This window comes from Papio anubis, chromosome 14 (assembly GCF_008728515.1).
Source record: "Papio anubis isolate 15944 chromosome 14, Panubis1.0, whole genome shotgun sequence".
NCBI lineage: Eukaryota > Metazoa > Chordata > Mammalia > Primates > Cercopithecidae > Papio > Papio anubis.
The window spans coordinates 49,497,736-49,641,914 of NC_044989.1; the positions used below are offsets into that span (position 1 = coordinate 49,497,736).

At 37.8% G+C, this 144,179-nt stretch overlaps 2 long non-coding RNA genes and 1 other non-coding gene across 5 annotated transcripts; all 3 read right to left on the bottom strand.

Moving 5' to 3' along the window:
• Positions 1–251: 251 nt before the first annotated feature.
• Positions 252–92,494, bottom strand: LOC108581633. 3 transcript variants are annotated; one of them, XR_004178247.1, is made up of 5 exons: positions 90,663–92,494; positions 89,960–90,045; positions 13,439–13,477; positions 11,631–11,863; positions 252–1,882 (listed from the first exon to the last, which is right to left on the bottom strand). It is a non-coding gene; the product is annotated as an uncharacterized LOC108581633 (long non-coding RNA). The 3 variants fall into 3 exon arrangements; XR_004178246.1 differs by lacking the exon at positions 90,663–92,494 and adding an exon at positions 90,525–90,655; XR_002516636.2 differs by lacking the exons at positions 89,960–90,045; positions 90,663–92,494 and adding an exon at positions 31,681–37,749.
• On the bottom strand, positions 29,087–29,193 carry LOC116270480. The gene has a single exon (XR_004178507.1). It is a non-coding gene; the product is annotated as a U6 spliceosomal RNA (small nuclear RNA).
• Positions 79,595–89,390, bottom strand: LOC108581634. The gene is made up of 2 exons (XR_001894108.2): positions 89,081–89,390; positions 79,595–81,194 (listed from the first exon to the last, which is right to left on the bottom strand). It is a non-coding gene; the product is annotated as an uncharacterized LOC108581634 (long non-coding RNA).
• Positions 92,495–144,179: the final 51,685 nt, after the last annotated feature.

Genomic DNA, 144,179 nt, shown 5'->3' on the forward strand with positions numbered 1-144,179 from the left:
TCTTCGTAGGTTCTGGATATTAGCCCTTTGTCAGATGAGTAGGTTGCCTGTTCACTCTGATGGTAGTTTCTTTTGCTGTACAGAAGCTCTTTAGTTTAATTAGATCCCATTTGTCAGTTTTGGCTTTTGTTGCCATTGCTTTTGGTGTTTTAGACATGAAGTCCTTGCCCATGCCTATGTCCTGAATGGTATTGCCTAGGTTTTCTACTAGGGTTTTTATGGTTTTAGGTCTAACATTTAAGTCTTTAATCCATCTTGAATTAATTTTTGTATAAAGTGTAAGGAAGGGGTCCAGTTTCAGCTTTCTACATATGGCTAGCCAGTTTTCCCAGACATTCCTACTCTTAACAATGCTAACTCTCTATTAGCAGATCAGAGACTCTGTTTTCCTCACTGGAGGATAAATCTCTAGTCTTCTGATAAGGTGGGACATTCACTAAGTCGGAGAGATGATCTTGGGATCTAATGGACTTTGAACTCATCCATTTGCAGTCCCACTTTACCCCCACTTCTAGGGAATAGAAAGTAATTGATAATAGATGATGCCCCTTTCTGAGCCTTTTGTGGTATTCTGTAGTATGCATCTGGTTGCTTTTAACATTCTCATCTTCATTTAAAATTTAACTTTTTGGTTTTCTTCCATGCTTTCCAACTTTCACATTGTTTTGCCATTGCCTCCTCTCCTTGTCTTTATGAGTTTATGTCTTTTGAAAATTCCATTTCTATCACTTCAGTAAGTGATAGACTAGGAGCAGAGGTGAACACTTTGCTCACTCTGCCATCCGCCTTCTTCCAATGACATCTGAGCCAATTGCATTATTGACCCTGGCCTGTTACTCTTTCAGGCCCTCCTCTGTCAACATTGGTAGTTTAAATTGTTCATTCCGATTAACAAACAAGGATAAGGGTAAGGGTAAGAAGAAAGGCTCTTACTTACTCCAGGGCCTTGTAGAATACACTAGTGTTGAGCACAGATTTTCAGATGCAAATATCGACACTCACACTTTCCTCCCCAACAGCGGCCTTTAGAAGCAGCTGTCATGCTACCACTCCTCTAAGTTTAGAAAAGGCTCATACAAGGAGTATGAAGATTGTGGTTGAGTGTTCTCTATGCTCTTTAAGGAAGAGGACCAGAGTCACGACTAATTGTGTCTCCTCAAGAAGAAAGAAAGTTAATTACTTGTATAAATCTAAGCATTAAAGCAAGATATCCAGGTTTTTCTCTCCTCAGCAGAACATGCCATTGAAAAGTTACCAGGGATTCTAATCAGTGGAAAAAGTATAATGGAAAAGCTTTAGTTCCTTTGAATCTGTACTTTTTCTTGAGCTAATCAATCAGTCGTTTGATAACTGCTCACTAAGCACAAGCTCCAGGCCAGGCAGAATGTGAGGCTTATGGTGTTAGAACTAAAAAGAGATGTACGGTAGCACCTACCAAAGTGCTTGGAACATCTTGGTCTTTCTTTGCTAATCATTTATTAAATTCAGAATGTGGGTACTGTTCTCAAATAGCATACTCTCTAACAGTGAAGCAAAGGCCTTTTGTGAGAGTGCATAGATGAAACAAAGATTTAGATAGTTCTAAAAATTAGAGTAATAATCAGATAAAAGTTACTTGCTAACCTGACTTCCTTCCTGTGCATGCCTAAAACACTTGACCAAGTTGAGAGAAGAATAAATAATTGCCTGTGGGAATGTTGTGTAAAATATTCAAGGCACTGAATATTGTCTGATGTGGCTAGAGATGGCAGGACTGCATACAACTGACCCTTGAACAACATAACAACATGGATTTGAACTGCATAATCCACTTACATGCAGATTGTTTTTCAATAAATATATTGGAAGATTTTTTTGAGATTTAGCTGATGAACTTCATAGTCTAGATATCAAAAAAAATTAGGAAAAATTAAGTATGTCACAATTATATAAAATACACATAGATACTAGTCATTTTATTATTACCATAATACATATACAGGTCTATTATCAAAAGGTAGGCACACACAGACTGTACATGCTGCCATTCACAGTCAAGAGAAATGTGAACAAATGTAAATATGCATTATTAAATCATAACCACATAAAATTCACTGTAGTATATATTGTACTATTATAATTTTGTAGCCACCTTCTCTTTCAGTGTCTGCTTAAAATGCTGTGTGAGGCTAATCATCTCCTTGTGAGCAACATCTCCAGTCAATTTTGCATCCAAGTAAAAAATGATCACTCTCAGTTCTTGCATATTTTTCATCTTTGTGTTAGTGCAATACCATCAACCTTGAATAACACCACGGGACCCATACAAAGTGTCACTAGTGATGTTGGAAGTGCTCCCAAGAAGCAGAGAAAAGTGCTTTACAAGAAAACATTGAATTGTTTGATACGTACCATAGATTGAGGTCTGCAGCTGTGTTTGCTCATCATTTCAACATAAATGAATTCAATGTAAGGACCATTACAAACAAAACAAAGACAGGAAAGTAATAAAGCAATTGCTGTAGCTACGGCAGCAGACACAAAAGCCTTGCAGTTTTTGCAAAATACCTTTTTATCTCATATTGAAAATATAGCTTTCATGTGGGTGCTGGATTGCTATAAGAAAGGTGTATCTATAAACTCTACTATGATTTGAGAAAATGTGAGTTCATTATATGACAACTAAAATCAAAAGGAAAGTGAAGGATCTAAAGCTGGAAGGTTTAATGACAGCCAAGGATGGTTTAATATTTTTAGAAAGAGATTTGGCTTAGAAAACATGTCAAGGATTCTGCTGACCAAGAGACAGCAAAGTTCCTAGATGCCATTCAAGAAAATCATTGAGGAAAAAGAATATCTGCCTGAACAAGTTTTTATTGCAGATAAAAAGTGACCTATTTTGGAAAAAAGCAACACAAAAGACATTTATTAGAAAAGAAGAGGCATGAGCACCAGGATTTAAGGCAGGAAGGGATTAGCTAACTCCACTGTTTGGTGCAAATGGAGTAGGATTTATGATGAGGACTGCTCTTATCTATAAAGCTGCTAACAACTCAGCCTTAAGGGAAAGAGATAAACACCAGTTCTAGTAGTTTAGTTGTACAATAAGAAGGCCTGGACAACAAGAACGCTTTTTCTGGATTCGTTTCACTGATGCTCTGTTCTTGAAGTCAGGAAGCACCTTGCCATAAGAAACTGCCTTTTAAAGTTCATTTGATAATAGACAATGCTCCTGGCCACTCAGAACTCCATGAGTTTAACACCAACAGTGTCAAAAGGATTTACTTGTCCCCAAACTCAATGTCATTAGCTCAACCGCCAAATAAGGAGGTCATAAGGACCTAGAAGTTTCATTACATGTGGTATTCTATGGAAAGGATTGTCAACTCCATGGAAGAAAAGTCTGATAGAGACAGTATCGTAAAAGTCTGGAAGGATTACACCATTGAAGATGCCATTGTTGCTATAGAAGGAGCCATGAAAGCCATCAAGGCTGAAATAATAAATTTTTGCTGCAGAAAACTGTGTCCAGATGTTATACATGACTTCACAGGATTTACAACAGAGCCAGTTAAGGAAATCACGAAAAATGTGGATATCACAAAAACGGTGGGGGAAGGGGTGGATCAAGATATGGATCTTGGTAAAATTAGAGAGACACCAAACCAGAGGAATTAACAGAAGATGACTTGATGAAGATAACTGCTTCTGAATCAGTGACAGAATGTGAGGAAGAAGATATACGAGAAGCAGTGCCTGCAAACAAGTAGACATTACACAATCTTGCAGAAGGGTTGTCATTAATGAAGACTGCTTTGAACTTCTTTTAGAACACGCATCCTTCTATGACATGGGCACTGAAACTAAAGCAAATAGTGGATGAAGCATTAGTACCTATACAAACATTTTTAGGGAATGAAAAGGCAAAAATTCAGGCAGAAATTATGATGCATTTCCATAAAGCTATAGGGAGTGTGCCTGCCTCTCTTGCCTCCCCTTTCCACCTCCTCTGCCACCCTTGAGACAACAAGACCGATTCCTCCTCTTTCTCAGCCTACTCAATGGAAATGACAAGGATGAAGACCTTTATCATGTTTCACTTTAACTTAATGTATAGTAAATATATTTTCTCTTCCTTATGACTTTCTTAATAATATTTTCTTTTCTCTAGCTTTATTGTAAGAATACAGCATATAATACATATAACATACAAAATATGTGTTAATAGGCTGTTTATGTAATTGGTAAAGCTTCCCATCAACAGTAGGCTACTAGTAATTAAGTTTTGGGAACCCCTAATCCCTGCATTGTTCAAGGTATATTTAGAATCTCAAAAAACTCCATGAATGAACAAGGGCAAAAAAAAAAAAAAAAAAATGTATCTTAAAGCATTCATGTCTAACTCATTATTTTTCTACTTTTTCTCAATGAAATGGGGATATAAACATGGGCATACCAGACTTATAAAAATTACATATAAGGCATTTCTGAATAAACTGTTTTGACTAGATTAGATTAACTGAATTGTTCACTCAAAAACCCACTAATATAACAGGGTTTTAGTGGTATTTTAAAATCCTTTAATTTCATATATGGTGAAATCGGTGTATTCATGTAGTTATCTTGTTTTCGTGTGAATATAGTATTAATTTAGGACTTAATTTATAAAACTAATGTAAGGTGCTTGAGGAATTTTATACCGTGAATCTTGTGATAATTTTAGTCTTGAAAAATATATGCCATTGATCAAAGGAAAATACTGAAACTGGTTTAATATGTGTGGCAGACATTGTTTATTGGCACTTAGCTCTACACCCACCATTCTACTGGAAACACATTTATCAGACCCTCTTTTTAGTCGGGCTTAAGGGAAAGTCTTCCCATGGAAGATCTCCATGGGGTGTTAGAAGACAGAATGGTGATAGAAGTCTGTCTGCTTCTGCTGCACTTTAGGTAGAAGAACCAACCGTGCTTGCAGTAGGGTTGTACTTCCTGTTTAGTCCTTTGGTGGCACCAGCAGCAAGTATAGTCCCTAGGGCTCTTGCAAGGACACTGGAAGCTGCTTGCTGTCTGGGCAATACCACCCTCCCTCTTAAGCTTCCCCAGAACTTCCAACCATTTTCTAATTTCTTGCATTAAATCACAAGATTCATGGTGAAGCTATGCAGACTGTTTTTTGTTTACATCCCTGAATACTAGCTGATAAAAAACAGAATACCTTGAAACTAAAATCAGGATTTTTCTATATCTTTTATATATCCATAGAAAAGTATTTTCCTATAATTTCTCGGTGTTGGCTTCATGCTCTAGTTTCTCTACCTCTTGGTCTTCTAAAGGAATTGATTTGGTCTTCATAGAAGGTCATATATATAACTACATAGACATTATTTTTATATAATCAAATAGTCTTCAACCTTATTCTAGTTTATATTGTATATAGATATACCACACTTTATCTACTCTTTTACTATGTAAGATATTACATTTTTAAGTGTTCTTGATTTAGTTATCTATTGTAGCATAATAAATTACCCTCAAACTTAGTGGATTAAAACAATATTCGTAGACTTCATTCCAAGATGGCCGAATAGGAACAGCTCCGGTCTGCAGCTCCCAGTGTGATCAATGCAGAAGACGGGTGATTTCTGCATTTCCAACTGAGGTACCTGGTTCATCTCACTGAGACTGGTTGGACAGTGGGTGCAGCCCACAGAAGGTGAGCCAAAGTAGGGTGGGGGGCATCGCCTCACCTGGGAAGTGAAAGGGGTCAGGGGATTTCCCTTTCCTAGCCAAGGGAAGCTGTGACAGACTACCTGGAAAAATGGGACACTCCCACCCAAACACTGCACTTTTCCAATGGTCTTAGCAAATGGCACACCAAGAGATTATATACCATGCCTGGCTTGGCAGGTCCCATGTCCATGGAGTCTTGCTCACTGCTAGCACAGCAGTCTGAGATCAAACTGTGAGGTGGCAGCCTGGCAGGGGAAGGGGTGTCCACCATTGCTGAGGCTTGAGTAGGTAAACAAAGCAGCCTGGGAAGCTTGAACTGGGCAGAGCCCACTGCAGCTCAACAAGGCCTACTGCCTCTAGACTCTACCTCTGGGGGCAGGGCATAGCTGAACAAAAGGCAGCAGCAACTTCTACAGACTTAAATGGCCCTGTCTGACAGCTCAGAAGAGAGCAGTCATTCTCCCAGAATGGTGTTTGAGCTCAGACAATGGACAAACTGCCTCCTCAAGTGGGTCACTGACCCCCATGTAGCCTAACTGGGAGACACCTCCCAGTGGGGGCTGACTGACACCTCATACAGGCAGGTGCCCATCTGAGATGAAGCTTCCAGAGGAGGGATCGGGCTGCAATATCTGCTGTTCTACAGCCTCTGCTGGTGATACCCAGGCAAACAGGGTCTGGAGTGGACCTCCAGCAAACTCCAACAGACCTGCAGCTGAGGGACCTGACTGTTAGAAGGAAAACTAATGAACAGAAAGGAATAGTATCAACATCAACAAAAAGGACATCCACACCAATATCCCATGTGTAGGTTACCAACATCAAAGACCAAAGGTAGATAAAACCACAAAGATGGGGAGAAACCAGAACAGAAAAGCTGAAAATTCTAAAATTCAGAGTGCCTCTTCTCCTACAAAGGATCGCAGCTCCTCACCAGCAGTGGAACAAAGCTAGACAGAGAATGACTTTGACAAGCTGACAGAAGTAGGCTTCAGAAGGTCGGTAATAACATATTTCTCTGAGCTAAAGGAGGATGTTCGAACTCATCATAAGGAAGCTAAAAACCTTAAGTATTAGACGAATGGTTAACTAGAATAAACAGTGTAGAGAAGACCTTAAATGCCCTGATGGAGCTGAAAACCATGGCACGAGAACTACATGAGGCATGCACAAGCTTCAATAGCTGATTTGATCAAGTGGAAGAAAGGGTATCAGTGATTGAAGGTCAAATTAATGAAATAAAGCAAGAAGAGAAGTTTAGAGAAAAAAGAATAGAAAGGAATGAACAAAGCCTCCAAGAAATATGGGACTATATGAAAAGACCAAATTTACATTTGACTGGTGTATCTGAAAGTGACGGGGAGGATGGAACCAAGTTGGAGAACACCACAAAGATACTCCTCGAGAAAAGCAACCCCAAGATACATAATTGTCAGATTCACCAAGGTTGAAATGAAGGAAAACATGTTAAGGGCAGTCAGAGAGAGAGGTCAGGTTACCCACAAAGGGAAGCCCATAAGACTAACAGCAGATCTCTTGGCAGAAACTCTACAAGACAGAAGAGAGTAGGGGCCAATATTCAACATTTTTAAACAAAAGAATTTTCAACTCAGAATTTCATATGCAGCCAAACTAAGCTTCATAAGTGAAGGAGAAATAAAATCCTTTACAGACAAGCAACTGCTGAGAGATTGTGTCACCACCAGGCCTGCCTTACAAGAGCTCCTGAAGGAAGCACTGAACATGGAAAGGAACAACCGGTATCTGCCACTGCAAAAACATGCCAAATTGTAAAGACCATTGATGCTAAGAAGGAACTGCATCAATTAACGGGAAAAATAACCAGCTAACATCATAATGACAGGATCAAATTCACACATAACGATATTTAAGTGTAAATGGGCTAAACGCCCCCAATTAAAGGACACAGACTGGCAAATTGGATAAAGAGTCAAGACTCATCAGTCTGCTATATTGAAGAGACCCATTTCCTGCCAAGATGCACAGAGGCTCAAAATAAAGGGATGGAGGAAGATCTACCAAGCAAATGGAGAACAAAAAAAAGTGGGGGTTGCAATCCTGATAAAACAGACTTTAAACCAGAAAGATCAAAAGAGACAAAGAATGGCATTACATAATGGTAAAGGGATCAATGCAACAAGAAGAGCTCACTATCCTAAATATATATGCACCCAATACAGGAACACCCAGATTCACAAAGCAAGTCCTTAGAGACTTAAAGTCTCCTATTATTATTTTGTGGGAGTCTAACACCCCACTGTCAATATTAGACAGTTCAATGAGACAGAAGGTTAACAAGGATATGCAGGACTTGAACTCAGCTCTGTACCAAGCAGACCTGATAGACATTTACAAAACTATTCACCCCAAATCAACAGAATGTACATTCTTCTTAGCACCACATCGCACTTATGCCAAAATGGACTGCACAGTTGGAAGTAAAACACGCCTCAGCAAATGTAAAAGAACAGAAATCACAACAAACTGTCTCTCAGACCACAGTGCAATCAAATTGGAACTCAAGATTAAGAAACTCACTCAAAACCACACAACTATATGGAAAATGAACAACTTACTCCTGAATGACTACTGGGTAAACAACAAGATGAAGGCAGAAATAAAGATGTTCTTTGAAACCAATGAGAACAAAGACACAATGTACCAGAATCTCAGGGACACAGTTAAAGCAGTGTGTTGAGGGAAATTTATAGCACTAAATGCCCACAAGAGAAAGCAGGAAAGATCTAAAATCGACACCTTAACATCACAATTAAATGAACTAGGGAAGTAACAGCAAACAAATTCAAAAGCTAGCAGAAGGCAAAAATAACTCAGAGCAGAGCAGGACTGAAGGAGAAAGAGACATGAAAAACCCTTCACAAAATCAATGAATCCAGGAGCTGTTTTTTTTTTTTTTAAATATCAGTAAAATTGATAGATCACTAGCAAGACTAAGAAAGAAAAGGGAGAATCAAATAGACGCAATAAAAAATGATATAGGGGTATCACCACCAATCCCACAGAAATACAAACTACCATCAGAGAATACTATAAACACCTCTGTGTAAATAAACTAGAAAATCTAGAAGAAATGGATAAGTTCCTAGACACATACACCCTCCCAAGACTACACCAGGAAGTTGAATCCCTGAATAGACCAATAAGAGGCTCTGAAACTGAGGCAATAATTAATAGCCTACCAACCAAAAAAAAAAAAAAAAATCCAGGACCAGACAGATTCACAGCCAAATTCTACCAGAAGTACAGAGAGGAGCTGATACCATTCCTTCTGAAACTATTCCAATCAATAGAAAAAGAGGGAATCCTCCCTAACTCATTTTATGAGACCAGCATGATCCTGATACCAAAGCTTGGCAGAGAAATAACAAAAAAGAATTTTAGATCAATATCTTTCATGAACATTGATGTGAAAATCCTCAATAAAATACTGGCAAACCAAATCCAGCCACACATCAAAAGGCTTATCCACCATACTCAAGTTGGCTTCATCCTTGGGATACAAGGCTGGTTCAACATATGCAAATCAATAAACGTAATCCATCACATAAACAGAACCAATGACAAAAACGACATGACTATCTCAATAGATACAGAAAAGGCCTTCGACAAAGTTCAACAGCCCTTCATGCTAAAAACTCTAGGTATTGATGGAACGTATCTCAAAATAATAACTATTTATGACAAACCCACAGCCAATGTCATACTGAATGGGCAAAAATGGGAAGCATTCCCTTTGAAAACTGTCACAAGGCAAGGATACCCTCTCTCACCCCTCCTGTTCAACATAATGTTGGAAGTTCTGGCCAGGGCAATCAGGCAAGAGAAAGAAATAAAGGGTATTCAATTAGGAAAAGAGGAAGTCAAATTGTCCCTGTTTGCAGATGACATGATTGCATATTTAGAAAATCCCATCGTCTCAGCCCAAAATCTCCTTAAGCTGATAAGCAACTTCAGCAAAGTCTCAGGATACAAAAGTCAATGTGCAAAACTCACAAGCATTCCTATACACCAATAACAGACAGAGAGCCAAATGATGAGTGAACTCCCATCCACAATTGCTACAAAGAGAATAAAATACCTAGAAATCCAACTTACAAGGGATGCGAAGGACCTCTTCAAGCCTAACTGCAAACCACTGCTCAAGGAAATAAAAGAGGACACAAACAAATGGAAGAACATTCCATGCTCATGGATAGGAAGAACCAATATTGTGAAAATGGCCATACTGCCTAAAGTAATTTATAGATTCAATGCCATCGCCATCAAGCTACCGATGACTTTCTTCACAGAATTGGAAAAAACTACTTTAAAGTTCATATGGAACTAAAAAAGAGCCCGCATTACCAAGACAATCTTAAGCAAAAAGAACAAAGCTGGAGGCATCATGCTACCTGACTTCAAGCTATACTATAAGGCTGCAGTAACCAAAACAGCAAGGTGCTGGTACCAAAACAGAGATATAGACCACTGGAACACAATAGTGGCCTCAGAAATAACACTACACATCTACAACCATCTACAACCACCTGATCTTTGACAAACCTGACAAAAACAAGAAATGGGGAAAGGATTCCCTATTTAATAAATGGTGCTGGGAAAACTGGCTAGCCATATGTAGAAAGCTGAAACTGGATCCCTTCCTTATGCCTTATACAAAAATTAATTCAAGATGGATTAAAGACTTAAATATTAGACCTAAAACCATAAAAACCTTAGAAGAAAACCTAGGTGATACCATTCAGGACATAGACATGGGCAACGACTTCATGATTAAAACACCAAAAGCAATGGCAACAAAAGCCAAAATAGACAAATGGGATCTTATTAAACTAAAGAGCTTCTGCATAGCAAAAGAAACCACCATCAGCGTGAACAGGTAACCTACAGAATGGGAGAAAATTTTTGCAATCTACCCATCTGACAAAGGGCTAATATCCAGAACCTACAAAGAACTTAAATTTACAAGAAAAAACCAACCCCTTCAAAAAGTGGGCAAAGGATATGAACAGACACCTCTCAAAAGATGACATTTATGCAGCCAACAGACACATGAAAAAATGCTGATCATCACTGGTCATCAGGGAAATGCAGATCAAAGCCACAATGAGGTACCATCTCACACCTGTTAGAAGGGCTATCATTGAAAAGTCAGGAAACAGCAGATGCTGGAGAGGATGTGGAGAAATAGGAATGCTTTTACACTGCTGGTGGGAGTGTAAACTAATTCAACCATTGTGGAAGACAGTATGGCGATTCCTCAAGGATCTAGAACTAGAAATACCATTTGACCCAGCCATCCTATTACTGGGTATATACCCAAAGGATTATAAATCATGCATCTATAAAGATACATGCAAACGTATGTTTATTGTGGCACTATTCCCAATAGCAAAGACTTGGAACCAAGCCAAATGTCCATCAATGATAGACTGGATTAAGAAAATGTGGCACATATACACCACAGAATACTGTGCAGCCATGAAAAAGGATGAGTTCATGTCCTTTGCAGGGACATGGATGCAGCTGGAAACCATTCTGGGCAAAGTATCACAAGGACAGAAAACCAGACACTGCATGTTCTCATTCATAGGTAGGAATTGAACAATGAGAACACTTGGACACAAGGCAGGAACATCACACACTGGGGCCTGTCATCAGGTAGGAGCCGGGGGAGGGATAGCATTAGAAGAAATACCTAATGTAAATGAGTTAATGGGTGCGGCAAACCAACATGGCACGTATGTACCTATGTAACAAACCGGCACGTTGTGCACATGCACCCTAGAACTTAATGTGTAATAAAAATAAGTAAATAAAATTAAAAAGTGAAAAACAAATAATAAATAAAATACATTTTAAAAAATTTGTTATCTCACAGTTTCTGTGGGTCAGAAATACAGCATGGTTTAGTTGGGTCCATTCTTTCTCTGGGTTTCTTTCAAGGCTGCAATCAAGGTATTGGCTGGGGCTGTAGTTGCTGGCAGGATTCAGTTCCCTATGAGCTATTGGAGTGAGTGCCTCATTTCCTCATAGCTTATTAACCAGAAGGTGCTCTCAGTTTCTTGCCACATGGGTTTCTTCAGAGGAGAGCTCACAAAATAGTGGCTGGCTTCATTACAGAAAGCAAGAGAGGAGAGAAAGAGGAAAAAAAGAAAGACAGGTGTCACACTCTTTTATAACCTAATCTTATAAGTGACATCTCATCACTTTTTTCATATTCTGTTTGGTAGAAGCCAGTCAATACCTGCAGCCCACACTCAACAGGAGAGGGATTACATAAGCATTTTAATGACAGAAGGCAGGGATCCTTTGGGCCATTTCAGAAGTTGCCAACCACATTACTTTGCTAAACAAATGGTCAATTTCTTGCTTTTTCCTTTAGCGTTTAAATATTGTTGAAAATTGGGCTTTTGTGTAGTATAGAGACAATCCAATTATTTAGTTTCAGTGACTGAACATCTAAACTTATAAGCAGTAATAACAGCCAAACAAATAAAGCCACCTCCCTTTTTTACCCAGGAATATAAATTTATTTCTTGTTTTTACTTGTATATTTTGTAAAATCACCACATCAATAAATCACCACATCAGTAAATCACCTTAGCTGTTACTAGTTTATCTGAGAGATTTTCTTTAGTCAGAAAGGAAACTTTAGGATCTTGAAGCCAAACTTCAGGCTCGGACTCATCCTCTAATGGCCACAGAAATAGAAAACGTGCCACCTGCAGACTTTTAGATAAACCCATCCCCATTTCCGCTGGGTGTGGATATGTCTGCTTTTAAAGGGATCTTTTAAAATTGCATCATGCTTGCACTTCAGTCTCTTCCCTAAATCCTGATAAATAGCAAAGTGCTCTCTTTGGATGGGGGCACGTTTCTACTGTTAAAGATGTTCACACAGAAACCCTATGCTATCTCTTATAAGTCCTGCCAATGCTTTCATCACTTCAAATCTAAAAAGGGCTTAAAGTGGCTTCGTTAAAACTCTCTCTATGAAAAGCTAAAATCCTTCAATAAGTCAGAATGAGATGTACAGCTATATAAAGACACCGCAGTTACGTGATTTTCCAGGTAGGAAGTGTGTTGGCTATGTTTTACAGTATTACATTTGAAGAAGAAAGTTTTAATATAAATTTGATATATCAGAGATATCAGCACACGTTTTAATTATACACATAAAAAATTGGTGCAAGTCTTTGCCCTGCGTGAATGCAGAGACAGCATTACCTAGGCAAACCAATACCCTAAAAAATTGTATAGTAGTTCCCTCTTATCTGCTGGGAATATGTTCCAAGACCCCCAGTGGATGCCTGAAACCATGGATAGTGCCAAAGTATATATATATATGTGTGTGTGTGTGTGTATATATACATATATATGTATATATCATATGTATATATTTTATGTTTTTCCATCTGTTAACCAACATGTCTACTAAGTGACTAATGGACAGGGAGGTTATACAGTGTGGATGTGGTGGACAAAGAGATAATTCATATGAGATGGGGTGGAGATGGAGTGGAATAGTGTGAGATTTTATCATGCTCCTCAGAATGGTGCACAAGTTAAAATTTATAAACCATTTATTTCTGGAATTTTCCATTTAATATCTCCAGACCATGGATGACCATAGGTAACAGAAACCGTGGAAAATGAAACTGTGGGTAAGGAGGGAATACTGTACCTTCAGCAGACATTGTCTCCTTTGTAAGTGCAAATGCCTCTGGAAAAAGAAAACAAGAAGTGATTTTCAGAATCTAGTATCTTTGAATAAAGTAATATATATGTATGTATAGTTTCCATAGGACGATTCCTGACAGATGGCAGAAGGTGAAGGGAAGGAAGTTGATTACCTTCCCCAGGCAATGAAGAGTGAGGCTCATGGGGCAGGTAGTTCATTAGAGGGCAGATGACACTCTAGAGGCAGATGAAAAAAAAAAACAAAAAAAAAAAAACAAAAAACCGTGAGTCAGGCATTTATTTCTGTGTTGGATACTGTGTAAAGTGTGATATACACATTGCATAATTCAATCCCACGTCTCTCTTACGTGGCTAGACAGGGCAGAGCTAGGGTTCAGGTTCAGCTCTGTCTGACTCTAAAGGCAGTGCTCTTTTTATCACACTTTCTCAGAATAGTTCTGAAAGCGAAGGTGGGAAGCCCCAAAGATAGAATTGGCAACTTATTTTGTTAAGTGTATGTAAGTTTAAGAGTGAGAGAGCCATCCCACGCTAGAAATAAAATGTCTGCATTACTGTCTTAGAGAGAAAAGAAAAGTCACTCGCATTTGGATACACTTCCATTTCCCAAGGAAAATGGCTTGTTTGGTTGTCTTAGATTTTCTGTCTTGCATGCTCTAGGCCATTGGGCATATACGGCTCAGGGAATGGTGAAGGGCCACATTTGCTTCTGTGCCTCTTCTCCTTCCTGCAAATGTCAGACCAAACTATATCTTCAGAGGCAGAAGCAAACAATAATTGATGCTCATATAATAATCCTAAGACATCAAGAAAATGTCAAATTGTGTTCATTGGCCTACATATAAGACAAAAATATGTATCCCATATTTCAGAAATAATTTTAATATGTTTACTTTTCTAAACATTGGTGCCTAAATTCATTAATGTTAACTCATGCTTTGACATACTGCTTAATTATAAAAAACATCTAAGAGGCATTTGGCATGATACTCATCCTCAAAGATTTCTACTTTTGCTTATTTAAAAAGTATTTATCAGGCACCTACTGGATTCTGAACAGAGGTGTGGAGGCTACAGATAAAGCAGTGAACAAAGTCGTCTGGGACAAGAAGGAAAACAAGACAAAGAGTTTAAAAAGGCTAGATGTGGTGCGTAGACTTCTAGCACTATAGGACTGCAGGAAGAAGGGAAGGCCAGAGGAGCAAGCAGGGAAGAAAACTGTGGGTGGGGGCAAATTGGGCTTGGAGAACTTTTCACTTGGCCGAATAGAGACAGATTTTAATTTCCTGAAAGGTCTAAAAGTAAACTTTGAAAAATGTAACTTATTCTTTCATAATGGCTGTCTGATTTACACATTCTTCTCTCCAGGTATACCAGCCTACCATCCATTCATCCATCCATCCATCCAACCATCCACCTATCCATTCACTCTTTCAATAAATACCTGAGTGCCTACTATACGCAAGGTGGTAGGTTGAGTTCTGTTAATATAATGGGGAACAAAAGGGCAAAACCTACCCCTCATTGAAAGACTTACATGTTGCCGAATGCTATAGAGGAAAAGAACAAAGGGTTATTTGACAGAGTACCTAATGGAAGGCTTATTTTAGGAGGTGGTATTCATGCTTGAAACCTGACACATGAGAAGGGGCAGCTAAGTGAAGACATAAGAGAAATGCGTTGCACACTCAGCATTCAGCCTTCATAGGGAACAAAGGTGAGGATGAGATTAGCATGTTTAAGAAGGGAAACAAGGCCAGTGGGGCAGGTACACTGGGAGTTAGGGTGGCAATCGTATGCGATTGGAGAGCTGGGCAGGAATTAGACTGCCAGAGTTTTGTAAGCCATGGTAAGGGGCTTGGATTTTATACCAAATGCAAAGGAAATCATTGAGTGGTTTTAAGCAGGTGGTGATCCAATTTATGTTTATAAATACCCCATTTATTTTTATAAATATCATTTTGGCTGCTGTATAGAGAATCGATTGAAAAGGGAAGAGAGTGATGAGACTACTTGGAGGCTTCAGCTACAGATTAGGTGAGGACATCACAAGCTTTTCACTTGGCAAAAGTAACATTATAGAAGTAGAGTCCATAGTACTAACTTGCTTCATTTATCTGAAGCACTGTTTAAATTCAGAGATAATCAACTGAACAGTGGGAAATGGCTTTTCTGGAGATCACTCTGACCCAATAAACATTCAAAATCAGTGTCAATTTAACCCACATTGGCGTCTTCATTCCTGGCTGTCCAGTACTTTTTCTCTTCTTTTGCCCTCCTCCTCCTCCTCCGTTGTTATTTTTCTTGTCCTCCTCGACTCCACCAAATAATATTTTTTATCTCATGTTACATCTACTCCCTCATAGTCCACCTTAAACATATTCTCAGTCATCCTAGTCAAGTCAAAGGATAGAGACTGACCACAGTATATACTACGCACAGAGCAGGAGAAGAATAATTCTTATATGATCAATGGCATTATATCACATTCACCATATAACAATATGCACAAGAAAATAGCTAAGTGATAAGAATTATGAATGTCAAAGGAAGGTGAGGTCAGTGGGTGAACTAGGGGGTGAGAGGAAGAAGTTGCTATAGATAGAAGGAGGCTTGGCCTTGAAACTGCCTTATACCAATCATGGACCAATTACAGGGCCTATGAGAGAAGAGAAGCAAATCCTGTTCTATCTTAAGGGCATCTACACCAAAGAGAGGCAGAGGAATGGATGTCAAGGACACAAATTCCCTAGACCATGTATTAGTCTCTTACCCCCATCATGAAGGCCTGATCTTTATGATCTCATCTAAACTTAATTACCTTCCATGGGCCCCATCTTCAAATACCACCATTATATTGGGGGTTACAGCTTCAACATAGAAATTTTGGGGGAACACCATTTAGTCCATAGCAGACTGTATAAGGCCCTCTGGGACATGTCACAGCCCATTATACACTCTTTTCATAAAAATGATGAAATATGCATATGTATTATCTGATTATATATTGTTGCATAAAGTATATTTAATTTGTATAACTAATTCATATCTGTCTCTTTCATGAAACTAAACTCTGTAAACAGAGTGACTGAGTTCTTTGCTCATTATTCTATCTCTGTTTAAATGATAGATACTCAACACGTATTTGCCTAATGAATATGTTTAAGTATGAAGCATAATATCAATTTATATTAAAAACATTTTGTGATACTTCATTAATATTTTACCCTTTACATGTATTCTAATACATGGTTAATTGCTAAGAAACTTTGAAAACAATGCCCTATAGAACTACCTAGGAATACCTCTCTCTATAAACTCTTCTATCATTTGTATTATGGGCAAACTGAATTTGTAGTGTTATATAAAACCCTCTATAGCTTATATTTGATAGCTCCTATTATAAAAGTCACTTTCAGTCCTTCAGGTTAGAAAACCCTAGCCAGGCATGCAGGACCCCCCTACAATCTTCTTTCAATCTATTCTCTAACTTTGTCAGTTGTTCTACTTTAGTCTGCTGGCTCCACCAAAGACTATCTGCTGGTTTATCTGTTTCAAAAACATGCCCTACAACTTTGTCCTTGCTGCCTTCCTAACCCCAGTGATTGAATTCTGTGCTGAGCTTTCCCCAAGCTTCACATACATAATTCTATTTAATCTTCTCAATGATCCTATAAGATGGATATTGATATACAAATTTCAGCTGAAGAAATTGCAGGTCAGAGAAATGAAATAATTCACCCAAGATGATGATGTGGCCAATAAGTGGCAAATCCAAATCTCTACCCTAAAACCTGTATTCCACAACATAATAGCTTCACTTTTGAAAGTCTCTACGCAAGCCTACCGAAATATTTGAGGACCAACGTGGATCACATTTCCTCTAAAAAGCTGTTGCTGTACTCTTTAGTTCAGTGAGTCATCCCTTTTTAAAAACAATAAAATCTACCCTATATACCCTATGTACTAAAACTTCTGTTAAATTCTTACATATAAATTATCTTATTTAATGCTCTCATTGACCTTATGAGTTAGGATAACATTTTAATAGACAAGAAGCTGGTTTCAAAGTGATAGAGTAGTTTCTTTGACATTCTCAGAGTTATAATAATAGTTCAGAGAAAGGGCTTCAACCCACATTTGTCTGGTCCAAGATCTAGAGCTTTTACCCTCTTGTATAACATCCCACTTTAGCAGCATCACCTGCCCCACCAGGCATGGCTGGTTATGGGCTAATAGTTAGCATTTAATTAATGTTTAGAAAAATGTAAATGACATTATCTGATTATGAATAATGAGAAAGAATGACCAACACAAACAACACAGATCCATGTTAAGGAGTCTAAATTAAGTGGTTATATTAATTTCCTATTGATACTATAACTACCACGAACGAAGGGATGTTAAATGACACACATTTGTTATCTTACAGTCCTGGAAGTGAGAAATCCTAAAATTAAGGTGTTGGCAGGGCACATTCTTTCTGGAGACTCTAGGAGATAATCTGTTTATTTGCCTTTTCTGGCTTCTAGAGGCTGCCCACATTCCTTGGCTTATGGTTTTATTATCTATCTTCAAAGTCAGCAGTGTATTATATTCTAATCACTTTCTCTGTCTCTGACCTTTATACCTTTTTCCTAAAAGGACTCTTATTACCACAGTAATAAGGCCCAAAGGCCTGTTTGAATAGTCCGGGATAATCTCCCTATCTCAAAATTCTCTGCTTAACCATATTTGCAAAGTCCCCTTTTCCAGGTAATGTAACATATTTATGTTTTGGGGATTAGGACATGAACATCTTTGGGGTTCCACTGTTTATCCTACCACAGCGGTGGTGGTGTATAGGACATTCTGCTGTCAACGGCTAAGGAGGAGTTACGGATTTTTTTTTTTTATCCATATTATGGCATTGCTATTTTAACTAAACAGATTAATATGAATAATAGGAATATTCCACAGGAAAAAAAAAGCTGTGAGGGTGGGATTATAGGCACTGCTACCTACAACATGTTCCAAAAAATTTCCCATTGTACTAACACAGAACACCAACCTAGGAAAAATACCCACAGAAATTTCTCAGTAATTCCTTACTAGGGATATAAGTACGGTGGTCACACATCCTCTCTGTGAACCTCTTCAATCATATTGGAGTGCTAGGAGTGTAGATGTGGCCAAGTAGCCGGGCTGGGTCTGCTTAGCACCTCTCTAGCTGAGATGGGCACACCCATTTTTTTAAGTCGTAGAGGATGGCATCCAAGTGACTGACCTACTTGCCCAAGTTTTTACTGAAAATAGGTTGAATGGTTGGAACTAAATCTGTGGTTGCTCAACTCTCAGTCCAGTGCTCTTTTCCATCTGACTCACTGAAATCAAGAAATGTTTTGAAATGCAATGGAGAGAAAAGAGGTGTCAGCTAGGAGAGAACAGAACAGAACAGACTACAGAAAGGGGACTTGTGTGGGGAGTTAGCAGAACACCAGATTTCTTTCTATGCTTCTGTTCTAAATAGGGCCCCACTTTCCATAATCTTCTCTTGGTTCCTTTTTCCTCTCCAAGAAAATGACAGTCTATAGTGGTGGCCCATGGTATTAATGCTTGGCAAAGGAAAGGCTAGAGTTGACGGAGGAGTACAGCAAATGCTTTTGCTCTCACCTCGAGTCCTGTTTGAGTTGTTTGCATGATTTAGAAGTGAAATGGTTAGAGGGGCAAACAAATTTCTGCAGCTAAAGAAAACGTTTCCATTTGGTATACAGGATGTACAATGGTATCCAATTTCCATGTGATTAATATTTTTGAAAGTTGGACTCTAAACTTGAAGTTACTTTACCCTTCCCAATTCTGCAGCACAAGCAAAATGCAGAATGCTGAATTATTTTTTGAGGATTCTATATCAAGCACTCAGAACAAAGATATAGATGTAATTCCAGCATCTTGCAAACAGAGATGCAAATAGTAAAAGAAATAGATGACAGGCATTTGCAGAGTAACCTAAAGGAAATAAATCTCTTAGAGAATTTTGAGGTAGTTAATTTTAACTACAGGAGGTATGCTTTGAGTTGAGTATCTGATTATTGCATTTAAGATCTTGATATCCGCATTTGGTGAACTTGGTAAGATAACACTTGAAAAATGTTGGTTTAACAAGATGTATTTAAATCTTAAGAAGCTACATGTTAACAATTTCCACTCTGGAAGACAGTTATGGCTGCAGCATAAGATTTGCTCCAGCCTGTACAACATCTCCTAGATATATTTATTTCATCCACACTGACATAGACTCTCTTATTCATCCATAATGACATGGCAGGGCTGATGGGCTTCCCATTTCCTGGAATTTGTCTTTAAAAGGAGTCTGAAGTGAATGATACTTTCTACTGTAAGTAATGCACAATCACAGTTAACAGTGGAGAAGATATTTGGGAGAAAGAGGATTTTCTCCTGCAAATTACATTTTATATCCTGGTATTACATTCTTCCTTACCACCAAAAGGAATTTAAATGTTCACTTCTCTCAGTGCAATATCTAAGTATTTTTCTAATGCCTCAAATTCTGGAATGCATACCGATCTATTAACAGTTGGCTTGGGAATGGACTACCAAAAATTGATCAGCTATCATTTTCCAGTGCTAGGGCTGGGGCTGAATCAGCAGCCTAATGACCTACAAGCAGCTGGAACACCTGGAACGACATCAAAGGTGTAAAGAAAACAATTTCTCATGGCCATGTCTCAGACTAATTCAAACACAAACAAATTCAAACTGATGATAAATTCACTTTGGCTCTCGCTCTTGTGTTAGAAGCATCAAGTTTCTGCCAGGACAACTAGTATGGCTGAAGGGAGGAAATTAAAACAGCAATTAGATGGCACTAATATGGCTCCGATATAATCTCTCCCCTGGTTTCGAGTCTCTGCCTGCCAGGGCTCCTGGCCACCATCCCAGGGCTTAATTGCATTTTGCAAGTAGCCATGGTACACTTGCCACTCTATCTCCCTAACTAATTTCAAACACAGTCCTCATATCCAATTCAGCAAAAAATAAGCTGAAATACCTCTGACAGAAAAATGAACATGTTATCTAGTTTAAAGATTGGTTCAATTAAGAGACGAACTGGTTCTGAAGGGTAAAGAATAAGGGGATAAAATGGACAAATCACAGCCTTGAATTCTAAAATTTTCAGTAAAGCACGGTAGAGGAATGGTTAATGATAAGATTTGGGACATTGCTGTTGTTTAATGTTTATGTGCATTTTTAGGTGGAATGAATTTTAAATGTGATTTGACCTTGTGGTAATTGAGAGGCATTAGGGCTTAGCAGAAAGCACATTCTTCTTATTCTGGAGACCACTGGATTTAAGCCAGATAAACTGTGTTTTGTCTCTCTTGTTCTAGTTACTAAGCATATGAACTTGGAGAAATTCCTTGAAAATGCCACATCTGCATTTTCTCTCCAACATATTGAGCATGAAAAAAATTTTTCTTATTTAATCTGTGGGGTTGGTTACTAAAATACTTATAAAATTACAAAATCAGTTTAAGGTCTTATATTAAAACCTAACTAGTAAATATTTTCAGTAAGTATTTCTTGTAAAGTAAATGCATATTTATCAAATACAGTCATCTATAGAATGATGAGGAAAGCTGGAGGAAGGTAAAGAAAATGGATGAGTTTTATGGATGACAATGACATGGCCAAGAAACGCACATTGGGAATTTTGCTTCTTTGTGTTAATTCTAGTAGAATAGGCTAATCTTATTTTTCCATTAGGTTACAGTGCAGTAAAATGGAGCTGCTAGTCCACCAGTTGACAACATCTATTAAGCACTTAATGGTATATTTAACACGATACTAGTCATTGTGGGAATTACAGAACATTCTAGTTTCTTTCCTTAAGGAGATTATAATCTAGCTGAAGAAACAAGACCCAGACAGTATGTCATTAAATAAGAAAATATATAGTAATAATTAACTACACATTTTAAGAAAAGTAAGAGTTAAAGTCCTAAAGAGAAGGAAAAAAAAAATGAAAAGAAGGTTTAAAGAGGCTTCATAGAGATGACAGGATCTGAATAGGACCTGAAGAGATGGTTATGATTTGAAAATACAAAAATATGTCAAAGATTTGATATTTCAGTAGAGGAAAACATAATGAGTAAAAGTATATAGGAGACAGTAAAGATGATGGAAAGAGAGGTGGCTATGTTAAATAAAATATGACTTATTATCTTTGTTTATAGCTCCGATGTAAGCAGGTATGGCAAAGTTTCTTACCAAAAAGGCATTGGCTGTTAAAGACCTATACCAAACAGTGACTGTGTAATTCATGAATGTCCAAATCTTCCTAAAAGAGAACAGGAACAATGGATAAACAAGACTGACCTGAACATAGAATATTTCAAATGCAAATGAACAGATGAAAATTAAAGGACTAAATCTAATAAGAGCAAGAATCAGCTGTCAAAGTCAAGTTAGAGAATCAAGAGTTCAAAGTTCCAAAATCAAGGTCTAATGAGTTCAAGAAAGGCAGAATCTTCAGCGAGAGATTCTGGTCCTGAGTGTTTGTCTTCAAGGCCAGCTCATCATTAGGACTTGCATTTATGAGCCAAAGGAAAATATCTGAGAGTCTGACTCAAAGACCTGGGGTGAGGCTGGAAGGGAGACAATTAGGTTAATAATAGCTCTTGATAATCAAGTTTCTCATTGCAACACTATCCCTTTAAGGTTCAAGATATAGGAAGAATGGGCTCACTGAGCCCAAAACTATAAAGCCTGAAAGAGGCCTTAAATACCCTTATTGTATTTCAAATAAATTGTGAATACTAGTAAGTTTGGAGGAATATTTGGAAAGATTTAACTCTATAGTCCGGAAGAAAACAATAATTAAAGTATGTTTCGGAGCATCAAACTTTGATTTCCATAGGGAAATGTTAATCCCTATGATCTCCCAGATCGTTTGTGATAATGGGAGACATTTAGGGAGAAAAACAGAATTTTACAAAGCAGAGTCAGTGCAATGAGTGTCTTCAGGGTAGTCTTATATAGATTTAGAAATTCTCTCTGCAAGTTTCTCCAGAGAGACCAGCATAGCTATGGGAGTCTATCAATGCTTTTGCAAAGGTAATGCTTACAGTGCTTTTGGTCTTCTTAATAGCAACCTTAACCTGAAGACCAAATTTGGCAGAGGTTAAAAGGAATACATTCAGGAAAATAGTTGTTACAAAGCCTATTTACCTTATTAACAAGTGTAGAGAAGACAAGTCAGAATCTATGAATTAGACTCTTGCATAAAACAATGATCTGGATTTAATCTGGTTAACCTTTTATTGTTGGTACCTTTGGTACTATCTTAGCAGTAAAACACACACACACAGAATAGAAGAGCAGTCAACACATCAATTGAATTAACATGTGAAAAAAATCTAGATTCTCACAGCATGCCTTAAGCCAAAATAAATTCCAGATGGACTGAAGTTCTAAATATAAATAACAGAAGCTTGAGAGCAACAGAGGAAGTAGGTAAATAATAATGTTATACTTGGTAAAGGAGAACTGCCTAGGCATATCTCCCAAAACGAAGCTCATAAGAGAAAATAGTGATAGATTTGATAACATTTTTATTTATTTTGTTTATTATACTTTGAGTTCTAGGGTACATGTGCACAACTTGCAGGTTTGTTACATAGGTATACATGTACCATGTTGGTTTGCTGCACCCATTAACTCGTCATTTACATTAGGTATTTCTGCTAATGTTATCCCTCCACCATTCCCCCACCCCACGACAGGCCCCAGTGTGTGATATTCCCCGCTGTCTGTCCAAGTGTTCTCATTGTTCTATTCCCACCTATGAGTGAGAACATGCAGTGTTTGGTTTTCTGTCCTTGCAGTAGTTTGCTCAGAATGATGGTTTCCAACTTCTTCCTTCTCCCTACAAAGGACAGGAACTCATCTTTTTTTATGGCTGCTTGGTATTCCATTGTGTGTATGTGCCACATTTTCTTAATCCAGTCTATCATTGATGGACATTTGGGTTGTTTCCAAGTCTGCTATTGTGAATAGTGACACGACAACTTATGTGTGCATGTGTCTTACATAGTAGCATGATTTATAATCCTTTGGGTATAGGCCCAGTAATGGGATGGCTGGGTCAAATGGTATTTCTAGTTCTAGATCCTTGAGGAATTGCCACACTGTCTTCCACAATGGTTGAACTAGTTTACAGTCCCACCAAGAGTGTAAAAGTATTCCTATTTCTCCACATCCTCTCCAGTACTTGTTGTTTCCTGACTTTTTAATGATCACCATTTTAACTGGTGTGAGATAGTATCTCATTGTGGTTTTGATTTGCATTTCTGTGATGACCAGTGATGATCATTTTTTCATGTGTCTGTTGGCTGCATAAATATCTTCTTTTGAAAAGTGTCTGTTCAAATCCTTTGCCCACTTTGTAGATTCTGGATATTAGCCCTTTGTAAGATGGGTAGATTGCAAAAATTTTCTCCCATTCTGTAGGTTGCCTGTTCACTCTGATGGTAGTTTTTTTGCTGTGCAGAAGCTCTTTAGTTTAATAAGATCCCATTTGTCTATTTTGGCTTTTGTTGCCTTTGCTTTTGGTGTTTTAATCATGAAGTCCTTGCCCATGCCTATGTCCTGAATGGTATTGCCTAGGTTTTCTTCTAGGGTTTTTATAGTTTTAGGTGTAACATTTAAGTCTTTAATCCATCTTGAATTAATTTTTGTATAAGGTGTAAGGAAGGGATCCAGTTTCAGCTTTCTACATATGGCTAGCCAGTTTTCCCAGCACCATTTATTAAATATGGGATCCTTTCCCCATTGCTTGTTTTTGTCAGGTTTGTCAAAGATCAGATAGTTGTAGATGTGTGAAGTTATTGCAGAGGCCTCTCTTCTGTTCCATCATGCTGTTTTGGTTACTGTAGCCTTGTAGTATAGTTTGAAGTCAGGTAGTGTGATGCCTCCAGCTTTGATCATTTTGCTTAGGATTGTCTTGGCAATGTGGCTCTTTTTTGGTTCCATATGAACTTTAAAGTAGTTTTTTCCAATTCTGTGAAGAAAGTCATTAGTAGCTTGATGGCAATGGCATTGAATGTATAAATTACCTTGGGCAGTATGGCCATTTTCATGATATCAATTCTTCCTATCCATGAGCATGGAATGTTCTTCCATTTGTTTGTGTCCTCTTTTATTTCCTTGAGCAGTGGTTTGTAATTCTCCTCGAAAAAGTCCTTAACATCCCTTGTAAGTTGAATTTCTAGGTATTTTATTTTCTTTGTAGCAATTGTGAATGGGAGTTCACTCATGATTTGGCTCTCTGTCTCTTATTGGTGCATAGAAATGCTTGTGGTTTTTGCACATTGATTTTGTATCCTGAGACTTTACTGAAGTTGCTTATCAGCTTAAGGAGATTTTGGGCTGAGACAATGGGGTTTTCTAAATATACAATCATGTCATCTACAAACAGGGACAATTTGACTTCCTCTTTTCCTAATTGAATACTCTTAATTTTTTTCTCTTGCCTGATTGCCCTGGCCAGAACTTCCAATACTATGTTGAATAGGAGTGGTAAGAAAGCGCATCCCTGTCTTGTGCCAGTCTTCAGAGGGTATGCTTCCAGTTTTTGGCCATTCAGTATGACATTGGCTGTGGGTTTGTCATAAATAGTTCTCATTATTTTGAGATATGTTCCATCAATACCGAGTTCTTTGAGAGTTTTTAGCATGAAGGGCTGTTAATTTTATCAAAGGCCTTTTCTGCATCTATTGAGTTAGTCATGTGGTTTTTGTCATTGGTTCTGTTTATGTGATGGAGTACGTTTATTGATTTGTATATGTTGAACCAGCCTTGCATCCCAGGGATGAAGCCAAGTTGATCTTAGTGGATAAGCTTTTTGATGTGTGGCTGGATTTGGTTTGCTAGTATTTTACTCAGGATATTTACATTAATGTTCATCAGGTATGAGGATGATGCTGGCCTCATAAAATGAGTTAGGGAGGATTCCTTCTTTTTCTATTGATTGGAATAGTTTCAGAAGGAATGGCATCAGCTCTTCTTTCTACCTTTGGTAGAATTTGGCTGTGAATCTGTCTGGTCCTGGACTTTTTTTGGTTGGTCTGCTATTAATTATTGTCTCAATGTCAGAGTCTGTTATTGGTCTATTCAGGGATTGAACTTCTTCCTGGTTTACACTTGGGGTGGCGGGGTGTGGGTCGAGGAATTTATCCATTTCTTCTAGATTTTCCAGTTTACTATAAACACCTTCACACAAATATTCTCTGATGGTAGTTTGTATTTCTGTGGGATTGGTGGTGATATCCCCTTTATCATTTTTTTATTGCATTGATTTGATTCTTCTCTCTTTTCTTCTTTGTTAGTCTTGCTAGCAGTCTTTTAATTTTGTTGATCTTTTCAAAAACCAGCTCCTGGATTCATGGATTTTTTGAAGGGTTTTTTTGTGTCTCTATCTCCTTTAGTTCTGCTCCGATCTTAGTTATTTCTTACCTTCTGCTAGGTTTGAATTTGTTTGCTCTAGCTTCTCTAGTTCTTTTAATTGTGATGTGAGGGTGTCAGTTTTAGATCTTTCCTGCTTTCTCTTGTGGGCATTTAGTGCTATAAATTTCCCTCTACACGATGCTTTAAATGTGTCCCAGAGATTCCGTTATGTTGTGTCTTTGTTCTCATTGGTTTCAAAGAACATCTTTATTTCTGCCTTCATTTTGTTATTTACCCAGTAGTCATTCAGGAACTGATTGTTCAGTTTCCATATAGTTGTGCAGTTTTGAGGGAGTTTCTTAGTCCTTAGTTCTAATTTGATTGCACTGTGGTCTGAGAGACAGTTTGTTGTGATTTCTGTTCTTTTACATTTGCTGAGGAGTGTTTTACTTCCAACTATGTGGTCCATTTCGGAATAAGTGTGATGTGCTGCTGAGAATGTATATTCTGTTTATTTGGGGTGGAGAGTTCTGTAGATGTCTATTAGGTCGGCTTGGTGGAGATCTGAGTTCAAGTCCTGCATATGCTTATTAGTCTTCTGTCTCGTTGATCTAATATTGACAGCGGGGTGTTCATGTATCCCATTATTATTGTGTGGGAGTCTAAGTCTCTTTGTAGGTCTCTATGGACTTGCTTTATGAATCTGGGTGCTCCTGTATTGGGTGCATATTCATTTAGGATAGTTAGCTCTTCTTGTTGAATTGATCCCTTTACCATGATGTAATGCCCTTGTCTCTTTTGATCTTTGTTATTTTAAAGTCTGTTTTACCAGAGACTAGGATTGCAACCCCTGCTTTTTTTTTTTTTTTTTTTTTTTTTTTTTGCTTTCCATTTGCTTGGTAGATCTTCCTCCATCCCTTTATTTTGAGCCTATGTGTGTCTCTGCATGTGAGATAGGTCTTCTGAATACAGCACACTGATGGGTCTTGACTCTTTACTCAATTTGCCACTCTGTGCCTTTTAAATGGGGCATTTAGCCCGTTTACATTTAAGGTTAATATTGTTATGTGTGAATTTGATCCTGTCAGTATGAAGTTAGCTGGTTATTTTGCTCATTAGTTGGTGCCGTTTCTTCCTAGGATCGATGGTCTTTCCAATTTGGCATATTTTTGCAGTGGTTGGTACCGGTTGTTCCTTTCCAGGTTTAGTGTTTCCTTCAGGAGCTCTTCTAAGGCAGGCTTGGTGGTGACAAAATCTTTCAGCATTTTCTTTTCTGTAAAGGATTTTATTTCTCCTTCACTTATGAAGCTTAGTTTGACTGGGTATGAAATTCTATGTTGAAAATTCTTTTCTTAAGAATGTTGAATATTCACCCCCACTCTGTTCTGTCTTGTAGAGTTTCTGCCAAGAGATCTGCTGTTAGTTTGATGGGCTTCCATCTGTGGGTAACTTGACCTTTCTCTCTGGCTGCCCTTAACATTTTTTCCTTCTGTTCAACCTTGGTGAATCTGACAATTATGTATCCTGGGATTGCTGTACTCAAGGAGTATCATTGTTGTGGTCTCTGTATTTCCTGAATTTGAATGTTGGCCTTCCTTGCTAGGTTGGGGAAGTTCTCCTGGATAATATCCTTAAGAGTGTTTTCCAGCTTGGTTCCATTCTCCCCGTCACTTTCAGGTATACCAGTCAAACATAGATTTGGTCTTTTCATGTAGTCCCATATTTCTTGGAGACTTTGTTCATTTCATTTTACTTTTTTTCCCTCTAATCTTGTCTCCTTGCTTTATTTCATTAATTTGATCTTCAATCACTGATATCCTTTCTTCCACTTGATCAAATTGGCTATTGAAGCCTGTGCATGCCTCATGTAGTTCTCGTGCCATGGTTTTCAGCTCCATCAGGTCATTTAAGTTCTTCTCTACACTGTTTAATCTAGTTAGCCGTTCTGCTAATCTGTTTTCAAGGTTTTTAGCTTGTTTGCGATGAGTTCAAACATCCTCCTTTAGTTTGGAGAAGTTTGTTATTACCGACCTTCTGAAGCCTACTTCTGTAAACTCATCAAAGTTATTCTCTGTCCATCTTTGTTCCATTGCTGGCAAGGAGCTGCAGTCCTTTGGAGAAGAGGCTCTCTGGGTTTTAGAATTTTCAGGTTTTCTGCTCTGGTTTCTCCCCATCTTTGTGGTTTTATCTACCTTTGGTCTTTGATGTTGGTGACCAACAGATGGGGTTTTGGTTTGGATGTCCTTTTTGTTGATGTTGATGCTATTCCTTTCTGTGTGTTGGTTTTCCTTCTAACAGTCAGGTCCCTCAGCTGCAGGTCCGTTGGAGTTTGCTGGAGGTATTCACTCCAGACCTGTTTGCCTGGGTATCACCAGCGGAGACTGCAGAACAGCAGATATTGCTGCCTGATCCCTCCTCTGGAACCTTCGTCTCAGAGGGGCACCTGGCTGTATGAGGTGTCAGTTGGCCCCTACTGAGAGATGTCGCCCAGTTAGGCTACACAGCGATCAGGGACCCACTTGAGGAGGCAGTCTGTCTATTCTCAGAGCTCAAACACTATGCTGGGAAAAGTGCTGGTCTCTTCAGAGCTGTCAGACAGAGACGTTTAAGTCTGCAGAAGTTTCTGCTGCCTTTTGTTCAGCTATGCCCTGCCCCCAGAGGTGGAGTCTACAGAGGTAGGCAGGCCTCATTGAACTGAGGTGGGCTCCACCCAGTTTGAGCTTCTGGGCTGCTTTGTCTACCTACTCAAGCCTCAGCAATGGGGGATGTCCCTCTCCCAGCCAGGCTACCACCTCACAGATGGATCTCGGACTGCTGTGCTAGCAGAGAGCAAGGCTCTGTTGGCATGGGATTTGTTGAGCCAGATGAGGCATATTATCTCCTGGTGTGCCATTTGCTAAGACCATTGCAAAAGCATAGTATTTGGGTAGCAGTGTCCTGATTTTTCTGCTACAGTCTGTCACGGCTTCCCTTGGCTAGGAAAGGGACATCCCCCAACCCCTTGCACTTCTCAGGTAAGGCGATGCTCCACCCTGCTTCGGCTTGCCCTTTGTGGGCTGCACCCACTGTCCAACCAGTCCCAATGAGATGAACCAGGTACCTCAGTTGGAAATGCAAAATCACCCATTTTCTGTGTCGATCACGCTGGGAGCTGCAGACTGGAGCTGTTTCCTATTTGGTGATCTTGAAAAATATGGAACGCTTCACGAATTTGCATGTCATCCTTGTGCAGGGGCTTTGCTAGTCTTCTTTGTATTGTTCCAATTTTAGTATATGTGCTGCCATAGCGAGCACTGTAAACATTTTAATTTGGTAAGACAAATAAACTTACAAATAGATACAATAGATATAGACAAATAGACAAATAGATACAATGAAAAGGCAAGTCATAGTCCGGAAATGCTTTTATAATACATATAAGGAATTGTCTTAATATTAATTTGTATTCATTAATATGTATATGAGATATATAAAGAATTAGTGTCCTTAATATTTAAGTAAATCTTATAATAGAAGAGATAATATTCATTATCACTGGTGATTAAATAAATGCTAATTTAATTAACAAAATCATATTAAAGCTCTGAGATTATAAAAGAAAAATATATTGTGTTAATAAAGGTATGGTGAAAAGACAATTTCATATACTGAAACAATAATGGTTGAATTTTATTTACTAAGTCCTAAATGTCAGATCCCATTTTACATTTTATGTATATTTTGACATTTAATTTTCAGAACAACAATACAATTTGATATTTTACCTATTTTTCAGTTGTGGATATTAAGAAGAGTTCAAGAACTTGCCCAGTGCCTTCAACCAGATAAGACTGAGCTAAGATTTGGACCTAGAGGCTACTAAGAGGCCATGGTCTTACTCATGCCTTGAAAGCTACTTTCATTTACGGAAAATGTAAATTGATAATGCCCTTCGAAGAGACAATTTGGCAAAAAAATCAATTTAATTACAAAAGTTGTTATACTTTTACCCACAAATTCTTCTTTTAGGAATATAATAATGTGAGAAAAATGCAAAATTATATGTGCAGAAATATTTGTTATAGTATGGAGCATAGTGACAAGATAATGCAAATATGAAACAATTAGGACATGGCAGTATAAATTTAAACAACAGCTACAGTGGAATATTATGTAGATATTAAAAATCATGTTGAAATATGGTCAGAGATACACACTTCCAGTTCAAGAAGCAAGCAGTTCCTGTATTCAAATTGCTGCCAAGTCCAGTTATAAGCCCTTTTGATGGTAATGATATTCTTCTTATTATTACTAACATTCCTAGAGCTCTCTAGGTACTGAGTATTTATATACAAAAATGTATTTTCATTGCCATGGACTTTATATTCTAGTGGAAGAGACTGACTAAAAATAGGGACAAAATGGAAAATATATAGCATACAATAAGGACTAAAGAGAAAAACATAAAGCATATGCAACGTTGGTAAGGGCAACTAAAATTTACAGAGAATGACCAGGGGCTCACAAAAGAATCAACTCATAAAGGAGAGATCATAAAATAGTCAACTGTTTAGCAAACAACACAGATCACAAGAGGAAATTGAAACGCAGAGTCAGGGAATAATTTTTCTGAGTTCTGACACCTAGTTAGAATGAAAGGTAGAACACAGGCACTCTGATTTTCCTATGCTACAAATGGAAACTTTGAAAGAATATTGTCTAATCATTAATAGTAATTATTTATGGATGGTGAGACACATTGAATTTTTTGAAAAGTACCATGGTTGCTGATGTACAAGATGCATGTTATCATTTTAGTGATGCTTGGCATGATCATCACATTGGTGAAGAAATAGAGTGGCTTATTAGACTTTTTTTTTTTTTTTTTTGAGACAGAGTTTTGCTCTGTCACCCAGGCTGGAGTGCAGTGGTGCGATCTTGGCTCACTGCAAGCTCCGCTTCCTGGGTTCACGTCATTCTCCTGCCTCATCCTCCCAAATAGCTAGGACTACAGGTGCCCGCCACCACGCCTGGCTAATTGTTTTTGTATTTTTAATAGAGATGGGATTTCACTGTGTTAGCCAGGAGGGTCTCAATCTCCTGACCTCGTGATCTGCCTACCTCAGCCTCCCAAAGTGCTGGGATTACAGGTGTGAGCCACCATACCTGGCCATTTATTGGACGATTTTTGAATGGATTTCAAGACACACTAAATCTGACTCACATCTTTGGCTTCTGCTGTAGTTGCTGTACTCCAGCTCCATACTTTATTTTTTATAATGATAACTTTATATCCTAGGTATGAAGTCTCCAGAGTGGCTTATTCTGTGGACTGCCCGTACAATGATACCACTATGATTAAAGTCCCTGGATTTCTCCTTTCTGTACTCTCTACTCTTCATGTCCCATGTTGAATTAATGGCCAAATCTAACAGACTTTTACTTTCATCATTTTCTCACATATGCCGTCTGTTTTCCATTGTCATGACCATGGTATGTTTAGGCTTTAAATTTCTCTCTCTCTCTTTACCTGAGATAGGCACCACACCAATCTCCCTCTTCTCTCACAATTTATCCAGGAAACCACCTTCAGACCTTCTGGTTAACAGCTAGATTATCACCAAACCCAATCAGATCATCCTCCTAATCTTGTTCATCCAATGTCACCCCAGTTCCTAGGGTTAGTGTAAATTCCACATCCTGAAAGTCACTGCTAGAAGTGGCTGACATTTTCCATTTTATCTTTTACTCTCCATTGTATATGTTTCATAGCCCAGCCATGAAAGAGATAACAATGCTCACCAAATAATCTCTTTTCTTCCACTTTATGCAGCTTCTTGCCATTGAGCAGGCCATACAGCTAGTTCTGGTTAACTGGCTGTTAGCAGAAAGAACGTATGTCATTCCTGTGCCTGAGCCTAGAAAAACAGGCATGAGTTCTCCATGCTTCTTTATTCTTTTCCTGAAGCAACAAGGAAAGTTGCACATTTCAGATCCTATAGCTACAAAGTGGTGGAATCTGACATTTCATTGATCTAGTGTGTGAGCAAAAAATAAACATTTGATGTGTGTTGGTTTGTTGTGCTACTGGGATTTTGAAGTTAATCTGTTACTACACATAACTTAGCTTCTTTAAACTAGTACATCAACCGAAGTGGATGAACTCACCAATTCCTGCACCACATTGTGCTTTTCCTTATTCTTACCTTTGCCTTTGTGTATCTCTCCATTGGAAACATCTTTCTCTGAATGATCAATTCCTCCATCCCCACATTGCCTTATTCTGATTATTGGCATTTTACTCACCCTTCCAGAACCATCTCTAATGTTAATCATGTCTAGGTGCTTGCCCAATCAGATGTAATTTAACTTTCTTCTAATCATGACGAGTCTTGGTAGTTACCTTTTTCATTGCTAGTCACAAATTCTGTCTCATCCTATAGTTATTGGAATACTTATTTTTCCTCTCTGTTAGAAAGCAGGCCCTTCAGAGGGCCTGAATTATACTTACATGTCTCACCTGCACAGGCCTTTGTATCCAAGTTTTCTGGAAAATATTTGTGAAACTGAGTTGAAGACTCAGAGTGTGCAATATAATTTTCAAAAATTCTACCATAGTAGCTAAAAGAAAATATGTTTTGATATTTGGAAAACATCTATATGATGATTTTTACAGATTTTGTTACTTTCCTATTTCTCTTCTATTTTTATCATGAAATGGTGAACTCTTTTTTCACTATTGTCTTCTCTGGGCCTAGCACATTGTTTGGCACAAAATCAAGTACTAGATAACTTATGGGTGAATAAAGAAAGATTCAGTACATAAAACATTACTGTATTAAAAATTGAGTTAGCTAAGACTTAATTGCTTACAAGACCTCTATAGCTGGAAAGAGCATTTAATATATAAAATCAGAGTTTTAGAGGTAATAGTGACTTCAGAATAAGAAAAATGAAAAGTAATTTAGAAAGAAGTGTTATATTTCATAAAGCGTTCTCATGTATGTTATCTCAGCTGATTGTGTAATCATTGTCTGCAGTAAGCAGATATTATCCCTGCTTTACAGATGAAACAACAATCACAGAAAGGTTAAGTGAATTGCATGAGGTCAAACAGTTGGTTAAAAACTTTCTCAGGTCTCTAAATTCCTGGTCACAGCTCTGTATTCTACATGTTATTACCTTTATCTAAGTTCAAGACAAGAAACACCTTTAGGATTATCGTTTTGCTTGTGTAATGTGTTATCTCGGCAGCAGCAGCTAGGTAAATACTGTAGCTGAAGAAAGCATACGTGTACGCGTACACACACATGCACACAAACATAATTATAGAAGCCTCCTCTGGTCTGGGCCAAAATAAAATTAATCCTGCGTTCATTGCTGGTGAATGTTGAATCCTTCCATCTCAGTGTTGTGTTTAAGAATAAGTCAGTATACACTCTCTGTAATTGAATGTCAAGAAATGTGAAAATATATTGTTTTATTGCTACTGTTCATTGATTTATTGAAGTGATTTATTGACGATGGACATGCAGTACAACAAATCACTTTGCTGACACCATCAGCTGCCTTAACTAGGTTGTCAGTTCACGACATTAAAGGTAATGGATAGTGATTATTTTACAGTAATGGGTTTAATCAGCACTTTGAATGACTTAGCAGTCATGTCGGAGGAGAGCCAACTTATCATTTGTCAAGGCAGCATTTTGTTTACCAACATCATCTATAATTCATTTGATTGTTGACAATCATCAGCAAGTACCTCTCAGGCAAACTTTTATCAGAGATGGAAATCTGCACAGCTGCAGCATGCTAAGTAACCCCAAGGGGCTGCCTAAGCAGACACAGGTGGGGAGGCATGCTGTTACCCTGGCCACCCAGAGAGGTGGCTTCCACCAACTGGGCTTTTAGTCTTCTCACAGTGGGTTGGATTCTTTATGTTTCCTTCTCCTCAACCCCCTGATTCCATAGGATCTTCAGTAACCCAGAAATGTTTCAGGTACAAAATCTATGAAGGTAGGCAAATGAGAGGCACATGATCTTGTGTTAAGCTTGAGTTAGCTTAACATAGCTAAATACATCATCTTGGCTCTGCTACTTGTCACAGTAGAAGCCTGAACTGATCCACTACTGAAGTATCAGACAAGTTTGGGCAGGTTTGATGACCCAATGGGACAGACATAGCAGGAGTCTATTTTCATAAGAGATTGTACAGCTTCCTACAGGAAAGCTCAACAAAATGCTAGGACATTCTTTTTGCCCTTTGAGCACCTGAAATTTATCTCTAGAGGGTAAAAAGCACATGCATACATCATTTTAAATATAATTTTAGTGATTTTTCCAAGCTCTCTAAAGTGTAGCCCTAGGCAGTAAAATAAAGTAATTAGGAGCTTGGATTCTGGAGGAAAGCACACTTGGCTAGAACATCTACTTCACCCATTGCCAGTTTTGAGACCTTGGGCAAGTGACTAAACACCTTTCAGTTTCATTCATTCACAGCGATAGTAATATTACCTTTGTCAAGGATGCCTATGAATATTAAATGAATTAATGTTGGCAAAGTGCTTAATGCCATGCCTACACAGAGTAAGTGCTCAAAGAGTGGTTTTTATTACTGCTATTTTTTAACTTATGAATTCAGTCTTACAGCACCTGTCTTTATGGAAGGGAGAATCAGAAAGCCAAATTAAGGTGGAAACAAAGCCTTAGTTGTATGAATCCCTTATTGTGTCTTAGTCCTGTTTGTCTATTCATTTTCAGACACAATGCCAGCAAGAGACACAGGGAGGAAAACAGGAGCCATAAATAAGAAGCTGAAAGAAAGAGCTATTCTGCTAAATCTTGGTGGTGGGCTGCAATGTAAGTTACACTATCTTACTTTTCTCTGTAACATAAGAAAGCATTACATGGCACAAACCTTTGGCATCTTAAAAGTCCCAGGCCAAAAAATAAAAAAAATAAAAATTAAAAAAAAAAAAAAGTCCCAGGCCATCAGTGGGGGTAGAGTGCCCAGGGGGAGATGACAGCACCGATAGGAGGGGCAGCAGTGCCTAACACAAGCAGCATGCTCAGCAGAAGCAGCAGTGGGAACCAAAAATGCTATAGGTCCTGGAGGTGCCATGGACCCAGATGTATATAAAGCATGAATGAGTAATTCAAATAGCTGATTAAGAAAGGGAGAAGAGGAACAGAGGAACCATGCAGTGGCTAACAGCACAGTTTGATTTTAAGCATAAGTGGAATATCCCTTGAGGGCTTCCAGAAACTATTTTATTTGGGGGCAACCATATGTCACCAAAGGCTGGAGACCTAAACTATCAGGGTAGGGATAAAAACCAGAGAAGCACTAGTCTACAGTTGTTAGCAACTTGTCTTTGGCAGAGCTATTTATCCTCTCTTGGTATCATTTTTTTTTCTTCTCTATAAACTGAGAGTACTAGACAGGATATGTAGACACCAGTGGGTAAGGGGTTGGTAGAGATACATCAGAATCCTCATATAGTCTTTTTCAAAATACACATAGTTGTGGCCCTCAACAAATCTATCAGAATCCCTGGTTGGGGTTTGGTAGATGTTGGATGGGATGAAGTTGGGGGTGTTGCATTGAGGTGTGTGTGTGTGTGTGTGTGTGTGTGCGTGTACTGGGGTGTAGACATGTGTATTTAAACTCCCTATGTTATTCTCATTGATATTTCCACTTTTGATAACCATAGATTAAACTATCTCTGACTTACTTTCAGTCCTGTGATTCTATACATTTTTGATGCATTAGTTAAATTCTTATAATTATATCTAGTTTCCTTTCATAGATCTTTTCTTATTTCTTGGTCTGGTCCAACCATCCCCGGTCACGGAGGAAGCAAGCCCCTCTAAGTTAGGTACTATAGGAGAGACATTAGAAAAGGGGAGCACTCTCAAGTAGTTTAAGAAATGAATAAGAATATTATAATAACTTTCATTGATTGCAATGTGATAAACACTGTTCAAAGTGCTTTTCATGTATGAATTTATTTAATCTTCACAACATACTTATGGGGTAGGTTTGGTTATTATTCCTGCTTTATATACGAAAAAAATTCAAACACTAGGAAGTCAAACAATTTGCCCAATGTCAACCAGCTGGAGAGTGCTAAAGCCATTCTTTTAACTCAGGCATCTGATTCTGGGGACTGGGCTGATAACCCTTTCTCTATAGTGCTTGGGAATGATTAATGCATAAACAGCTAGGGGAGAATGACTCAGTGCACTCCTCTCAGATGACAATTAGCGTATCGGTGTGTAAGAAACCCTTTCTGAACCTCACTCATGTGGGTAACAGAAAGACTAACATTGTCCCTACTGGAATTGACAATTAAGATGTACAACCAACTTCTTTACTTGGCATGTTATGCAGTATATGAACAAATCATACTCTCTTTGGTGCTGAAGGGAGAAGTAAAGTGTGGAGACAGGCTGGCCTGGGAATCACAAAGGCAATATTCCAAACACTGGAGCCTCAAGTACTGAAGACAACTTTGCCTACTTCACAGCATAACTGGGGGCGTGCTCTACTTTTGAACCTGGCCAACTCCTTTTGGCCTGGATAAGCAGTCTTTTTTTTTTTGAGATGGAGTCTCGCTCTGTTGCCCTGGCTGGAGTGCAGTGGCACTATCTTGGCTCACTGCAAGCTCCGCCTCCCAGGTTCATGCCATTCTCCTGCCTCAGCCTCCCCAGTAGCGGGAACTACAGGCACCCACCACCACACCTGGCTAATTTCTTGTATTTCTTAGTAGAAGAGGAGTTTCACCCTATTAACAAGGATGGTCTCAATCTCCTGACATCATGATCCACTCGCCTTGGCCTCCCAAAGTGTTGGGATTACAGGTGTGAGCCACCACGCCCGGCCCAAACAGTCTTTTATCTGTACAAATCCCAGGGAAAGAGGATCATGTCCAGGAAAGAGGGACTATTGAGAATGGCCACCATGATGCTGAGATTACAATCACATTCCTGTGGCACGATCAGGAGACAAACATGCACTGACCCCTGAAGGAGTGGCATCCTCTGACCCCTGGAATAGTGGTAGGGATTTTTTAAAAATGAAAAAAAGAACAGACTGTTAAATCCTGTTAGAAGAAAGTGATGATGCAGCTTGCCTAATAACATGCACTTTATTAGCTAAACATTTCTTTCTACCTATTTCATCATCTGCAAAAAGCTAGGAAATATTCAGATTTAAACAACCAGTGTGAAAAAGAGAAGCCAATAAAGGAAACTTTTATAGCTTTTGAAACAACCCCATTTCCTTATACCTCCATAATGCAACAGTAGTTGTCTGCCTCTGCTCTGGCTCCAGGAAATACTAACTTGAAAGTCTTCTCTCTGCCAAAACCATCTTCTCTCATCTCCAGATGATAAGCAGGATACTCAGGAAGGAGGTAGAGGAGAATGAGGGGCCTTCAAAATGAGCTTGTTGACAAGTAAAAGCTGCTAGTGCAGAGATGTTTCCTCATTTACTAAAACTCCTTCCTGCCACATGCCCCTCACAAGTCTCCAAAATGAGGGTATGCCTACTCAAACACCAGTGCATTCCACTGAGAAGGAGAGTCCCTTACTAAAAGTGATGTCACAGCTCAGAAGAAATGAGAAGTGCTCATAATCAGGAAATATATATCCCTTTCTCTCCTGCTGCAAGGGAAAGGATGGAAGCTGGGTGTATTAGTCCCTACTCATGATGCTAATAAAGACATACCCAAGACTGGGTAATTTATAAAGGAAAGAGGTTTATTGGTCTCACAGCTCCATATGGCTGGGGGTGCCTCAATCATGGTGGAAGGTGAAGGAAGAGCAAAGGCACATCTTACATGGTGGCAGGCAAGACAGCATGTGTATGGGAACTGTCCTTTATAAAACCATCAGATCTCATGACACTTATACACTATTAGAGAACAGCACGGGAAAAACCCACCCCCAAGATTCAGTTACCTCCCACAACACATGTGGATTATGGGAGCTACAATTCAAGATGTGATTTGGGTGGGGATATAGTCAAACCATATCACTGGGATTGCTCTTTTTCTCTGGAAATCTAAATGCTTGATTTATTACAATTTGAAGAAATTTAAATAATCAAAGTTTTCTGCTCAAGTGCTGCACATGAAGCTCAGTGTTTCTGAGAGATTTCAAATATTCAATTAATCACTGTTTTATTGAGGGCCTGCACATACATAAGATAAGCCACAACATAACCAGATGATCAAACAGACTGTACAAAGAGGAGTTATCAGTGTGGGCTGAACAAGCCTTTGGAACAAAGTGGGTCTTGAGGAAATGATTGGCCACAAAAGGGGTGAGGACAATCAAGAAGACAAAAACTGCATCAGCAAAACTTTGAAGATGGAATATTATTGAAAAATGAGGTGATCTTCATGAGGATAACTTGGTTTGGCTACAAGTGTGTGTATTTAAATTACTGCCTGAAAGCATGTTAATATTACTGTAATTTTTGATGAATAACATGAGTCATATCTAATTTTCAGTCCTTCAAAATTAACTGAATGTGTGCAATTTCGCAAAGTTGTGACAAAATAGTAATGGCAGTGTTGCAAATTTCCTTTCAAATGAATGAGGACATGACCAGTGTCTCCAAATGGTACTTTTGCTTTCAAACGTGCATTGTTTATACCTTTTAACAATTGGACCATTCTACATTTTGAACAGGATATGTTAACAGACAACTTTTTCTGGGCTAACTTTACATTTTTAATAGAAAAAATGCATCCTATATGTGCTCACTGTAGATTTTTAAATTCAGATTTAAAAAATGAAGAAAAATGGTTAGACCAATGACTAACTAGAATAACCAGTGTAGAGAAGAAAATAAATGACCCGATGGAGCTGAAAAACAGCATGAGAACTTCGTGAAGCATATACAAGTTTCAATAGCCAAATCAATCATGAGGAAGAAAGGATATCAGTGATTGAAGATCAAATTAACGAAATAAAGCTAGAAGACAAGATTAGAGAAAAAAGAGTAAAAAGAAATGAACAAAGCCTCCAACAAATATGGGACTATGTGAAAAGACCAAATCTATATTTGACTGGTATACCTGAAAGTGATGGAGAGAATGGAACCAAGTTGGAAAACACTCTTCAGCACATTATCCAGGAGAATTTCACCAACCTAGCAAGGAAGGCCAACATTCAAATTCAGAGAATACAGACAACACCACAAAGATACTCCTCAAGAAGAGCAATCCCAACACGCATAATCATCAGATTCACCAAGGTTGAAATGAAGGAAAAAATGTTAAGGTCAGCCAGAGAGAAAGGTCGGGTTACCGACAAAGGGAAGCCCATCAGACCAACAGCAGATCTCTCGGCAGAAACTCTACAAACCAGAAGAGAGTGGGGGCGAATATTCAACATTCTTAAAGAAAAGAATTTTCAACCCAGAATTTCATATCCAGCCATAGTAAGCTTCATAAGTGAAGGAGAAATAAAAGCCTTTATGGAGAAGCAAATGCTGAGAGATTTTGTCACCACCAGTCCTGCCCTACAAGAGCTCCTGAAGGAAGTACTAAACATGGAAAGGAACAACTGGCACCAGCCACTGCAAAAATATGCCAAATTGGAAAGACCATCGATGCTAGGAAGAAACGGCATCAACTAATGGGCAGAATAACCAGCTAACATCATAATGACAGGCTCAAATTCACACATAATAATATTAGCCTTAAATGTAAATGGGCTAAATGCCCCATTTAAAAGACACAGACTGGCAAATTGCATAGAGTCAAGACCCATCAGTGTGCTGTTTTCAGAAGACCCATCTCACAAGCAAAGACACATAGGCTCAAAATAAAGGGATGGAGGAAGACTTACCAAGCAAATGGAAAGAAAAAAAAAAAAAGAGCAGGGTCACAATCCTAGTCTCTGATAAAACAGACTTTAAACCAACAAAGATCAAGAGACAAAGAAGGCCATTACATAATAGTAAAGGGATCAATGCAATGAGAAGAACTGTCTTAAATATATATGCGCCCAATACAGGAGCACCCAGATTCATAAAGCAAGTTCTTAGAGACCTACAAAGAGACTTAGACTCCCACACAATAATAGTGGGAGACTTTAACACTGCACTGTCGATATTAGACAGATCAAAGAGATAGAAAATAACAAGGATATCCAGGACTTGAACTCAACTCTGCACCAAGCACACCTAATAGAAATCTACAGAACTCTCTACCTCGAGTCAACATAATATACATTTTTCTCAGCACCACATCACACTTATTCCAAAATTGACCACATAATTGGAAGTAAAGCACTCCTCAGCAAATGTAAAAGAACAGAAATCACAACAAACTCTCTCTCAGACCACAGTGCAATCAAATTAGAACTCAGGATTAAGAGACTCACTCAAGACCTCATGGAAACTACATGGAAACTGAACAACCTGCTCCTGAATGACTACTGGGTAAATAACGAATGAAGGCAGAAATAAAGATGTTCTTTGAAACCAATGAGAATGGAGACACAACTTTCCATGTGTCTGGGACACAGACACAAAGAATTTCTGGGCCACATTTGAAGCAGTGCATAGAGGGAAATTTATAGCACCAAATGCCCACAAGAGAAAGCAGGAAAGATCTAAAATTGACACCCTAATATCACATTTAAAAGAACTAGAGAAGCAAGAGCAAAGAAATTCAAAAGCTAGCAGAAGACAAGAAATAACTAAGATTGGAGCAGAACTGAAGGAGATAGAGACACAAAAATCACTTCAAAAAAATCAATGAATCCAGGAGCTGGTTTTTTGAAAAGATCAACAAAATAGACTACTAGCAAGACTAATAAAGGAGGAAAGAGATAAGAGTCAAATAGATGCAATAAAAACTGGTAAAGGGGATATCACCAATGATCCCACAAAAGTACAAACTACCGTCAGATAATACTATAGACACCTCTACACAAATAAAGTAGAAAATCTAGATGAAATGGATAAATTCCTGGACACATACACCCTCCCAAGACTAAACCAGGAAAAAGTCGAATCTCTGAATAGACCAATAGTAGGTTCTGAAATTGACACAATAATAGCCTACCAGCTAAAAAAAGTTCAGGACCAGACGGATTCACAGCCAAATTCTACCAGAGGTACAAGAAGGAGCTGCTACCATTCCTTCTGAAACTATTCCAGTCAGTAGAAGAAGGAATCCTCCCCTAACTCATTTTATGAGGCCAGCATCATTCTGATACAAAAATCTGGCAGAGACACACACACAAGAAAATTGTAGGCCAATATTCCTGACGAACATTGATGCGAAAATCCTCAATAAAATATTGGCAAACCGAATCCAGCAGCACATCAAAAAGCTTATCCACCATGATCAAGTTTGCTTCATCCCTGGGATGCAAGGCTGGTTCAACATATGCAATCAATAAACGTAATCCATCACATAAATAGAACCAATGACAAAAGCCACGCAATTATCTCAATAGATACAGAAAAGGCCTTCGACAAAATTCAACAGCCCTTCAGGCTAAGAACTCTCAATGAACTAGGTATTGATGGAACATATCTCAAAATAATAAGAGCTATTTATGACAAACCCACAGCCAATATCATACTGAATGGGCAAAAACTGGAAGCATTCCCTTTGAAAACTGGCAGAAGACAAGGATGCCCTCTCTCACCACTCCTATTCAACATAGTATTGGAAGTTCTGGTCAGGGCAATCAGGCAAGAAAAAGAAATAAAGAGTATTCAATTAAGAAAAGAGGAAGTCAAATTGTCTCTGTTTGCAGATGACATGACATGATTGTATATTTAGAAAACCCCATCATCTCAGCCCAAATTCTCCTTAAGCTGATAAGCAACTTCAGCCAAGTCTCAGGATAAAAAATCAATGTGCAAAAATCACAAGCATTTATACACACCAATAACAGAGAGCCAAATCATGAGGGAACTCCCATTCACAATTGCTACAAAGAGAATAAAATACCTATGAATCCAAGTTACAAGGGATGTGAAGGATCTCTTCAAGGAGAACTACAAACCACTGCTCAATGAAATAAAACAGGATGCAAGCAAATGGAAAAACATTCCATGCTCATGGATAGGAAGAATCAATATTGTGAATATGGCCATACTGCCCAAAGTAATTTATAGATTCAATGCTATCCCCATCAAACTACCACTGACTTTCTTCACAGAATTGGAAAACCCTACTTTAAATTTCATATGGAACCAAAAAAGAGCCCATATAGCCAAGACAATCCTAAGCAAAAATAACAAAGCTGGAGGCATTATGCTACCTGACTTCAAACTATACTAAAAGGCTAAAGTGACCAAACAGCATGGTACTGGTACCAAAACAGATATATAGACTGCTTGGACAGAACAGAGTCCTCAGAAATAACACCACACATCTACAACCATCTGATCTTTGACAAACCTGACAAAAACAAGATTGAGGAAAGGATTCCCTATTTAATAAATGGTGCTGGGAAAACTGGCTAGCCATATGTAGAAAGCTGAAACTGGATCCCTTATTTACACCTTATACAGAAATTAACTTAAGATGGATTAAAGACTCAAATGTAAGACCTAAAAGCATAAAAGCCCTAGAAGAAAACCTAGGCAGTATCACTCAGGACATAGGGATGGGCAAAGAATTCAGGATGAAAACACCAAAAGCAATGGCAACAGAAGCCAAAATAGACATGGGATCTAATTAAACTAAAGAGCTTCTGCACAGCAGAAGAAACTATCAGGAGAGTGAACGGGAAACCTACAGATTGGGAAAAAAGTTTTGCAATGTATCCATCTGACAAAGGGTTAATATCCAGAATCCTCAAGGAACTTAAACAAAATTAGAAGAAGAAAACAACCCCATAAAAAAATGGGTGAAGGATATGAACAGACACTTCTCAAAAGAAGACATTTATGCAGCCAACAAACTTATGAAAAAATGCTCATCATCACCAGTCATTAGAAAAATGCAAATCAAAACCACAGTGAGATACTATCTCATGCCAGTAAGAATGGCAATCATTAAAAAGTCAGGAAACAACCAATGCTGGAGAGGATGTGGAGATACAGGAATTCTCTTACACAGTTGGTGGGAGTGTAAATTAGTTCAACCATTATGGAAGACAGTGTGGTGATTCCTCAAGGATCCAGAACTAGAAATACCATTTGACCCAGCCATCCCATTACTGGGTATATACCCAAAGATTATAACTCATGCTACTATAAAGACACATGCACACCTATGTTTACTGTGGCACTGTTCACAATAGCAAAGACTTGGAACCAACCCAAATGCCCATCCATGATAGACTGGATAAAGAAAATGTGGCACATATACACCATGGAATACTATGCAGCCATACAAAAGGATGACTTCATGTCCTTTGCAGGGACATGGACGAAACTGGAAACCATCATTCTCAGCAAAGTAACAGGAGAAGAGAAAACCAAACACTGCATATTCTCACTCATAAGTGGGAGTTGAACAATGAGAACACATGGACACAGGAAGGGGAACATCACACACTGGGGCCTGTTGGCAGGTGGGGGCCTGGGGGGAGGGATAGCATTAGGAGAAATACCTAACATAAATGACGAGTTGATGGGTGCAGCAAAGCAACACGACAGATGTATACCTACGTAACAACCTTGCATGTTGTGCACGTGTACCCCAAAACTGAAAGTATAATAAAAAAGAAGGAAAAAATATTTGTAACCTCACTCTTCCTCCTCTCAAAGATAATATGTTTGTGTATTTCTTTTAGACTGTATACGTGAGAATGTATGTGTGCTAGGATATGATTATAAAGGGCATGCAATTTGTGGTAGATTATACGTTTTCCAACGTGTCAACCCCTCCATGTATGCTATACCTTGGCAGAGTGTCCCTTCCCACATGGACTCTGGGGTGAGCCGTTTGACTTGTTTAAATCAATGGGGCATCAGCAAACAGAAGACTTGGGCAGCTCCAGATCTAGTTTTCCTGAGAATAAAAGACCACATTTATAGAAAAGTCCAATCATCCCACTTGTCCCAGATGAGCCAGGCCTCGAGTAACCCTGTGGCTGCATTGCTTAGCACCGCTGCATGACTCATCCCATGAGAATCCCACAAAATGACTTCTTAGCCAACTGAAAAATTATGAGATATAATATATTGTTATTTTAAGCCAGCAAATGTTAGTGTATAACTGATGCAGTGTTTTAAACCTGATTTTTCATTTAGTGTACTGTGAACATTGTTTTTGCTCTTAAGTAGAATTCAGTAACCTAATTTTTAAAATGCTTTTTATCACATTCCATTACAACATGTACTATAACCTGTTTAATGTCTCATTGTTTGACATGCTTACAATTAATTTTTAATACCCAGTTGGTGACTCCCTGATGCCACTTCCACTATGTAAACTTATTTTAAAACAAGTTTATATATAATTACCTTGTAAGCTCTTTGAGAACAGTAGCTATGAATAAATAAGCGTTTCTCCCTCTTAAGCTCTTCCACTGTTCATGGCAAATAGTCAGTGCTCAAAATATTTAGTGAATGTAAAAATGAATAAATATGCTTATAAATAAGTTAGAAAAACAGCATTTAATAATAGCCTACACATGTTAATACAATGTTATATTCAGACAAAGCATTATAGAGAATGCTTGCTATTGGTAGACTCTTTCTCCCCACCTCATACTTTCATGCTGTCCAAAAACACTAAGAAATGAACATTTTTTAGGAAATCAGTGTTGCTGCATTAAAACCTACTATTCCCCTGTCCCATTCTTTCAATGTCTTATTTAGAGTGGAGGTGACAACCAGCTAAAGTGATGAAAAAAATTGTAGTAAATTGATACTCTACTCTATTTACCATCCTTAAAAATGTGTATGTTCATGAAGAAATAGTTTGTGTTTCCTCAAATCATACTGCATTTATCCATATTCTGACATTTATGACAGTAAAATACTTCGAGGCATCTACTGTTTTGGAGTTTTTGTTTCCTTTTTTTTTTTATTATTATTATTATACTTTAAGTTCTAGGGCACATGTGCATAACGTGCAGGTTTGTTACATATGTATACTTGTGCCATGTTGCTGTGCTGCACCCATCAACTCGTCAGCACCCATCAACTCGTCATTTACATCAGGTATAACTCCCAATGCAATCCCTCCCCCCTCCCCCTTCCCTATGATAGGCCCCAGTGTGTGATGTTCCCCTTCCCGAGTCCAAGTGATCTCATTGTTCAGTTCCCACCTATGAGTGAGAACATGCGGTGTTTGGTTTTCTGTTCTTGTGATAGTTTGCTGAGAATGATGGTTTCCAGCTGCATCCATGTCCCTACAAAGTACACGAACTCATCCTTTTTTATGGCTGCATAGTATTCCATGGTGTATATGTGCCACATTTTCTTAATCCAATCTGTCACTGATGGACATTTGGGTTGATTCCAAGTCTTTGCTATTGTGAATAGTGCCGCAATAAACATATGTGTGCATGTGTCTTTATAGCAGCATGATTTATAATCCTTTGGGTATATACCCAGTAATGGGATGGCTGGGTCATATGGTACATCTAGTTCTAGATCTTTGAGGAATCGCCATACTGTTTTCCATAATGGTTGAACTAGTTTACAATCCCACCAACAGTGTAAAAGTGTTCCTATTTCTCCACATCCTCTCCAGCACCTGTTGTTTCCTGACTTTTTAATGATCGCCATTCTAACTGGTGTAAGATGGTATCTCATTGTGGTTTTGATTTGCATTTCTCTGATGGCCAGTGATGATGAGCATTTTTTCATGTGTCTGTTGGCTGTATGAATGTCTTCTTTTGAGAAATGTCTGTTCATATCCTTTGCCCACTTTTTGATGGGGCTGTTTGTTTTTTTCTTGCAAATTTAGACCTAATACCATAAAAACCCTAGAGGAAAACCTAGGTAGTACCATTCAGGACATAGGCATGGGCAAAGACTTCATGTCTAAAACACCAAAAGCAACGGCAGCAAAAGCCAAAATTGACAAATAGGATCTAATTAAACTAAAGAGCTTCTGCACAGCAAAAGAAACTACCATCAGAGTGAACAGGCAACCTACAGAATGGGAGAAAATTTTTGCAATCTACTCATCTGACAAAGGGCTAATATCCAGAACCTACAAAGAACTCAAACAAATTTACAGGAGTTTTTGTTTCTTTAGTTCAATTTGTAAATAAGGATAATTCAGAGATGACCACATTGTTTTTTTCAGTAAATTATCATCTATCATTAAAGTTAATCCAATATCCAATTTAGGTTTGAATTGAAATGTTTTAAATACGTAAAAGAATAAAGATAACAATTTCTTTTTCCATTAACCTTTAGGGCAGCTTCTTTTATATTTTGCTTCCTTTGGATAAGGAGCAGTACATTGTAATCTTTATTTTAAATTAGGTTTTACAGCATATTTAATCCCCAGGTTAAAGCATATTATTCACATTTAAAAGAGAAAATGAACAAGCTTAAAGATGTCAGCTTTAGACTGAAACCACAGTGGAAATAAGCTATTTGGATAACATTGTCTAGGAGGTACCAAAACTTCAAAAGATATCCTTATAGTTTGAAACTCTGACCCAGAAAACCCTTTTTCTTCACTGCTTCTCATGGTGAACCATTTTGAATATCTAGTCATTTTACTTTACTGTTTCCCACAATGCCATTCTCTCCCTTTGAGAGGCAGGCCCAGGAGTGGGAAGCAAGGCTCAAAAAGAAAGAGGTCCAAAACTAATTGAGCAAAGTTTGTTGCCACCTGAAATAGAATCTATTACCAAATTTTACAGCTAACAAAACTGAGGCTTAGGTGATTACAGAAGCAATCAGTTACAGAATTGACACTCATATCTTTCTAGATCCAAAGTATATTATTTCTTAAACTGAGCAGTCAGAAGGCCCAGATTCTAGTTACGGTTCTTGCAATCCTTGTGACATCTTGAGAAGATAATGGGCTTCAGCTTCCTTATCAGCAATATAGAGATAAAGCATCTTTCCTATTCATGAGGATAGCATCACCTTTCCTACCTATTTCATGGGGCTAGTATGATATGGTTGAGAGTATGTTTTAAAAACGGAAACATCAAATAGGAATACATTGCCTTAAGTTCCAGGTTCTAAATGAATTTGAGTAATAGATTGACTGGGCCCACATAGGGTAGCTTGGTCTTTCCCATGAGAGAGACAGAGTAGGGCTCTTCAGAGTGTTTCTCTGAACTGAGCCTGTTGTTCTTCCTTTCATGGTGACTCATTGATTTTCTTTTCTTCCTTCCTTACAGCAGTCTTTGGGATTAAAAACAAAAAATAAAAAACCAAAACCCCGGAAATAAGGCAGAGATCTACTCACTGAGAATGGTTTTTGAAGAGAGAAGAAGGGACAGCCATACAGGGCTAGTGCCATAGGAACACATGTTTTGAATCTGGTGAGTTGAATTGGATGATTTCTAAACTTAGAGAGAAATTTCTTTTAGTCACTATAGCCATTACTGACTTCTGTTTGTAGGTTTGGTGAGTAGACACCCTTTCTACTCTTCGCTACCCCCTTAGGTATCATTCGTTTTCTTTCACAACTTTTATATCTCTGCAATGGTTTACCACCTATGTTCTCATTCTCTAGGTGTGCATTCTAAAACATCAACTTTGGTGCCAAGAATTGGACACTTTGGCCACTGTTTTGCAGTATGGTGGGTCAATTTATTTTTTAGGGGCCCTTTAAACGTCCCCTGCAAAATGGGGATACGGCATTTGCTCAGGTCTCTTAATCCTGAATATTAAAAAGGTCTTTAAAAAACCCTTGGGTGTCTTTCAGTGACACTGTTTGCTTATAGAACCTTTTTTGATGGCAAATACTAGTTCAATGTTCCAGCACTTGGAACTTTTTTCTCCTCCAGAGGCAATATTCACTTAGACAAATAACATGTTTCTACCGGGTTGAACCATATGCTATTGCTGTGTTTACAGGGCAAAAATGGTGAAATGCCAGAAATTTCATATAGTTCAGCCTAGCATCTCAAATTATTATTTTTCTTCATACTTGTCTCCCTCCTTCCCTTTATTCCCCCTTTCCTTTCCCCTTTCCCCTTCCCCTCCCTCCCTTCTTTTCTTTTACCTTCTCTTTCTTTCTCTCTTTCCTCCCTTTCTCTCTGTCTCTCACCCAGGCTGCAATGCAATGGCATGAACACAACTCACTGCAGTCTTGAACTCCGAGGCTCAAGTGATCCTCCCACCTCAGCTTCCCAAAGTGTTATTATAGGTGTGTTTCACCACACTCAGCCCATATTTACCTTTTAATATGTAAACAAAACTATATGCATTCTGCTTCCCCAAAGATAAATAATATCATTATGTTTTCCTGTTAATAGATATTATGGAATAATAAAGTTTTCATTTATTCTGCAACCTAGAATGCTGACTCACCAGATGATACAGCTCAGGAGCTTGATACAGATGATACAGTCATGAGTAAATACTGTATCCCCAGTTTGCAAGTGAACATGTTTGTGGCATTTCAGTGCTTGGGGAAAGAGAAAGCAATGCAGACCATTCCTTGGAAGAGAGAAGGATGAGAAAGGAAGAGATTGTGACCTGGGCCAGGTAGGAAAGAGAGAAGGGATACCAAGAGGATTCCAGAGCCTTTTCTCTAGGAAATAACTTCCTGTAGAAATGGAGTTCTGACTGTTGAGAAGATATCCACTGACAGTAGGGAAGCCCAACCTCTGAAAATTACAGGGTCTCTCTCCCCAAATCCCATTTCACCACTTACTCCAAGTATTACATATGGTCTCATGATGAAAACAAAGGTTAGTGATTTAACTGTGATTTGTAATCTTCAGATTTAAAGTTTACATATTATATGCTTTTTATTAATTATATTTTTTCTACAATTTAGTTCTCAAAACTGATGTTATCAGAGTATAATATTAGAATGCCCAGTGGGGTAGATAATTCTAGATATGCCTCTGAAACTGTGGCAGAGGTCCTGAGTGGCAGCTGTAACCTCTATAAAGGCAGCAGTGGTTACCCACGGTTATTTCATGAAAGGCGAATTTACTGTGCATTACAAAGCAAAGATCTTGGGAGGAAATAAGAGGAAATAAACGGAAAATATGGGTGATCTCTTTTTCTTTTATTTTTCTCCTAGTTGATTATGTGTTGAATACTGTTGGACTGTTTTTTGCTCATACGCATTGCCTGTATAGCATTAATGATTGCAAAAGTGGTATCAAACACATATTGAGCACTTTTTATAAGACAGGTTCTCTAGGCAAAGATTAACATGTATATCTCAGTTCATTCTTACAAAATTCTTACATGAGAGACATCATCTCAGTACCCCCATTTTGCAGAAGAAAAAAAATCTTAGAGAGGTTAGTTACATGCATTTTGGAAGGGCAGAACCAAGACTCGTATCATGATCGATCTGACACCAAAGGCAGAATTTTCAAAACAACTCTTCGTGACCTGTCGGTCATACCACTCTGATGAGCTTATAAAAGGACACAAGGAAGAATCTGACTGGACAGTTCAATGACTTAGGAAAGAAGGATGAGAGTTAATGCAGGTAGAGAGGCAAGACTGGTCAAATAGCCAAGTACTCTTACAGTCTATGTACAGAAATAAATCTCCAGATCCTTACAGCCATTGTATCATATAGTCTTCTTCATTTATTCCAGATTAACTGCCTGTTAATCTCCAGATGATTCTCTGTTCTTCCCTTTAGAAATCTAAACTATTTCTGAGTGAAACAAAATAGAGATCAACGCAAACCTCCATACTCTTAAAGTTGGAAACACTGGCATGGCATTAAAACTTAAATATTTCACTGGCCTTCACTGGCCTAATATTTCTTCTCCCGTATTGATTTTGCTCACCTTGGAAATGGAATTTGAAAATAGATTAACAATGTTAGAACTTATGTTACTATGGTGACCAGGACACAGGGTATGAGATTTCTTCCCTTCAGATCTTGATATTGAGAAGTCTGCCTATTTGTCTCTGTCTTTTACAAAACCTCATGGTGTGATAGAAGGGATAACATGTGGGAAGAAGCATTACTACAGATACATCGAGAGAAATGCAGCTTTAGAACTGGCCTCTCTCTGCTTCTGAAAGATCCAGGTGCAGATAACTCTGTAATGCCTGTTCAAAGACTAATAAAGTCTTGAATGGTTTGAAGTCTGACAACTGTACTGAGTGATTTATTTATGGATGTCCAAAGTATACCCTCAGGTCTCATCTCTTTTCTTTCCATATTCATCCCTAGGTAATCTCACTCTCAGTTTTAAAATCCATCATATTACGATGCCTCCTAAATTTTTAACCCCATCCATCCAGAAATCTCCCCTGAACTTCAGACTTTTAACCCAAATGCCCTTTGACTAGTGTTGTCAGGTGAAATGTAAGATGCTCAGTTAAATTTGAATTTCTGATGAACATTATTTTTAATGTATGTCACAAACATTGTATTTACTTATGCTAAGATTCTTCATTGTTTATCTGACATTCAGATTTAACTGGGTATCCTTTATTTCATTTGATAAATCTAGTAACACCACTCTTCAACCAAAGACCTCTATTTGAATAACTAACAAATGTTCGTAGCTTAGGATGTTCAAAGTGGAACTCCCATATTTCCTCACCTAAACATGCTTCTCTCATAGTCTTTCTCAAATCTGTGAATGACAACTACATTCTTCTGATTACTCAGACCAAAGCTCTTGACTCTTCTCCTTTTTTTGGGCACTATATTGAATCTAAATATAAATGGCTTGATTCTACCTTTACTGTCTGTCTAAAATCCAATCACTTTTACCACATTCATTGCTACTACCTTGAACCAAGTCATTGCCATCATTTGCTGGACTATTAAAAGACCTTCCTTCCTTTTGCCCTTGTAGTCCTTTTTCCAGACTGAAGTTAGACTGATTATTTTAAACCAAAGCACATCAAAGAGCTCTAATTGCGAGTAAAAGCCAAAGTCGTCAAAATTGTCTACAAGGCTCTCTGTGCCCAGCTCCTCTGCCACTGCCATTGCTTTGGCTCTCCTTCCTCATCCCCAAACCTTCTTCTATTCACTTGCTCTGTGCCCTATGTGGTGGGTGGCAGGGAGGGGGTGCTGCTCATTGTTCCTCAAACACACCAAGTCTTTGCACTGCACTCTTGTTTGTCTGGAAGTTTCCTTTCTCCTTATATACACGGCTTGCTCCCTCACAATGCCCTTTGGGTTTTCAAATATCTTATTAAAGAAACTCTCCTTTCTCCTCCACCCCTCAACATTCACCATTCCAGTTATATTGTTTTATTTTTTCCATATATGTTCAACACCTGACATATATATATGGATTTTGTAAGGGCATATATTTATATTTTTATTAAATATTTTAATATTTAATAAATTTTATTATTTTTATTTATTATATTTTATTTATTTATCACATTTTATTTATATGTTTATTTATTATATTTTATTAATTTTTATTTAATAAATAAATATATTTATTAAATATATATATTAAAATATATATATATTTTCCAGCCTGTGAATATAATCTCAATGAGGGTATGAACTTTTTTTTGTAGCCCCAGAACTAAGGACAGTATACAGCTCAAAGCTGGTATTCCAGGAAAATTTGTTGATTAAATGAACAGAATCATCAATTGTTTTGCAGTAGTCAGATGCAGAAAAATCCCACATGAAGATTAAATGAGTATATTAATGTACATGTAAATTGGAATATGCACAATTTGTGTACTTAGACATATAGGAATAAACATCTTCGTGCATATGTGTGGGTCTCACATAATCCTAGTGTGCTTACTGAGAAGAATACCATAAAGCATACCTTTCCTTCTCTGTTCTTAAATCTGGCGTTATTGCCAGAAATCCATTTTTGCCTCTGTCTAAAGCTTTATGCATCTATAATCGGATTTTTTTTCTTTTTGCTTACTTTTTTTAGAGGAGACTTTAGTGAGTTTTTTTCCTTAGCATTTTAGGTAATGCCTCCCTGAGTCATATATTAGCTGTGATAACTGTTTATCTGAGCTGTCCCTCTTTCTCCTGGCATCTGTATGATTTCTTTTAATCACATTCCCATTATCCTCTAATTATGTAAAATTATGTTATATTAAATATAATTTCTACTGGTAGCCACAGGGTGGCATTCATGTTCTTTGCTATCATTTTAATGACTGATAGATTACAAGGTCACTTTGAGTAGATAAATAGCCTATAGATTCTTTCCAGTGAGGTTCACATTCTGATTTTTCATATTAACACTTGTAAATTGCAGAACTTATTATGCTTTCCCACCCGTACTTCATTTTGCTTCCAGCACCTTCAGTCCCTTCCTGCAGGAATCCAAGATGACTCTATCAGGTGGCCTTGTTTTAATATTCACCTCAGTCAAAGAGAATCTAACGAAAGCCAGAAGCTGACACTGCCTTAGTATTCATTTCAACTCAACCATCACGGGAAGATTTGCCAGCAGCCTTTAGCACAGGGCTCTGACTGAATGCTTGCTGGTAAACACTAAACTGAATAGCAAGTAGGATCACTTACCCCAACAGGTTTGCCAGTCTAGGTGTAATCTCCAGATGAGTATTTAAGGTACTAAAGCCATCTATTGAATATTTAAACACCACTTTGATTATCAGGAGAAAACACACACACACACACACACACAATGAAACGTTTACATGGGAAGTTCAGCTCTGAGGAAGCATTTGGATGGTATTTTAGAGACGGAGAGCTTCTTGCTTTTACTCTGGAGCTGGGCGTTTCATTCATTCATTTATTCATTCTTTCTTTTAGGTAACCTAATTATCATTCATTCACTTATGGTGAGTTCACACATCATTACATATTTTATTACATTAATTTATCAAATATTATTTGTCCATTTTAGAGATGAGGAAAGTGAGTTAACAGTTAACAAGGTTAACAATTAATTGAAAGCAGCACTAAGAGTCAACTACAGAGGTGAAATAAACATTAAAGACTTTTGACTAATTATTTTTTTCTCTTTTCACATCTCCACAGTTGTTACGGTAGTGATGTAAACACTTCTTGCCTCCAGGTACCCCATAGCTTGAAATATCACCATTTTCTCACTATCTCACGTGGAATTATTCCCATTCACAATTGCTTCAAAGGGAATAAATTACCTAGGAATCCAACTTACAAGGAATGTGAAGGATCTCTTCAAGGAGAACTACGAACCACTGCTCAATGAAATAAAAGAGGACACAAACAAATGGAAGAATATTCCATGCTCATGGATAGGAAGAATCAATGTCGTGAAAATGACCATACTACCCAAGGTAATTTGTAGATTCAATGCCATCCCCATTAAGCTACCAATGACTTTCTTCACAAAATTGGAAAAAACTACTTTAAAGTTCATATGGAACCAAAAAAGAGCCTGCATTGCCAACACAATCCTATGCCAAAAGAACAAAACTGGAGGCATCACACTACCTGACTTCAAACTATACTACAAGGCTCCAGTAACCAAAACAGCATGGTACTGGTACCAAAACAGAGATATAGACCAATGCAACAGAACAGAGCCCTCAGAAATAATACCACACAGCTACAACCATTGGATCTTTGACAAACCTGACAAAAACAAGAAATGGGGAAATGATTCACTATTTATTAAATGGTTCTAGGAAAACTGGCTAGGCAGATGTAGAAAGCTGAAACTGGATCCCTTCCTTACACCTTATATGAAAATTAATTCAAGATGGATTAGAGACTTAAATGTTAGACCTAAAACCATAAAAACCCTAGAAGAAAACCTAGGCAATACCATTCAGAACATAGGCATGGGCCTATGTTCTAGACTTCATGTCTAAAACACCAAAAGCAATGGCAACAAAAGCCAAAATGGACAAATGGAATCTAATTAAACTAAAGAGCTTCTGCACAGCAAAAGAAACTACCATCAGAGTGAATAGGCAACCTACAGAATGGGAGGAAATTTTTGCAATCTACTCATCTGACGTAGAATCCTTTAATAGGGGCTTTCCAGGCTTTTCCTCACTCCAACTTCTTCTCCATTCTCTTTCTGGAACCATCTTACTAAAACTCTGCTGTGATTTTTTTTTTCTGACTCAGAAAAGTAGAATATAATATAAAACTCAACTGTGTTTTTTACTCCTCATTGACCCTTTAAAATTAATTTGCTGAAAATTTCTTCTCCTTTGAATAAACATCTTAGCCATCCCCTATGAATTATCTGGGTACTTATAGGTAATAGAAAGTCCTATGGTTTCCTTAAGTCACAAATATAAACTCAATACAGAAACCAGGATATCTATCCCAGTATCTTAAGCAAGATTTTAATGGAAATGCTTCTCCCATTTCATCGGCAGCTAAGCTTCCTGCCTTCAAGGAGCAGAGTGCAATCAGATTCACCTTTTTTTCCTTCTTTTTCTTGAGATGGAGTTTCACTCTTGTTGCACGAGTTTGAGTGCAATAGCATGATCTCCGCTCACTGCAACCTCCGCCTCCTGGATTCAAGTGGTTCTCCCGCATCAGCCTCTTGAGTAACTGGAATTACAGGAGCGTGCCAACATGGCTAATTTTATTTTATTTTTTGTACTTTTAGTAGAAACAGGGTTTCACCATGTTAGCCAGGCTGGTGTCAAACTCCTGACTTCAGGTGATCCACCTGCCTTGGCCTTGCAAAGTGCTGGGATTTACAGGTGTAAGCCACCTTGCCTGTCCTCAGATTCACCTTCTTACTTGCTCACCTTTTCTCCTACTTGCTAGATGCTGTTACTGAATTTTTTGGGGTAGGGGATGAAAGAAGAGAAATAGTGGAACTAGAAGTTGTTACTTGACTGGTGTAAGAAGATAGCTTTGCTTTCCTAAGCCTGAAAGATGCATAAAGTCAATTATCTAATGGCAGCCAACTCTCTAATGGCATTTGTGGGTTCTCTAGATGCTACTTGACTCGATCCTCTTCTTTAACTTGCTTCTCTAAATGCCCTTCAGTTTCTGTTTTTTGTTGTTGTTTTTCTCTGTTTTTTTTTTTTTTTTTTTTTTTTTTTTTTTTTTTTTTTTCAGCAGTCCACTCTAGACCCTCTGTTGAAATGCCATTGCCTCAGAAGCAAATCTTTTGACCCAGAATCATTTAAAACATGATCACAGGCTCAAATTTTCACCATAGTTCCATGTCTGGCCCCCAGGATTCATGCATCTTTGACCATCATTGGGGGAATAGTAGTTACTCCGTTAAGAATTTTACTCTTCTCCCATGAGATGCTTTAGCTGGCCTCTCCTAAAAAATCTATTGCTTTGTTGCATTTTGTGCAACATGTTTTTTTCTTCCTTGTAGACCAGCTGGCTTTCTAGAATCTTCTTTGAAAAATCAGGTCCTTTGTTACCTCACTTTTGTATTTGATACCTATTGTTTGGTCTTCAAATTTTAATCCCAGTATGTGTGTGTGTATGTGTGTGTGTGTTTATGTGTATATATATATACACACACACACACATATACATATATGTATATATATTTTAAGATTATTTAGATTCCAAATATTGGAACTGGTAGTTCAGCCTAGCCATCTCACTGAAAATAAAACACAAAGCAACCTGGAAACTCAAAACTCTGAAAAGTGACACAGCATATTGGAAAATAATCCAGTATAAATTCTTAAAAGGGAAATGTAATAAACAAATCCACTGAGTTTATAATTTTGCTTAAGAGTGTATTAAACATAAATAGAGAAAATTAGTGGAATGGGGGATGGCTGAATAAAATATCTATAAAGAAGTACAAAGACAAAAAAATGGAAAATTCAGCAGAGTGGGTAAGAGAAAGATGATGCAGTAGGGTCTAATACATGCTTGAGACAGAAGGAAGAAAGAATAGTACAACCAGATATATTTAAAGTGCTAATGTCTAAAAATTCTCCAAAATTGATGAAAGACCTCCATCCATAGATTGAAAAACTTCAACAAAACTATAGCAAAATAAATTTTTAAAATACCTAGACGAATTACAGTGAAATTACAGAAAACAATAGAAGATATCATTTTAAAAATATCCAGAAGTGGGGCAAAATATTTCCTTCAAAAGAGCAATATTTTGACTGAAAGCTCATCTCTCAAAAGCATTGCAGCTTTTGAAAATTAGAACAAGGCAATGAAGTAATATCTTTAAAATGGTGGAAGAAAATAACCGGAAACCTAACATTTTAACCCTGTGACATATCCTTCAATAATAAAGGTGAACATGACAACTAAATGTACCGTTTGATCTGGGACTAATTCTGGATCAGAAGAAAAAGTGTTATGAAGGATACCATTATACCATTGCAAATATTTGAGTATGTACATGAGATACTTGCTACTCATAGTACCGTCTGGGGATATGCCTCACCTGTGAGCTTGTTAAACTATGAGCATAATCACAGGCACCAGTCCAGACCTTGTGGATCATTTGCATATTTTTACAAGATCCCCAAATGGTTTGTATGTAAATTAAAGTTTGGGCAGCACTGTATTAGTTAATTATATTTTATTTATGTTAAATGTCCTGAATTTGATAAGAAAATGTGACACGTTGGAAAGTGTCTTTGCTCTCTTGATATGTATGCTGATATATTTAAAGTTGAAGGATTATGATGTTTGCAACTGAATCTAAAATGGTTCATCAAAATGATGAATGGACAATAAGTAAAAATATATAGTAATAATTATAAGAAAACACATTGTTACCATGAGAGACAGTGCAAATATGGAAAAATGTTTTTAATTGGTGAGTCTAGGTGAAAGGACAGATGTTCATTGTGCTATTTTGCAATGTGGAAAAATAGCTTTGGAAAGGAGTTTGGAAAACATATTTATTAGGGTTGAAGATACACATAATGTCTACTGCTAAATGTGTATCCAAGAAAAATATTCGTGCAAGTCTACTAAGAGACACATGCAGGAATATTCAAAGCAGGTATTATTTGTTGTGATCCCAATCTGAAAACACTCAAAGTTCCATCAACAATGCAATGAATAAATTGTGACATACACAATGGAATATTATAGAATATTACAAAGCAATGAAAATAAATTATAATTACAGATAATAATATTCATGATTCTTATGCTAAAGCAATGCATACTGTATTTTATTTCACTGTGTAATTTTATTTCAGTTGGCAGAGGCATAATTAAATGCTAAAAGTATAAATAAAAGCTAGCAATTTATTACTGCCCACTGTCAAGATAGTGGTTACCTGTAGGAGAGAGGGAGATGGTTGGGATTGGGGAGGAGCATGTTTAAATTTTTTATATTGGGAAGAGTCTAACTTTTGAACTTGGGGGTGGTTCTATGGATGTTTGCTTTATATTAATTCATTGAGCTGAACATTTATGTTTTATGTACTTATGATATATGTGTTTTATTTCCAGACAAAATAAAGGTTTAAAAAGTAAGAAAAATATGATTACTCTGGTTGGTACGTGGAAAATGTACTTGAAGAGATAAGAACAAAAATGGGGGGATAGGAGGAACTTGCCATATTCTGAGATAGATGGTGATGGTATGTACCAGTGAGGTAGCAGGAACAATAGAGAGAAGCGGATAGATTCCAGGCAGTTTAGAGATAGAGTCAATGAGACTTGTCAGTGGAATGTATGTACAGACTGAACCTCTTACCTCCAAAAACCTGTAAAAGAATGGCATCTTGGTTTTTGGATGGAGTAACTATGCAGATGATGGGGCCATTGACTGAGATGGAGAACAAGGAAGGGACAATTTTGAAGGGAGAAATCAATAGTGTATTCTGGGGTGTAGAGAGAGAAGACAGTGGGATCAAGACCAAACCTTAGGGCATTCGGGTGAATATGGTATCATAAAAGCAAAGATAAAAGAGTGTTTCAAGAGGGAGGGATTAGTTGAGCAAGATGAAGGTAGATAAGTGGCTTTTGATTCTGGCAAGATGAAGATTATTAGGAATTGTATTACAATAAGAGCAGTTTCTGTGGAGAGGTAGGTGGGAATAGTAGCCTCCTTGAACTGGGTCAAAAAGACAGTGGAAATGAGGAAGTCAAGAAATCAAGGATTGAAAACTTTTAAAGACATACTGCTGTGAAACTGAAAAGATAAATAGTGTTGTATGATAGCTAGAGTGGGACATAGGGTCAATTTTTTTAATAAAAAAGAAACAAGGACACATTTCTAGTTGATGAGAATAATCCAATGAAAGAAAAATTATGATGCAGAAGAAGGATGGAATACTTCTAAGGATGAAGGATGAAATCCTTGAGTAGAAGACAGAATAGAATATAGGTGATAGTGAGCATTTATTACGTGGTAGTCATGGTTCAAACAACTAGAGGTATACAGCATAAAAATTCATTTTCTGCCTTTAAGGACAGCACAGAGCAGTAGTAAGACAAGTTAGTAAACTAACAATTGTAATATAGTATGCTGTTAAAATATAGGAATGCTCGGAATTACTCTAGGATTATGGAACTCAGCCTCGGAAATGGGATGGGGAAGGTTTTCTCAAAGAACTCAAAGGATGCATCTAATCTAACTAGGTGTAAGAAGCCTAAGTAAACGTTCTTTCACAAATTCACCACTACTAAACTTATCAGAATATCCCTTCCTCCAAACACGCACATCTGAACCTTCACCCACATCAAAGCATCTGTCATTTGTTTAACATGTCATTCTATATTATGCATGTGCTGTTGGTTTTCTGTGAAATGCTTTTTCCTGCCTTGTGAATGTCTACATATCTCAAAATTCAGCTTAAAGGCCAATTATTCTCCAGTTTGCTTTCTAACTCTACAAGCAGAAAAAAATTGCTTTTGTCCCTGGGCTCGTATGGCACTTTCAGAGCACCTTTATGGCATGGGGATTTGTGACTTTTTAGGGAGTACCATACCATGGTTAAGTAGGTGGATGATGGTACCAGGCTGCCTAGGTTCAAACTGTAGCTGTGCCATTTACTAGCTGTGTCATGTTAGGAAAGTTCCTCAACCTCTCTGTGTCCCAGTTTTTTCCTTTCTAAAATGTGGATAATCAAACCAACCTACCGCAATGGAAGTGAGAGAGATATGAAAAGAGAAAGAAGGCACAGAAGATGTAGAAACAAGGGACACCGAAGGGGAAAATTCCAGACCCTGAGGGTTTTCTTGGAGGTCTGTCCTGCTTCCTTGACCAGCCTTGCTCAGTTTTCCTAGAGAAGAGATGAATATATGTGCTGGAGGGAAATTGGTCCTTGTTTCTATCTTTGAAAACATAACTGCGTTGCCTATGAATTATGTGTGATTCTAGAAATGAAACCAATTTTATTTTTGACAAGGTCTTTTTTGTCTTCTGCATTCTCTCCCTTTATTTTTTTTTAAGTGCACTGTCCATTTTGCCAATTTGTTCCCATAGAAACCACTGAAAATTTATAGCTTGTTTAAGTGGATCTGAGAAGAGGCACAGGTTGTTGTGGGTATTAAATTAGTTTACGATTCAAAGCACTTAGAGTGGTGTCCGGCAAGTGAAAATATGCTCGCTAAATCTTAGCTATTATTATGATAATTATATGTTTTTCCACTCTGATGATAAAAATATCTCTTATTTATTTTTATTTATTCTTTGCATCCTGCCAGTCTTCTACCATGCACCAACTTGCTCTTAAATGACAGAAAGGAGCTTAATAGAGACATACAGAAGAAACAAATGAGTGGGTTTCCGTCCCCGCTACCCAACAGGTTTTTGTAGCAAGGCTGTTTTCTTGGTGTCTCCTTTGGGCTTAGCTAGGTTTGGACATAAAGCACGCAGAACATAGTGTTACTTTAATAATTTTTATAGGTGCTTGCTCCTAAAGATTTTTTAGGTAGTAGAAATGTGAGGGGCAGTGCATTAAATCCTTAACACTTTAGTGCAACTGCTAACAAATCAAAGATTGTTAGAAGAAAACTTGAAGCTAAAAAAGTTGAGTTTCCTTTTTGTTACGGAATCCTTTCTCAGTATCCATGACCAATGGTCAGTCATTTAGTTTCTGCCTAAACCCCAAAGTTGGTTATCAAGAAACCTCTCTGGGGAGAATTTGAACACTGGGTGCCAGAGAGGGAGTAAGAGACAAAGAGGAGACAGGGACAGAAAAGACGGAAAGAAGAGACACCCAGGACAGAAATTCCGGATTCCTGTGGGTTTGCCTGCCAGTCCTGCCCTGCTTGGCCAGCCATAGTCAGCTTCCCCAGAGGAGTAATGTATGCACTGGAGGGAAAACTGGTCCTGATTTCTACCTTTTGAAATCATAAGTGTAATGACAGTGACATCTCTGTGATTTTAGAAAGGAACCTGGTTTTATTTTTTCACAAGTTCCTTTTGGTCCTTTGCATTCTCTCTCTCCTTTAAAGTGCACTGTCCATTTTGCCAATTTGTTTCCATGGACACCACTGACAATTTACAGGTTGTTTAAATGGATCTGAGAAGAGGGAGTAGTAATAAATAAAGCCCTGACATGGCTATAAATACCAAGAGTGCTCTGGACTTTCATCTTCCACCTCTCTACTTACCATTTAGCAAATCAACTCTTAACAATAATAATATAAAAGAACACTGGACCTTTTTTTCTCTGTGAGTGGCAGGAGGGAGGTAAATACATATCAATCTTTATCCTTTTGGATTGAAAGTAGTGGCCAATCTAAGCAGAATAGGGCATTCTCGAAGAAATCTATGGATTATTAGTTGGTGTCTGGCCCACACACAGCTGTTAGCACTTATTCTTTCTCAGAGTAACTAGGGAAACTCTGGCTCCTAATTTGATTGCCAACAGCAGGGAATAAAGAGCTGGGGTTTTTGTCATTCTCACTGATAGTGAAAAGGGGTGGATATAGCAGAGAAGAGATGGTTGCTGAGAGCGACAACTGACAGATGCCAAGAGTAGGAGGCTGAAACCCACAAGGGCAATCTCTGGCACTGCAGGGAGACCATCTCCATAGCATCCACAACAGAAGAGGCAAAGTAGAGGGTAGGGGCCTGGGCCACCAGGGATTAAGGCTGACTCAAAGGAAGAGGGTTGCCTTTATTCAGAGAAGTGCTCCTCATATTTAAATTAAGAGGGAGAAGGCAAAGGAGGCTTGTGACACATAAGAAATTTTAAAAGGAAAGGGAAGCAGGGTGAGGGAACAAAAAGAAATGAATAAAGTAGACATAGACATAGAGAGACAGAAATTCAAAACTATGTTCAAGGAAAACAAAATCAGTATTTTCCAAAGGTACATCTTATAAGATTGACTCTCCCAAAATTAGTGATTGTCTGTCTGCCATTTTTCCATCATTCTGCTAGGCGCACTGGGGAAAAAAATATAAAGGTCAGAATTTCTACCCTGAAAAATTTGCAATGGATGAAAGAAAACTTGCAAAAACGTTTCTCCATCAAATACCTTAGATCTTTTCTGTTAGATAAGACAGTGACAGCTCAAACGGAAGTTGATAGTTGTAATTTCGGTGAAGCCAGAAAACCCTCGAGAATATAGCCACTCTTGTTGCTGTTGATCAGTGGCGAATCAGTATCAACCTAGAATGTCAAAATCGCCCCTGGACAAATACTTTGGAAAATAAGGAAGTTGAAGAAAATGTTTTACATTTCTGACATGGTAATGAGTTAAGCAGGTTAGCTTTACAACCATGTCTGTTCCTAGTCTTGAGCCACATACTTGCTCTAAGGCTTAATTTGGATTTTACCTACTAACACCCAGGAGGTGGTAGAATTGGGGAACCAAGAAGAGGCTACCATGCTGAACAGCTTAGAACTCTACTCACAAGTTGGATATTCCAATTGGCTCATTGTAGAAGAGGGATGGAATCTAGGAAAATCTTGTCTGGCTCCTCTCTTGCACTCTCATACACACAGAGATTAGAATTTTTAAGCAGGATGGAGATGGCACTTTTACAATTTAGAATGCTGAAATACATGGGGTTTGATGGAGTATTTAAAGGATAGCAAAGTACTCATTCTATACATCAATTCAAGTAGCCTGGAACTGCCCTGTTATTTTATGATGTAAGGTGCTCTGAATAAGTTAGGTAACAGAATAATTGATTGAAATAATTAGATAGAACTAAAGGTCCTGTGGGGGTCTAAATAGGAAGCATGAGGAACTTCTCATAAAAGCCTGGTAAATATGGGCCACTCCTTTAAGAAACTCAAGGAATGAGCCAAGTAGACCAAGTAGATAAAATATCCAGTGAATGACATATTCCTATACAAGATGCTGAGAAATTTGCCTATTGACAACCTTACCAGTTAGACAGAAGACATGAAAACAGATGAACAGCCAGATAATTATTGCATATAGTAATTATGCACCAGCTATAAATATGGTGAGTTGATGTTTTCTGCCTCCAGGGAAGTGCAGTTAACATTGGGATGGTGATTTCGATAAGAAAGGAATCAGAATTCAGGGAACCTGAGTCCAGAATTTTAAATAGCCCTGGAGATTGGGTCATCATAATAAAACATTATAGACGACCAAGGAGAATTTTATTTTCTCATGTCACTCCCATGAGGTTTGCACGTGAAGAGGTTAAGATTCTTTCCTGCCTTTTTGTTTCTAGCAGGATTCCTTGGGCTATGATGTCCATTTGTGTTAAAGTATTTAGCCACAGGCAATCTGGTCTGGTTGCTTTTTCTTTGCTTAGATGCTGTACTGAAGTAATAATAAGATTAGCTCCTGAAAAACCAAAAATCTTGAACCCTGTCTTTGCTGAAAGTTGTTCTCTAATGTTAGGGAAGTGTAAATTCCAAAGCTAAATCCCGTGTTATAGGAGGAAAAAAGAAGCCTAAGCCTACCTCAGAAAGATATCTCTGCAAGTGATTTATGTTTTTTGCTTTGTAAGCTGTGATAGAAATATGGTCTTAGATATGAGGATCAAGTGTAATATCCTAGTGTTCAAAATATATATCCCCAGTGCAAGCTTTCCCCACTCTGAGCTGCTGTAATTTTGGTTAACTGTTTTCTTTCTTTTTTTCTTGAAAAATCTGTTTCTTGGTATATGACACAAATAGGCCAGTGATAATCCTAGGAAGTGGCTGCTCTCCCTCCATCTTGATAAGGCCAACAAGTAAAGGAAGCAATTGCCATTGGTTTGCTTTTATTTGTTGAAAATTAGTTCAGAGTCTGTAGGGGAGGGAACCTCATGCTTGCATTGTGCTTCTTGTGCATGCTTGCATTGTGCATTCCTCTGCTGGAATTCTTCCTTAACATGAAAGTGCTCAGAACACATTTCTACTTTAAAATATTACCTGGGGCTGGGCACAGTGGCTCATGCCTATAATCCCAGCACTTTGGGAGGTTGAGGCTGGCGGATTACCTGAGATCAGGAGTTCAGGAGTGGCCTGGCTAACATGGTGAAAACCAGTGTCTACTAAAAATATAAAATTAGCTGGGTGTGGTAGCGCATGCCTGAAATCCCAACTACTCAGGAGGCTGAGGCAGAATTGCTTAAACCCGGGAGGTGCAGGTTTCAGTGAGCTGAGATTGCACCATTGCACTCCAGCCTAGGGAGACTCTGTCTTGAAAAATAAAAAATAGATAAAATATTACCTTGTTTCTTGTTACTTGATGGTTTGAGTCTAGATTTCCTAGCATGGCATCCAAAGCGTTTTATAATATGATCCCAAGCATGCAAAGCTTCTCTATTCCTGTATGATCACTGATCATACACCCCTAGGACTACATCCAGTCCACCACACCTTCATTTCTTTTTGCCTTTGACTAGCCTACCTTCTCTGTTTGGAATTCCATTATTTTGTTTTCTGTATCATGTTTCCTCTCCAACTCTTCTTCCTGACCTACTCATTTCCCAAATTCCAGCTTAAAAGTCATCTCTGTGAAGTCTTCTTGAGTAACTCTCTTGATCCTAATGTAACAAAATGATCTCTACTTGTACATTTTGTTATAAATTGGTTCAATCCAGGTCAAGGATGGTGTCTCATTAACTTCTGTATTTCTCAATACCCAGAAAAGTGCTTAACACATACTAAGTACCAATAGGAAAACAGAAAGAGAGAGAAAATAATGGATAGGTACTAGTGAAATATAAATATTGGTGAAAAGAGAACTACATTAAAAATTACATACTGTCTTTTGAATACACAATTCATATTTTAGCTTAGATAATTACCTTACCCAGATTCATTTTGTTACTGGGAAATAAAACTATTGAAACTCAAAAGTAAATCACAAAATTCAATCTTTTTTGTTAGTCCATAGAACTTCAGATTTACATGATATGGATAATTGTTTTAATAATCTATTTTTTCAGAGCAAGTCATCCCACAGCCTAGATACTTAAAATAAAAATACATTGTTTTATTTAAAATTTTATAGGTCAAGAATTCAGGGAGAATTTTACTGGACGGTTGGTCCCTATAGTTGAGAGTGTAGGATCTCCTTACATATGGGCGTTTTGGTGCTCCTTGGCTTCTTTCTATCTCTCCACATGACATCTCATCCTCCAGGGCCTCTTAACATAGCCTGGAGTTCCCACATGATTATTTCTGAGTAGTTATACTTCTTACCTGGTGGCTGGTCTCCCACAGGCAGAAAGTGGGCGCTGCCAGGCCACTTAAGGGCTATCCCTAGAACTGACATTGGTTGTTTCTTCCACACATTATTAGTCAAAACAGTAGCTGAGTCTATCAAGTTCAATGTCTCTTAACGGGATGTGGGGAGATCACATGGAAGAAATCATGTAAGATGGAGCACTGTTATGTGGCTATATATGAGAAATACAACCAATGACACAATATATATTTGATAAATCAGCACCTAAAGGCCCTTGTCATAAACATCCATCAACCCTCTAGAAATGTTCAATGTCTCTCACTCTAACAAAGTATAATCCAGTGTAAGCTTCTTTTACACTACAGAATACAAGTAAGAGTCAGTTTTGCTTCATATTGTGAGTATTCACCCTGGCATAGCTTTAGGTAAATTCATGAGTATTAGAGTCTCACTGGGTTAAATAGAAATAGGAGTGTTACCACATGTTCTCACTCATTAGTGAGAGTCGAACAATGAGAACACATGGACACAGGGAGTGGAACATCACACACTGGGGCCTGTCGGGGGCATGGGGGGCTAGGGGAGGGATAGCATTAGGAGAAATGCCTAATATAGATGACAGGTTGATTGGTGCAGCAAACCACTGTGGCATGTGTATACCTATGTAACAAATCTGCATGTTCTTCACACGTATCCAAGAACTTAGAGTATAATTTAAAAAATTAAAAAAGAAATAGGAGCGTTAGAGACCTATCCCTAGCCTTTGAGGCTGACAGCAAATAGAGCAAGGTTTTTTAAGCTTTGAGTTGTGATTCTATTATTGGGTCATGGAATCAGTTCAGTGGGTTGGGGCCAGTAGATAAAAGAAAAAAAAGAGAGAGAATAGAATACAAAGTGTTAGTTTTATATACATAAGTATGTAGAGGTGTGTTTTGTGCATGTGTGTGAATGTGAGAACTGGATTACAATGTGATCTCTATTTCTAACTATGAGCCACAGTCAAAAATGTTTTAAAGCCACTAAAATAGAGCATCTGTGTCCTCTCGTGAACCCTCTCTTGGTACCACTTTCAAAGGCAAACATGGGACTAAAGGGACCATTGGTTTGATCCAGCATGGCATTTCTGATGTTCTTATAAAAAATATTCTGTTTGGGGCCCAGAATGACAAATAGCTCAGAGTCCAATAGAAACATCGTTTTCTAAGAGAAGAGATTGCTTTACAGACAGTATACAGCAAAATAAAATATCTCACCTCTACAGCTTGTGCCCTCTGTCGCCAATAAAGAGTTTTTATATAAGATTTTTTCTCTCTCTTTTCAAACTTACATTTGATTGAATAGATTTCCCAAGAGCTTAATTCTTCACCTATCCAATGTTTCTGACCCTTCACAGGCTACAAGAGATGGTTCTGGCTAGACCCTGAAGTGCTGAGAAATGCCTAGTTGTGCAGCAACAGCCATGTCTGATTGCACTGGAGGATTCTTTCTACACCAGTCTCAGCTCAAGTATGGGGGTCTTGACATAGAGGTATTTCTTTAATCTCTGTTCTGCCACATGCTATGCGGTCTCCTTCCTTCCTACTAAGTATTTTACCACTCTTATTTTATCTACACCTATAAAGGCAGAATGATTTATTTTAGTGTCTGTTTTTGACTCTCCAAATTAGGCCCCTTTAAGATTATAATTTGTTATGAATAGTAAATAGAACTTACAAGTTGCTTTTCAAATATGTGGTTTCACTTAATATTTAGAAGAATCTTGTGTGGTGCTTATTATAAATATTTTCTTTTAAAAGTTGGAGAAGTTGAGGCTCAAAGAGGTAATGTTGCTTGTCCAAGGTCATACAAATGTATTAAGCAGCAGACCTAAGACTTGACTTTTGGCCCCAAATCCTATACCATGCTGCCTTCTGCCAGAGAGGAATAGGTCTGAGCTAACTTTCTGGACTTGTGAATTTTCTTGACTTTATTTTAGGTTTCTTTCCTAAGGATGCCTTTAGGGTATTCATCCCTGTATTAATCCAGCTCTCAAAATCGGAAATAGTTCAAATTTTGCCCTACTTCTAGAAGTTGATGTCATTGCAAAAAAATAAAAGTGATGTTAAGGCAAGTATCTAATGATAGCCAAGCAGAGCTATTTCACATAGAGATGTACTTTGTTTGCCAGACTCTTCTATACCTCTGCTTGGCTCTTGATTTTTTTTTTTTTTTTTTTTTTTCTTTCTGAGACGGAGTCTCAAAACTCTCTCGCCCAGGCTGGAGTGCAGTGGCGTGATCTCGCCTCACTGAAATCTCCACCTCCGGGTTCAAGCGATTCTCCTGCCTCAGCCTCCCAAGTATCTGGGGTTACAAGTGCCTGCCCCCACGCCCAGCTACTTTTTGTATTTTTAGTAGAGCCGGAGTTGGGGGTTTCACCATGTTGCCCCGGCTGGTCTCAAACTCCTGACCTCAGGTGATCTGCCTGCCTCGGCCTCCCCAATTGCTGGGATTACAGGTGTGAGCCACTGTGCCCAGCCTTAATTTGAGAATGTGGTGAATAAGCCCCCAAAACATTGGGATGTATCTTAGTCCATTTGTGCTACTATTACAAAATACCCAAGAATGGATAATTTACCCAGAAGAACAAAAATTTAGCTCCTTACAGTTCTGGATGCTGGAAGTCCAAGGCACCAACAGTCATGGTGTCTGGTGAGGGCCCACTCCTTACATGGCACCATTTAGCAGTTTGCATATGGCAGGAGGAATGGAAAGGCAAAAGGGGATGAACACTGTGTCCTTACATGGTGGAAGAGCAGAAGAGACTGAACCCACTATTCCTCAATCTTTATAACATGGGCCCTAATTTCATTCATGAGATGCCACCCTCCTAACTTAATCACACCCTAAAGCCCCCACATATTTATACTATTACATTGGTGATGAAGTTTTAACTTATACATTTTTGGGGGACACATTCAGACCATAGCATTCCACCACCACCCCCCAATCCCCCACACCCAACAAACTTTGCAGATAGATCACTAATCTACTGACAGATATTGCCAATATCTCTGCTTTGGCCTCTAGAGGAGACACTGCTTTTATTGGAGTTACTTTCAAAATATAGACCAGGTCTTCCAAATGCTACCAAAAAAAAAAAAAAAAAAAAAAAAAAAGACAATTCCTAAAGACCGTACACCTAAATCAGACTTCAGAGTCCCTTGGTGGATGAGTTCCTTACCTCGCTCCCCTACTGTTCATCACATGACAATAACTAGTCTACCTTATCCCCATTTTCCACCAATTACTAAAAATCTCCAGAACTTTCTACACTTTAGAATTCAGACCCAGCAAAACTCCCCCAATCCAGAAAGAGCTGTTGCTACCCCTAAGAAAAATGGTTAATACCTGCCTTACATCTGTGTAATCAAATGGGCTTTGCAAATCATTCTCCCCCAGAACAAAGGAATTCTCTGCCCTAAAGGCAAACTCCAGAAGCAGAAATGACTTATATCTTTTAAAATGGCATTTTATTTTTCTCTCAGAAATTGGTTGGCTCAGTCTTTGCTGGACACTCCATTATGCAGAGAATTTTACATGTTGCCATTGCAATTGCCCAGAAATTCAAAATCTTCACAACCGTTGGCCAGTTGTTTTTATATTTGTAAGTTGAGTGAAGTTGGGAACACCAATTTCCCTAAAATTTGGGTAATGAAGAAAGCACATGTGTTCCTGTAAGCCAGTGAGCAACATTCAACCCCTTACATTCCTGAAACTTTCTGATGAGTTTTTATTAGATTTTAGTTTTTACTCATCTCCTATTTCATAGACATAGCCTCTTCATCCTGTACCCTCAGTAAGGTGTAGAGCATGTTGGCCAAAGGCCAGAGGCACATTGTTCCTATTCTATTGTCTCTTCCTCCAAAATTCTAGAGCCTAAAGATAAGTTGAGAAAGCAGCTTTTTAGTGCTCCTGCCTAGTCTAAGTTCTGTCTGCCTTAGGCCTGGAAGTCCATCAGCAGGCCAGTAATCTTGCTCAGCTGTATATATTGATCAGATTATCAAAATAACAGCTGAATTGCCAATTCATTTCTGTCAACCTTGTTCCTTGCTCAGGACATACCACCTGGAAGGGGTCCAAACTGTCTTTCCTAACATTTATTGTGAAGGACAGCTGTCTCCGTAACTTCCAAGATCCCCTCTCACCAGCTGAGCTGGGATCCTGGACCAAACTCCCATATGCACTTATACCAGCTAGTGTCAATTTGCTAACAGCTGACATTTCTTCTTGCCAATCATTTATGATAGCATGGCCTATTTGGTTAAGAAATAATAGGACTTAGGAGGAGAAATAAGACAGAATGAGAGAGGAAAAAACTGTGATGCTAAAATTACAAAAAAAGCAGTAACTCAAATGACTGAACACATAAGGGCCAGGCTTTTGGATTATATTTGCAGTATGTCTGTTTTGTTCATGTTCTTCTCTCTCTCCCACTCTGTCTCTCTCTCTCTCTCTCTCACTCACACACACCCCAAACATAAATAAAAAGTCTTATCATAACACAAGGCCACTAAACCCACCTTTATGGTTCACAAAGCAGATTCAATATTACCACAACATTCTTCCTTGCTTACCTGGCATTCATCATGATTCTCATTAGGCTTATAGCCTTTTATGAGATTTACTAATATGGATGAGGAGTAGATTGGTAGATGACAGTTTATAAGTCCTTCCTTCCACTTTCTTCCCTCCCTTCCCTTCCCTTCCCTCCCTTTCTCCCTCCCTCCCTCCTTTCCTTCTCTCCTTTCTTCCTTCCTCTGTCCCTTTCTTCTTTTAAAAAACTGTCATTGAATACCTATCATTCATATTGTACTACTAAGTTTTGTGACGGATTCCAAAAAGCATAGATGAAGATATCTTTGCCCTCAAGAATGTTGTAGGTTGGAAAATGAAATGCACAGGAAATGTTAAACATTAAATGTCAAATATTAATAACAATAGCAATACCGTATATGCCATAAGTTAGAGTAAGGACCATTACATTCCAAAAGGACAATACAGAGTAGATGCTCTGTGCTCAGAGCAAGGAAAGAGTGTGAGCTCAGGAGATGTTTTGCAGAAGTGATAGGACTGTGATAGAGCTTTTATGAAAATGTTTGGGATAAATGGAATTAAGGTAAAAGAGAAATAGGCAAAACTTAATAGGTAAAAGAAGAGTGTCTGTGGCTCAAGCCTGTAATCCCTGCACTTTGGGAGGCTGAGACGGACGGATGACAAGGTCAGGAAATCGAGACCATCCTGGCTAACCCGGTGAAACCCCGTCTCTACTAAAAATAAAAAAAATTAGCCGGGCGAGGTGGCAGGCGCCTGTAGACCCAGCTACTTGGGAGGCTGAGGCAGGAAAATGGCGTGAACCCAGGAGGCGAGGCTTGCAGTGAGCCGAGATCGCGCCACTGCACTCCAGCCTGGGCGACAGAGCAAGACTCCGTCTCAAAAAAAAAAAAAAAAGTGTCTGTAAGCTTCTTCCTGTTAGAGAACATCTGTCTGTTAACCTCTTTAGAGCAGAGAATAAATATGCCTTTTGCCACTGAATGTTCAACAGAGGGCCTAAGTCCACACGGTATATGCTGAACAAATGCTGAATGCAAGGATAAGATTCCAAACAGAGCCACAAGAGCATCCACGCTTACTTCGTGTGTGTGTGTATCTGTATACTTTAATACGGAAGATTTAGGGAGCAAAGTGATTTGTTTTCTGCCTTGCTTTTACTACATCTATAATGGCTATTGAAGAGAGAGCTGTAAGCCACTGTCAAGGAAGAGAAATACTTTAGGGGAAGATAAGCGATGAGGACAGGGAGGTTTATTGCTCACAACTTACACAATTATAGACCCCAAACAAGAAGCCACCTTATGGCCCCAAGCTTTCTAGATGTTTTTTTTTTTTTTTCAAGTAAAGTTGAATGAATAAGTTCCTAACATTCCCTTTTTAAGAGCTGTTCCTGAATTGGGAATATTTCTTTTATTACAATCAAGGGAACATATATCAGGATAAGGTAACTTGTCCAATTCTAGCCCAATACCACAGCCAGTAGTAGTCTATGAGGGAAAGTAGTCCCAAACCCACACCTGTCCAAGTTCCCAACTTGGAAAAAAAATTTTTAAGAAATAGTCTGTCAAACTGTTCTACTTTACCTAAGATTATGGTAGCTACATAGGAAATAAAACAATGATATTCTCTACCCCTGTGACTTTTTTTTTCCTTGTAGTGAGCTTGGTTCAATTTAGATGGAAGAATTGTCTTTTATCTTTCCTGCTTGTAAATAGTAATATGTAATCTGATTGGCTCAGCTGTCAATACTTTTACATTTCTTCCCTGACAGCATAGTTGCACATATGCCCCAAAGTTTGAGATCTTATTGCTAATTTGCCAGATTTATTGGGTTATTTTTTTATTACACTCTTCAGGGGCAAAAGTAGAAAAAAAATCCAATTTCGGATGCAGCTTTAATCTAGTGAATACTGCTGGAAACTAATAGAAATGCAGCCATAAATTCAACATGCATAAAGAGTGCTGGATGGGGGATGGAGATAGGAGATTTGTTCATGTCAGATTTAGAAAGCTGGCATCCACATTTCTCAATGATAGGGATTCAATGTAACAGGAAGCTACAGAAGTACACAAATGGCAGGGGATTTTATGACTAATCCATTTATTTTCTTGGGTCTACAACAATTATTACATGAGCTTGATGTTATGTTCTTTAATTATGAAGCTTCAGGTCCCAGGGTGCCCAAGGAGTGTACCTACTTCTCGTAAGACTCAGGACAAGAGGTTGCTATTGTCATCATGACATGCAATCTTGGGCAGCGCTCTTCAGTAATCCTGGCTATGAGGTGACTGTGAGGGGAAAAGACAAGTCATCCTGCTCAGTGCCCTCAGAACATGCTTTTTTTTCTTTCAGTATCTACAGTGCCTGGAACTGTGTCTGGATAAAGAAGACCTGAAGTACACATTTGTTGAACTGAGTCTGTTTTAATGTCTAGTAGGGGCTGGTGCTGTAACTTTACCCTTATGAGTTCAGCAAATATTCCTACACTGAGGGAATCTCCAGAAAAAATGAGTACTATAATGGTTAAGAGTACTATTATGGTTTGGACTATGATTTGTCAACTTGATTGGGTCTTCACCCAGATATCCAGAGAGCTGGTAAAACATTATTTCTGGGTGTGTCTGTGAGGGTGTTTCTGGAATAGATTAGTCTTCAAATCAGTAGACTGAGTAAAGATGATCTGACCTCACTCCCCAGTGTGGGCAGGCACCATCTAATCTATTGATGGCCGAATTAGAACAAAAAGGTGGAGAAAGGGTGAATTTTATCTGTCTTTCCTTAACCTGGAACATCCATTTTCTGGTACCCTCAGACATCCAGAGACACTTGTGGCCCCTCCTGGTTCTTGGTCCTTAGGCCTCAGACTATGAGAACATCAGCTCCCCTGGTTCGGACCTTTGGAGTCAGACTAAATTATACCACTGGCTTTTCTAGTTCTCCAGCTTGCAGATGGTATGTTGTGGGACTTCCTTGCCTCCATAATTGTGTGAGTCAATTCCCATAATAAATATATATATATTATATTTATATATAAATATAAACATATAATATAAAAATTATATTGTATATAAATATAGATTTATATAACATATTATATATGTTAAATAATATATATTATATTATATACATTTACTTCTCTGTTTCTCTGGTTCTCTTTCTCTGGAGAACCCTGACTATTATAAGTACTATTTAATGTCCCATTTTCTCTAACTGAGCTGGAAGAAGCAGAAAAACAAATACATTCTCTCTTTGTCTTCTCTATCAGAGCTCTACATGAGTCCTGGTGAGTTGCAGAATCCTTAAAAACTCTATTGCTTTTATAGAGTGTTTTTTAAATGGCCTTTTCGAGTCCTGATCCTTAATCTACTCACTGAAATCATGCCTCTGGCCATGTTTAAAAGTCCTATATCTACACCAAAGAAGCCAAGTTTCTAATGTTCACGTCCAGAACACCCAGATGTAAACGGTAGTGAGAGAATATGCCGTTCTGAGGCAGTTCCCAGAATGCTCTCTGCTATTGCATCCCTGTGCCTTAGCACATGCTCTGTCTAGAACTCTAGACTCTGCTGGTTACTGCCTATTAGTCCCACAATGCTCAGACCAGGCTCATGTCTTCTGGGAACCTTTCAGTGCACTCCACTCCGGGATAGGCACCATTCCTTTGTACTCCTATAAATTTCCATGTGTTCACAAACTTTATTACTTGCTTCTCTGATTAAGCTGTTGACTTTAGTTATCCTTACCCACACATATACACAGAATTATAAACTCTTTAAAGGCAGGCCATGTATTTTATTCATCTCTATTTTCTCTTTAATGACTACAACATCTGGCAGATCCCGGGGATGCAATATATATTTTTGAATTAAAAAAGTGAAGCTGTTCCAAAGACATTTTCCACTATGATTAGGCAAATGAAAATATGGTAGAAGGAGATAAAGAGTGGAAAGCCTGCTTTGGGTACTTCTTGGGTTGATCTGATTTGTAAAATCACTGAAGTCCTAGGTTAAGGATGGTGGGCCTGGTCTCTCTAGTCACTGGGATGATGCCTTCTCTTCTTCCAAAAACTGTTCCGTTCCCATGAGAAGAATGGAACAGTTCTGGTCACTTTCCTGAGCATAGAGACAAACACTACCCCCAGATTATTCCGTACACAAGAGGCTTAAGGACCAGGATATGCAAGGCCAGACTCACAATAAAGGCAAGGACAGCATCCTTTAGCCCCCAGTCTCACTTTACCATCTTGAGTACATAGTTGCACTGGATCTGTCCAGATGGGCTGACTACCACTAATGGGAAAAGAAAGTATAGTGAATTATTTCAGAGAACAAAACAACTTTACAACCCTGAGGGAAAATATAATACTGTTCCCACAAGCATATTAATACTTACTGAGCCTCTCTTGTTCAGATCTGTTTGAAGTATTATTCTATAGGTTATGTGAGGTTGCATAGACAAGCAATGGTAAAAGATACATAACCTAGTTCCTTCTCTCCTGGGACCCTGAGCTTACAATATGGCCAATGACAGGGAACAGTACAAAGCCACATATGTTGACATATTTATTGAAAGGTGAATAAAATCAAATGTCATAAATGTGTGTTCAGTAAATTACCATGAGTAGATCTGATGAAAAAAGTCAGTAATGACTGAAGTTATCAAGAGCTGAGAGGTGAGGTTGTTATACTCTTCCGGTTCCAAGGACATTGCAGCCCTTCAGTCTTTGATTCTTACCATTAGACTTTCTCATACATGTCTCCAATCTTGTCTCCAAAGTTATCAAATATCTGGCATCTGGCTCCTAGCTGCTATTTCTACCCCACTGCCTGCCGTGTTTTGGGGGTGATTTCAAGGTCTGTGTGGGTAACTTTCCCCAAACCTTGTACTCTTTGTTTCTTAATCTACTCAATTTTAGTGATGTTCATATCTACTCATCTTCAGAAATTCTTACTTAGATCTATCTAGGTCCCGATGTCCCTGTAACTATTCCTACTCTAAGATTTTAAATCCAAGCTCTACGATCACTTAGGGAGACAGAGGGGTATGGATAGACAAGAGGGCAAAGGCAGAACATTGAGGTGCCACAGCATTCAGACCTTGAGTAGAGGAGAAGGAGTCAGCAGAGGACAGTGAGACAGGAAGAAAACCAGGAGGGCATGGTATCACAGTAGAACAAAACAAGTTTTTTTGGAGACACAGTGGGGTCATTTGTGTCAATGCTATTGAGAGATTGATTAAGATAATGAGAGAAAAATGGCTATTGGATTTATTAATATGTTTGAGGTCAAAAGACAAAGTTACAACAAATTTCAAGATTCAAATTGGCTTTTATTTGTTATTCTAGAATAAGGCAACACTTCATTCTATAAAATAGAATGAGTTTTCTGATGAGCTGACCAGAGGTTGGTTTTACAGACCAAAAAGAGCAGAGGAAAGCAGAAATAGAGAACAAATAGCTGATTGGTCATTTCAAAGTCACTTTTATTGTAAAGGTTGAAGCTGAGGAGACTTCCTTATGACACCCACTAAAATTGGCCTGTTTAGGGATTTGGCTATTATTTCTCTCTCTCCTGATTTTTTGGAAAGTCAGTTAAACACTTTGGTTTCAGCTTGGTGGCATGGAACTTCAGCATGAATGACTCCATTTTGGTTTGGTCTGTTGGGAGCACAGTCCAAACCAATTGTCTCCTGTAAATTTTATTTAACACTGGTAATCTTGTAAAGTGCAACTTAAAGCTTTCATAATGATATCCTGAACCAAGCAAACCTCTGAGTAAAGACTCCTAGGAAGGTGCTACTGACTGGAGGGAGAAGGAACAGCAGAAAATGAACCAGCTTGTACACCATGGAGAGTATGATTTTTGACAAATTGAAATGACTAATCAATTAAAGAACAGATCCTGGGAGATTCTACTGAATCTTTAGACAATACTCTACAAATGTTGGAGGGAAATTAAGTAGCCTAAGGAGGTCAGGAGGACTGAAACAAGCATCAGTTGGGTAGAGACAGGTAGACAGTAGAACCCAACCAGAGTTCGAAGGACTAAAACTGAAACTAAATATTTCCTGAACATGTGCTGGTCATTGCTCATTAAATAAAGAGGAGCTGAAAATTGGATTTGATAAACAACTTCAGGGAGAGAAAGGGATATATAGAAAGGAAGAAAAAGATTTGAGGCTACAGAGAAATTCAACGGTTAATACTACACTCTGAAAGGGTTTTGTCAAAAGGCAGAACAAATAGATGGAATGTATGTAATCTCCTTAGCTGACCACAACCCTGTGTTCAGACTTTCAGTGTTTTGTAGAGAGATAAGAGAGATTAAAGCATTCTGCCTAAACAGACCAGGAGTGTCACACTCTCTTCTGAATTATAATTAGACCTACAAGAACAGTGTTGCTTTGGGCCAACTATTGAATTCTCTGAGCCTCAATACATCTATATGTAAATTGAGGGGTAGTTTACTCAGTAAGTCATAGGAAGCCAGTTACTTTCTCATCTTTTCACTGACCTGCCTAAAGGAAGATAATTATCAAACTGGCCAAACCCAGAACAAACTGTTCCAATGAGGCATATATACATTGCAATAGAGCTGTGGGCCCAGCAGAAGGGAGCCTGAAATAGCAATATCCAGAAAAGAGGTGCTGCTGAGACTCCATCTTTAGCCTCATGCATTATGCCTTTGTTTTAAAAGAGGCAAAATCTAAGGAAGGAACTGGAACAATTTGCTCTGGGCTGGTGACAAATCCTGTGGGCTGGTTCATGGCAAAAGGAGTTGCTATGTCGTTGTCAGTTCCCTCCTCTCTCTTTTCTGATGTGTCAAGACAATTCAAATACTTTTTTTTTTTTTTTAAACTTATGTGATCCTTTATTAAACATGAATTGGAGACATACTGTGTGGTGGGAATAGAAAAATAAACTTGGATGTCATGGTCTCTGCTCTTGAGGAACTCCCAGTCCAGTAAGGAGGATAAATATACATAAGAGAGTTAAAATAACTGTAGGTGCTATAATACCTGTATAGTGCTCAATGTGGGTATCTCTCCAAACTCCAGTTCACCTGGCCTGTATAGACAGTATAGATAATTGACCCTTGGGAGTTCTGTTTGTTAACTCTAGCTACATCTATGTCTTCATTAGAGTCCTTAATTTAACATTGTGAGTTTGCCATCTGTAATTCTGGAAGAACTTTCAGAGTGCTATAAGTAGCAAACATTTTAAAGTACCTACTTTAAATCATGAATAATCCACAAGACAGGTTTATTAGTGCCATTTCACAAATAAGTAAACTGAGGTTCTGAGAGTTCATGTATTTGAACTGAGAGGTCCAATAAATTAACTGATTCAGTATATTTCAGAATCATTTGGAAGGTTTTTTAAAGTTAAGAGTACTGGTCTTTACCCCCTCATTCATTAGGTCTGGGGTAAGGCCTTAGAATTTGCATTTCTAACAAGTTTCCAGATGATGCTAACTCTAGTGGTCTGGGGCCCACACTTTGGGAACCACGGCTCTAGTGTTGAAGGTGCCTTTACAAAAATTATAACAATGAAAAAATTATGACAGTGAAAGAGATATGACATAGCAAACTCTATCTTGCCTTTATCTCCAAATTGTCCTAGGTCATTCCTAAACATGGGTCAAGCTGACTTTAGGAGAAATTTAGTTTATAGTTCAAATGATAATAGCCCTTTCCAAAACTAAACTACCTTTGTAAAACTAATGAAATACCACCAGGTTAGGAGAATGAGAGGGGTCTCAATTCTATAAGTGTAGCTGAACAATTACCAGCCATGATTCTGGAGGTCACAAGATTTGCAACTTCCCTAATTACTCCTGTAAATAACATCACTATTGTAGAGCCTAAGATTGACCTTTTAAGATATCTTTTCAGACTTTTGCATTTCTAACTGTGACTCCACTCAGACCAGCATCTCCTCTGTGGCCCCCACCCAAAGGTGGACTCTGTGCATGGGGACCATTTTCCACACCGCTGTGATTTCATCCCCAACCAATCAGCAGCACCCATTCCCTAGCCTCCTACCTATCAAGCTATCCTTGAAAAATCCCAGCCTCTGAATTTTTGGGGAGGCTGATTTGTATAATAATAAAACTCCAGTTTCATGTTTCACCAGTTCTATGTGTATTAAACTCTTCCTCTATTGCAAGTCCCTCGCCTTGATAAATCAGGTCTATCCGGGCAGTGGGCAAGAAGAACCACTGGGTTGTTATAGTATTTGTTAGTATCTGGCAGAGTACGTTTACGAGACCAAGTCTGTCTGCCTGTGATAACTATGTCCTTTCTACTATACCATACTTTCTCTTCTTGCATTAGCATTGTTCTTAATGTTTCTTTTATGGAAGCTTAGCTTAACAACAACAAGAAGTTACATGGAATTAATTTTAGCAAATAGGGACACTCTACTGCCTTTTCAAATGGAATTACCATACATTCCAGGACGCCTAGGATAGTTCTGTTTTTTGTCTATTAATCTGGCATATGCATATTAGTTTTCCGTTTTCCTCCAATAAGTGTTCAAGGTTAGATAATACATTATAGGGCAATTCTACTTTTAGAGATTCACAGCTCAACAACTCACATTCTTATTTTAAAAACTCCAGAAAGTACTTCAAAAGGTTTTTGAACTTCATTTAACCCAGTGTTCTCAAATTTATGTAAGCATGGGACCCTTTTATTCTATGCAGGTAACATCTTTCAATACTTTGGTGAATGCTGACCTACATGCATTTTTTGTGTTATCTTTTTAAGTATGTGTACAACTTCTAAGCATTATATATGAAAGTGGACTCCTAAGCATTATATATGACACTCTATATCCTTCTAGGGCACCTTGCTGGGTGCATGCCAGGCTCCCGGTTTGTTAATTAAAACTGATTTAGGCAAAAACAAATCCCATATATTTTTAGTAGAAATGTTATGGGACAGGGAAACATTTCAGTATTCACTCACACTCTACAGAGATGTGAGCTGTGAACAGAGCACTGCATCTGGGGGAAAGCAAACCTAAGGGGCCATATCATCTTTCAACTCAGCTCTAATCTTCTGAGGTGAAATAGACAAATAAGAGCTTCCTTACACCAATAGGCTTATGATTATGAAACCCATCATCCTGGAAACTTCCTCTTTTAGTAAATCAATGAGAGAGGAAGGTGTCTCAACCTTGGACATATCCATATCCATGCTGGTTCCTGGGTGGTCTTATCACCTTGCTGTTTACTGATAGGTGGAAACAAAGGGCAAGGAATGCTATAGACATCACACACTTGGGGTTAGAATGGACTTTGTTCACTGACATTATTCATTAAAATAAACTAATAAACCTAAAATCTCATACTTATATAGAGCTTGCTAGGTGTCTGGCACTCTGAAGAACTGTTATACATACATGCATATACACCCACACACACACACCCCTCAGCCTTATCCTATTTATAAAAGTGGATTTGTAAGTTTCATAGGTTGTACAATCAGTGTACACACGAGCCAGTTATATTTCCAAAGACAGAAATCTTCCTTCATCCCAAGTCTACTTCTTAATACCCAATAGACAATTCTCAAATGGCTGTCCAAATGCCAAGGTGTAATTTGACAACCAGTCCCAAATCCACATTCTCTTTAAAGATGAATTTAATCACTTTTCTTTTGTTAACTTTCTTAAACTCATGAATCAACTTACACACCCTCTCTAGGATGACTTCCTTCAACCTCTGTCTGGGCTTATAACCCTTCTGTATGGAAGGAGGGAATCCTGGGCTAAGTTCTAATGTATCACTTATGTTACATTGAAATTGTCTGTTTATGACATCTGTCTCCAGTGAGTTCCAGACAGGGATGATGTATTGCTCATTTATGCACCTAGTGTGACCAGTGTCTAACAAAGTACCTGACACATAATTTTTGCTCATTGAATATGTGTTGAATCCAACTGAGCTTTCTATAGGGGGTCTCATCTGTCATTGAACTCATAGAACACATTGGTGATATTTCAACATGGGTGAAATGACCCCTTAAGAAGGTGAATAGTAATACTTAGAAGGTGATGATAATGTAGAAATTAAAATGATTGTATCTTCCAAAGGGCCACAGTACATAAACAGATGTACAGTATATTTTGGAATTACAATTTCATGGCAGAGTGTGGTTTTTTATTAAAATGGTTGAAAAGGCTGCTTGCCCGGTGATCATTGAAAAAAGGCTGAGAAACACTGCTCCTTAATAGTGTTTCTAGAAAAATGGCCAAGAGGTCATCCCTCCAAAACCAGCTTGAGAGTTTGCTAAAATGTGGATTACAGGCTCCACTGCAGATGTCCTGCCTCACTCACTTGGTAGGGGACAGAGACTGGCACAGAGTAGGTGCTCAGTAAGTGTCTGCTAAGTAATTGTTTGCTCTCCTAACTTCCCATTTTCAGAACAATGAGAGGACATCTTTCTTGTAAAGATTCATTCTTGTCAAGTAAGGTTTGCATCTTGCTGACTTACATTCCTTGCATTCATTACTCAAGGAAAACAAAATAGTCCTAGTTGATCTATTGACAATGGGACAGCATTCACAATGTGGGAAAAATCATGTTTACTCAACTTTGGCTGGGTTAAAATGTTAAGCTGGGGTAAACACCACATTCTCAGGCCCCACTGTAAACTTCAGAATGTGTGGTAGGAAAGAAGTCTAAAATTCCTTTCTTTCTGTCCTCAGCCAGAGGTCACTACTTCTAGAAGTTCCTACTTGCCCTGTTATCACATGGCTTAACTGCTCCAAAGGGCCTCAGCTGAGCCAGGGAAATCAGCTTTTTAAAGGCAATATAAACTTGTGTGAATCACAAAAAGACATACTGAGAGTCTCTTCAGAGGGTGTCAGAAGGTTATGGGTGGCTTCTTTTCTATATCCAGTTATCAATATTCCTGCCAAGGCTAGCAGTGCCTTCTTCCTTTTGTCCCTTGGGTGAGCTCTTTCATCTCCCTCTTCTTCCACCCTAGTTTTTCCTTCTGCTATATACCTTGATCTGTTTATTTCCTTCATTCCCATTCAGTATGTCTGCTTTCCTTTGGGCAATTATTCCAAATTATTTAATAGATGTTCCATTTTTTTTTCCTGTTCATTTCATTCCCTTGTTTTCTTTCCTTGTTGGTTTGTCTGGGTTTCCTTCTGCCCACATATGCAGTGCATCCAGCATTTCTCCTCTTTCTAAACCTTAAACCATGGTGGATTGTATCTGAACACCAGAGAGGGGAGATGCAGCCCTAGGTGGGTGGTTAGAGGAGGAGCATGCATCAGTGACTTGCTTTTAGGAGATAACTGATTTGATCATTTTTCCTGAGAGCACAGTAGGCAGCCTATAATCAGTAATGAAGATTCATCTTTCCATCAATGTGCTAGACTGCACAGAACGTGGGTTCATTGTGTCTGCAGTTTCCTAACTTTTTCACTGAGCCTTTCTCCTGGCAACTCTGGGTCAAAGTAAAAGGAAAGTAATTTCATTATTAAGAAAAATTCTGTTCTTTTGAAGTTTTTATGTTTGTCAACAGCTGGAAAAGTAGTTTTCAAAAGAAGAAAGTCCTTTTTTCCACATGGCTCCACACAAATACACACACCCTCATACACATTTGGGAAACTCTTGACATTAGATAAGTTCAGCCTTTGGTAATCTCTTCCTAAGTGCTGTCTTTCCTTCCAGGAGCCTAGCCATGGAAGGCACCCAATGTATCCCCTAGGCTTCTCTCTCCAAATTGGAAGAAAAGAATATTGTAGGATAAAAACGGCTAGGTATGGAATGAGAGCCTCCTACCAAGGAAGACTGCAATTAAGAGGCACAAAAAGAGAACCTAAACCACTCTAAGCATTTCAATTTTCTGGCAATCCAGTTTGGGAGAGACTTTAGGGGTAGTGACAGTTACATTGATATTCATTAAATCCTTGCTGTTATTTTCTGCTACTTTAGCAGTAAACTGAGTAGGAACCAGCCACGGGCATTTTGATGTCATCTGACAGTTGCTGCTCAGACTGCTCTTTGGCCTAACTTTGTGATAGGGATGCTACCCAGTTGGGTACTTGTGAGTACTTCATCCAAGTTGACGTTCCGTCTGTGGCCATTTACATCCTATTTAATCAAGTATGAAGCTTATTCATTCAACCAATGTGTTCTCAGTCCCTGTATGCAAAGCAAAAGGAAAGTCTCACTGAGTGACATACACACACAAAAATCTAGTCTTTTGTCTCTGCATTCATGGCTAAGTCTCTGTCCTCTAGTAGGAGAGATAATGTATTCCGGTATTCACTAAATTGTTCTCTTTTTAGAACACTAGAGGCACACGGTGGTGTTATTGAGTATTTGTTGGGGGGAATGAGTTCTAGGGTGAAACAAATGGGGGAAACAAGAAATAACACTGGGAAAATCACTGGGAAGTTAAAAAAAAGTTTCTTCACTAAAGTCTTTGACTTGCTAATGACATAGGAGCTGATCCTTTCAGAGTTTTTCCAGATTTTACCTTGGGAAAGGCTGCCTAGAGTCCGATGTAGATAGTGGTTAAGTACTGCAAGAGTGATATTACAAATTTGGTGTGAGTGAATAGAGGACTATTTTGATGCCTGAAAAATCAATAACTCTAGAGAGAACATTGTATTTAAGTGTTGAATTATTAAAAGATGGGTAGAATTTGGAATTGGGATTTGTGAGGGCACAACATGTAGAAGAAGGGCACCTGAAGATAAAATTAGAGAGGTAGAAAACTTGACACACATGTGAAAGATTAGGTGAGGTGGACAGAAGAATAGCTTGTGGAAAAGTCAGTGGTGGTGGATGAAGGCTGGAAAGATGAATTAAAATTCTGGAAGATTTGACTCAAATGAAGAAGGCTTTTTTTTGTATTTGTTTTACAGTAAAAATGATAAGCACTTCCTTTCTAGTCTAAAAAATCCTCCAGAAACAATGACCAGCACAGAGTTTAAAAGCATAGGTAGTTTAAAAAACTACTAAAAACTTAGTAGTTTGTGTCCTTGAAGAAGCTGTGTCACATTGTACTGATCCTCTGTTTTCCATCTGAAAAACAGGTGGAGGATCATAATGACTCCTTGGGTTACTGTGGTCACGAAATGAATGTTCCATGTAATATGTTTAGTACAGCATCTGATCTATATGTGTGTGTGTGTATATTCTCTCTCTCTCTATATATATATATATACACACACACATATATATATATAACCTAGCAAATATTAGTTGCTTGAATTAATACTTCCTGTGAAGAGAAGAAAAGTATTAACAACAACTATAGGTAATTTTTTTAAAAAAATGTAAAACACTGGCCAATTCCACCTGCTTTGACCAGCATCTGTTAATTCTTTCATTTGTAGATTTCCTGTGACCAGATTTACATCTATACTTACAAATTTCAAATACAGAAATCTGGACTTGTCATGTCTCATTTTCCGTCTTTGGAAATTTTGCTTTTGGTAATATCTGCTCTATCTTTATTGAGTTTGTGGTACAACCATCTCTCTTATATATCCTATAACACATACATACACACACACACACACACACACACACACACACACCCCACAAGCTTATTGTGAATTTTACTGACATAAAGGTTGTGTGGCACATGATTTACAAATCTAGTAAAATAACCAATATTCTTTATGGTAAATTCCATAAAGCCAATTGATTAGTATAAAATGTTTTTGTTGAAGTCATAGACAACCTATGGTTGTAGTTGATGAACAAGTACATTTCCAACCTAAATATTGACGGAAATTTCTCTTTACATTCAAGAGAAAGATGAAAGTAAAACAATGAAAATGCATATAAAAATTTGTTTATCAATGACATAAACTTTTTTGTTGAGTCAGATAAAGTTTTTGAATATTGAAAGAATATTTCTTCAACTTTTTGTGCCATTGATGTGTGAAAACTACAGAATGACATACGAAGTTAAATGAGCATTATTACTATTTTCTCCATCACTTAAATCTAGACAATCAACAAAACAATAAACTAAATCCTGATTTTAGGGTTTGCTAGTTTCTGTAATATGGATACTTCTACCACGGCCAATTTGAATAAAAGTAAAAAGTAGTGAGTTAATAAGGAAGTGATGGGTTTTAAGAATTTGTTTTAAATATAATTTAGTTGTAAATCTGCAGAATTTAATTTGAAATAATGCTTAACAACTGACTTTCGTAATTCCTAAAAATTTAATAGTCAGATATTGAGGGTAATCAGATATTGATGTTGAGGAGATTTTGCTAAAACTGAATTTTATAAGGAAGTGCACAGATGGGCTTAGGAGAAGGTTCTGGAGTCTGACTAGTTTGGCTGACAAAGGAACCTTTGTCACATTGAATTAGTTTGAGTTGGCATTTATGTTTATGGTACTGGGAAAATGTTCTCATGGTTGAGATGTTGGAATAGCCCTCTCCTGCTCTTCCCTCAGCAATTTCTTGCATTGTGAAAGAAAAATTTTCTGCTTTGATTTTCCAGCACAGACCTGCCTCCACTAGTGCTATTTTAATTTGGTTCTACAACACCCCTCAATCCTGCCTGTTCTAATCTCATCACAGCATGTTCCAATAACATTTCTTGGCTCATGTTTTTGCTACTTGGCATCAGCACCTCTAAAATGATTGCAGTATTTCATAGAGAGGCACATGATCAAGTACTAGGTGAAACATCACAACTATGGTCACTGTTTTGGGGGTATTCGGGCTTTAAGTTTCTGAAACAAATTTCATGCATGGAGATTTAGCCATTTCACTTGCATTATAATTTCATTTAATGATTAACTTGTAGTTCCAGGTTATGTCATTAAAATGTGTCCTTTCCGGAAAATGTCAATGATAACCTGCCATGATTTATCCTTAGGACCTTCTCTAAAATGCTACATGTAAATGAGGAACATCTGAGTTTGAGGGCATCATTTCTCCAATTTGATACTTTTTATAAAGCTGCATCACTCTCTTTGTAATGAACAAGTGACTGAGGCCAAATGGAGGAATTTTTCAAAGCCCTTCTAAAAGCAAAGAAATACAATTGTCTGTATACCAACCACATCCTGCTGAGGTTAGCGTTAATCCTCACGACTAAAAATGGAGATATAAGTATCTATTACATAGGTGTGGCTATCCACAGCACATTTCAACTATGGAAAAATTAGTCCCCAGGTTTAAATACCTCTGCGTTTCTCCCAGACTGCTCTTCAAAATGATGCAATGGGTTATTGGGATCTGAATTCCTAAGTAGGCTGTCCTTCAGGACAATGTTTAAAGGTATATTTCCCTCTCTAGACTACTTCCACTGGAATCTCCTGAACTGATCTGTGTTTTTATTTCTTAGAATATACTTGTGGTTTTCAATTTGAACTGTTTTTGTTTTTTGTTTTCAGTCCACTATTACAAAGGCTTTTCTGCAATGTCATTCCAAACTACAGCACAGTGATTATTTATATCATTGGCAGCTTGTCAGTGCCTCTCATGTGTTTGGGGTTCTTTTCTTTTCCCTCCTCCCATCTTATGCAAAGACAAATGTTATCACTCATCTTAAAGTTTAATATGGATGGTGAAATCCCATGATCTCAAAGGCAGTGCAGTAATTTTTATGAGCATTAATACCTGCATTGTTTATAGAGTACAGCAGGGATGAGTTTGCTCATCACCACATGCAGGCTGAGAAAATTAGGACAAGTGCATGCTTAATCATTTCCCAAATAAATAGAAATGCTATCTTTCTCAAATGTTCCTCTGAGAAGGATGTGCTGAATGTTAAAAATATAGGTATCCAATTACCAGATGAAAACTGAGCTACATATTCACTGTATCCTTCACCTAAAAAGTTCCATACATAAGGACCTTGCCATATTTTTAAACCTTTTCTCCTTCCTTTCTTCCTCCTTCCATGTATCCTTCTAGGCAATTAAGTGATTTGCCTATTGGCAGTTCAATACGCTTTTGATAGAATGGACCCATTTGTTACAAAGAAATATGCCTAAGGCTTCCTCTGGGATTCACAGCTAAGGCATGGGTGATGTAAATATAATATGGGGTAATACTCAAATGTTGGAGTCAAGTATTTACCCATCTCCTTTTTCTCTGACCGACCAATTGTGACTCTTTGCAGGGATGAAACAATGGCCACTATAAACATACAAAATATTGAATACTCATCTTAAATCTGTCTGTATCTCTCAATCTCCATAACCAAACTCATCTGTATTATTATAATAACTTCCTAATTAGTTCGTTTGCTGTTTATGTTTGTTGTTTATGAAAGATTTGTTTCTCTCTGACTAGAAGGTAACTCAATGACATGGGGTCATTGTGCATTAGTGCAGAGAGGCTCCTCTACCATATATTCAGCTATACACATTTCATTGTGCAGATATTCCATGGTTTGCTTAGCTGGTCCTTATTTGTAACCATCTTAGTTATTTTCAATCAATTGTTGTTACAAAAAATGCTATAAATTTACATACACATAATTTCATATAAATTCCCCCAAATAAGATTGCTGGGTTAAAGGGAAAATGTGTATTGAATTTTGTCTCTAAAAATATTCAAGTCCTAATATTTAGAACCTGTGAATGTGGCTTTAGTTGGAAATAGGATCTCTGAAGATGTAATCAAGTTAAGATAAGGTTGTACTGGGGTAGGCTGGGCCATAATTCAATGACTGGTGCCCTTATAAGAAGAGACAAAATTGGACAGAGATACACATGGAAAAACACTGTGAATACAAAGGCAGAGACTGGAGTGATACATCTACTAACCAAGGAAAAGCAAGGATTTACAGCAACCACCAGATGCTAGTAAGAAGTAAGGAAGGATCCTTCCCCAGCACCTTGATTTCAGACTTCTAGCCTCCAGAACTGTGAAATAATAAATTTCTGTTGTTTTAAGCTGCCAAATTTGTGGCACTCAGTTATGGAGCCCTAGGAAACTAATATAATGCCTTTGTAATTTTGATAACTATTTCTAGATTATGCTCCATGGACATGGTATCATGCTGTCCTCTCACTAGCAAGGCAAGGCAATGGTTCCTGTCCTTCAGCCTCACCAGCAGAGGGTAATGTTAAACTTCTGGATAGCTTATTATCATCTATCAGGTAGGCATCAGGGTAGTTTCCATCAATGTAGTTTTAATTTATCATCAGTATAGATTTAATTTATATTTTCCTTCTTATGAGTGTTTTGTCATTAAGGGCTATTAATATCTCTTTTTCTGTGAATACTGTTTATATTTTTTGTCTGTTTTTTTCTGTTTGGCTATTGTTGTTTTGTTTCAATTCATAATTATATTAGAGGATTAATTCTTTGTGGCAGATTTTGTAAACATCTTTTCCAGTTTATCATTTGTCCTTTAAAATACCAATTCGCTAAATTTTTGTTTAGACAAATTTATTAATAATTTATGTGGCTTCTGGAATTTGAATTGTAGTTAGGAAAGATTTCTCTACTCCTAGTTTATAAAGGAATTCATCCATGATCTTTTTTTTTTTTCATCAAAGCAGTTCATTGGAAATTTTGAAAGGATAAAGTTGGATCCAACTTTATCTTTTTCCAGATGGTACATAGTTTATTTCAACACCATTTATGCTTGAAATGTTACCTTTATCATATACTGAATTCTCTTATATGTTTGGATCTATTTCTGGAAATTCTATTTTGTTATATTGGCCTGACTTTCTATTCATGTGCCAATAGAAACCTGCCTTACTTTTTGAAGTTCTGAATATGTTTTAATATGTAAGCCGTCTAGTCAATTTTACCACTCAGTCTCTCTAATGAACCCACTGCAATTAAGCCTCCATCTACATCACTGTACCCAAACTGCGGTCATCAAGATTTCCAATGAACCCCATGTGGCTAAGACAAATGGTTTGTTCTCAGTCCTCAACTAACTAGATTAGTCAGTGACATTTGACATAATTGAAGAAATCCTTCTGAAAATAATTTCTTCAATTACAGTCTTCTCTCTTGGTTGTCTTACTACTTCACTGGTTGTTTCTTCTGAATCTCCTTGCACCTTCTTTTCATTTCTCTGATCTGCACATCCCTTATAAGCCCCATGGCTTAGGCTTCCAACATCTGTATTCTCTCCATATTCATTTTCTGAATGATCCCATTTAGGGATAGTACATTAAATACCATCTGTATCCTAAAGACTACCATATTTTATATCTTTAACCAGGTCCTCTCCCATGAACTCAAGACTCATATATCTAATCGTTTATTCAATGTTTCTACTTGTACTTAAAAATTACTCTCTTGAAGACTCAATTCATCATTTCCCTCTACCAAATATGTTCCTTTTATAAAAAAAAAAATATATACAAAATCTTAACTCTTTTTTCCCTGTCACACCTCACATCAATTACATAAACAAATCCTGTCAGTTCTAATTTCAAAATATTTCTGGAACCCAACCTCTTAACATCTTCACTGCTATGTTCTGGTCAAAGTCCAGTCCTCTTTTGAGAGAACTGCTGTAATACCCTCCCTGCCTGGTCTCTGCCTCTCCATATAGCCTGTTCTTCCCACTGCAGTCAGATTCCTTATAAGACATATGTCAGATCATGTTGCTTTTCTGCTTAAAATTCTCCACAGGAATATCCATCTCACTTAGAGCAAAGGAAAGGCCAAAGTCTTTGTATGACCCAAAGGCCCTAAAATAATGTAAGCTTCACAATGACCTGATCTCCTTCCACACTTTCATATTCATTTCCAGCTGCAGTGCCTCCTTGTTGTTCCTCATACCTGCTAGCTACTCTTTAATATTTTATTTCATTAAATCCTCACAATCCTACCATGTGGGGATCATCCTCACTTTGCAGATGATAAAGGGACACACAGAGAGTATACTATTCTTCCCATGTCTGCACCATTAGTAGTAGAAGAACAAGGCCTCTGATATGGTTTGGTTCTGTGTCCCCACCCAAATCTCACCTTGAATTGTAATTCCCCAAATCCCCACTTGTCAAGGGTGGGACAAGGTGGAGGTAATTGGATCATGGGGGTGGTTTCCCCAATGCTGTTCTTGTAATAGTGAGTTTTCTCGAGATCTGATGGTTTTATAAGTGTCTGGCATGTTCCCTGCTTGTACTCACTCCGTCCTGCAGCCCTGTGAAGAAGGTGCCTGCTTCTCCTTTGCCTTCTGCCCTGATTGTAAGTTTCCTGAGGAACTCCGCAGCAATGCAGAACTGTGAGTCAAGTAAACCTCTTTTCTTTATAAATTACCCACTCTCAAGTATTTCTTCAGAGCAGTGTGAGAATGGACTAATACAGCCTCTAACGTAGATCTCTTTGGAAGTTAATTCTAAATACTTTACTTCCTTTTTTTTCTCTTTTTGAGTCAAGTTCTCTCTCTTGACCAGGTTGGAGGGCAATGGTGCAATCACAGCTCACTGGGGTCAAGCAGTTCTCCTACCTCAATCTCCTGAGTAGCTGGGACTACAGGCATGTGCCACCACACCCAACTAATATTTGTGTATACACACATTGATTGATTGATTGGTATAGACGAGGCCTCACTATATTGCCCAGGCTCTTCTTGAACTCCTGGCTCAAGTGATGCACCCATGTCAGCCCCGCAAAGGTCCAGGTTTACAGGTGTGAGCCACCATACCCAGCCAATTCTTTCTATTAAAGGAAATTTCTGGTTTGTAGTTATATCTCTGTTGCTGTGTTACCTGGAGCACCTCTCTGAGTAACATATCTTGGCCTTGGTTTATTCACCTACAAAATGAGGACTTTGGTCTAAGTGTTCTCAAATTTCCTATTCACTCAGAGGCTTAATAATTTCATGACTCTGGAAGAGTCCCTGATACTTCTCAAAGAGAGGTTATTAGTGATTTTGGTGAGATGAGGAGGATGAAACAAAATATGAGAAGATGTTAGTGCAGAGAAAAACTTACTATAGCAGAAGGGAAGAGGTACTAAAGGCTTGTTTTTTAATACTCAGGAATTTTTTTCTAGGTTTGTCCCTCTTGACTGTGGGGCATTTCAATTCAGTGTCCATATGTGAATAAACTAATTTGCCTTTACCTGTTACTCTTGTCATCACCTCCATCGTCAGATCAGACAGTCAGCATGTGGAGAAAGGTGAAAATTTATTTTTATCCAGGCTCATGAAGCTTAAAAGAACTGTTTCCATTTCTTAAGTTAGAAGGTTTGTCTAGCAACCCATCTCCCTAATTCTGCTTATATCAGGATAAAAGTTAAGTCACTCCAAAAGATAATGGTGTACCTATTATCTACTGTCTCAGTATCAATTCCATCAGAGAGCCAAGGGGACAACACATTGGTTCCTGACTCTAAATCTATCCATGCTATCATACCAACATTCCTGCATCCTACTCACCTGAGGCAACTCTTCCATAGTTCTCTAGGGTTTGTCGGGTGGCTATGACATCATCCACTTGGGTTTAGTGCTGCTGCTGCAATTTCCTTGTGATGTCATTTGCTCTGTCTATAGTTGGTGCTCCTCTCTCCTCAGGGCTGACTCTATAGCCTTGGGGGTAAGGCCTTCTAAAACTTTCTCCAGTCTTTCCTCTAGTTTCCTACAATGCTATCCATACTATCATTCTTTATCTTATTTATTCATGATGAATTGTTTTTTTCCTTCTAGGAGCCTGAATAGTTTCACTAGAGACTAGGATAGAAGCTAATTTGATAGAGTATAATGTATTACTACTCCATGCGTCTGTGGTAGAAATAAAACTACTCAACTTTGAGAGTACACAAGAATTGCTGCATTTTTGTTGTTGTTGTTGTTTCTTTTCAATCAGATTAAATCTAACTCGGAGCCTCAGTCCACATACATAACAAAAAATGTAAGCTCACTTTTCACTGGGGAGCCCTCCATGAACTGAAATAAGCAAAGTTTCTCATTTAGAGATTTCATGTGATCAAAAGAGTACCTACCTAGGTCCAGCTTTCTGAGATCTCATGGCTGCCAAATAGCTGGTCAGGGAGCTGCATTTCTATGCACTGCAATGTGACTGGAGGCCCTGGGGATGAGAAAATATTTAATAAAAGTTTATGTAAAATAATAAATGAAACAATTAGTAGATAATTCCAGATTTTCTTTCCTATATAACTCTGATCCCTACTTTCCTTTAGAATCAGTTCAAATTGCCCACATCTGTTTTCTGTGGTCTGCACAGTGGTAAATGACACTGTAACATAAGACCAGAAAGCTCTGTGTTTTACCTGTCATAGCCCACTACCCTGGTAGGTAGGTAGAGGCCATTGTTTCTTCCGCTTTACAGAGATACAGACATTTTAAATAATGGGTGCAAGGTTGAACAGATTAAATAGCACAGCCAGGATTTGAGCCCAGATGCTGTGGTGCCAGAGTTCACCCTCTGAACACATGCCACTATTAATCTCACATCAGCCCAAGAAGTTGGCAGTCTTCTGACTCGCACTTTACAATAACAGAACTGAGGCAGGTGTGGACTCTGTCTCTTGCTCATGATTACTCAACTATGAAAGGGAGAATGAGTCCAGACCCAAGCCTAGATCTTCCAATCCCATAGCCCTCATTTTTGGTTTCTCTTTAATCCTTGCTGGTATAGACTGGTTGTTTCTCTGAACAAACAAAATTTATATGTTAAATACTAACCCTCAATATGATGATATTTGGAGGCAGGGCCTTTGGGAGTTGATTAGGTTATGAGGGTAGAGGCCTCATAAAAGGGATTAGTGATCTCATAAAAGAGACCAGAGATAGCCTGCTTGCTTTCATGCCATGTGAGAACACAGTAAAAAAGACTGCTGTCTATGAACCAGGACACTGTGCCACTGTCTTGACATTGGACTTCTCAGCTTCTGGAACTGTGAGAAATCAATGTCTGTTGTTTATAAATCACTCAGTCTGCAGATTTTGTTATAGAAGCTCAAATAGACTGAGACACCTGCATTTCTCTTAGTTCCTCTTGTTATAGAAAAAAGCAGATTCCCTTGAGAGGGTAATGGGGCACTCTGTCTTCTGTGTATCCCCGAGCTCACTCTTACATGCAGAGATGAGTCCAGGTGGGAGGAGCAGGGCTAGGAAATGTGTGCAGTGGAGGAACCCAAGGGGATCCAGTGACTAAGGTCACCTGTGCCTCATGCATGCTTTACCACAACCCTACTTCTTAGCATTTATAATCAGACACAGGCCAACAAGATGTAGACAAACACCTAGAGAGACAGAGACATCCCTTGTAGAGTACACCAAGAGAGAATACTCTGTCTCGAGCCAAGTTAAAAATATACTCTGTTTACAGCACACACACCCTCCCATGTGCTGCAGTATCTCAGAAACAAAGGCAGAATTTAATCATCTCATCCTCTCATGTGAAGGTCTCTATGGTTTAATATGCACACATCACAGATTTCAAATTTTGCTGCTGAAATTCAGTCTTCAACAGAAACCTAGCTGTCTCTTTGACTTGAAATGTGTTCTAAAATGTATAATAAAGGTCTATTGAAACCAATAAAGCATCTCCAGAAAACGCTGGTTTAACCCACACAGCCAATTCTCTTTTTCATAAATTCAATTTGTATTATTTGGTTGAAGAGACTGTTCTCTGAGCCCTGACATAAGTGAGTGCTGAGCTGCTGACACTCAGTCCAGAGTCTGCATGGAAAAAATAATCTCTGGGAAAAAAAATCACGTATAATTACTGATCTCATTTGTTAGGTTTGTCAGGCCCTGCCTGGCTCTACCTCTGTACATGCCTTTTCTCTCCACAGCTGAAAGCTGCTTGACCAGCAGGGTTGGTCCTTCTATAATCCCCAGATCCAAGAAACTCCAGCCCACCTCTAGTTGGGATGCGATTGTGTGTTTGTGGTGGAGGGGGCTTGACCCTGGAAGGAGACTGCTTCTGGAGTGTGCCCTCGTTCGCATAAATACACCCATGTTGTTTCTAAGATCTAGTCCTCACATTGTATATTGATTCCAGCACAGAACTCCCAGCTCCTTCTGCTCAAGTCCCTGTTTGCCTTCCTGTTTAGTTCCCTAATTCTGCACAGAATGGAGAAACCCACCTGCTTATGCTAATCTTAATCTTGGTACTATTCGTATTTTGGGCCTGATAACTCTATTGTGGGAGCTGTCCTGTGCATTGCAGGCTGTTTAACCCCTACCCACTAGATACCAGTAGCATCATTACCCCAGTCATGACAGTCAAAAATGTCTTCAGACATTGGTGAATGTGCCCTGGAGGGGGCAAAGCAAATTGGTGCTGGTTAAGAATTCGTGTTTTAATTCAATCCAGGGATAAGTGCACTTTCTTTGCACCACAGTGTGGTTGCCAGCAATTGCCAAGAGGCTTCTATGACCTCAGGGCTGACCAATACAAATACAATGTAAGCCCTTAATGTGAATCACCAATGTCATTTTAAATTTTCTAGTTACTGGGCGTGGTGGCTCACATTTGTAATTTCAGCAATTTAGGAGGGTCAAGGCAGGAGGATTGCTTGAGCCCAGGAGTTTGAGACCAGTCTGGATAACACAGTGAGACTTCGTCTCCAGAAAAAAAAAAAAAAAAAAAATAAAAAATTAGCCATATGTCGTGGCTCATGCCTGTAGTCCCAGCTACTCTGGAGGCAAACTCAGAAGGACCGCTTGAGCCAGGGATGATGAAGCTGCAGTGAACTGTTATCACACCACTGCACTTGAACCTGGGTGACAGAGTGAGACCATGTCTCAAAAACAAATAGATAAATATAAATAAGTAAATAAAATTTCTAGTAGATACATTAGCAAAGCAAAAAGGAATAGGTAAAATTTATTTTCATGCTATATTTTATTTTATCCAACACATTCAAATTATTGTTCTTATTGGTAAGTCTTCAACATCAGGTGTGTATATTATGTTTATAGCACATCTCAATTTGGATTAGACACATTTCAAGTGCTGAGTAGCCACATATGGCCAGTGGCTACTGTATGAGCAGCACTAAAGTAGATTTCTAAAATACCCACTCCTCTTCAATTCATTCTGAGAATTAGAATCTTAAAGTGATAAGCCCCAGTAAGCATGGGACTTTGGTGTCAGAAATACGTGGTTTAAACATTTCTATATCTGACACTGTGAGCTTGAAATAATTGATGTCTTTGGACCCAGCTTCAATATTTGTGTTAGGGAAATAATAATAGCTGCTTTTTAAAGAGTTGTTGTAAGAGTGACATGAAATAATGTATACAGTGCCTGGTATAGAGCAGGCACTTAAGAAGTGGGATAGCTGTTTTCTGAACCTTTGCTATTACCAGACAAGTTGAATATTTAGTTCCCCACTCTAGCCTCTTGCTTGAAGCAACACGCATCCTCCATCTTTTGGACACCATGCTCTATGCCTAATTGGACACTCGGTGAGCACGCAAAAGATTGCATCATCCCAAAGAATTCAAGATTATTATCTCGAGGAAGGGCGTTCCAAGATGACTGAATAGGAACAGCTCCGGTTTGTAGCTTCCAGTGTGATCGACGTAGAAGATGGGTGATTTCTGCATTTCCCACTGAGATACCTGGTTCATCTCACTAGGACTGGTGGGATAGTGGGCGCAGCCCATGGAGGGTGAGCTGAAGCAGGGTGGAGCGTTGCCTCACCCAGGAAGCACAAGGGGTTGGGATTTCCCTTTCCTAGCCAAGGGAAGCCATGACAGACTACTCGGAAAAACAGGACACTCCCCGCCCAAAGACTGCACTTTACCCAAGGTCTCAGCAACAGGCATACAAGGTGATTCTCTACCGGGCCTGACTGGGCGAGTCCCATGCCCACGGAGCCTTGCTCACTTTGAGGGCAGCAGTATGAGATCAATCAGCAAGGCGGCAGCCTGGCTGGGGGAGGGGCGTCCACCATTAGTGAGGCTTGAGTAGGTAAACAAAGCAGCAGGGAAGCTGGAACTGGGCAGAGCCCACCCCAGCTCAACCAGGCCTACTGCCTCTAGACTCCACCTCTGTGGGCAGGGCATAGCTGAACAAAAGGCAGCAGACAACTTCTGCAGACTTAAATGTCCCTGTCTGGCAGCTCTAAAGTGAACAGTGGTTCTCCCAGCATCGCCTTTCAGTTCTGAGAAAGGACAGACTGCCTCCTCAAATGGGTTCCTGACCTCCGTGTAGCCTAACTAGGAGACACCTCCCAGTGGCGGCAGACAGACACCTCATATCGGCAGATGCCTCTCTGGGAGGAAGCTTCCAGAGGAAGGATTAGGAACAATATTTGCTGTTCTACAGCCTCCGCTACTGATACCCAGGCAAACGGTCTGGAGTGGAACTCCAGCAAACTCCAACAGACCTGCAGCTGAGCAACCTGTCAAGCTAACAAACAGAAAGGAACAGCATCAACATCAACAAAAAGGTCACCTATGCCAAAACCGCATGTGTAGGTCACCAACATCAAAGACCAAAGGTAGATAAAACCACAAAGATGGGGAGAAACCAGAGCAGAAAAGCTGAAAATTCTAAAAATCAGAACGCCCCTTCTCCTGCAAAGGATCTCAGCTCCTTGCCAGCAATGGAACACAGCTGGACAGAGAATGACTTTGATGAGCTGACAGGAGGAGACTCAGAAGGTCGGTAATAAACTTCTCTGAGCTAAAGGAGGATGTTCAAACCCACCACAAGGAAGATAAAAACCTTGAGAAAAGATTAGACGTCTGGCTAACTAGAATAAACAGTGTAGAGAAGACCTTAAATGACCTGATGGAGCTGAAAACCATGGCGTGAGAACTTCGTGATGCATGCACAAGCTTCAATAGCTGATTCAATCAAGTGGAAGAAAGGGTTTCAGTGATTGAAGATCAAATTAATGAAATAAAGTGAGAAGACAAGGTTAGAGAAAAAAGAGTAAAAAGAAACGAACAAACCTTCCAAGAAATATGGGACTATGTGAAAAGACCAAATGTACTTTTGATTGGTGTACCTGAAAGTGATGGGGAGAATGGAACCAAGTTGGAAAACACTCTTCAGGATATTATCCAGGAGCACTTCCCCAACCTAGCAACGAAGGTCAACATTCAAATTCAGAAATACAGAGAATATTACAAAGATACTCCTTGAGAAGAGCAACCCCAAAACAAATAATTGTCAGATTCACCAAGGTGGAAATCAAGGAAAAGGTGTTAAGGGCAGCCAGAGAGAAAGGTCAAGTTACCCACAAAGGGAAGTCCATCAGACTAACAGCGGATCTCTCAGGAGAAAACCTACAAGACAGAAGAGAGTGGGGGCCCATATTCAACATTCTTAAAGAAAGGAATTTTCAACCCAGAATTTCATATCCAGCCAAACTAAGCTTCATAAGTGAAGGAGAAATAAAATCCTTTACAGTCAAGCAAATGCTGAGAGATTTTGTCACCACCAACGCTGCCTTACAAGAGCTCCTGAAGGAAGCACTAAACCTGGAAAGAAACAACCGGTACCAGTCACTGCAAAAACATGCCAAATTGGAAAGACCATTGATGCTAGGAAGAAACTGCATCAACTAATGGGCAAAATAACCAGTGAACATCATAATGACAGCATCAGATTCACACATAACATTATTAACTTTAAATGTAAATGGGCTAAATGCCCCAATTAAAAGAAACAGACTGGCAAATTGGATAAATAGTCAAGACCCATCAGGGTGCTGTATTGAGGAGACCCGTCTCATGTGCAAAGATGCACACAGGCTCAAAATAAAGGGAAAAAGGAAGACCTAAGAAGAAAATGGAAAGCAAAGAAAAACAAAAAAAGCAGGTGTTGCAATCCTACTCTCTGATAAAACAGACTCTAAATCAACAAAGATCAAAAGGGACAAAGAAGGCCATTACATAATGGTAAAGGGATAAATTCTACAAGAAGAACTAACTATCCTAAATATATATGAATCCAATACAGGAACACCCAGATTCATAAAGCAAGTCCTTAGAGACCTACAAAGAGACTTAGACCCCCACACAATAATAATGGGAGACTTTAACACCTCACTTTCAATATTATACAGATGCAGGAGACAGAAGGTTAACGAAGATAGCCGGGAACTTAGCTCTGCAACAAGCAGACCTAGTAGACATCTATAGAACTCTCTATCCCAAATCAACAGAATATTCATTCTTCTGAGCACCTCATCACACTTATTCTAAAATTGACCACATAATTGGAAGTAAAGCACTCCTCAGCAAATGTAAAAGAACAGAAATCACAACAAACTGTCTCTCAGACCACAGTGTGATCAAAATAGAACTCAAGATTAAGAAACTCACTCAAAACCACACAACTACATAGAAACTGAACAACTTGCTCCTGAATGACTACTGGGTAAATAACGAAATGAAGGCAGAAATAAAGATGTTCTTCGACACCAATGAGAACAAAGACGCAAAGTACCAGAATCTCTGGGACACATTTAAAGCAGTGGGTAGAGGGAAATTTATAGCACTAACTGCTCACAAGAGAAAGCAGGAAAGATCTAAAACCAACACCCTAACATCACAATTAAAAGAACTAGAGAAGCAAGAGCAAACACATTCAAAAGCTAGCAGAAGGCAAGAAATAACTAAGATCAGAGCAGAACTGAAAGAGATAGAGACACAAAAAACCCTTCAAAAAAATCAATGAATCCAGGAGTTGGTTTTTTGAAAAGATCAACAAAATTGATAGACTGCTAGCAAGACTTATAAAGAAGAAAAGAGAGAAGAATCAAATAGACACAATAAAAAATGATAGAGGGGATATCACCACTGATCCCACAGAAATACGGACTACCATCAGAGAAGACTATAAACACCTCTATGCAAATAAACTAGAAAATCTAGAAGAAATGGATAAATTCCTGGACACATACACCCTCCCAAGACTAAACCAGGAAGAAGTTGAATCTCTGAATAGATCAATAACAGGCTCTGAAATTGAGGCAATAATTAATAGCCTACCAACCAAAAAAAGTCCAGGGCCAGACAGAGTCACAGCTGAATTCTACCAGAGATACAAGGAGGAGCTGTTACCATTCCTTCTGAAACTATTCCAGTCAACAGAAAAAGAGGGAATCCTCCCTAACTCATTTTATGAGGCCAACATCATCCTGATACCAAAGCCTGGCAGAGAAATAACAAAAAAGAGAATTTTAGACCAATATGCCTGATGAACATTGATGTGAAAATCCTAAATAAAATACTGGCAAACTGAATCCAGCAGCACATCAAAAAGCTTATTTGCCACGATCAAGTTGGCTTCATTCCTGGGATGCAAGGCTGGTTCAACATATGCAAATCAGTAAACATAATACATCACATAAACAGAACCAATGACAAAAGCCACATGATTATCTCAGTAGATGCAGAAAAGGCCTTCAAAAAAATTCAGCAGTCCTTCATGGTAAAAACTCTCAATAAACTAGGTATTGATGGAGTATATCTCAAAATAATGAGAGCTATTTATGACAAACCCACAGTCAATATCATATGGAATGGGCAAAAACTGGAAAAATTCCCTTTGAAAACTGGCAAAAGACAAGGATGCCCTCTGTCACCACTCCTATTTAACACAGTGTTGGAATTTCTGGTCAGGGCAATCAGGCAAGAGAAAGAAATAAAGGGTATTCAATTAGGAAATGAGGAAGTCAAATTGTCCCTGTTTAAAGATGACATGATTGTATACTTAGAAATCCCCATCATCTCAGCCCCAAATCTCCTTAAGCTGATAAGCAAATTCAGCAAAGTCTCAGGATGCAAAAATCAATGTGCAAAAATCACAAGCATTCCTATACACCATTAACAGAAAAACAGCCAAATCATGAGTGAACTCCCATTCACAATTGCTACAAAGAGAATAAAATACCAAGCAATCCAACTTACAAGGGATGTGATCGACCTCTTCAAGGAGAACTACAAACCACTGCTCAACGAAATAAAAGAGGACAGAAACAAATGGAAGAATATTCCATGCTCATGGATAGGAAGAATCAATATCATGAAAATGGTCATACTGCCCAAAGTAATTTATAGATTCAATGCCATCCCCATCAAGCTACAAATGACTTTCTTCACAGAATTGGAAAAAAACTACTTTAAAGTTCATATGGAACCAAAAAAGTCCGCAATGCCAAGACAATGCTAAGCAAAAAGAACAAAGCTGGAGACACCACGCTACCTGACTTCAAACTATACTACAAGCCTATAGTAACCAAAACAGCAAGGTACTGTTATCAAAACAGAGATATAGATCAATGGAACAGAACAGAGGCCTCAGAAATAATGCCACACATTACAACCATTTGATCTTTGACAAATCTGACAAAAACAAGAAAGGGGGAAAGGATTCCCTATTTAGCAAATGGTGCTGGGGAAACTGGCTAGCCATATGTAGAAAGCTGAAACTGGATCCCTTATTTACACCTTATACAAAAATTAATTCAAGATGGATTAAAGACTTAAATGTTAGACCTAAAACCATAAAAACCCTAGAAGAAAACCTAGGCAATACCATTCAGGACATAGGCATGGGCAATGACTTCATGACTAAAACACCAAAAGCAATGGCAAAAAAAAAGCCAAAATAGACAAATGGGATCTGATTAAACTAAAGAGTTTCTGCACAGCAAAAGAAACTACCATCAGAGTGAACAGGTAACCTACAGAATGGGAGAAAATTTTTGCAATCTACTCATCTGACAAAGGGCTAATATCCAGAATCTACAAAGAACTTAAATTTACGAGAAAAAAACAACCCCATGAAAAAGTGGGCAAAGGATATGAACAGACAATTCTCAAAAGAAGGCATCTGTGCAGCCAACAGACACATGAAAAAATGCTCATCATCACTGATCATCAGAGAAATGCAAATCAAAACCACAATTAGATACCATCTCACACCCGTTAAAATGGCGATCATTAAAAAGTCAGGAAACAACAGATGCTGGAGAGGATGCGGAGAATTAGGAACACTTTTACATTGTTGGTGGGAGTGTAAGTTGGTTCAGCCATTGTGTAAGACAGTGTGGCAATTCTTCAAGGATCTAGAACTAGAAATACCATTTGACCCAGCAATCCCATTACTGGGTATAAACCCAAAGGATTATAACTCATGCTACTATAAAGACACATGCACATGTATGTTTATTGCATCACTATTCACAATAGCAGACTTGGAACCAACCCAAATGTCCACCAATGATAGGCTGGATTAAGAAAATGTGCACATATACACCATGGAATACTATGCAGCCATAAAAAAGGATGAGTTCATGTCCTTCATAGGGACATGGATGAAGCTGGAAACCATCATTCTGAGCAAACTATGGCATGGACGGAAAACCGAACACTGCATGTTCTCACTCATAGATGGGAATTGAACAATGAGATCACCTGGACATAGGGCGCAGAACATCACACACTAGGGCCTGTCGGGGGGTGGGGCATTGGGGGAGGGATAGCATTAGGAGAAATACCTAATGTATATAGATGAGTTTATGTGTGCAGCAAACCAACATGGCATATGTATACCTATGTATCAGACCTGCGTGTTGTGCACATGTACTCTAGAACTTAAAGTATAATAATCAAAAAAAAAAAAAAAAAAAAGAATAAAGGAAGTCACCAAAAAAAGATTATTCTCTCTTGTTCCTGTCCACTTGCTGTTAATTAAGCCATGTTTAGCTGTGTCTAAGAAAAATGGCAATCAAAAAAAACTGAGCTGTTTATTTTTATTTAAACTGATACTTGCTCTTGTTACTACAACTGAAATAACACGAGGTAAAAATAAAATAAAATAAATCTTGAATGCATGTTCTCCATTAAGCAGGGTCACCTGCACAGAACAATCTATTAAGCCACAGTAACAGTACTGTATTGCTGGTAGGTTTCCTCTGCAGAGACACACAGTCAACTTTTTGGCTAGTGTTAAGAAGAGAACAAATGGCTGGACCAATTTGGCTAGATAAATGGTTAATCCATCCATTTTTTGTTCTAATGAGTGGGATGTGTAAAAGATATAAACTTGGTATCATATCAAAGACACCCCATATTAAAAGTATATCTTTAAAAAGTATAGCGATTACATTTTCGTTTACATTTAGTTCAGAACTCGTATCCAGAAGTAGTGGGGTTAACTGCTTATGATAGGCAGCTTATAGTCTTTCTGTGCAGTATTTATTTCTTCATAGTTTTCCTAGCTGTGCAGGAGATTTCCTCTTCTTTGTAAATCCCTTTTCACTTGTGTGCAAACATGAACTGTGCAGCACAATGTGCTAATTAAAACACCCATTTTGCTTGAGTGGTCTTTGTCAAAGGCTTAAAGAAGGCTTGTGTTTTGCCTGGATCACCATGAGATTACTGTGAGAAACCTATCAGGATTAATAAAGAGCCATATTCTAAGTGTCTACCATGTGTCAGGCACTGATATTACCCAAATGATTAAAGGACAGTTTGTACTCTCAAGAACTTCATGGCCCAGGAGGAAGCAGGATGTAAATAAATGATCAAAAGAGGATATGTGACTCATAATGTACAGGACACTGGGAGCCCAAACAGAGGAGCAACTTAAACAGAGGAGCAACTTTTTATTCATTCACATCTTTACTGAGCATCAAGTATGGGATAGACAGGTAGAGGGTGGTGAGGAAAAGTGACAGTAAAAATAAAAGATCAAAGGTAAGAAAGGCATATATTCTGGCTTCCTTTTCTTTGTAAAACTGTTCCTTTTTCCAGGAAGAAAATAGTAAAAGAAATCTTTTGATCTCTGTGTTCCACCATGTAAGTATTTTTTAGATTATTCGTTTTCTAACTGCTCTTTGATTCTGAACTGATGTGTATACTCAATTAAACCAGACAATCCAAAACAAAAAACAAAAACAAAAACAAAACCTAACAATTTACCTGAACATTTAAGGCTACTATAAATATTAATTTCCCTGGTTAAATTAATAAAGAGGGGACTCTAGTTAATGGAGTTGCTGTATATATTCAAAATATAATTTGGTAATCCACTTTCAGTTAAATATTATAATACAATCAACTTAACTTTTAATCTCTCTTAAAATTACTTTATTCTCTTTTTGCTAAATTACAATGTTTTTCAATATCTTGCCGGGTCTTAGAATCTTTACCATATACAATACTAACAACTTCACAATGGAAATGTGGACTTATGGTGAGTTGTGTATTTTTCGAAAAGAATTATACCCTAGGCAGAGCCTTGATATAGCAAGGTTTTCCTCTTCAAATTTGTTTTTAATTCAGTCTCACAGTAGTCCAATAAGGTTAAAACATTATTACAGTATTATTTTTCTCATTTTACAGATAGATCAACGGACCACAAAAAGATTAAGTGACTTGCCTGGGGTTATGTAAAATAGCTTTACTGGCAAAGCCAGGACTGTATCTCACATTTCCTGAGTCTCTGTCTTTGAGCCTAATCAGAGAATTTCTACTTATTCTACCTACAATTTGTCTAACTTTTAGTTGATTATTTGACAAATTTCTATGCTTTAAATATTTTAATATCATTCCTATTTACCTGTTAGTTGAGAAACTTCCCAGTGTGATTTAATCGATCATTGAATATCTGTTAGGTATAGGATGCCTACTACAAAACAGGAAGAAGAAATGCTTTTCTTAAGAAACTTGGAATGCAAATACTGATGTATAAGATCACTTTCACATGTGTTAGACTAATTATAATGCTTAGCATGAAACATGTTAGTTGTTGCATGTTAGTTGTTGTAACCAAAGGAAGTATTATGGTCAGAATTCACCATACAGTTATTCCATCTTTGGTCCTAGAGTTGATGTGATATTGGCAAAAGGATAGACAAATAGACCAATGGAACAGAATAATGAGTTCAAAAATATACTCACATGTCCACAGTCATCTGATATATAGCAAATATTTCATTACAATTCAGGGAGGAAAGGATGGTCTTTTCAGTAAATGGTGCTTAGTTACATGGATACTCATATGTGAAATAAATATAACTTGACCTCTACATCATACCATATGCAGAGTAATTTAGGATTAACCATGGACCTACGTGTGAAAGGCAAAGGAATAAAGCATCTAGATGACGTAGGAGAATGGCTTGGTGTCTTCAGGGAGGCCCAATCTAATCACACACGTCCTTAAAAGTGGAAAAGAAAAGAAGAAGAGTGGTCAGAGAGATGAGGCATGAGAGGGTCTCAATCTACCACTACTGGCTTTGAAGACGGAAGAAGGGAGCTTTGAGCCAATGACCATGGCAGCTTGCAAGCTGGAAAAGGCAAGGTAACAGATTCTTATAATATCCAGAGAGCCATATAGCCCCAATAACGGTTTTATTTTAACAAACTGAGACTTGTGTCAGACTTCTAACCTAAAGAATTATAAAGTTACACATGTGTGGTATTTGAAACCACTACGTTTGTGGAAATTTATTATGGCAGCAATTCAAAACTTACAAAAAAGGAAATTTAAAAACAAAACATTCCTATTCCTCCTTTATTAAGAAGCTTAAAAGTGACACTCATCTGCTTCCTTTAAATCTAGTTACTCTATCCCTGTAGCGCTCAGAGAACTCCATTTTACTACCATTCATCTTGTTTTACCTTGTATTTCTACTGGATTGCGAGTTCTCTGTAGGCATCTTTGTATCTTCCATTGTATATGTGCCAGGCACCGTACATGTGTACATTTTATATACTAGGTGCTCTATGCATCTTTGGTAAATTAAATTAAATTGAACCATTTATCTGCATGAGAGGCAGTGACCAGGAAAGACATGATTCCACTAATGTGTGCTCTTAGCCTGCTTAGCAAGCTTTCCACTGCAAAAATACATTAATGCTAGGGTTCTGAATAATGAAGGTGAGGTTGTTTCAAACAGCAGGCTGGCATCAGATGAAACATTTCCGTTATCATTCTACATTAAATAAAACATTTACCATTTCATGCTTTCTTTCCTGGTAATTTTACCTTGTCCTTCACATTAGTGATTTGTTCCACATGGCCACTCATTTAGGATAACAGCAGGCCAAGAGGTGTGACAAACGGAGACAGGGCCATACCTGATCACCAGTATTCCATTATGCTTCCTTGAGCTGTAGACCTGGTAAAACTGTCAGTATCTTAAAACAAAGGAACTGTGCTTGAGTCTACATATTAGGAATTCAATGACTGCGGTAGCAGTGATCGCATTATATAGCAAGTGGACAGACATGGCTATAAAGGGAGCCCACGGTCAAAGTGAACTGTTTTTCTGTGTCCAGTCAAACAACAAATATTTTCCAGCACCTATTTTATATGTAGCCCTGTGATAAGTACTGCAAGGGGATATGAGGGAGAGAAGATAGATGCTTTATACTTCAAAAATATATTTACTGTGGAGAAAGAAAACATTTAGAAAAAGTAACACAAGGGTGAAACTAGTATATGCAATAAAAATTCAGAGGAGCAAGGGAGCATTTCACCAGGAAGGCTTTGGAGAATTGGTAGGAATAAAGGTAGTAGTAACATTTAAGTATTAAGTTGGACAGCTGAAGATAAATGGTGTTGGTATGTGTGGGGTATACTCTAGGAACCACTGTCAGCCCCATTTGTCTCGAGCAGGGTTTGTCAGCCTCTGCTCTATTGACCTCCCAGTCTGTGTAGCTGTCTGTTGAGGCAGGAGGGCACTGTGGGATGTTTAGCAGCATCTTTTGCCCCTACCAACTAGATATCAGTTACTTTACCACCCCTTGGAAGTATGACAGCCAAATATCCCCTGAGAAGCAAAACTGCCCCCAGTTGAGAACCACTGTGGTGGAGTAAAAGTTCAGAGAGAGGACACATGGGAGTTACATGCCATATCAAAGAGTTGGGAATTTCATTCTAAAGGTAATGAGGAACGACTGAAAACATTTATGCTGGAGAATAGCAAGCTAAAAATTGTTTGAAGGCAAGTTATTTGACAGAAGCACCCGAGAAAAACTGGAGGGAAGTGTTGTAGGGAAAGGGAAGAACCACCTAAAAGCTATCACAATAGTCCAAGCATAAAATGAGGAGGTTTGGTGGCAGCAAAACTAGAGAGCACTCTAGAGAGCTATAGGTATTCTTTTTTGTATTTTTCATTTTATTTTAAATTCAGGAGGTACATGTGCATGTTTGTTACATGAGTATCTTGCATACTGGTGGAGATCGGTCCTCTAGTGTACCCATTATCCACATAGTGAACGTTGTACTCGATAGGTAATTTTTCAACCTCAACCCCTTCTTCCATTCTCTCCACATTGGGAGTCCCCAGGGTCTATCATTCTCTTCTGTATGTCCATGTGTACTCATTGTTTAGCTCCCACTTATAAGTGACAGTGTGAGGTATTTAATTTTGATTTTCTGTTTTTGAGTTACTTCCCTATAGCTATAGCTCCGTGCTGCAAAGGACATGACCTATAGCTCCGTGCTGCAAAGGACATGATTCATTCTTTTCATGGCTGCATAGTATTCCATAGTGTATATCTACCACGTTTTCTTTATCCAGTCAACCATTGATGGAAACTTAGATTGGTTCCATGACTTTGCTATTACAAATAGTGCTATGATGAACATATGAGTGCAGATATATTTATTATCTAATATATATTTTTTCCTTTGGTAAGTACTCAGTAGTAGGATTGCTGGGTTGAATGATAGTTCTAGTTTTAGTTCTTTGAGAAATCTCTACACTGTTTTCCATGGAGGTTGAATGAATTTACATCCCCAACAACAGTGTCTAAGTGTATTTCCCCACATCCATGCCAATATCAGCTACAGATACTCTTAATGCCTTACAACTTCAAAGTACTTTTATATTTAGATCAGCATTTCAATACCGTATTTTATATGAATACCAAGTTCTCAGAGATACTTTTCCTTACAGGAAAATGAAGCAGCACAACTCCCTGGTCCTGCATGTAAGCTTCCCTGGAGAAAGGAACAGCCACAAGCAGCATCTAAAGCAATCTGTAGCTTGGGAACCTTGGCTAGGAAGGATTCACAGACTGCTGGTTAGGAAAAAGCAGTGTAGCAGCATAGAACCAGGCATGTGGTGCCAAACCTCCGGGACCATCTTTCAGGCCCATGGAGAGAAACTGCAACAACTTCCGAGTCACTGGAAGCTGCTAAAGCCATACATTTTCACTTTCACTCCATTCTGTCTATAAACTTTAAATTCATATCCAATTATGGTAAAAATATTTTAATAATTGTTTTTAATAGTGAAATAGCAATGAAAGGAAAAGGAGGGGAATATATTCTTGGTTCTCCATTCTATGGCCATTTTTGAAGCTCACTGAACCCAGCTCGGAATTTTGGAAAACCCGTTATTGTGGCTAAGCTCCATGGAAGGTGACTTCCTTCATGTTTTAAAAGTGACACTGAAACTCAATAGATTATTTCCTCAACTGATTAAAAATTCCATAAGGGCAATGACCACATCATATATTGTTATTCTCTACATCTTTACCCAGTAAAATATGGGCAAATAACAGCTTACACTTGTCACCTGCCTGAAGTTAAATTCACTATTACTCATGAGAAAAATGACTTGTGAAAAGAATGAAGTTCTTGATATCACAGGTTGAGGAAATGTTCTACCCAAGAGGCATATGGTGTATTACCTTGGAGCACAGGCTCAGGAATCAGACAAACTGGGTTCAATTCCTGCATTCACCACTTCTATGTGTATGAACTTGGGATATTTGTTTACTCTCAGTGCCCCAGTTCCCTTTTCTCTTGGTATACAGTGGGGCTAAAACAGCACCTACCTTACAGGGGAAATTATATATAATTAATGGAGATATATGCTTGACAGATGAAAACTATTATTAGAATGATGAAGACAAAATAAATATTTTTATATATATATATATTTTTAAATTAGTATTTTAAATGTGCTGGCTAAGGCCCCTCCCCCCACCAAGAAAATCCTTTGGTACTATAAAGAATCACCTTCTAATTTATTATTTAGTGGTAGTGGATATATATTAATTTACTGAAAGCAGACAGCTCCAACAAATCATGGATCATCTAGGAGTCAGCAAAGGGTAGGAAAAGCAAGGTTTGGGGTCAGACCTCAGCTGTGACACTGATTCTCTCTCTGATCGTCCTCTCCTGAGCCTCATGTCCTTTCCTGTGACAAGGAGATAACAACCATCTCCCTTGTTAAGAAAATTAATGTGTGTAAGTCACCTACTTTAGGGTTTGGGTCATAGAGAAGTTGAGTGATTCACTGACCTGCCTCAAGAAAAGAGACTTTGATCTGTGTGACTACGTATGTCTCTCCTAATCTTAGAAAACATAAAAATATGTGAGAACTACTGGTAGAAAAGTTATCATTCTCCATATAAATGCAAAAATATTTCCATTTCAATGACAATCAATTTCAAATGCATGTCTCTCAATCACCTTTACTTTTTCCATCATATGCATCAAGTAAATGGGCCTGATTCAAGTGGGCTACAAACCTTGCTGGGGGAAGGAGCAGCTAAAACATTAGAGAATAAAGTCCTGCATTATGATTTTTGAGGAAGAGCCATATCTGCTTTGTAGCAGTCACTTCCATAGCCCATGAAACTCTTTTTTTATTGACTATGGAATGTAGACATACATCAATTTTTACAATCGCTTTCTTGAACTATCATTACCTCAACAAGATTCATAGCTGTAGCTGATTTGGAGAGAATTGTCACTAAAATATCAGAACTGCAGCTCTTACGGAAAAATTTCTCTCTGTGGATTGTTATTTTTCTGACACTTAAAAGCCTAATGCCAGAAAGAAATGAAATCCCATTTTGCATCTGCCTGTTTAAACGTGAGCTTTTAACTATCATAATTCCTAAGCCTGGCTTCACATGTATCACCTTACTCCAAACAGAACATTGGGATTAATGGCCTGGTATTAAAAGCAGAAACAAAAAGCAATTGCTTTGGGAGGCACTTAAGTACAGTAATACCTAGCAGAAGAAAAGGGTTTGATACACAGCTGAAAAGCTAGTTTTGCACTAGTTATCAATGCAATAATGTTGAAAAGCAATAGATCATTCTTCCATTTACTGGCATTCTGAAACTATGGATGTAATTTATTGTTTAACTCTTGAAAAACTGGACTCATTTACTGAAGCATTGAAAATCAATGGAAAAGACCAATCCGGGTATCTCTCCATCTTCACTCTCTGCTAAATATTAAACTTCTTGACAGGTGGGATTCCATGTTATGTTACTAGCCTTCATAAGAGGCACAACACTCAACCCACACAGGTCCCCAGTATGCCGGCCCAAGGAACTGGGCAGCAACTGGGGACACAAAGAGGAAGAAGAAATGATTCCTGCCTTCATGTACCAGTAGGAAAGAGCAAAACAGATGCCTTAAAGTACAAGTAAAAGAAAACTGCTGTCTAATTCTAGACTAATTGGAAAACAAGCAGACTACTGGTTCCCTTCTCTAGATATTGGAATTGCCACAAAAGGGATAAGGACGTGAATGGGGTTCAGAACAATTTTACCATACAAAACTAAAACACTGCCAAACACTTTGAGGATAAGATGATTTGACCTCTGAATGTTTGTTTGGTGGAGGAAAATTGGAATGGGGCTGAAAACCAAGAGAAGGATGTGGGAATATAAAATAGACTGCAACATGAGAGGGGCAAGGGGACATTGAGGGTTATCAGAAATCATTTTCTAATCATTCTCTTTCCCTTCTTTTATATTGAGTTGAGTGGATCACCACATGCCTAATAGCCACCATGGGAGAGAGAAGTAGCAGATCCAGTCCAGTACCAACCACATCTAGTAAGCTCATATCGGCATGGAAATTGGATCATGGATAGATGCTATACCTGGGACTGCAGGCATGCTGTTCTGATGCAGACCACCCTTCACCCTGCTTGCTAACACTTCTATCTACAACCAATAGAACCAATTAAATAAAAGGTTGGTGAAGGACCCCAGAAAAGAGTAGTACCTGAGATTGATGCATTAGGAGACTTTCTGGAGTCAGGAGATGCCTATGGGAAAGGTGAGAAATGTAAAAAGCAAAGGTCAAACTGTAATCCCAACTAGCAGGCTAGACAATTGGGTTGAGAAACTATCTCAGGAGACATCAAGAAGGGATAGATTGAAAAAAAAATCCACCATGAACGTGGAGCTCTAGAATCCTCAGAGAAACAATCATAACTGGTGAATATTATCATCTATCTATTTAACTAACCATTTAACATCTCTGGGAATTGTCCTGACTACTTACAACAAATGAGTAAGTGTTCATTAATGTAACGCTAGTCAGGTATGTACTACTCTGGTCAGGTACAGCCAAGAAGACAGCTCCCAGTCAAGGAATATGATGTCTCACTTGGAGGGGCAGGACACTAGCATTTCTCATTACTCCTAGTTCTAAGTTGCAGAGGCTAATGTGCTGGTAAGTATGGTGTAGAAGCTAGGGGTTCTCTTCTCCCACCCATCTCCAACTTGTAAAGTGGAAGCTCTAACCCAAGTGTGTTAGGCTGAGAATGTTGGACCTAATTACTCTTGCCCCAGCTTGCTTGTAGGGTTAGGTAAGCTCAAGAGACCAGAGTATAGTGCCTGCACCCAGCACCCAGCACCCAGCTAGTAAGCAGGTTGCCATATGAGAGAAGCCAGCCAGTGATTCTACCCTCAACTCCAGGGCTGTGGCTCAGGGATTCTTATCAAATAGGATAAACACAAAATGAACTCCAAGTAGGATAAAAACAAAGGGATCCATACCCTGACAAATGAAGCTAAAAATGGTGAAATTCAAAGACAGAAATTTTGCAAGCCACCAGAGAAAAACGACCCCTTGCAAACAAGGAAGACTTAATAAACTTAACAGCTGACTTCTCATCAGAAACAATGGAGGCCAAATTGCAGTAAATGACATATTCAAGGCAAAGAAATAAAATGTCAACCAAGAATCTTATCTTCATCAAATGTGTATTTTAAAAATGAAGGCAAAGTAAAAGTGTTTCCAGATACAAATAAAAAATGAAATAAATCATTTCTTCAGATCTACCTTATTAAAAATACTAAAGGAAGTTCATCAGGCTGAAAGCAAGTAAACCTAGATGGAAATTCACATCCAGATGAAAAAAATAAGGAGCAAATGTAATTATATAATTACAAAACATTATATATGTGTATATATATATACACAGATACATATGTATATTCCTTCTCTTAACTGATTTAAAAATAATTTTTATAAAACAATAATATGTAATTAGATTGTTTGGTCTATATCATATAGAAATGCAATATATTTGACAATACTAGCACAAAGAAAGTTGGTGAGAACAAGCTCTATTGGAGGAAGAAAATGGACAAAGGACAGCAACTTGAATCCATGGGAACAAATGAAGAGAATTGGACACAGTAAATAAGATTAATGTAACAAAGTCTATAAATATATCCTTGCTTTCCTTTCTTATTTAGTAGCCACAAAACTATATAAAATACTTATAACAATGTATTTTGGGGTTTGTAATAGGTATAGATATTATATCCTTAACAATACTAGCATAAAGAAAGAAAAATGGAAGAGAAATAGAACTGTATAGGAGCAATGTTTCTTTATTTCACTGGAAATAATTTCTTGACAGTTTAAGTCTGATTTTGCCACTATGCAGACAAGGTAGTTTGGTTTTGCTGCTGCATAAGTTATGAAAAAGCTCTCAGTTTTCAGAAATATTTAAATTTTGAGTTTGTGAATAAAGTATTGTAGTCTGTATAACAGAATTTTAATAAATGTAAAAAATACTGAGACATGTTGAATACCAGAGATATACTTAGAAAATGTGAAAATATAAGGATAGAAAAAGTATACCAGGCATATCAAAAATAAAATATTTCTGACAAAATTAAAGTTGAATGATCAGTGTTACATAGACATATAACAGCATATACCATTTTATGCTTATAAATGGAGCAAGAGAATAAATCAAAATCAAATGTGTGTAGCCTCATAATAGATCCAAATTGCATAAAGTAACAATTGACAAAATTACTGGGAGACAGGTAAATCAACAATTATAATTACAGATTATAGTATATCCTTCTTGGTAACTGTTAAAGCAGAGAAAAGGAAGGATAAATAGTATTTGAATAGTAGTACAATTAATAAACTCAATTTAAATATTTAAGTACATGTATATAAATATAGTTCTGCACTGTATAATGATATTTTGGTCAACAATGAACTGCATATGTGACAGTAGTCTCATAATATTATGATGGAGCTGAAGAATTCTCATTGCTTAGTGATTTCATAGCCATCATAATGTTGCATAGCAACACATTACTCACGTGTTCATGGTGATGTTGGTGTAAATAAACCCACTATACAGCTAGCTGTGTGAAAGCAAAGCACATACAATTATGTGCAGTACGTAATACTTGATGATGACAATAAATTACAATGTTACTGATTTAGGTATTTACTATACTATATGTTTTATTGTTATTTTAGAGTATATCCCTTGTACTTATAAGGAAAAAAATAAAGCTAACTGTAAAACAGCCTCAGGCAGACACTTTAGGAGATATTCCAGAAAAAGGCATTGTTATCATAGGAGATAATATCTCCATGCATGTTATTGCTCTAAAGACTTTCAGTGGGACAAGATGTGGAGGTAGAAGGCAGTTACACTGATTATCTTGACCCCATTTGGCCTAGGCTAATGCGTGTGTTTGTCTTAGTTTTTAACAAAACCAAAAAATTTAGCAATTAAAACATAAATAAAAAACAGAAAAAAGCTTATAGAAAAAGGATATAAAGAAATATTTTTGTACACGTATACAATGTGCTTTTTAAGTATTACTATAAAATAGTGAAAAAAATTTAAATTTGATATAGTTTGGCTCTGTGTTCCCACCCAAATTTCGTGTCAAATTGTAATTCCCAGTGTTGGGGAAGGGACCTGGTGGGAGGTGATTAAATCATGTGAATGGATTTCACCCTTGTTGTTCTGGTGATAGTAAGTGAGTTCTCATGAGATTTGGTTGTCTAAAAGTGTGTGGCACTTCTCCCTTCGCTCTCTCTGTCTCCTGCTCCACCATGGTAAGATGTGCTTGCTTCTCCTGCCACCATGATTGTAGGTTTCTTGAGCACTCCCAGCCGTGCTTCTTGTACAGCCTCTAGAACTAAGAGTCAATTAACCTCTTTTATTTATAAATTACCCAGTCTCAGCTAGTTCTTTATAGCAATGTGAGAATGGACCAATATAAAATTTAAAAAGTCTATAAAGTTAAAATGTTACAGTAAGCAAAGTTTAATTCATTATTGAGGAATAAATATTTCTTTATGAAGCATACAGTAATGTCCTAGGCCTTCATATTCACTCACTGCTCACTCACTGACTGTATTAGTCCTAGTTCATTTTGCATCACTATAAAGAATACCTGAGTCTGGGTAATTTATAGAGAAAAGAGGTTTATTTTGGCCCATGATTCTGCAGGCTGTAAAAGCATGGCATTGGCATCTGCTCAGCTTCTGTGGAGGCCTCAGGAAAATTTTAATCATGGCAGTAGGGAAGGGGAGTCAGTATGTCACATGGTGGGATGGGGAGAAACAGAGAGGCGGGAGAGGTGACGGCCTTTTCTAAACAACCAGATTTCATGTGAACTCAGAGTGAGAACTCACTCATTACCATGGGACACCACCAAGCTATTCATTAGAGATCTGCCCCAATAACCCAAACACCTCCCACAAGGCCCACCTCCAATATTAGAGGTTACACTTCAACATGAGGTTTGAAGGGAGCAAAAAACATCCAAACCATATAATTGACTCACCCAGAGCAACTTCCAGTCCTGCAAGCTCATTTATAGTAAGTACCCATGGGGTAAAAAATAATCTTTTATACTGTATTTTTATTGTACCTTTTCTATGTATAGATATGTTTACATATAAAAATACTTACCATTGTGTTACAATTGCCTACAGTATTCAGTAGAGTCACATGCTGTACAGGTCTGTAGCTTAGAAGCACTAGGCTATACCATATAGGTGTGTAGCAGGCTCTACCACCTAGCTTTGTGTAAATACACCCTGTGATGTTTGCACATGGTGAAATCCCCTAATGACACATTCTCAGAATATATCCCTGTCATTAATATTCAGAATCTATAAGGAACTTAAACAAATCAACAAGGAAAAAAAAACAAAACCACAAAAAACTATTAGAAAATGAGCAAAGGACATGAACAGACACTTCTTAAAGAGATACATACAGCCCAAAACATGAAAAAATACTCAACATTACTAATAACCGGAGAAATGAAAAGTAAAACCACAATGAGATACCATCTCATACAAGTTAGAATGGCTATTCCTAAACAGTCAAAAAATAATAGATATTGGCAAGGATGTAGAAAAAAGGGAATGCTTATACACTGTTGTTCAACTCCTATGAATGACCATGTGGAGAGTTTTCAAAGGACTAAAAATAGAACTACCATTCAACCTAGAAATCTCACTACTGGGCCTCTACCCAAAGGAAAACAAATTGTTTTGTCAAAAAGATACCTGCACTCATGTTTATCACATCACTATTCACAATAGGAGAGTGTCCACCAACAGTGAACTGGATAAAAAAATGTGGTACATATACACCATGGAACACTACAAAACCATAGAAAAAAATGAAATCACGTTCTTTGCAGCAACACAGATGGAGCTGGACACCATAATCCTGAGTGAAATAATGCAAAAACAGAAAATCAAATTCTGCATTTTCTCACTTATAAGTAGGAACTAAACAATGGGTTCGCATGGACATAAAAATGAAAACAACAGATACTGGGGACTCCAAGGGACGGAGGGAGGGGAGAAGGGCTGAAAAACTATTTGGGTGATAGATTCACTAGAAACCCAAACCCCACCATTACACAATATATTCATGTAACAAACTTGCACATTTACCTTCTGAACTTGCAATGGGAAAGGAATAAAGTACACTGGAAATGGTAAATATGTGGGTAACTATAAACAATTTTTAAAAATAAACAAAACAATGAAATTCTTCACAATAAAAATACTATATCCCTGTTGTCAAGTGAGGCATGACTGCATATAATTTAAAATTAATACACAGAAAACTTATTTAATTATACACATATGCATATATATGTATATAAAATAGAAATTGATACATTAGGCCACATGTTAAGGAACAGAAAAGGAACACATCAAAAAATGTAACTTGTTGATAATTTTCTAGTTCTTGCATTAGATGAAGGGCCCCAAAGTGTCTATTATAATATACATAAATAAATGAATATGTAAATAAGCAGATGAAAAAACAAATCAACAAATAAAAGTAGGTGATGCATAGAAAAATAGACTGTGTTATGATCCAAGGATTAGAATTAATCAAAATTTCTGTATCTGGAGTACAAAAAAGTAGAAAAACATTTCAAATGTAGGCCTTGGACATCAGGGAAGATAGGAGAGAAGGAAGTGTCAGGTATCAACAACTGTACTGGTACAATCTGTTGGATGTGACTATTTTGGAACTCCAGAGTCTATCAAAGGCTTGTAGCTTCCAGAGCAAGACACGGGCACTGAATCACAGTTGATTTTGATCAATTTCAGCTTTTTGTGGGTAGCAGATATCTATTTCTTTGTCCAACTCTGTGTCAGGCAGCCACATCTGTGTTCCTGGGACAGCTTGCACACAGTTTGTGGGAGTCAGCATGGACAATAAGGATCTTGTCCTCTGTATATCGGAGATGTGTATTCAGATTACCTATTGCTGCTTTTGATCATGGAGGTGCAGACACAGAGGCAGGCTGCCATTGCTACAATGCCCTCTGTTATTTTTACAACATCCTCTGGCTGAAGTGGATTCCAGAGGATATAAAGCGCCAGACCCTGTGTTTTGTTTTGTTTTTCTCTTTATTTTCTTTTGGAAATCAAACATTTAAAGACTAGGAAATTCAAAACCAACCACATATACTGGGGAATTTAGAGTTACCACACATGCCTAGAAAGGAACACTGGATTCAGAAAATAATTGAGAAGACCTTAATTATACATCTCAGGCTGATCCCTGTCACAGAGACATCCTCCAACAATCAGCAACAAACAGACAAAAAACAAATAAACAGTAAACCCTGAGAAAAGGCAGGAAGCTTTTCTACTGAAATTAGGAATAACAAGCCAAGGATGCTTCATTTCACCACTTCAATTCAGCATAGAAGCTCCAGCCTGTGCAATTAGGCAAGAAAAAAAAAAGAGGAATTCAAACTGAAGTGGAAGAAGTAAAATTATTTCTGTTTGCTGGTGACTTGATCTTACATGTAGAAAACTCTCAAGATTTCACAGGGGAAAAATATTGGAATTAATAAATGAATTCAGAAAAGTAGCAGGATACAGACCCCCCACACAAATATCATTAGTGTTTATATCCACTAACAATAAATAATCCAAAAAGAAAATTAAGAAAACAATTTCAATTACAATAGCATCAAAATGAATAAAATTTAGGAATTAGCTAAGAAGGTGAAAGACATACACTGAAAACCACAAAACATTGCTGGATAAAAATTAAAGAAAAAAATGAATAAATAAAAAGATATCCTATGTTCACGTGTTGAAAAACTTTATATTGTTAAGATGTCAGTACAACCTAAAGCAATCTACAGATTCAATGCAATCCCTATCAAAATCCCAGCATTTTCTTGAAGTAATAGCACACTTCATTCCAAAATTTATATGAAATCTCAAGGGACTTCAAATAGCTAAAACAATCCTGAAAAAGAATAAAGTTGGATTACAAATACTTCTAGATTTCAAAATTAAGTGTTAAGTTAAAGTAATCAAAACAGAGTGGTTTTAACATAAAAATAGACAAATATGCAAATAAAATGCAAAGTCCAGAAATTGACCCTCATTGCACATGGTTGAATGTTTTTTGACAAGGGTGCCAGACTCAACAGAGAAATTACAGCCTTTTCAATAAATGGAGCTGGGAAAAATGGAAATCTATATGCAAAAGAATGGAACTTTACACAAATATTAACTCACAAATATTACACAAATATTAACTTACACAAATATTAACTCAAAATGTATCAAAGACATAAATGTAAAAGCTAAAACTATAAAACTTTAGAAGAAAGCATATAAGAGCTTTTTGACGTTGGATTTGGCAATGATTTCTTGGCTATGATACCAAAGATAGGCAACCAAAGGAAAAATAAACAAATCAGACTTCACCAAAATCTAGATTTTTTTTTTTTTTGCATCAAAAGACACTATCAACAGAGTGAAAATGCAACCCACAGAATGAGAGGAAATATTTGCATCACATGTCTGGCAAGGGATTAATATGCAGAATATATGCAGAACTCTTAAAACTTGACAATAATAAAAAAACCCAATTCATAAATAGGCAAAAGACTAAAGAAACATTTATCCAGAGAATGTATACAGATAGCTAATATGCACATATAAAATATTAATATGCTCAGCATCACAGATATTTAGAAAAATGCAAATCAAAACAACTATGAGATACCACTTCAGAACCATTACGATGGCTATTATTAAGAGAACAGAAAATAACAAGTGTTGGCATGGATGTGGAAAAAATGAAAGCCTTGCACATTGCTGGTGGGAATGTAAAATGGTGCAGCTGCTGTGAAAAAGAGCATAGCAGTTCCTCAAAAATTAAACATACAATTACCACTTGATTAATTTCACTTCTAGGTATATACACAAAATAATTGAAAGTAAGGACAAAAAGGTATTTCCACACCCATGTTTATAACAGCATTATTCTCAATAGCCAAAAATAGAAACAACCCAAATGTTCATCATCAATAGGTAATCAAAATATGGTATAAACAATGGATATATACACCTTAAACAAGGAAATTTTGTTACATGCTATGACATGGATGAAATGTGAAGACATTATGATAAATGAAATGTCAGACACAAAAGGAGAAATATATGATTCCACTCTTGTACCTAAATTAGTCAAATTCACAGAGACAGAAAGTAGAACAGTTACTATCAGGGGTGGGAGGAAGGAGACAATGGGAAGTTATTGTTTAATGGATATACAGTTTCAGTATGAAATGGTAAACATTTCTGGAAATAGATAATGGTGATGGTTTCACAACAATGTGGAAGTATTTAATTCTACTGAACTGCACAGGTAAAAATGGTTAAAATGGTAAATTTTATACTATGTATATTTTACTATTTTCTAAGAGAAAAAAGTCTGAATTAATTTCAGAAATTAACTAAAGAACATGTTCCTTGATTAAATGCTATAAAATTTAAAACTATAACAGAAGCATAAAAACTCCTTGAAATCAAAAAACCTCTTATCAAGTAATACTTTAAGAAAGAAAATTGAAATAAAAAATACTTAAGAGCTGAATGACAAAACACTAAATGTCAAACTTTTCAGAATAAAGCTAAATTAGTTATTGGTTATTGATTTGAATTAATACATTAGAAAATTAGCAAACAACAATGACAACAAAATAGTGAAAAAGCAAACGATCTAAGCTTTGTACTAAACTAGAAAGATAGCAGAAGATAAGAAGGAAAAAATATGAAAGTTAAGCAGAGAGTATGAATCAAGAAATACAAAAATCTCACTAAGATGATTAATAAATTAAGAAAATGGTACTTTAGAAGATTAATGTGATAGAAAAATTTTTGCAAGACTTGAAACAAAAAGTTGATACAAACTAGCAGAATATTAAAATGCATATGTAAAAAATCTATAAAGTATTATGAACACATGATTTATTTGAAAAACATAATATAAACAAACTTCTAGAATATAAAATATTTAGAGAAAATATGAATAGACCTATAAACATTTATGAAATTTAAATGGAAATCACAATATTTATTTACAAAAAGACTTAAACCCAGATAACTTTATGGTTAGGTTCTGTAAAATTTTCAAGAATAATCCTTTTTTAATGAAGGTTTTTACCAGAATAAAGATAAAGAAGGCAATCCGAACAACTAAAAAGAGACAATCCAGGAAAATGAAAGTAAAGCCAATTTTACAGATATCTATAGATGACAAAATCCTAAATGAAATATTAAGTATCTGAGGATAAATGTTCACATATATATCATAATCAAGAGGGATTTATCCCAATAATGCAAGTCAGAAAATATGTTGATATTTTCCGCACTAAAAGATAAAGGAGAAAAACATACGATTATGCTAATCGATATACATAAAGCAACTGAAAGTTCAAAACAAAAAAAACTCTGACACATAAACATTTAGAAAAATGGAAATAGGTGGTAATTTCTTATCATGATAAAGGTTATTCAATGTAAGCCTGTAGCAAATACATTTAATGAAACAACGTTAATCATCTTTAAAGTAAAAAATATGACAAGGATGCTTGCTACCATTCTTACTGATTAACAGAGTTCTTTCTTTCTCTCTCAATCTCTCTCTCTCTCTCTGTGTGTGTGTGCATACATATGTATGTATATACGACTTAGAAGGTGTGGCAGGTAAGAGATGGACTGTTCACATTCCCCTTCAGCAAAAGCCTTGCCACCAGCTGTTGGGAGTAGATGGCCTTCAGCAGTCTGCTCCTTTAGGGCTTTGCTCACTTTCAAAGAACTGAGTCACCTGAAGTCATGCCCTTCTTGGATCACCTGTCACCTGGTGATTGAACAAGGCAGTACATAAAGGCCTGGCTCTTTTGACCCACCAAACGACAATTCTGATTGTCATTCCTCATTTCAGAACTCCTTGTTGAGACAACTGAGGTTTTGTTGGATCTGCATAGCAGTTTCAACTTCTCTCCTTCCCATATGGTGAGACCTCCTCTTTCCTTTCATAGGTGTTGATCCCCCAATAAACACCTTGAATTCTTAACTCTATCCCAGAATTTTCTGCAGATGAACCCAAAAGAAACAAATGTTTGATCAGTGACATAGAAAACATAATGGAATGAGTAAGACTGTTTAGAAATGTTGTTTAGAGGATCAGTATTTTTAAAAAATCAATTTTCTGGCTATGTTGGACTAGCAATTTACAGATTGAATTTCTCACCAGTAACAACTAAGAAGGCAGGATAAAATATGGAAAACATATATTTGAAAGAAATAGAGAATTGAAAAAAACAGTAATAACTTGAGAGGCCAAGATAAGCCAACTTTCCCTTTTTTGCATTTGCATATTTATTATTATTACAACCAGAGAGACTAAGAAGCAGTGCATAAAGTAGCTGTTAAGAGTCAGAGAATCTCAAGAAAAATTTTAGTAGTCCCAATTTTAGGGGAAAAGAGAAACCACATATAAACATATATTTACTAAGGTGTAGTTAAAGAAACTGTGCCACTAACCCAAGAACCAATCAATAGGTGATAAAATACAATAGAAAGCCTAGGATCAAACTTACATCTAAAGAGGACGCTGGTGTATAATACAGGTGTCACATATTAGTGGGGTAAAGAATGGATCTCTGAAGAAATGATATTGGAAAAATAGGTTCACTGTACTGAAAATCATAAAAACAAAATTATGCCTCTATTTCCCAGCTGAACTCCAAATGGATTAGAAGCCTAGATGTATAACTCTAAGTTAACGTAAGAAAAATACAAAAAATGTTGTCATCTTGGAATAAGAAATTTTTAAAGAATACACCAAAAAGGAGTATTCAAAGAGAAAAACTGATAAATTTTCCCACATCCAAATTGCACAGTTCTCTTTACTGAACTACATAATAGACAAGGTTACTGGTTTTGTGACAAGATTTGAAGGTGGTATTTGCTTCATTTAAACAGATAAGTGATTGATATCTGTAATATAAAACAACACCTGGAAATAAGTAAATGACAGAAAACCCAATAGAAATTTGATGAAAACATATGAACAAGGAAGTCACAGAAAGAGACCAAATGAAAAATATGTAACAATAATGATGAAAATATTGATAATAATAGTTACGAATAATTCTATTGTATTAGTCCATTTTCACAGTGCTATAAAGATGCTACCTGAGACTATGTAGTTTTTAAAGGAAAAACATTTTACTGACTCACAGTTCCACATGGCTGAAGAGGCCTCAGGAAACTTACAATCATGGCAGAAGGTGAAGGGGAAGCAAGGCACGTGTTACATGGCAGCAGGAGAGAGAACAAGCGAAGGGAGAACTGCAAAACACTTTTAAAACTATCAGCTCTCCTGAGAACTCCCTCACCATCAGGAGAATAGCATGGGAAAATCACCCCTGTGACCCAATCACTTCCCAACAGGTCCCTTCCTCAATTACAGGGATTATAATTTGAGATGAGATTTGGGTTGGTGGACAGAGCCAAAGCATATCAACTATGTTCCTTGGAATAAAATACATATATTAATTTTACATATATTAATTTACAAAGCTCCACAGAGAGACCTGCACAATAAGACCCATTTCATAACTGCTCATGGTCAAAGTAGGATAAGAAGAACACAGGTGGTCCTTACTATAAAATAAGACAAATGTAATATGTGCATGTGGTAGAATGTCATACAGTTAAGGAATCAGACATAAATATGCCATCATGGAAGAAAGTTGAAAACAGCAGGAAATGCATACACAATACCTTTCATGGAAACAAAACACATACGCACAACACCAATTTTAAGTTCATATGTATATTAAAATATATATGTTATGATGAGTTTGATGATTATGTGCCCAAAACACTAGAGCTTAAGCAGGGAGGAAAATAGAAAAAGTGACAGGAAATGATGAAGGGGTGCTGCATTTAAGAGAGAGAATAAATATTGCGCTATTATTTTGAGAATATCATACATTCCGTTTTTTATAAACATTAAGGCTTAAGTGAAAAAAGAAGGAAGGAAAAAAAGGAAAGAAGGAATGAAGGAAGGGGCAAGGGAGGGAAGAAAGGAGTTAGGGCGGGAGGAAAGAAATCCCATCACAAACCTATTTAAACAGGAAAGTTTTATCTCATACACTTGGAAGACAATCCAGTGGCTCTCTCTCTGTTCCCTGGGATGCTCTACTCTATGTGGTATTCATCCTCGGGCTGATAGCAAGACAGTTGCAGTAGTTCCAGTCCCACCTGTACCCAACAATGTTCAGAAGGAGAGATGACAGTTTTTGGAGGCTCTTTTGGGGGAAAGAATGTTCCCCCAATAGCACAGTAGACCTCAACTCCAGTCTTATTGGCCCAAATTTGGTCACATGTTCTTTCCTGAAACAATCACTGGCAAGATGATCGACTGATTTTATTCCTAAAACAAACTGGTTTTACCAATAGATCTAGAAGTGGGGTTGGCTTCCCTAAGGCTGTGGTTCTCAACTGAGAGCAGTTTTGCCTTTCAGGGCATAATTGGCAATGTCTAGAGACATTTAAAATAACATATCACAACAAGGGGTCAGTTGCTATTGGCATCTAGTGGATAGAGACCAGAGATGCTGCTAAATATATTGCAATGCAAGGTATAAGCTCCCAAAACAAATACTTACCCACTCCAAAATAGTATAGGCCCCCAAAACAAATAGTTTCCCAGTCCAAAAATGTCAATATTTCTGCCCTAAGACACACAGCCTTTGTGAATTGCTGAAGAATATAAATGGAATAACTAGATAGGAAGAAGGAAGAAGAAAACGTAAATAATTATTTGCAAATAAAATGTTACGGAATCTCAAATACAGGGGGAAAGACTACAGTGGGACGAAAAAATGTTTCACTCCATCTGGTGGTGATGAGTAGATGGATATTTTCAAGAATGGCCAAGAAAAGCTATTTAGAGGGTAATTAAGGCCACAGTGTCTGATGTTCTACAGACATTAGTTTGTACCCCAACCTTGAAATCGTCTAGCTATATAAATTTGGCAAATTATTTAATCCTTCTGTAAGTTTGCTAGATACAGCATCAAAATACAGAATTCAGTTGCATTTCTCTATATAAATATGAAATTTAATAAAAATATGATTTACAATAGCATCCAAGAAAACCCTATAATCAAATCTAGAAAAATATGTATAAGACTTCTAGAAAGTTAAATAGTAAATTTTAAAAAATTAAATAAGTGGAAAAATATCCTAATGTCATGGTTTGGAAGACAATAGTGAACAGATTAAATGCAATTCCAAACAAAACACTACCCTATCCCCTCTTAGGTGGTCTGTAGTTTTAACTCTTGACTTCCTTTGGGATATATTATCTGTAAAATAGGAATAACAGTGTCTATCATATAGTAGTGGTGGTGGTAGGTTTAAGTGAGGTAATCATGCAAAGATACCACCATACTGCCTGCAATACATTAAAAATAAACAAATGTTAGACATTATGTAATTATTATAATTATTATTGGACATTATAATAATTAAGACACTTGTGCTAAAAATGATTCTTGAAAGAGGGAGAAATTTTCCAGGCATACAACTGACAGAAGAAGAGCATTGCAAATCATAGGAAAATCCTAGGCAAAATCCCGAGCCATGAAGCACTGTTTATTAAGGGAATTTTGAGTATTTTTGTTGGGTTGAAGCCAGGGTTGTATGGTTAGAGGTGTCACCTATAAGCAGCTGGAGGACTGAGCAGAGGTTACAGCTACTACCTTCCCACACTCTTAAATTACTACTTGGCTTGACTTTAGTTTCAAATGAATGGTCTCCTTTTCCTCTCAAAACTTGATTCTAAGTCATCTCTGATATCCTTGGATTTTCAAAACTGACAGAGGATGTATCTGGAGAGCTGGTTTAATTTGGAGATGTGTGGTGACTGTAAGGAAAACTATATATTTTCTTAATAAAATCAAGCCTTAATTCTGTAAATTTGGTGACGGAAAGAGGTGTTGCCTTTGGTATCAAAGTCCATATCAAGAAATCAAATGGGGCAGGTAAAATCTTCAGGTGGTCTATGACTTCCAACTCACTGACCCCTTCTCACATGGAAATTCTTCAGGGCATCCAGAGGTATTATTTGGAGCCCAGGTGGAGTGAAGAATGAGAAGCCTATGAGGCTGAATTAAGCCCAGTGAATTGTTTGGCTTTAAAAGGACCAAAAAAGATGCAGATTTTTGAAAGAAATATAAGGTCACCTATAAGAATAGCTTTTTAAAGCATTTAATGGGGGAAAAATAAATTACTGGAGATTAACGTTTTTCATTTTTCTTTAAAATTCTACATTGCAAGGATGAACAAAATGGGGAAAAATGCAGCAGAATGGGCATTATCTTGTGTTTTATTCCAGGAGAATAGAGAATACAAATTTCAGAGCTGAAGAAAAAGACATTTATCCTGCCAGCTCTGGGGCGGGAAAATATGCTTTCTACTTCATTTCTATTCTAACCATCAGGTCTCCAACAGTTTTCCCTTAAAATACAAAAATGAAAATAAATTGCATTCAAATGCACAATGAAAGATAAGAAAGATCTGGTTTGTTTTTGTTATTTCTTTATAGTTCAAATATGTCTGAGCCTCTTTTTTTCAGAATGACAAGTGCTCACGGTCTAAGATGCAGTCAGTCCGTGTCTCCCAGACGGTTTAGCAGTCAGCAAGTTGCCGTGCTGCATTTTGAGGGTAAAATAAAGTCAGGTGGGGGCAGGGTTATGCCAGCATTCTTGTACAGACTACATAGGGGACAAAACACACAACCTGATTGGCGTTAGGGTCCACGTTCACTCAATGGCATGATGAAATCACATATTATCCTCAGGGGTCCTTCCAGAGATGCTCCCAGGAACTGCAAAGCTCCACTCTATTCCCACCACTCTGTAAACATCAAGTCCGAGCTAACATAAGACTGGTAAATGTCAAGAATTTTATCTCCTTTCAAATATGTCTTCATGTAAGCTTCCTAGAAGCTGGTTGTTATTTAGGGGCTATTCCAGAGACTACATATTGGAGGAAGTACACTCACACTGTGCAAGTAGGACTCTGTGCTGCTATTGATGGTATTGATTCATATCCAAAGGCTATGCCTCCTGTGCTCCACCAGGTATAGGACCTGTGTATTTGTTTTGGAAACACTAAAAATTGCTATATGATTTTTTTGCAGTATTTTTGTACCACGTAAACTGGTGTTTCCTTGAAACGTTCTTCCTCCCTCCTTTCTTTCCCTCTTTCTCTTTCTTTCTGTATCTATTTCTCTTCCTTCTTTTCTATAAATAAAATTTTAAAGAAACAAATATGTCACTACATCACTTGACAATAAAGTAAATTTTAAAAATGAAAACAAAAACTATTACATTTCAGCCAGATTTAGCTGCCTACCAAAGATCTAAGCCTGCAACTTGAGCTTTGTTTATCAAAGGAAATTGAGTAGAGATGTTCATGCAGAGGTACAATCTCCAAAGAATCTCATTTCTGATGTAATCAGAGGGAATGGAAAGGGAATATATATATATATATGTATATAAAATATATATATTATATTTAAATATATATAATTATATAAATATAATATATATTTTAAAAATATTATATTTATATAATTATATAAATATAATATATATTTTAAAAATATTATATTTATATAATTATATATTATATAATATACATATTTTATATATATAATATATATATATATTTTTTCACAATGTGACTCAGTGTTGGCCAATGCCCTGTCCATGTGACACATAAAAGTTCACATCTGGTAGCACCAGAACAGAAAAACACTGAACTAAGTATATTTTTACAAAATCATGGTTTCAGGGTCAGCTCACGACAGATCTGCTTGTCTACTCAGCAAATACTTATTGCACATATGATCTGTGCTGGTCACTGTTCTAGGCTCTGGTGATGCAGTGGAAAACAAAGCCCATAAAATCGCTCTTCTCATGGTATTACACTATATGGGTAGAAATTTAAAATACACAAATAAGTTATAAGGAACATACATAGCAAGTCACAAGGAGATCAATGTCGTAGAAAATAACAAAACAAGTATTGAGGATAGAGTGCTGGGGTGGTTGTAATGGGAAAGGGTGCCTATGGCAGCAGGAACAATAAGCACAAAGTGCACGCCTGCTCTGCTAGAGGAACAGGGAGGGGGACACTGGCTGGAGCAGAGTGGATGAGAAGAAGCATGGTAGAGATGAGGAGAGACAGGTAACATGAAACTAAAATATGGATAGATCATGCATGGCCATGCAGGCCACTTTGGCTTCTACTCTGCAGAGTGGAATAACAAGTCGATTGAAATTTGCTTGACTGCCCAATGTCTCCTTGCAGCACTTTTCTCCTCTTATTATTGGTATTTCCACTCCTATTTCTCCCCACTCAGGTGGTCTGCGGTTTTAACTCTTAGTTTCCTATGTGGTCGTGTTCTCAGGAACAGATCTGAAGAGCATACTCACAATGAAATAAAGGTCTGTTATCTCTGGAAAGTTGGTGGGGCGCATTGCTTTAATGCAATTTCTCTCCTGATTGGATTCATGCCAGAGTTAGTTAGGTTAATGCTCTGTTTTTGTGTCCCAGTGCAGAGTCAGAACAAAACGCTTTTGCAATTTCTATTTTACATATCCACACTTGGGTACATGGATTAGTTATCTAACCAGAAGGACAAGGGAAAAAACTGTAAGGAAAAATGTGCAGAAAAGGCACATTAAAATAGCTTCAAATTTATGCAGAAATATAAACTAGGTAAAACTATATAAGATGAGTCAGAGTAGAGCAATAAACTTTGTGATTTCTAGGTTGGAAAGAGTAAGATCCTTGCAAATTGTGAGGAGTAAGATCCTTGCAGGTAGTAGTTTTCCATGCACGTAAGCAGTGAAAGAGCTGGCTACATGGTATGGTGGTTTAAAGAGAATTGAAAGTCTCCATTGGTTGCCAAATACATCTCATATGCTACCATAGTGCAAAAAATTTGTATAGAAGGAACTGACTATCAAATGTAGGTTATCTGGGAGTAGGTTTAATGCTTCAGAATAAGTAATTGATACCATAGCTGGAATTAATCTATCAGATTATTTTATCTCCTAGATGGCGATAAGACCCAACATATATTATTTCAGGTATAGACGAAAGGGGGAAATTAAAGGAAGGTTCAAAAAATAAGACTTTACCTATGTGGGACTTCCTACTGGAAAGCCATGACTAAAGCAGGCAAGTAAGTGTGTGTGTGTGTGTGTGTGTGTGTGTGTGTGTGTGTGTGTGTGATAGAAAAATAAGGGCCATACTGTGACAGGGTCTTGCTTATTTTCTCAGCTCTGAAAACAGCACCTAGCACAGAATGAGTACTCAAAATATATTTTTGAATTAATTTACTGAATAAACGAATAGTGAAAATGTGAGAGGAAAGAGAAAGTAGGATATAAATACCTCTAGGGCAGGGAGTTTTTGAGTAAGGAGGAAAATGACTACTTGAAGGAACTTTCTGAAGACAGGAATGCTAAAGTGTGGTGGGGTGGGGCGGGTGATCAGATAAAACTGATAGGGACGGTGGAAGGATAGACGTCATCTTTATAATCTGTCCCAGATTATAGAAAAAACTTTGAGTATCAAATAGACATGACATTGACACCAAGAGTCTGAGGGTGGGTCGGGCCTGGGTTTCCTCCATCTCCTCATTGCCTCAGAGTAAATAAGGGGCAGTGATCTTGCAAGACACAGTTTTTGTGGCTCAAGGTTCATATGGGTTTAGGAAGTTGTTCAGGTTTGCAGAAAGAGAAAGAGAGAGATCCCTTAGAAATATGCTTTGCTAGTATTTTTTATAAGTGGAGGAAACAGCATTGACCTGGAATTCTAGTATTATAAATGGGCTGACCACTCTATAAGGCAAATCTAAATTTGTATGATGCTCATCGTCTGTATACTGGGGAAAGTATCTGAATTGCCTCGGGACCTTTTAAAAATGTAGGTCTCCAGGCTCACTGATTTATAATATTCTGAATTATAACTTGTTTCTGGTTTTAAGTTGAATCCCTCCATATATTTCTGAAGTTGGGATCCTGGCAATAGGAAGCTACCTGGGCAGGAGTCAGAGCCATCTTTGACAAATCTCAGACTTATACATTTTCTTTCTCCTTTGAAAAACAGAAACACTAATAGCAACTTCCCTTACCATATATAATACTACAATGTCTCATACCCAATATACAGTGAATGTACAGTTATACCTTTTCATACACCATCTCTATAACCTTAGTTCCATTGTCCTCTTAGTTATTAACATGTTTGGTATAAATGACCACCTATCTCAAGGGACAAGATACAAAGGTTAAAAGCTTGGGTTTCGGAGTCCAAATACTACACTACTAGATACTTGCTGGACAATTTCTTCAAGATCCCTGAAGCTGGCTTCTCTGTGTGTGTCTGTGTGGGTGCTTGTAGGTGCATGTGGGTGGGTGTGGGTGTGTGTGTAGGGTTTCTTTCTCACCTGAAAAAGGAGGATAACATTCATATCTGTATCACAGGGTTGGTAGGAGGATTAATATAGTTATGGTGCTCTGAAAGCACTCCGTATAATGCCTAGCACAGAACAAGAGCTTGAATTTTGCATTCACTTCTATTGCATTGATATTCCAAACTAGAGTCACAGTGTGAGATGAAATTGTGTTTTAGGTATGAGAGGAACATAGAACAAGAAGAATCAGTGGGAAGTTATGACTGGAGACAATTTTAAGTGTAGGGACAGAAACCTAAGTTTCTGAAAAATGCTATATTTAAGGTCAGGTGATAGGGGACAGGGAGTTTGGCTATGCATTTGGATATAAGTAGCCTATAGTGAAGTTCATCTCAAGAAGACATTCGCACAGTCTGCTCAAAACACTGAAATTTTAAAGAAGCCATTAAGCAAGGCCAAGCATGGCTAAATAACTTGCCTGAGGTCTCAGAGTTAGTGACAGACGTAAGATGAGCTGAATTCTAATATGTTGCACAGATGTTTAACATAGTCCAAATGAGTAAGAAATAACTATAGCAAAAGTAGTTATTGAACGTATCCACATTTGTGCTCAACATCCATAATTTTTAAGCCTGCCACCATATACCAGTTTAGTCTCTTTGTTTAGTTTACAGCATATGACAGTAACTGAAATATGGGGGGGAGTGATGTTGGGTAGAGATTTATTAAAATCAGTTGAGGGAATGCCATGCCATTGAGGTGTGTTAGAGCATAAAAAGAGTTGAGAACCACTGTTTTATGTCTGCTATTGCCTTGAGAACTTTTTCTTTCAATTTTTTTCAATAACCCATTATTTTGTCTTGAATGTAATTTCATGCCTGCGCTTAGTACCTGAAGAATGATGTTTGTGTGTGCTAATGAATCCTGGGCTGACATTCCCACCAGGATGGGCATAGCACAGAGTGCTGGGAGGCCACGCTGGGTAGTCACTGGAGCATTTGAGATACAAATCCAGTCCACATTCTGAGAAGGGGAAAAGCAAGAAATCTGTGAGGGTGGCATCTGGAATTTACTGCCTTGACACTCCAGTTGGTCATGTTGCCTGAAGAGAATAAGAGCCCCGCCTCTGGTTCTGAAGGCAGCTGTCAGTAAAGGACCAAGCTGGAGTGAGTTGGAAAATAGACACTCATGAGATGGGCCTATCTCTGTGTCTGTTTCCCAGCTCTCCCCAGGTGGGATGAAAGGGAAAAGTGTAGAGGAATCGTTATTCAAATGAAGGGCCAGAGTCATACCTGAACCACAGCAGCTAAGCAACAAACAGCAGTGGGCAGTCCTTGCAAACAGTCTACACAAATCAAACCAAGCACACTTTATGTGAGCTTTGCAGAAAGGCCAGTGCACATGCAGGACTTACTTCACCCTGGCACCTCCTCTGCCCCTCATCTCCATTCTCAGATCCATTTTCAGGCCTTTAATCCCTAAGAAGCAACTAACAGCAATAATACGAACAGCTAACAAATTTCAGCAGTTGCTGTGCTTCACAGTACTGTGCTGAGCCCTTTGCATTCAAGTTTCACAATGACCTCCTTGGGAAGACACCATTTTAATCCTTCATTCAAAAACAAAGAAACTGAACTTCAATAGTATAATTCCTGAGAGTAGGTTGTGGATATGGGGAGGAAAATTGAGGTGTGAAGGTGAAGAGAGACATTAAAAACGTCTGAAAGTAGTTTGTGTGGGCTGTTTGTAGGAGCTGCTTACTGCCTTTTCTGCTAGAAATCTGTTAGTAAAAACAAAGGAAATCTGAATAAACTATGGATCTTAATCATCATGTATCAATATTGGTTTATTAATTATAAAAAATGTACCATAGTAATGTAAGACATTGATAAAATTAGAAACTGGGTGAAGGATTTATGGGAACTCTTCATCCTATCTTTACAATGTTTCTGTAAATCTTAGATTATTCTAAAACATAGAGCTATTTTTTTTTTAAATAAGCATCATCCCTGGCCCCATAATCATTATGGTGTGCTAGGAAAGACATACTGGTTGCTGAGAAGGAGTAGAGGTGGTTGAATCAATTAGGAGGCTATTCAATAATACTGCAAGTGATTATGGCACTTTGGAATATGGTGATGTGCTATGGATGTAGAAAAGATTTCAGATGATTTAGAAGGAAAAAGAGCTGAATTGGTAAATGTTTGGAAATAGCATTAGTTCAGACTTGTGCAGGCTGATGAATGCTGGTAATATTGAGAAGATACAAATGGCCTATGATTCTTGGGATGATCATGATTTCTGGCATGCTTGGTTCGTGGTGCCAGAATAATGCAGAATACATTTGTATTTACCACATACCTAGAACTCAAAGTGGAGGTCTGGTTTGGAGATGTGACCTTTAAAACATCTGCTTAGGAGTGGTAATTAAATCCATAGAATGAAGTCAAATAGAGAAAAAGTACTGAGAGGGAAGAGAGCCTAGATTCAAGTACTGAGGAACTCCAAAATAGAGTGAAGTTAGATGAGCTTGCAGAATGGTTGGGCTAGAGTTGCTAAAAAGATGGGAAGTTGATCAAGAAGGAATAAATAATACCATGGAAACCAAAAGAAAAGACTGTTTCCAGGAAGAAGTGGTCATTGGGAATATCTCTGAGAAATAAAGTGAAATGAGGACTGGAGACATATGATGATTTAGTAGGATGGAAGCCTATGCTGGGTACTACTGGATCCCCTTTTCCATTTGTGCACCCCTCCCTTGCTAGTGGGCTCTTATTCTAACAACTCCTGCAGTTCCCTTTGAATGACTTGCCTCAGACTGTCATTCAATATTACACACACACACACACACACACACACACACACACACACACAGAGATTTATTTATTTACTTATTATTTTTTGAGATGGAGTTTTGCTCTTATCACCCAGGCTGGAGTGCAGTGGTGTGATCTCGGCTCATTGCAACCTCCACCTCGCGGGTTCACGCGATTCTCCTCTCTCATCCTCCCAAGTAGCTAGGATTACAGGGATACACCACTATGCCCAGCTCACTTTTTGTATTTTTAGCAGAGACGGGGTTTCGCCATGTTGGCCAGGCTGGTTTCAAACTGCTGACCTTGTGATCCGCCTGCCTCGGCCTCCCAAAGTGCAGGGATTACAGACATGAGCCACCGCGCCTGGCCGACACACACATATATTTAAATCCTTCATATAAAATGGAGATAGGTGAGAAAAGGAGTCCTTTCTACTAGAGATTTTCCCTTTGCAAGACTCTGGAGCAGTGCTTTAGAACTAAAAGTCCAAGATCGCAATTTGCAAACCACTGAACCACAACAAGCCACCTCTCCAGGAGGCCGTTAAGTCCTCATTATTAAAGACAGCCATGACATTCAGTGCCCCCTCTTTATGGGAGGGGTCTGGCATGGAGGTAGGTGTGATGCAGAACATTTGTTTGTGTAGACAGCATATGAAATGGCTGGAATATGGAGGAACTCATGGGAGATCCTAGATTCAAGCGTCCACAGAGACAGAAAAGAATTGTGGAGGACTGGATGGAAGCAAATATGGCTCAGCTACTTCTAATATGTGTTAAGGAGAAAGATATGGGGGTTTACAGTGGCCATGTGGCACTTATATGAGCACACCTACTTGCCTGCATATCATGTAAAATGTTGGAATACCATTTTTAAAACGGGAGACTTTAAACAGAGATAATATCATCTCAGAGAGAAATAAGTTGGTTGTAAACCTTTGGAGAGATAAACTTTATCCATCCAGTGGAATCACATGTTTTGACCTAATTTCGCAAAATGTAGTTTTTCAAGATAAAGATCTAATCATTAGCATTTAAGATTTATGATATTCATTAGACTATAAGAGAGGTTTTATTTGTCAGAAAAGAATCAATCAAAGACAGCTTTCAGGCAAAGACTAGGCAAGCATATTAGTTTAAAACAACAATGACACCCTATGGCAACAGATAAATCAATAAAAGTTTTTTAGGATAAATTCTTATATATTATGCTTAATTAGCTCATATATACTGAGAGTTTTTATGTTACGGATACAGTGAATGTGCTTTAAGTGCAAGAATGATTTAAAGCACCCCAGGGTGAGGAAAAAGTAAAATGTAGCAAAAGCACAGGGTGTGAGGTCATCCATTAACCTACTTACATAAACAGGCTGCCTCATGCATTCAGAGAGCCAGTTTGCTGTGTACATATGTGATGTCAGGGGACAGAGCAGCATCAGATGCCCTGTCTTCCCCTAGCTGATACCTCTAATAGAGCTTTAGTGTACACAGGCATGACAATCATCCTTCTCTGTGTCCAGTATTTCTAGCTAAAACATTTCTACCCATGGCCCCTACAAGAAAAGAAACTTTGCTGAGGAGCTGCCACTGGTTGGACCAAGAGTGGATACGTTCCTCAAGAGTGGCCCACTCACAGGCTAATCAGTAAGTCCATGGGTGTCCTGGTACAAAAATCATTGTAAGAATGATAAGAATGATGGTTTGGATTATAAACTAGCTAATTATGTCAGGTGCTTACAGCATTTTGATGGACAAATTTTAGAAGATTTCCTAGTTAAAAATTAGAATACAGAAAAACAGATCCAATTCTAAATCTGAAAACTTGAGTCACAAAAAAGTCAGGTTAGCAAAGCACAAATTGATGGCGATCCTTTTGTGTACTACATTTCAAACAGACCATTTTGGTTCCCTCTAGACTGGCCTATGTGCTGACTGTGAACTTAACATAGACTTTTTTATTATTATTATACTTTAAGTTCTAGGGTACATGTGCACAATGTGCAGGTTTGTTACGTATGTACACATGTGCCATGTTGGTGTGCTGCACCCATTAACTAATCTTTTACATTAGGTATATCTCCTAATGCTATCCCTCCCCTCTCCCCCAACCCCACGAAAGGCCCCGGTGTGTAATGTTCCCCACCCTGTGTCCAAACGTTCTCATTGTTCAGTTCCCACCTATGAGTGAGAACATGCGGTGTTTGGTTTTCTGTCCTTGCGATAGTTTGCTCAGAATGATAGTTTCCAGCTTCATCCATGTCCCTACAAAGGACATGAACTCATCCTTTTGTATGACTGCATAGTATTCATGGTGTATATGTGCCACATTTTCTTAATCCAGTCTGTCATTGATGGACATTTGGGTTGGTTCCAAGTTGGCTATTGTGAATAGTGCCACAATAAACATACGTGTACATGTGTCTTTATAGTAGAATGATTTATAATCCTTTGGGTATATACCCAGTAATGGGATGGCTGGGTCAAATAGTATTTCTAGTTCTCAATCCTCGAGGAATCGCCACACTGTCTTTCACAATGGTTGGACTAGTTTACAGTCCCACCAACAGTGTAAAAGTGTTCCTGTTTCTCCACATCCTCTTCAGCACCTGTTGTTTCCTGACTTTTTAATGATCACCATTCTAACTGGTATGAGATGGTATCTCATTGTGGTTTTGATTTGCATTTCTCTGATGGCTAGTGAGGATAATTTTTTCATGTGTCTGTTGGCTGCATAAATGTCTTCTTTTGAGAAGTGTGTGTTCATATCCATCATATAAACAAAACCAAAGACAAAAACCACATGATTATCTCGATAGATGCAGAAAAGGCCTTCAACAAAATTCAGCCATTCATGCTAAAAACTCTCAATAAACTAGGTATTGATGGAACACATCTCAAAATAGTAAGAGCTATTTATGACAAACTCATAGCCAATATCGTACTGAGTGGGCAAAACCTGGAAGCATTCCCTTTGAAAATTGGCCCAAGACAGGGATGCCCTCTCTCACCACTCCTATTCAACACAGTGTTGGAAGTTCTGGCCAGGGCAGTCAGGCAACAGAAAGAAATAAAGGGTATTCAATTACGAAAAGAGGAAGTCAAATTGTTCCTCTTTGCAGATGACATGATTGTATATTTAGAAAACCCCATTGTCTCAGCCCAAAATCCCTTTAAGGTAATAAGCAACTTCAGCAAAGCCTCAGGATACAAAATCAATGTGCAACAATCACAAGCATCCCTATACACTAAAAACAGACAAACAAGGCCAAATCATGAGTGAACTCCCATTCACAACTGATTCAAAAGAATAAAATACCTAGGAATCCAACTTACAAAGTATGTGAAGGACCTCTTCAAGGAGAACTGCAAACCACTGTTCAACAAAATAAAAGAGGACACAAACAAATGGAAGAACATTCCATGCTCATGGATAGGAAGAATAGATATCATGAAAATGGTCATACTTCCCAAGGTAATTTATAAATTCAATGCCATCCCCATCAGGCTACCAATGACTTTCTTCACAGAATTGGAAAAAACTGCTGTAAAGTTCATATGGAACCAAAAAAGAGCCCGCATTGCCAAGACAATCCTAAGCAAAAAGAACAAAGCTGGAGGCATCACGCTACCTGACTTCAAACTATACTACAAGGCTACAGTAACCAAAACGGCATGGTTATGGTACCAAAACAGAGATATAGACCAATGGAACAGAACAGAGCCCTCAGAAATAATACCACACATCTACAGCCATCTGATCTTTGACAAACCTGAGAAAAACAAGAAATGGGGAAAGGATTCCCTATTTAATAAATGGTGCTGTGAAAACTGTCTAGCCATATGTAGAAAGCTGAAACTGGATCCCTTCCTTACATCTTATAAAAAAATTAATTCAAGATGGATTAAAGACTTACATGTTATACCTAAAACCATAAAAACCCTAGAAGAAAACCTAGGCAATACCATTCAGGACATAGACATGGGCGAGGACTGAATGACTAAAACACCAAAAGCAATGGCAACAAAAGCCAAAATAGACAAATGGGATCTAATTGAACTAAAGAACTTCCGCACAGCAAAAGAAACTACCATCAGAGTGAACAGGCAACCTATAGAATGGGAGAAAAATTTTATAATCTACCCATCTGACAAAGGACCAATATCCAGAATCTACAAAGAACTTCTAGAAATTTACAAGAAAAATCAAATACTGACTTCTTAAACTGAGAACTTTATATTGCTTTTTGTTCTCAAGTCTCATCCAAGACAGTTTGAATTCTAGATCTACCTTATGAGGCTACTGCTGTTTTTCTCCACCCTGCCAAATTGAGATTATAATGATCTCTGAAACAGGGAGTAGTGATGTTCTTCAAGGGAAAAAAGGAAAAAGCCATGAGGATTCATTATAACCCAGTGGCACAATGGTGTTGAATATAAATTTTAGGCCTCAGGCAAATTTTTGCAAAAGTTCATCTCCTTGGCAAAAAAATTATCTTCCATTGGATGATTCTTTCCTATACTTTATATATAACTTGTACGTCTAAATGATTGAATTTTAGAGCTAACGATTTCTCATTTCTTTCTGTCCTTTCTTGGATGAGATAACTAAAGCACAAAGATAATGATATGGCATTGCCCAGGCATCTGGGGTCAGAGGAAAAACTACATTCCAGGTTCATAACTCTCTCCTTATGGGTAATCTTTCACACCATCACACTGTCTCTAAGGCCACTTTCCTAGTTCCACAGGACACCATGCATCAGCTCCATCCTACTCCATCCCATTGTTCATGCCAGAAATTACTCCTGCCTTAGTGTAGTTGAACTCCTCCCTCTAACAAGGAGCACTTATGTAGACATTGTTCCAGGATCTCCTGACCCAACCAAATATTAGGTTCTTGATTACCTGGATTACTCTTTCTTTCCCGAGCTTCAAGGATTATAAACCTCTTTAAATTTTCTGCACACTTTGTGTCTAAGTGCCTCCTGTGTAAAGGACCCATGATTTTCATTAAAGATTTTAAGAACCATGGCTTTAAAAATGCATTGTAAGCCTAACTCTTGGCTCTCCTCAATCTAATGAATGGTATGCCTCCCACTATAGAGTAGTAGGAGTCTGTGCATTGATTAGATATGATGAAACCTTTACAGAGAAATAGAGGTATTATTACATGGTGCATCAGTTGTCTTTGCAGTGTCTGGCTCCAAATATTTCTTGCAAATATGCCCTGTTTCCTGCTTGAATCTTATGGTAGATGGCACCTTGTTTCTGCTGATAATAAATGGTAGGCATAGGAGGTAAAAGAGAAAGCAGCACCAGATGCTCACACATCCACAAAGTTTGAATCAGACTTGTCAAACAAACCTCCGAGAAGCCTTTCTGGATAACTCTTAGAAACCAGCAAACCTGTTTTCTCTAACCATAAAACTTGATATGTTTTACAGAACACAGCTAATTTTTATTTTGGGGCAAGATAGTACTTCTGCACAATTTATTAACACAAAATGATAGCACTTAAGACATGCAAGGCTAATCTCAGTCATCTCATCTGGCAGGGGATATGACTAGGACCCAAGTCACTTCCTACTGAGTACCTATATATCTTACCCTCCTTAGTAAAACCTAAGGACCAAATAAGGGTAGTTACCAGTTAATATTTTCAGTTCAATACCAACCCTCACAGTGTTCACGTTAGTCCAATTGTGAGGCTAAATTTAGAAAATGAACAACTTGTTTGGACCAGAGGAAAGGGTCAGAATGGACTTGTGCAGGTTGAGCTCTGCAAACTCCCAGTGCTCTGACACCTCTCACACGTCAGTCCCAATGTAGAAACAGTGTCTGCACTATGTTTAGGAAGCATTACAATCACTTGCTATGCATCATTAATTTCTAATAAATATTAAATACATACTAAAGGCCAAGGCACATGCTAAGTGTTAAATACATATAAAACATATATATGTATATATATAGTATAATACATATAAAACAAAATCAAAACCAAACAAAAACCATGGTCCTTGCATCCAAAAGTTCATAATCTAGTAATGGTATTTATGCCTGCTATTTATTGAACATGTACTATGTGGTAGGGACTCCCTTAGCAATTTCACCCTTTTATGTCATTTAATTTATTAATACTATGAATTTACTTAATACTATTTACTTAAAATACTTAATGCTTCTCATTGTGTAGTCTAGGTATTAGTATCAATCTGCAAACTGTTACTTGTCAAGACCAGGTAAGTTTAAAAATTGAGACTAAGTTTAGAAACTTTAATAGAAGCGTGACATTGTTGTGACATTCAGTGATACATTGATGGTCTCATCTTATTGAACAGGATATAGACCATATGTGTGTTTTTGTACTTACACGGTGAATTGTAGTGGCATGTAGGTAAACTGACTTTCAACAACAACAACCCACTTTGACTTGTAGCCTTGGCCAATTTATGATGTAAATACTCTCACATGGTTGATTTCAAGCTACCAGTGTGATACAGAAAACAGAAAATTTAGCAATCAGCAGTTCCAAACCAGCACAAGCTGGCTTCAACACATCATTGGGTGATATGAGCTGTATACTCATGAGACACTCATGCATGATAAGTGGTCCTGCATGATAGGACCACTTATTAATCCATGACAGATTAGAGGAAAAATAACTTATCTTTCAGAATTACAAGGTACAAATTACTGACTAATTACACATTGCTGTGAATTCTTCCTGTTTTTATTAGCAGGTCTAAGTTAACCCTAGATGTAATGGTTTAGGGCCATCTTCCCAAAGATGCCAGGTGTGAAGATGAAAAAGCACATTTAACAGGATCCATTCCTCCACTTTCTCCCTGGTCATTTCACAAGAGTTTTTATTTTTACATTGGTTTCCACTGTTTACTTCATTGTCACTCAGTAGGTAGTTTTCATTACGGAGCCAAGAAGTAGATTAATTGGAGCTCAGTGATCTCTTTCAATCCAGAGACTCATGATCTTCAATTCTATTAATTTTTTCTTCTTATTTGGTAATTTCCTCTCCATTTTTTCTGTACTGTTGTTCTTCTGGAACAACAGCTTTCTTGCTATTTTATTTTTCTCTTATTTTCTATCTCTGAGTCTTTCTCTTCTACCTTCAGGTAGATTTCCTCCACTATATATCGCAACATCTCTATTGACTTTTAAAACTTCAGCTAGTATATTTTGATTTCCAGTAGGTCTTGATCTCTGTTCTTTGATTTAAAAATAGTATACCATTCTTCTTTCAAGAATGTGATGTTCCCCATTATTTCTCTGAAGATTCTATATTAGGCTCATTAATTTATATTTCTTCTGAGTTTATATTTTTATGTGTATTATAAGAAGTCTCTTGTGCTGGAAGCTTTTTAAATTTTTGGTAATTCATTGATGCTTGATTATATTTTAGATTGTGGCTCTAGAGATCTACTTGGAACCATTGTGTGTGTTTATTTGCAGGGATTGTCAACTAGCGAGTTCCTTTGTGGGGCAATAAGGAATAACTGGCTTTCTTGAAAAAGAGGCCCACAAATGTCAAATCTACAGGATTTATTCTCTGGTTCAGTTTCTCTAGAAAAACATCCTCTACTTTGCCGTGTGAGGAACAATGTTGGGTCTCAGTGTTCTTGGCTCTGAGGGGACAAGGACCCTGGGGGTTTACTCCATTTTCTGCAAAGGCTTTCACTTAATTCCCTTGTTTTCAATATGGCATCTTTCTTCTGCCTTCCTATGTAACTGTATCAGTGGACTGAAGTCCCCCTTTGGTTCAATTTCCTGTCAGAATATATCTATGATATCCTTCCTGGATTAGAGAGAGTTGCTAGTATAAGATAATTGAGGGGCCTCCAGGATAAAGCCTGCCTAATAGGCTTTCAACTACTTTTGTTTTTTCAGTCACTTCATGAGCATTTCTGGGGTTCTGTAGCACAAATGTGTGGGCATCCCCATCTACTGTCACTTAGGATTCAGCCTTCTCCACTTTAGTAGCTCTTCTTTTTCCTTTCTATTGAATAAAATTTGACATCTCATATATTTTATTTAAAAATCTTTCCCATTAAATATTTTCTAATTTTTCTTGTGGATTTATGCTTCTTTTTGTGCTTTTCCTCTTGGTTTTGGGAAAATAGGAATAAAAATGTGTTTAGTTTCAACATGTTACCAAAAGAAGGGTACTTTTAAGTATAAGCTATAACTCTTATGTCAGAAGACCTTGACCAGCTTATGACAATGAGCCAATTTTATACTTCATTTTCAGGTATGCATTTAAGGCATGCAGTTCCAGCAGCTTAATTGCTGAAAATTAGTTTTCTCAAGAGCTCTTTCTGTGATTTCTCAAGGTATCATTTCATTTAAGGTCTGGAAACCTACACTAAGCCAAACAGTATATTACTGGCACAAAAACAGACACAGACCAATATAACAGAATAGAAAACCTTGAAATAAAGCCACACACCTATAACTAACTGATCTTTTACAAAATCAACAAAAATAAGCAATGGGGACAAGTCTAATCATTAAATAATGCTGAAATAACTGACTATCCATATATAGAATAATGAAATTGGAACCCTACCTAACATCATATAAAAGATTAAATTAAGATGGATTAAAGACTGAAATGTAAGATGTTAAACTGTAAAAGTTATAGAAGAAAACCTATGAAATACCCTTCTGCACATTGCCTTGGCAAAGAATTTATGACAAAGTTATCAAAAGCAATTACAACAAAAACAAAAATTGACAAGTAGGACCTCATTAAATTAAAAAGTTTCTGCATAGCAAAAGAAACTATCAACAGAGTACACAGCCTACAGAATGGGAGAAAATATTCACAAACTATGCATCCAACAAAGGTCTAATATCCAGAATCTATAAGGAATTTAAGAAATCAACAAGCAAAAAACAACCCCATTAAAAAGTGGGCAAAGGACAGGAACAGACACTTCTCAAAAGAAGAGATACATACAACCAACAAACATGAAAAAATCCTCAGGATCACTAATCACCAGAGAAATGCAAATTAAAACCATAATGAGATACAATCTCATACTAGTCAGAATGGTTATTATTAAAAAGTCAAAAAGTTGCAGATGTTGATGAGGATGTGGAAAAAAGGGAATGTTTATACACTATTGTGGAAATAGAAATTAATTCAGCCACTGTGTAAAGCAGCTTGGACATTTCTCAAAGAACTAAAAATAGAACTACCATTCAATCCAGCCATCCCATTACCAGTTATATAACCAAGAAAAATTGTTTTATCAAAAAGATACCTGTACTTGTATGTTTATTGCAGCACCCTCACAGTAGCAAAGTCATTGAATCTACCTAGGTACCCATCAAAAGTAAATTGGATAAAGAAAATGGGATACATATACATCATGGAATACTATCCAGTCACAAAAAGGAATGAGATCATATCCTTTGCAGCAACATGGTTGCAGCTGGAGAGCATAATCCTAAGCAAATTAACAGAAAACCAAGTAACTCATGTTCTCACTTACTAGTGGGACCTAAACATTGGGTACACATCGACATAAAGATAAGAATAGTAGACACTGAGGTGGGAGGGAGGAGGGCAAGGAATGAAAAGCTAACTGTTGGGTACTTTGCTCACTACCTGACAGGTTTAACCATACCCCAAACCTCAGCATCACACAATATACCCATATAACAAATCTGCACATGTACCCCCGAATCTAAAAAAAAAAAAGAGTTGAAATTAAAAAATAAAATAAATGAAATCGTAAAACTGATCTTGGAAACCTTGTGTTTCAACCAAATCTCTATTCTGATTGCCAGCTGTTCTCCTGAGAAGGCCATGGGGTGGGCAAAGCAGGTCTCTGCTGGGCAGTGACTGGCCTCCTCACTCTGGCTGTGGAGATGACAGAGTTCTGCTTTGACCTCCCCAAGACATACTTCATGCTCTCCTTAACTCTCCATATACAATTGCAACCAGTGAAAAGTGTTGAAAGATAATGTGATTGAAGTCTTAGATATGACAAAGCTACAACATAGAGAAAAAATTGTCTTCAAAAAGCTCACAGGTCTAAACCTCAAAGGCTCCCTTCTATGCTCCTGGTGTGCCATTATTGGGCTAGGGCCAGTTCACTCCCTATTTCTGGTCAGTTCCAGTATTTCAGAGTCCACTGGAAATTGACCCATGTTGCGCAGAGAGGATATTTTCCTTCCATATTTAAAGACAGCCTGGTTTCTGGCCCTGTAATTAATCTCCCCTTTTATGATTAACACTCATTTCATTCATTACTGAGTGAAATGTATAATAAATAATACAACATGGATACATTTAATGTGTATTATTTAATATGTAATATATAGATTACTATATAGTTGCGTTACAAATTACCCTCAAATTTAGCAGCTTAGAACAATTTATTATCTTATGGTTTCTGTTGGTCAAGAATCTGAGGGCAACTTAGTTAGGTGATTCTAGCTCAAGGCCCCTCATGAGGATGCAGTCAAGCTGTTCTGGGCTACATTCATCTCAAACTGCTCTATTAGGGCTGAACTATCCGCTTTCAAATAGTTTCCAAAGACTGAACTATTCAGACTTACCTCATGCCCACGCAGAACACAAGCTAGCCTGTTCACACTACGCTTGGCCAGGCTCATCCGTTCCTTTTCTGAGTCTTTACTCTAAATAAGCAAAAACAGAAAAGCCTTTCAGTCTCCTCTTGCTATAACTTTCTCTCTGCATCTGATCAGAACAAATAGCCCAATTTTAAAAACGCCCAAAACACACTTTAGCAAAGAACAAAGAAGGATGTCAGATAAATACATGAAAAAAATGTACAACAACTTTGGTCATTAAAGAAATGTAAATAGAAACAACATGGATACCACCTCTTATCCCCTGGAATAGCTAAGATTCAAAAACAGCAGAAACATCAAGTGATAAAATTAAGTGCTGACAAAATTACAGAACACTGGGTCTTTAATACATCACTAGTGGGAATGCAAAATGACATCATCACTCTGGAAAACAGGCAGTCTCTTGTAAAGTAATTATAAATCTGCACTCATTGTATGTTACCATAGCCATCATACTCCTAGGTATTTACCCAAGAGCACTGAAACCATCTATACAAAGATCTGAACATGAACGTCTACAGCAGCTTTAGCCATAATTGCCCCAAACTGAAAATACCCCAAATGTCCATCAGCTGGTGAATGGTTGAAAAGATTGAATACATATCTACAGTGAGAGAGTACTTAGCAGTAAAAAGCAATTTTTAAAAAGCAGTGAAAAGGAACATGCTACTGATATAGGCAACAACATTGATGAATCTCAAAAACATTGTTCTAAGTGAAAGAAGCCTGACATGAAAGCCTGTATGATGCTGTGTAATTTCATTTATATAACTTTCCAGAAAAGGCAAAACTACAGGAACAGGATAGATTACATGTCAGTGGTTGCCAGCATCTGGGAATAGGAGAGGAAATTGATTTCTAAAGCACATGAGGAAACTTTGTGGAGTGACAGAAATATACTGTATTTTGATTGCAATGGTGGTTACATGGCTATATATATTTGAAAGTGGATAGTTCAGCCCTAATAGAGCAGCTTGAGATGAATGTAGCCCAGAACAGCTTGCCTGTATCCTCATGAGGGGTTTTGAGCTAGAATCACCTAAGTTGCCCTCAGATCTTTTTTTTTTTTTTTTTGACGGGAGGGCGCCCCGTTCTCCCGCCCGGGCTGGAGTGCAGTGGCCGGATCTCAGCTCACTGCAAGCTCCGCCTCCTGGGTTTTCGCCATTCTCCTGCCTCAGCCTCCGGAGTAGGTGGGACTATAGGCGCCCGCCACCTCGCCCGGCTATTTTTTTGTATTTTTTAGTAGAGACGGGGTTTCACTGTGTTAGCCAGGATGGTCTCGATCTGCTGACCTCTTGATCCGCCCGTCTCGGCCTCCCAAAGTGCTGGGATTACAGGCTTGAGCCACCGCGCCCGGCCGCCCTCAGATTCTTGACCATCAGAAACCATAAGATAATAAATTGTTCTAAGCTGCTAACTTTGAGGGTAATTTGTAATGCAACTATATATTAATCTATATATTACATATTAAATATATTAATATATTACACATTAAATGTATCCATGTTGTATTATTTATTATACATTATATGTTATATATTGATATAGTATATATTATGGTGTCTTTTTTTTTTTTTTTGAGACAGATCTCACTGTCACCCAGGCTGGAGTGCAGTGGCATTATCTCAACTGCAACCTCCACCTCCTGGGTTCAAGTGATTCTCCCACCTCAGCCTCCTGAGCAACTGGTACTACAGGTGCTACAGGTACTACAGGTGCATGCCACCATAGTAGGATAATTTTTGTGTTTTTGGCAAAGAGGGGGTTTCATCATGTTGGCCAGGCTGGTCTCGAACTCCTGACCTCAAGTGATCCAGTCACCTTGGCCTCCCAAAGTGCTGGGGTTAGAATTGTTAGCCACTGCACCCAGCCTTATAGTATAATATATTGTCTTAGTTAAGGTAGTGGACATGTCAGATTATGTTGAATTTTTAGGTTATATATATGTATTAACTATTTTTTGTTATATCTTATCTACTGGCCTATCTACCTGTCTATCATTATTGCAACATAATATGCACAGGCTTAGATCCACTGGAAAATATACACACTGTCCTTTCATAAACAGAATACTTACAGTTTAAGTCTGAAATGTTATCATTTGTATGATTTTAGTTTGCTTCTTTTCCACGATTGTCTTTTATATGACTAACCTAAGGGGCTTGTCACAATGATTCCTTATGTAATTAAGAGAGGGGCTTTTTTCAAAAAACAGTATAGTATTCGGCATAAAAAGCTATAGTTTTAAACTGGTCATAATTTTTAAATGGCAGTACATTTATTCAATAATTGTTTTGTGAGCATCACTTCTGTTTGAGACACCAAGCCAGGCATAGAGGTTATACCGCTGTAAGATATAAATGTCGTCTCCACCTTCATGAAACTTGTGGTCTAGAAGGGAAGAGAGACATTACGTGAATAAGCCAACAATTGAATATCATTGTGATAATATGCCATGAAGGAGACAGGTAGGATTGAAATTTTTCAGTTTCAAAAATATCTTATGGTTTCTACCAATCATTTCTATATACAGGAAAATATTAGTTGGTTCATGATTATAGAACATAAAACATTTGACAAAAGAAAGAAAAATTAAAGAAGATTTAGAGAAAAAAGTAAAAATTACTCCAGAAAGTCTTGTGTCCCTTTAAATCTCTTTTACCCATGGAGGAGCTCCTTCTTTCCTTAAGTGGTAGAAACTGGTTCTGTGATGGACCCTACAACTGAGATTCTGCATAAGCACCAGCTGTTAAATTGTGACCTACATCCTGCCCCACACCTTGATAGGCTGAATTAAGTATGTTGATCTTTCTGTCAGCAGCCACACAGGTCTACTAACAGCAACCAGCAGCCATTTCTAACAGCCCTGAATGGCCTTCAAGTTGTTTATGAGGTTGGTGTGAGCTGAGGCAGGATAGTGAGAAATCAAAGAGGTGGTTGCCCTGGGACTGAGCTGCTGTTGTCTAGGCAACTTTATTAAGAACCTTCTGTTCCTGGGAAAACGAAGCCTAAATTAACTCGTGAGTTCTTACAATTAAGACTTTATTTCCGTATTGGTCTCTGGCATTTGGGAACTTTCTACTGTTTCCAATGGAGTTATTTTTACCTTGTTTGGGGCCCTAAAATATTTATCAAGTGGTATTGGTTTTAAAGATCTCTTAATCCTTCATATACAATTAAAAACAAACTCTTTTACCATTCAGATGTTGGTCAATATATTTATAGAATTAGATCTAACTCCAAACTCAATGATCAATTTCTGATTTGACCTCCAATTCCAAGGCTTTCCATACAAAGAAAAACCCACAGAATGTGATTTTTTTTTTTTAAGCATGTTTCTTCACCTAAGTATAATGTACAAAAAATCATGTGCATTTCCTAAGTTTCAGCAGTGGCAGCCTCATATTTATAAATTACAGTATGCAATGGGATATGTGCTTCATTGGAAATCAACATACCTTCTTTCAGTATTTCCAACATGGAGAACTTCCCCTCCAGTGTTGGAACAGGAAGCTGTTCAGTTGAGGAGACAGGAATACTTGATGTTTTATGTAAATATTTACTGTGCACCAGGGACTGTGTTAGGTACTTTGAAGGTATTAACTCATTTAATCTTCATAACAACACTGTGAGACAAATGTACTCGTATCCTTATTTTTTAGATAATGAAATTGAGACACAGAGAGGTTAAGTCCAAGGTCACACATGTGTATAATTTGGAGTCAGGATTTAAACTGAGGCATTCAGGCTCTAGAGTCTATGCTCAATCATTGTTCTAGGACTTCCCAAAGTGGCCAGCTTGTGCTTAGAAGTTACAGTATAGGAAAAATTGCCACTTTTAAATACTGGAACATACTTAGCACACTAAATGCTCACACTAAGAGAGGTGTATACAGGGATTAAGACCAAATTATAAAATTGCAGGTCAGATTCACATCTTCCAGCTCAGTTTTTTTTAGGACATATTCCCATTGAACCATTGAGTAAAATGGTAGGCTGGATTGTCAGCATTATTAAATTATCCCTCTGTCTTTTCCTTGACAAAGCCTAGGCTCTGGAGTCCACTTTGAGTCTTGGCTTTATTTTATTTATTGTCTTTTTATATTGGTCCATTAGGTTTTTGATTTTCTTCTCTGTGAAATTGGTCTGTTATTCCTACTGCAAAATTTAAAGGAGGTAGAATATGTGAATGTTATGTAAAATATAAAGCAGAAGACTTTCAGGAATTGATTTCTGCTGTCTGTATGTGGAGTAGGTGGCCTCTTATCTGCTGGAATTTGAAATCTTCCAAGAAGGTTTTGCTTTCTTCTAATATATCTCAGTTTTTTAAAATCGGTGCTTGAAATCTCACCATTAATGAGCAATTATTTTAAGTTTTGAAGATTTTATTTTAAAGAACTGATTTTTTAAAAAGCTTATACCAATTA